A 102176-nucleotide genomic window follows, 5' to 3' on the forward strand; every position below is an offset into this window, starting at 1 on the left:
GGGCTGGAGTGCAGTGGCCAGATCTCCTCAGCTCACGCAAGCTCCGCCTCCCCGGGGTTACGCCCATTCTCCTGGCCTAAGCCTCCCGAGTCGTTGGGACTAAGGGGGCAACGCCACCTCGCCTACCGGCTAGACTTAGATAGTTTGGGTATTTTAGTAGAGAAGGGTTTCACCGTGTAGCCCGGATTGGTATCGCGATCGCGCAGATGTCTCGAATCTAATCCTGAAATACGTGATCCGCCTGTGTATAGGCATACAAAAGTGATGGGATTACAGGAGGAGAAACGAACGACAGACGGCCCTACTCGTCGGGAGGGAGGATGGAGGGAGGGAGGGAGGTAGGGCGGGGGATGGAGGGAGGGGAGGGAGGGACGGAAGGAAGGAAGGAATGGATGGAAGTACGGACGGGACAAAGTAGAAGGAAGGAATGGATATGACGGAAGCGCCGGAAGGAGGGAAGGACAGGACTTCAGTCATTGAAGGAAGGACAGGAAGGGAAGTCAATCATTCATGCCTTCCTGCCTGTCTTCCTTACTGCCTAGTCCTTCCTTACTTACTTATCTCTCCTTCCTCCTCATCTTCTTTCTTTGTCTTTCTTTCTTCTTTTTCTTCTTCTTCTTTTCTTTTTTCTTCTTTCTTTCTTTCTTTCTTCTCTTCTTCTTTCCTTTTTGAGACAAGGTCTTGCCCTGTTGCCCAGGCTGGAGTACAGTGGTGCAGTCAGCTCATTGTACTCTCAATCTCTCAGGCTGGAGCAATCCTCCTGCTTCAACCTTCAAAGTAGGTGACACTACAGGTATAAGGCACTATGCTCATATAACTTTTTATTTTTAGTAAAGATGGGCTCTTGTTAATTAAAAGAATTACCTGGGTGAGACCCCAACTACTTCCTTTTTTTCTTCTTTTGAAAAAAAAGAGACAAGGTCTTACTCTATCACCCAGGCTGGAGTACCGTGGCACCATCACAGGTCACTGCAGCCTAGAACTCCTGGGCTCAAGCAATCCTCCCACCTTGGCCTCCTAAAGTGTTGGGAATATAGGTGCAAGCCACTGCACCTGGCCAGTAGGTTGGCTTTGAGTCAGATGGAACTGAGTCTGAATCCTGTGTCTGCCCTTTATAGCTGAGTGACCTCAGGCAAATTACTTAACTTCTCTGAGCCTCAAACTTTTCATTTATTTATTTATTAGAGACAGGGTCTTGCTCTGTCACCCAGGCTGGAGTGCAGTGGTGCAATCGCAGCTCACTGCAGCCTCAATCTCCTGGGCTCAAACGATCTTCCCTCCTCAGCCTCCCAGGTAGCTGGTACTACAGGCACAAGCCACCATGCCTGGCTACTTTTTGTATTTGTTGTAGAGATGGGATTTTGCCATGTTGCCAGGCTGGTCTCAAACTCCTGGACTCAAGTGATCTGCACTCATCCGTCTCCCAAAGTGCTGGGATTACAGGTATGAGCCGCTGCAGCTGGCCTGCATTTTTAAATGGGGAATAATGGTGCCTACCCTATAGGGTTGTTGTAAGAACTCAAGGAATTAATGTATGGAGAGGATGTATCCCAGTGTTGAGTGCTTCACTGGAGCTCAGTGAGTCAGGAAGGTCCTATTAAAGAGATGTTTCCGGCCGGGCGCGGTGGCTCAAGCCTGTAATCCCAGCACTTTGGGAGGCCAAGACGGGCGGATCACGAGGTCAGGAGATCGAGACCATCCTGGCTAACACGGTGAAACCCCGTCTCTACTAAAAATACAAAAAACTAGCCGGGTGAGGTGGTGGGCGCGCCAGGTGAGGTGGCGGGCGCCTGTATTCCCAGTTACTCGGGAGGCTGAGGCAGGAGAATGGCGTAAAACCCGGGAGGTGGAGTTTGTAGTGAGCTGAGATCCGGCCACTGCACTCGAGCCTGGGCGACAGAGCGAGACTCCGTCTCAAAAAAAAAAAAAAAAAAAAAAAAATGAAAAAGAAAATACACACACACACACACAGAACTCCACAAAACCCACAATTCAGACACACAGCTCACACACAGGTCTCCAGCATAGACATATTTATACATCCATTTACTCAATCACCCATAATACAATCACACAAAACAGGCAGACAGTTCACATGCCAACACACTCTTGCACAGACACGCAAACAGAAGCACGGAATTTGTACAGAGCACGCTCACAGTGTCTGACCCATAACTCAGACACGGTGTCACACCCACAAAGGCACAGTAGAGGCAGAGTTCACACACAAACAGACCCGTGAGGACCCACGACACAGCCCTCTGACACGCAGACGCCAGGCCAGGGCAGCGTGGGAATGAGGCTGCAAGGAGGGAGTGAGGTGGAGACGATGACTCAGGAGGCCTCTCTGGGGGAGGAGGAGGAGGGAAGGAGGGAGGAGGGCAGGCATCCAGCGCATGTGGTTCCTATTAGGGGCCTGGGAATTGAGGCATGAGCTGGCGGGACAAGGAGACCCAGGAACGCTTCCCAGCCTTACCAAAGCAGGAAGGAGTAAGGCCCTGTTCTGAGGCTATGCGGCCGGAACTTGGCTCAGAACCACAGCGGTTCCTAAAGCAGAGTGGTCTGCCCCAAGCCAGGCCCAGCAGGGGGCTCATTTCAACCCCTGCTATAGTCCTGGAGAAGGTTTCTTTTTCTTTTTTTTTTTTCTGAGACAGAGTTTTGCTCTTGTTGCCCAGGCTGGAGTGCAGTGGTACAATCTCAGCTCACTGCAACCTCTTCCTCCCGGGTTCAAGCGATTCTCCTGCCTCTGCTTCCCGAATAGCTGGGATTACAGGCTCCTGCCATCAGGCCTGGCTAATTTTTGTATTTTTAGTAGAGACAGGGTTTCACCATGTTGGTCAGGCTGGTCTCGAACTCCTGACCTCAGGTGATATGCCCGCGGTCTAGATGCGGGATACAGGCATGAGCCAATGTGCGGCATCGGAGGGGTTTCTTTCTCTTTCTGTATCTTTCTCTTTCTTTCTTTCGTTAGTGAGTTATTTCTTGAAGGGAGGTCAGTAGGGAGGAGGGAGGGAGGGAGGGAGGGAGGGAGGATGGATGGATGGAGGTAGGGAGGGAGGGGGAAGGCGGGAGTAGGTCGGAGGAAGGGAGGCGGAAGGTCAGGACAAGTAAAGGTTACTGAAGAATGAAGGCCTGACTTCACGTTCCGTCCGGAATTAAGGAATGGAATTCACGAGTCCTCTCTCCCTCTCCCTCCCTCCCTCCTTCTTTCCTTTTTTCTTCTTTCCTTCCTATCTTTTCTTTTCTTTTCTTTTCTTTTCTGAAAAGGAGTCTTACTCTGTCGCCCAGGCTGGAGTGCAGTGGCGAAATCTCAGCTCACTGCAACCTCTGCCTCCTGGGTTCAAGCGATTCTCCTGCCTCAGCCTCCTGAGTAGCTGGGATTACAGGCACCCGCCACCATGCCTGGCTAATTTTTATATTTTTAATAGAGACAGGGTTTCTCCACGTTGGCCAGCTGGTCTCAAACTCCTGACCTCAACTGCCCACCTCAGCCTCCCAAAGTGCTGGGATTACAGCCACCAAGCCCAGCCCCTTTCTTTCTTTTTCTGAGACGGGGTCTCACTCTGTCACCCAGCTTGGAGTGCAGTAACACAATCACAGCTCATTGTAGCCTCGACCTCCCCAGGCTCAGGTGATCCTTCTACCTCAGCCTCCCAAGTGGCTGGTACTACAGGTGCGTACCACCACCATGCCCAGCTAATTTTTGTATTTTTTATAGAGATGGGGTTTCACCATGTTGCCCAGGCTGGTCTGGTCTTGAACTCCTGGGCTCAAGTGATCAACTTGCCTTGGCCTCCCAAAGGGTTGGGATTACAGGTATGAGCCACCAGGCCTGGTCTTTTTTTTTGGAACAGAATCTTGCTCTGTCGCCCAGGCTGGAGTGCAGTGGTGCGATCACGGCTCACTGCAGCCTCCACCTCTTGGCCTCAGGCAATCATCCTTGGAAGGATTTCACAGGGGAGGAAAGTGACATTCAGAAAGGTGAAGCAACTTGCCTGAGGTCACACAGCAAGGAGGTGGAGGAGCTAGGATTCAAGCCCATGTCTCTGTGCAGCCTCCTTTCCCATCTTGTAGTAGAGGCCAGGACCCCTCCGTTTAAGCTGCAAGGAGAGATCAAGCACTGATGCCTGGCCCAGGCTGCACTGGATTTGTGGCTCTGAAAAAGCCAGCTGTGGCCAGGTGCGGTGGCTCTTGCATGTGATCCCAGCATTTTGGGAGGCCAAGGCATATGGATCACTTGAGGCCAGGAGTGTTAGACGAGCCAGACCAACATGACGAAACCCTGTCTTTACTAAAAATACAAAATAAGTTAGTTGAGTGTGGTGGTGTGTGCCTGTAGTCCCAGCTACTCGGGAGACTGGGGCAGGAGAATCACTTGAATCCAGGAGACAGAGGTTGCAGTGAGCTGAGGTCATGCCACTGCATCCAGCCTGGGGAGCACAGTGAGACTCTGGGTTGAGTCCAGGAGTTCCAAACCAGCCTGGGCAACAGGGCAAGACCTCCTCTCTATAAAGTAATAATAATAATAATAATAATAATAATAATAATAATAAAACTAGCTGGGCATGGTGATTTGCGCCTTCTACTTGGGAGGATGAGGTGGGAGAATCACTTGAGCCTAGGAGTTGAAGGCTGCAGTGAGCTATGATGGCACCGCTGCACCCCAGCCTGGGCAACAGAGCAAGACCCTGTCTCTTAAAAAAACAAAGACACGGCCAGGCGCGGTAGCTCAAGCCCGTAATCCCAGCACTTTGGGAGGCCAAGATGGGCGGATCACGAGGTCAGGAGATCGAGACCATCCTGGCTAACATGGTGAAACCCCATCTCTACTAAAAAGTACAAAAAAAAAAAAAAAAAACTAGGCGGGCGAGGTGGCGGGCGCCTGTAGTCCCAGCTACTGGGGAGGCTGAGGCAGGAGAATGGTGTAAACCCGGGAGGCGGAGCTTGCAGTGAGCCAAGATCCAGCCACTGCACCACTCCAGCCTGGGCGACAGAGCGAGACTCTGTCTCAAAAAAAAAAAAAAAAAAAGAGAGAAAGAGAGAGAGATTCTTTTATCTACAATGAGAGGCAAAACCTCCAGTTGAGCTAACAAAGCAAGTTGCAAAAGAATGTGTTCAACATTGAACCAGCTAGAGATGATTTAAAAATCTGCCAAATCGCCGGGCGCGGTGGCTCACGCCTGTAATCCCAGCTCTCAGGGAGGCAGAGGCGGGAGGATAGCTTGAGCCCAGGAGTTCGAGACCTGCCTGGGTAATACAGCGAGACCCCGTTCTCCACAAAAAGGAAAAAAAAAAAAACAAAAAATCTGCCAAATCATGCGTGTCATCCATGGATATGGCAGTCCATACGCAGTACATTCGGAAAAGCATTCTGGGAACAGCCATTCCCACACTCAGAGGGGTGGGACAATGGGGAATGAGTGTTTCATGGGGACAGTAGTTCAGTCTGGGAAGATGAGAACGTTCTGGAGATGAGTGGTGGTGATGGTTGCACAATAATGCGAACATGCTTAAGCCCCTGGACTATACACTTGAAAATAATTACAATGGAAAAATCTTGTGTATATATGTGTGTATGTATATATATGTGTATATATGTATGTGTGTATATATATGTATATATATGTGTTGTGTATATATGTGTGTGTATGTGTGTGTATATATGTGCATATGTATATATACACATACACACACATATACACATATATACATATACATACATATATATTATTATTATTTTTTTTTAATGGAGTCTCCCTTTGTCACCAAGCTGGAGTGCAGTGGCGCCATCTCAGCTCACTACAACCTCCACCTCCCCGGTTCAAGCAATTCTCCTGCCTCAGCCTCCCGAGTAGCTGGGACTACAGGTGCACACCACCATGCCCAGCTAATTTTTGCTTTTTTGATAGAGACAGGGCTTCACCATGTTGGCCAGGATGGTCTCAGTCTTTTGACCTCATGATCTGCCCGCCTCGGCCTCCCAACATGCTGGGCATGAGCCACCGAGCCCGGCCCTATGTTATGTATATTTAACACACACATTTGGATACAGTTGGTAAGGGAAAGAAAGAGATGCAGTCGGATAAATGTATACAAGGGGCATCAGTTATGTGCAAAGCGTTATTTCTCAGGTGAGTGTGTAAGTAGGTGAGAGTTCATAAGAGTTCTCTCTATTATTTTCTATTTATGTATTAATTAATTTTTTTTTTTTGAGATGGAGTCTCACTCTGTCACCAGGGTGGAGTGCAGTGGCACGATCTCAGCTCACTGCAGCCTCCACCTCCCAGGTTCAAGTGATTCTCCTGCCTCAGCCTCCTGAGTAGCTGGGATTGCAGGTGCACACCGCCATGCGCAACTCATTTTTGTATTTTTAGTAGAGACGGGGTTTCACCATGTTGGCCAGGCTGGTCTCAAACTCCTGACCTCAGATGATCTGGCCTCCTCAACTTCCCAAAGTGCTGGGATTACAGGCGTGAGCCACCGTGCCTGGCCAGTTATTGTAAATAGTGTGCTATGCACTTGGGGATTACAAATATGTCTTTGGCCCGGGCGCGGTGGCTCAAGCCTGTAATCCCAGCACTTTGGGAGGCCGAGATGGGCAGATCACGAGGTCAGGAGATCGAGACCATCCTGGCTAACACGGTGAAACCCCGTCTCTACTAAAAATACAAAAAACTAGCTGGGCGAGGTGGCGGGTGCCTGTAGTCCCAGCTACTTGGGAGGCTGAGGCAGGAGAATGGCGTTAAACCCAGGAGGCGGAGCTTGCAGTGAGCTGAGATCCGGCCACTGCACTCCAGCCTGGGGGATAGAGCAAGACTCTGTCTCAAAACAAAAACAAAAACAAAAACAAAAACAAAAACAAATATGTCTTTGACAGGGTCTCATTCTATCATCCAGGCTGGAGTGCAGTGGCACAGTCATGGCTCACTGCAGCCTCGCCCTCCTGGGCTCAAGCAATACTGTTGCCTCAGCCTCTCTAGTAGCTGGGACTACAGGCACACAGCCTTATGCCTGGCTAACGTTTTAAGTTTCTGTAGAAACAGGGTCTCACTATGTTGCCAGGGCTGATCTTGAACTCCTGGCCTCAAGTGATCCTCCCGCCTTGGCCTCCTAAAGCACTAGGATTACAGACTTGAGCCACCACCCCTGGACTCCCCTAGCTTTGCTTCACAGCACCACCTATATATATATGTATATATAATTTATTTATATAAACATTTATATATATTATTTATTTATATATAAATTTATATATATATAATTTATATGTATATTTGCTTACTGCCTGTCAACCATCCTGAAGTGTTAACTCCAGCAGAGCAAGGATCTTTGTTTGTTTCATGGTTGTCTCCCCAGAGCCTATGCCATTGCACTCTAGTGCCTGGAGCATAGTAGGTGCTGAATAAATATTAGTTGAATGTTATGTGTGCTGGGATGGGACCTCTGATATGTCTACAAGCCAGTTTTTTGGGGGGTTTTTTGTTGTCATTTTTGAGATGGAGTCTCACTCTGTTGCCCAGGCTGGAGTGCAGTGGTGCAACCTCGGCTCGCTGCAACCTCCACCTCCTGGGTTCAAGCGATTCTCCTGCCTCAGCTTCCCGAGTAGCTGGGATTACAGGTGTGCGCACCACCATACCTCATTAATTTTTGTATTTTTCGTAGAGATGGGGTTTCAGCGTGTCCACCAGGCTGGTCTCGAACTCCTGACCTCAGGTGATCTGCCGGCCTCAGCTCCCCAAAGTGCTGGGATTACAAGCGTGAGCCACCGCGCCTGGCCTAGAAGCCAGTTGAACCAGGCTCTTGTATGTAGCTTCATGTGTCAATGGCATGTCTTCATGTGAGACGGCAGTTTTCCAGGTCTAACATGTGCCAGCCAGGCCTCATGATGCAGTAGTTTTGTGTATGACAACAACAGTCTCTCTCTCCAGGTGTGGCTTGTCTCTGCAAATGGATTTCTGAACACCAGTGTGTGTGTGTGAAGGGGACTATGGGTGTGTGTTGTAAACAAATAAGTAACAGAGGCAGATCTCAAGCAATTGAGAGGTTGATTTTGCCAAAGTTAAAGACACACCTGGGAAAAAGAAACACAAGTTACAGGAGGATCTGCGGCCTGTGCTTTGTCCGAAGAGAGTTTTGAGGACTTCACTATTTAAAGGGGACTGGATGCAGTGCCTCATGCCTGCAATCCCAGTGCTTTGGGAGGCGGAGGTGGAAGGATCACTTGAGCCTGGGAGTTCAAGGCTGTAGTGAGCTCTGATGGCACCATTGCACTTCAGCCTGGGCAACACAGCGAGACTCTATCTCCAAAAAGACATTTTTTTTTTTTTTTAAGAAAAAAAATTAGGGTGGGCACAATGGCTCACACCTGTAATCCCAGCGCTTTGGGAGGTCAAGGCAGGCAGATCACTTCAGGCCAGGAATTCAAGACCAGCCTGGCCAACATGGTGAAACCCCATCTCTACTAAAAATACAAAACATTAGCCGGTCATGGCAGCGCGTGCCTGTCATCCCAGCTACTTGGGAGGTTCAGGTATGAGAATCGCTTGAACTCGGGAGGCGGAGCTTGCAGCGAACTGAAATCACATCATTGCACTCCAGCCTGGGCGACAGAGCGAGAGTCCGTCTCAAAGAAAAGAAAAAAATTAAAACAATTTTAAGGGAAAAAAGCAAAAAGGAGGAAGGAGGAAGGGAAAAACAGCAGGGGCGAGAGTAGGCGATGAGGCAAGTGTTTTCATTCTCGTGAGGCTTTGATTACCGCTTAGTGAATCTGCCTTTTACATGTGAAAAGAGAGGGGTAGAGGAAACGTTGATTATGCAATCGGCTCCAGCTCAGTACATCTACATTTTACGTAAGACAAAGTAAGCAAGTGAAATTACAGCTATCTGCTTGGGAACAAAAGGAAAGCAGTTTTCGCCTGACTCAGTTCCCAAGCTTCACTTTTCCCTTTTGCCACAGTTGAGTTTGGAGCCCCAAGATGAAATTTTCCTTTCACAGCTGGGTGTGGGTGACGGTATGTGTGCCCTGCTATTGGTGCCAGTGTGTCTGAACCTGGCTGAGGATGTGTGTGTATGGGGGTTTGGTACATGACCTGCAGCTGTGGCAGGGGTGACAAGAGAGAAGTCTGACTTTGAGGGTCCTTGGTTCTGATATGTAATTGTGTGTAAGTGTCCCCATCAAAGTTGTGGCCGGGCACGGTGGTCCATGCCTGTAATCCCAGCACTTTGAGAGGTCAAGGTGGGCAGATTGTCTGAGATCAGGAGTTTGAGACTAGCCTGGCCAACATTGCAAAACCCCATCTCTAATAGAAATACAAAAAAAAAAAAAAAAAAAAGCCAGGCGTGGTGGCACACACCTGTAGTCCCAGCTACTCAGGAGGCTGACTCAGGGGAATTGCTTGAACCCGGGAGGTGGAGGTTGCAGTGAGCCAACATTGTGCCACTGCACTCCAGCCTGGGCAACACAGCGAGACTTCATCTCAAACAAAGCAAAGCTATGAGTATGCATGTGTAAAATTCCCTGCTAGGCCCGGCCCCCTGGCTCACACTTGTCATCCCAGCACTTTGAGAGGCTGAGGCAGGAGAATCGCTTGAGCTCAGGAGTTCCAGACCAGCCTGGGCAACATAGTGAGCCTTTGTCTCTACAAAAGATTTAAAAATTAGGTAGGTGTGGTGGCATGAGCCTGTGGTCCCAGCTACTCAGGAGGCTGAGATATGAGGATCTCTTGAGCCTGGGATGTTGAGGCTCTCCTCCAGCCTGGGCAATGGAACACGACCCTGTCTCAAAAACAACAACAACAATGAAAGAATTAGCCGGGCATGGTGGTGCACACCTGTAGTCCCAGCTATTAGGGAGGCTGAGGCGGGAGGATTGCTTAAAGCCAGGAATTTGAGTCTGCAGTGAGCTATGATCTAGCCACTGAACTTCAGCTTGGGTGACAGAACAGGACCCTGTCTCTAAAAAGAAAATTAAAAACAATTAGTTGGAAGTGGTGGTCCCAGCTACTCTGGAGGTCCCAGCTACTCTGGTCCCAGCTACTCTGGAGGCTGAGACAGGAGTATCACTTGAGCAGGGGAGGTTGAAGCTGCAGTGAGCCATGATTGCACCACTGCATTCCAGCTTGGTGACAGAGCAAGACCCCAACTCCTAAACAAATAAACTCCCCTACCGTATCTGCCCCCTCACCCACCCCCGAACCACAACCATCTCTGTATAAAGCCACAGGCAGCCCCCACTCTGGCCACCCCACTCCGCCCCTAGCTGGAACACTGGGTGTCAGTAATTGCTCAGGGAGCACTAGCAGTGTGACTAATTATGGCTGCTAAATATGCAAATCAGCGGGGGGTTTTCCGGGCAGCCGCCTGGGTGCTGGCACTGATGCTGAATAAACACAAGGAGCTTAGCAAGGCCCAGAATTCCCTTCTCACACCTTTGTCAATTAACCTTTCATTTACAGGGTCGGGTTTCTCATTCATTAACGAGCTTTGGGCTCATTAAAGAGTCCTCATTAACCTCTATAAATTGTCCCTCCCTTCCAAAATGCCTGCACCAGAATGGAAATGGAGTTGCAAAACTGAGACAGGCCGACCTGCATTCAAATGCCTGGCTGTGTACTGTGGGCAGACACCTCCCCTCTCTGAACCTGTTTCCTTCCTGTAAAATGCAAACAAACAGACATGGGGCCATGGGGGCAAGTCCCCGTGGCTCATACTTATAATCTCAACACTTTGGGAGGCCAAGGTGGGAGGATTGCCTGAGGACAGGAGTTTGAGACAATCCTGGGCAACATAGCAAGACCCTTTCTCTACAAAAAAATTTGAAAATTAGCTGAGCATGGTGAAGCACACCTGTAGTCCCAGCTACTCAGGAGGCTGAGTCAAGAGGGTTGGTTGAGCCTAGGTGTTGGAGGCTGCAGTGAGCTATGATCATGCCACTGCACTCCAGCCTGGGCAACAGAGCAAGACTCTGTTTCAAAAAAATAAAAGGCAGAGGTCAGGAGTTTGAGAACAGCCTGGCCAACACATCAGAACCTCCATCTCTACTAAAGATACAAAAATTAGCTGGGTGTGGTGGCACGTGCCTGTAGTCCCAGTTGCTCGGGAGGCTGAGACAGAAGAATTGCTTGAACCCGGGAGGCAAAGGCTGCAGTGAGCTGAAATCATGCCACTGCACTCCAGCCTGGGCAACAGAGCAAGACTCTGTCTCAAAAAATAAATAAAATAAAATAAAATAAAATAGGCCGAGCGCAGTGGCTCACACCTGTAATCCCAGCACTTTGGGAGGCTGAGGCAAGCGGATGACCTGAGGTCAGGAGTTCGAGATCAGCCTGACCAACACGATGAAACCCCTCGCTACCAAAAATACAAAAATTGGCTGGGCATGGTGGCACACACCCATAATCCCAGCTACACAGAAGGCTGAGGCAGGAGAATCACTTGAACCCGGGAGGCGGAGAGTGCAGTGAGCCGAGATCGGGCCATTCCACTCCAGCCTGGGCAACAAGAGGGAAACTCTGTCTCATAAAATAAAATAAATAAAATCATAGGCAAAGAGCGGTGGCTAACGCTTGTAATCCCAGCACTTTGGGAGGCTGAAGTGGAGGATCACAGGGTCAAGAGATCGAGACCATCCTGGCCAACATGGTGAAACCCCATCTCTACTAAAAATACAAAAAAATTAGCTGGGCATGATGGCACGTGTCTGTAGTCTCGGCTACTTGGGAGGCTGAAGCAGGAGACTCGCTTGAGCCCCAGAGGTGGAGGTTGCAGTGAGCCGAGATTGCACCACTGTACTCAAGCCTGGGCAACAAGAGCTAAATTCCATCTCAAAAAAATAATAATAATAATAGTTGGCTGGGTGCAGTGGCTCACACCTGTAATCCCAGCACTTTAGGAGGCCGAGGTGGGTGGATCATCTGAGGTCAGGAATTCGAGACCAGCCTGACCAACATGGTGAAACTCTGTCTCTACTAAAAATACAAAATTAGTCGGGTGTGGTGGCACATGCCTCTAATCCCAGCTACTTGGGAGGCTGAGGCAGGGAAATCGCTTGATCCCGGGAGACAGAGGTTGCAGTGAGCCGAGATCGCCCCATTGCACTCCAGCCTGGGTGACGGAGCAAAACTCCATCTCAAAATAATAATAATAATAATAATAAATAAAATAATAAATAATAATAGTAAAATAAATATAAATAAAAGGAATGGGAGATATTGAAGTGGACTGTGATAAAGAAAGAGAATACATAGGCCAGGCGCGGTGGCTCACACCTGTAATCCCAGCATTTTGGGAGGCCGAGGCGGGTGGATCACGAGGTCAGGAGATCGAGACCATCCTGGCTAACACGGTGAAACCCCGTCTCTACTAAAAATACAAAAAATTAGCCAGGTGTGGTGGTGGGTGCCTGTAGTCCCAGCTACTTGGGAGGCTGAGGCAGGAGAACGGCATGAACCCAGGAGGCGGTGCTTGCAGTGAGCCGAGATCGTGCCACTGCACTCCAGCCTGGGCGACAGAGCGAGACTCCATCTCAAAAAGCAGAAAGAAAACAAAGAAAGAGAAGAAAAGAGAAGAGAAGAGAAGAGAAGAGAAGAGAAGAGAAGAGAAGAGAAGAGAAGAGAAGAGAAGAGGAAAAGAAAAGAAAAGAAAAGAAAAGAAAAGAAAAGAAAAGAAAAGAAAAGGCAAGACATGTAAAGTGCTGAGCCCAGGGATGTAGTTTTGAAAAACAGCAATGGCCAAAATTCCCTTAAGAGAGAGGACTTTGTTTAGCAACATGTTTTTGTGTGTGTTTTTTTTTTTTTTTTTTAAGAGATGGGATTTTGCTATGTTGCCCATGTGGACTTGAACTCCTGGGCTCAAACTCACTCCAGATCTCTTGCCTTAGGCTCCTAAATAGCTGGCGTTACAGGTGCATGTCACCATGCCCAGCTCTGTTTAGCAAAATCTGTTGATGGTCTTCACCACTTTCTAGTTCTAGACTTTGGATAAATTATTCCACCTTTCTCTGTTCCTCAGTTTCCTTATCTGCACCATGGAGATAATAGTAGTACATCCCTCAAAGGTTGTTATGTGGGATAATTAAATTAATCGAAGTAAAACATTTGATGAACAGTGTCTGGCATATGGGTAATAAATGGCAAATATGATTATGTTAGTTGAGGCCAGGCATGTATCTCACGCCTGTAATCCCAGCTCTTTGGTAAGCTGAGGCTGAATGATCCCTTGAGCCCAGGAGCTTGAGACCAGCCTGGGCAACACAGGGAGACTTTGTCTTTTTTTTTTTTTTTTTTTTTTTGAGACAGAGTCTTGCTCTGTCACCCAGGCTGGAGGGCAGCGGCGCAGGCTCGGCTCAGTCTTGGCTCACTGCAACCTCCGCCTCCCCGGTTCAAGCGATTTTCATGGCTCAGCCTCCAGAGCAGCTGGGACTACAGGCACAAGCCACCAGGCCCAGCTAATTTTTGTATTTTTAGATAGAGACAGGGTTTCACCATATTGGCCAGGCTGGTCTCAAACTCCTGACCTCGTGAACCACCCGCCTCGGCCTACCAAAGTGCTGGGATTACAGGTGTGAGCCACTGTGCCCAGCCGAGACACTGTCTCTTAAAAAAAGTTAGAAAACTGGCCGGACACGGTGGCTCATGCCTGTAATCCCAGCACTTTGGGAGGCCGAGACAAGTGGATCACGAGGTCAGGAGATCAAGACCATCCTGGACAACATGGTGAAACCCCGTCTCTAGTAAAATACAAAAAAATTAACCGGGCATGATGGTGTGCCTGTAGTCCCAGCTACTAGGGAGGCTGAGGCAGGGGAGTTGCTTGAACACGGGAGGCAGAGGTTGCAGTGAGCCGAGATGGCGCCACTGCACTCCAGCCTAGTGACAGAGTGAGACTCCATCTCAAAAAAAAAAAAAAAAAAAGTTTAAAAATTAGCTAGGCGTGGTGGCACATGACTATAGTCCCAGCTATTTGAGAGTCTGAGGTGGGAGGATCAATTGAGGCCAGGAGTTGGAGACTGCAGTGAGCCCGGATCGCACCGCTGTACTCCAGCCTGGGTAACAGAGCAAGAAAAAAATGCTCTAAAAAAACATGAATGAACGAATCACCAACCTCTGGGCACCAACAGTCTTCATGGAGTCAGGACTCTTGGCAACGTTGGTTCAATGAATGAGGACCAGTATTCAGGTGGCCTTAAAGGGCTGGTGGCAGGAGTAGTAGGGCAAGAGCCTTGGGTTTGAGGGAGAAAACTGACCCCAATCCAAAGTTTCTACCCACCCAATGCCACGTGACCCAACTCAACTCACACCGTTTCTCCATCACTCCTAACTAAACTCAATCCAACAGTGCCCATCAACTGATGAACGAATTAGCCAAAGGTGGGAGATGACTGAATATTACTTCGCAATAAAAAGGAATGAAATACCGATGCATGCTACAAATAAACCTGGAAACCAGCCGGGCACTGTGGTTAATGTCTGCAATCCCAGCACTTTGGGAGGTCGAGGTGGGTGAATCACTTGAGGCCAGGAGTTCAAGACCAACCTGGCCGACATGGTGAAACCCCGTTTCTACTAAAAACACAAAAATTAGCCGGGGTTGTGGTATGTGCCTGTAGTCCCAGCTACTTGGGAGGCTGAGACAGGAGAACTGCTTGAACCCTGGAGGGGGAGGTTGCAGTGAGCCGAGATCGTGCTACTGCACTCCAGCCTGGGTGACAGAGCGAGACCCTGCCCCCAAAACAAAAAACTCCTGGAAACCATTTGGCTCAGAATCCCAGACACAAAGGGTCATATATTGTGTGATTCCATTTATTTTTATTTATTCCTTTTTGTTTGTTTGTTTTGTTTTGTTTTGTTTTTAGAGACAAGGTCTCACTCTATTGCCCAGGCTGGAGTACTGTGGTGTGATCATAGCTCACCGCAGCCTCCAACTCCTGGCCTCCAGTAATTCTCCCGCCTCAGCCTCCTGAGTAGCTGGGACTGCAGATGTGCACCACTGTACCTGGCTAAGGTTTTTTTTTTTATTTTTGTAGAAATATGGTCTTGCTATGTTGCCTAGGCTGGTCTGGAACTCCTGGCCTCAAGTGATCTTCCTTCCTTGGCCTCCCAGAATGCTGGGGTTGCAGGAGTGAGCCACCTCACCCAGCCTGATTCCATTCATATGAAATGGACATTTCAGTCCAGAATAGGCAAATCCTTACAGACAGAAAGCAAATTTGTGGTTGCCTACAGCTGGGAGGTTGGAAAGACATGCGGAGTGACCACTAATGGGTATAGGATTTCTTTTAATTATACAGCTTAAATGGGTGAATTATATGGTATGTGAATTCTATCTTAATAAATCAGTTAAAAATATACCTCAAACCAACATCTAACTCCTAATTCAAATCATCCCAAACCAAACTTTTTTTTTTTTTTTTTTTTTTGAGACAAGGTCTTGCTGTGGTATCACCCAGGCTGGAGCACAGTGGTGCAACCTCAGTTTACTGCAATCTCCGCCTCCCAGGCTCAAGTGATTCTCCCACCTCAGCCTCCTGAGTGGCTGAAACCACAGGCATGCTCCTCCATGCCCAGCTAATTAAAAAAAAAATTTTTTTTTGTAAAGAGGCCAAACTTCTGGTTTAAGCTGTCTTGGGCCTCCCACCCCAAGCTGACAATTTTCAACTTTTCCTCTAGGAGCCTGGGTGAATAAATAGGTCTATAATCTCCAGTGAGTCTCATTAAAATTGGATTCCCAAAAGACACACCTAATTAATACAGGTGGTGACAGGTACATCAGATGAGACAAGAGCCAGATCCCAAGAGAGATATGGGCCACATTAGATGAACGAGATCAAGAGCTGGGTTAGGTGGCTCATGCCTGTAATTTCTTTTTTTTTTTTTTTTGAGGCGGAGTCTCGCTCTGTCGCCCGGACTGGAGTGCAGTGGCCAGATCTCAGCTCACTGGAAGCTCCGCCTCCCGGGTTTACGCCATTCTCCTGCCTCAGCCTCCCGAGTAGCTGGGACTACAGGCGCCCGCCACTTCGCCCGGCTAGTTTTTGTATTTTTAGTAGAGACGGGGTTTCACCGTGTTAGCCAGGATGGTCTCGATCTCCTGACCTCGTGATCCGCCCGTCTCGGCCTCCCAAAGTGCTGGGATTACAGGCTTGAGCCACCGCGCCCGGCCTTAATGCCTGTAATTTCAACAGCTCAGGAGGCTGAGGTGGGAGGATCGCTTAAGGCCAGTAGTTTGAGACCAGCCTCGACAACAAAGCAAGACAACATCTCTCTACACACACACATACACATACACAAAACAACCTAGCTGGGTGTCATGGTGCATGCCTGTGGTCCCAGGTACTCAGGAGGCTGAAGAAGGAGGATCACTTGAGTCCCAGAACTGGAGGCTGCAGTGAGCCATGATCACGCCATTGCACTCTAGACTGGGCAACACAGTGAGACCCAGTCTCTAAAAATGAACAAACAAGGGCCGGGCACAGTGGCTCACACCTGTAATCCCAGCACTTTGGGAGGCTGAGGTGGGGGATCACCTGAGGTCAGGAGTTCAAAACCAGCCTGGCCAACAAGGTGAAATCCCATCTCTACTAAAATTACAAAAATTAGCTGGGCATGGTGATGCACACGTGTAACCCCAGCTTCTAGGGAGGCTGAGGCAGGAGAATTGCTTGAACCTGGGAGGCGGAGGTTGCAGTGAGCCAAGCTTGCACCACTGCACCCCAGCCTGGGCGACACAGCGAGACTGCGTCCCAAAGATAAATAAATAAAACAAAAATAAAAACAAGCAAAAAAATTTAAAAAAGAAATACAGAGACGAAAACACAGTTCATCAGTTTATTCTCAGATTTGAGATGCAAATTATGCCCTATGGCCTGGCGGTGGGGGGGCCGGGCTTGGGCTGGAATCTCTCATCATATCCCAGCCTTCCCTAAGGAGGAAGCAGATGAAATCTACAACAGGGGGGATTTTCCCTTTTAATACAGACCCAGGTATAAATAGGGCAGCACCATTAGGATCCTGATTCCCCCCCACCATCTTGGTCCCCGATTCACCTGGCATGGCAAGGTGAGCCTGGGAGGTGGGGGGCAGGGGGAGGGGATTTGCAGAGCTGGGCGAGGCGGGAGAAGAAACACACAGCTCAGTCAAGGGAAGCCCCACTCCCCTCTGTAGTCTGGCTTTTGTCCTTTCACCGTAGAAGTGGAAAGGATCAAAGGGGGTGGGGGCCCAGCCTGGGATCAGGAGACATCCAGTGCTTAACTGTGGGGAAGGGTAGCACCAAAGGTGTGAAGGGCAGCGACAGAGGAGTGAGGAGGCAGGCGTTGGGGAATGGGGAGGCTTTTGTTCATCAGCTCTGAGTTAGAAGCTCATTGCATGGGAGTTCAAGAGGTGGGGAGGTGAGGTTTGGGTGGGGAGGGAGGGGAGAAAGAGCCAGACTGCAGTATGCCACCTGGAATGGGGTGGGAGGAGGCTGGACCCTTGGGCCAGGGAAGCCCAGCCCCCAGCGCCCTGGAAAGGAGAAGGAATGACTGACCGTGATGAGCGAAGTCACATCCCATTGGCTCCAGAGTCACAGGTAACGATAAATACGGTGGCTTCAAAGCCTCAGCACCAAAGGCACCCCATTCTGGGGCTCCCTCACGGTCCCTCCCACCCCGGACACTCTCAGCTGCTGAAGCAGACGGGGCCCAGTTCAAACCCAAACTTCTGGTTCGTCTGGCCAAAGTCAGTGGCCGCCACATCCCACAGGGGCAGAAATCCCGCTCGAGAAGAGCTGAATTCGAAAAGGGTCTTCGTCTGCCCTTTCCGGAGCTGTCCACAGAGAAGACAGAGATGGTGAGTTATGGGGAGGGTGGCTGAGGTCTTGCCTCCCCTCTCCAGCCGGCCACTGCCCCACCCTCTTACCCGGCAGCCATCCTGGGTCACGCTGACAGTGGCTGCTGTCGTCTGGTTGAAGGACAGCTCCTCTCCATTGGTGCCAAGGAAGCGGACGGAGCGGCTGTGGTCACCCGTGGCTTCGTCCAGCCAGGCAGCCGCATTCTGGCAGGAGTAGGTGAGGTTTTGGCGAGCTGTGGCACTCAGCAGTTTCAGGAAGTTTAGCTGCACGACATTCACTGGGGACCCGTCGGCGTCCACATAGGAGAACTGGTGGGAGGTGGGCAAGGCAGAGGGTGAGGGGCTCCATGAACCTCTTTCAGCAGAACCCATCCCCCGGGAATCTCCATCCACTGGCAGACAAACCACCCCTCCCATGTTGCCATCTCTGAAAAGGTCCCACCAGTCACCTGGAGATCCCTGGCAGAATCCCAAGAGTCACCTGCACATCCACTCTGTCCACCTCTCCATCCAGTAGGTCTCCATGCCCACCCCATATGACTTCCCAAATTTTGATTGCTTCATCCACCAATCCAGGGTTTTAACACACTCAACCCCACCCGGAAGTCACAACTCTACCTCCACTCTTGTGAGCCACTGGATCTAGAGAGCTCACTGTCTTCTGAATACCCGATTTCTGCCCTGTCCAATATGGCAGCCATGTGTCTTGAAATGTGGCCAGTGTGAAGGAGGGACTTTTTTTTACTTTATTTAATTTTTTTCCCTTTTTTGGTGAGTGGGGGTTGGGGTCTTGCTCTTTTTTTTTTTTTTTTTTTGAGACGGAGTCTTGCTCTGTCGCCCGGGCTGGAGTGCAGTGGCCGGATCTCAGCTCACTGCAAGCTCCGCCTCCCGGGTTTATGCCATTCTCCTGCCTCAGCCTCCGGAGTAGCTGGGACTACAGGCGCCCGCCACCTCGCCCGGCTATTTTTTTGTATTTTTAGTAGAGACGGGGTTTCACCGTGTTAGCCAGGATGGTCTTGATCTCCTGACCTCGTGATCCGCCCGTCTCGGCCTCCCAAAGTGCTGGGATTACAGGCTTGAGCCACCGCGCCCGGCCGGGGTCTTGCTCTTTTGCCCAAGTTGGAGTGCACTGGCACAATTCTGGCTCATTCCAGCCTCCATCTCCTGAGCTCAAGTCATCCTCTCATCTCAGCCTCCCAAGTAGCTGGGACTACAGGTGCACACCACCATGCCTGGCTGGGACTTTTTTTTTTTTTTTTAACTTCATTTAATTTTTTTTTTACTTAAAAAAAATTCATAACGTGACTGAGCTTTAATCCAGTTATCAGAAAGCTTATGTCTGGAACAACTTGAGTCTGAATCTACTTTTTGAACTGTTGTTCAGTGGTTTTGTGAAATCTAAATATAGATCAAATATTCCCAATAAAATTTAGCATTTAAATTGTGATGTACTTTAAATGTAAAATCTCCATCAGATTTTGAAGAGCTAATATGAAAAAAATACAAAATATCTTAATAATGCTTTTTCTCTTTCTTTCTTTCTTTCTTTTTTTTTTTTTTTTTTTTTGAGATGAAATCTCACTCTGTTGCCCAGGCTGGAGTGCAGTGGTATGGTTTTGGCTCACTGCAACCTCCACCTCCTGGGTTCAAGCGATTTTCCTGTCTCAGCCTCCCAAGTAGCTGGGATTACAGGCACGCACCACCACACCTGGCTAATTTTTTGTATTTTTAGTAGAGATGGGGTTTTACCATATTGGCCAGGCTGGTCTCGAACTCCTGACCTCAGGTGATCCACCCACCTTGGCCTCCCAAAGTGCTGGGATGATAGGCATGAGCCACTGTGCCCAGCCATGTGACTTTTTCTTCTTCAAATTCACCAGACCGTGTCTTGACTCTGAACCTTTGCATATGCCATTCCCTCTTCCTGGAACACTGGTCCGTGCCCTTCCTAGCTTGCTAACGCAGTGCATTCTTTAGGCTTCAGATGAGCTGTGATTTCTACCAGGAAGCCTTCTGGTCTTTCCAACACTTCTCTGAATTTCTACCATGCCCTGTGCTTCCCCTGTCCTGGCACCATCATTCTCTACGGCAATTGACTGCCTGTTACATATCTGATGCTGCCACCTCACCTCCAGCTTGTGATCCCTAGGAAGGTAGAGGCAAGTCTATCCTGTTCATCTCACCTCTCAGAACCCACCCCTCAAACCCACCTGCTGGTTCCTATCAATTTTCATGCCACTCCCCACCTTGGCCTCTGGTGACTCACCTTCTTCCCTCGACGGAATGTGCTATACCAGCCTCCAGGCTTTTCCTTGGACCAGGAGGCCAATTTCACCTGGAGGAGAAAAGCAAGGGTCACTGTAGCTGATGCCCTTGGTGCCACCTAAATCCCATCTGTATTTACCTCCTCACATCGTAGGCTGCTGTGACTATGTCAGGATGTTCTCTGGCTTCTGGGATGGATGGGCTCTGCCAGTGCACAATGGGGGAAGGGGGTTCATGCCCCTGAGGCAGCCCTCACCCAATGACTGATGGGAGTTGGTGGATAAATACCCCAGCTCCCTCGCCTCCAAGGGAGATAGCTCTCAGGTGCCTGTGCTACACAGTCTCCCAGGGCTCCCCAGTGGGACTGAACTCTGGGTCCCTAGTGGTACCATTTTATTTTAATTAATTAATTTATTAATTAATTTTTGAGACAGGATCTCTCTCTGCTGAAGTGCATGACACAATCATAGTTCACTGCAGCCTCAAACTCCTGGGCTCAAGTAATCCTCCCACTGCAGCCTTCCAAGTAGCTAGAACTACAGGTGTGCACCCCCATGCCCAGCTTTTTTTAATTTTCAAGACATGGTCTTGTTCTGTCACCCAGGCTGGAGTGCAGGGGTGTGATCACTGGCTCACTGCAGCCTCGACTTCCAAAGTTCAAGCAAACCTCTGACCTCAGCCTCCTAAGTAGCAGTGAAACCCCATCTCTGCTAAAAAAAAAAAAAAAAAAAGAGAGAGAGAGAGAGAGAGAGAAAGAATTAGCTGGGCGTGGTGGTGCATGCCTGTAATCCCAGCTACCAGGGAGGCTGAGGCAGGAGAATTGCTTGAACCTGGGAGGCAGAGGTTGCAGTGAGCTGAGATCATGCCACTGCTTTCCAGCCTCGGAGACAGAGCCAGACTCTGTCACACACACACACACAAAAACAAAACCGTTCACTGATATTTGTTTTTGCATCAGCATCTGAATTGCACAGCCACTCTATGAAGTAGATACTTTCTTTCTTTTTTATCATTTCTTTTTTTTTTTTTTTTTTTCTAGACGGATTCTCACTCTGTCACCCAGGCTGGAGTGTAATGGTGCAATCTCGACTCACTGCAACCTCCATCTCCCAGGTTCAAGTGATTCTTCTGCTTCAGCCCCCAAGTAGCTGGGATTACAGGTGCCCGCCACCATGCCCAGCTAATTTTTGTATTTTTAGTAGAGATGAGGTTTCACCATGTTGGTCAGCCTGGTCTGGAACTCCTGACCTCAGGTGATCTGCCCCTTTTGGCCTCCCAAAGTGCTGGGATTACAGGCATGAGATACCACGCCCAGCCTATTTGTTTCTTTTGGAGTTTTCCTTCTTTGTCTTCCCATGGAAGGTATGAGTTCCAGAAAAGCAGAGATAGTTTTCTTTTCTTTATTTCTTTTCTTTTCTTTTTTCTTTCTTTTTTTTTTTTTTTTTTTTTTTTTTTTTTGAGACAGAGTCTTGCTCTGTCACCCAGGCTGGAGTGCAGTGGCACAATCTTGGTTCACTGCAACCTCCACCTCTAGGGCTCAAAAGATCCTCCCACCTCAGCCTCCAGAGTACCTGGGACTACAGGCTCACACCACCATGCCTGGTCAATTTTTAAATTTTTGTAGAAACGGGGTTTTGCTATGTTGCTGAGGCTGATCTCGAACTCCTGACCTCAAGCGATCCTCGCGCCTCAGCCTCACAAAATGCTGAGATTATAGGCATGTGCCACCACGCTGGCCTTATATTTTTTCTTTTTGATCCTCTGCTGTAGTCCCAGCTCTTGAGACAGGACTTGGCATACAGTAAGTGCCGGTTGAAGGAAGGATAATGTCCCAGACAAGGTGGGTGTGGGTGTGGGGAGCAGGAGACAGCCCTTCCTGGGGGAGGGGATGAGAGGTTTGGGGCACTCACGATCTCGAACTTCTTGTCGGGATAGAGGCAGGTCTCTCCTCCCGCCGTGAAGTTGCAAAAAACCCTGAACGAGTCCCGCGCGCAGCCCTGGTTGGGGTCAATCCAGTATTCCCCTGCCGCAGAACCAGGCAGGGTGGGTGAGTCCGGATGGGACTCGACGGACCCCAACTCCCCCCACATCCCCAACCTCAGCCCATCCAAGTGGCGGGGGGACCGGACCTCACCATCAGGCAGGTGCGGGTGGTTGCGGTGCAGCTCGTGACACATGAGGCCCGGGCGCTCCGCAGTGCCAGGAGGACGCCGCAGCTGCTCCAGCTCCAAGCTCAGCGAGGTGAGCGAAGCCAGCACCTCCTCCAGGCCGCCCTCCACGACTGGGAGCGGGACTGGGACGAAGCGCCGGCGCCTGCGCAGCCCGTGCAGCTCGGCAGGGGGACCCTGGGCGTGGGGGATGGGGACGGAAGAGAAGAGAGGGGAGATGGGGGAGGGAGAGACCGGGAGAAAGAGAGACAGGCAGAGATGAAGAGGCAGAGAGACACAAATGAGAAAGAGGAGGGAGAGAGATAAACAAGGGGCAGAGACAGAGAAAGGAGAGATAAGCAGACAGGGAGAGACACACAGGAAAGAGACAAATTCAGAGATGGGGAGAAGCCAAGTTGTAAGAGGACAAAAGAGAAAACGCAAGAAAAGCAGAGACAGACGGACAGAGAGTGGGGAGAGAGACAAAAGATGAAATAGTGGCGCAAGTATCAAGACAGAGACAGATAAGAAAGATGGAGAGAGACAGGGAGGGAGAGATGGGGTCCGAGAGACAAGACTCAGGTCAGAGCCCCCATGGGTGTTCCCCCAACCCCCACCTCCCAGGCCAGACCTTCCTTGGGGTTTTGTAGGGAACTACCCTCTTCACCTACATCCTCTGAACACCTACTGTGTGCCTGGACCAGTGGTGGGCACGGAAGGACCCTCTGGGGACACCCAGACATAGTCCTTGCTCTCCCCCCAGGTTTTGGTGCCCAGCCCCCTCTCCCTGTGGAACTCACCGGGGGGCCTGGTGGGCCTGCAGGTCCGGTGTCTCCACGGGGGCCCATGGACCCCTGTAGGGAGAAGTCACTTGGAGAATGAACTCTGTCTATGGAGACCCTTCCCACCAACACACACACACACTGTCACACACACATACACTCACACACATGCTCAAACACACACTCACACACGTACAGCCTTGGGGAAGGGACATGAAGTTTTCAGCATTAAGCATCAGACCCAAATTTTCTTTTCATGTTTTAATGTCTCTGAAATCAGCTTCTTAACATCTTTGGCAAGTCATAGTTTACTTGGCAGAACTGTTTTCTTTCCTAGCAGTTTGTAAAATAATGGTACATCTTATAATTGATGGCATTTTGGATCTGATGAAATACAACAGTAGGTGTTGAATAAATATTTGTCAAAGGCACGATTGCATGAATAAATGAATAAATGAAGGCAGAGGCGTGGAGGGTTCTGGTAGAGCGGAGGGGAGGGGGAACTGGCATATGTAAGCCCACGGAAGCAGGGTGTACTCACCGGAGACCCCTTTGAGCCTTTCTGTCCCAGGGGGCCCTGTAGGGTACAGACAGGAAGAGCTGAGGTCCTGGCCTGGCCCGCCATAGTGACCTCATCCCACAAAAGATTCCCTGCATACTCACCGCCACACCTGGGGGCCCAGGGTGGCCCAGAGAACCAATGGGACCAGGGGGACCCTAGGGAAAGGACGTCAGGGTCAGAATTGGTGGGGTACACCCTACTGCCCTGACAGACCGCCAGACAAGCCTTCAGTCCCACCAACAGAAGACCCCAAACCCTAGACAAGCCTCCAATTCCCCCACAGAGAGACCCCAAACCTCAGACATAGCCTCCAACTTGCCAGTTCTGAGATACAGCCCCCTATTTTCCCTAGACACACCCTCATTAATCCAGACCCATGTTTCTTAGACCCCACACCCACAGTCTCTAAACCCATCCCCTTCTTCAAACATATTCTTCCCACTGAGGTCAGGACACTCACAGGATCTCCCTTGGGTCCAGGGGGTCCCTGCACGCCTGGCAACCCCTGATCTCCTTTCTCACCGGCTTCCCCCGGGGGGCCAATGAGACCGATCAATCCAATGTGGCCCTGGAGGACAAAAGAGGCATAGACAGGGGAGGACATGGGACTACTCAGGGAGGTTTTTCTCCTGGAGCCTTAGGGTGATGAGTTTGGGAGCAGAAGATGTGACAATCTCCCAGCCCCCTGGCCAGGGAGAGAGGGAAAGAGGGGAGGAGATGGGGAAGAGAATAATGGAATGATGTCCTTACCTTTTCCCCCTTGGGGCCAGCGTCTCCCTTCAGCCCTGGGAGGCCAGAGGGCCCCTGGGAGAAGAGCAAGGGTCAGTCAGGGATTCTCAAATGTGAACTCTCGAGGTCTGTGTGGGTGGTTGGGGGATGGTCAAATGGGAAATTATGCAGATTTCAAATGGGAATTACCAGGGATGGGGGTCAAGGGATGGTCAGCGTAGGCCACCAAGGTGGAATGATGAGAGCTAATGAGGGGTTGATTGGAGGATGGACAACGTGAGTGGTCAGTGGCCAAGGTCAGCCTGGGTGGTCAGTGTAGACCATCAAAGTGGAGGGTCAGAGCAGAGGGTTAGTAGAGATGGGCAGTGTAGACCATCAAGGTGGAGTGTTAGAGCAGAGGGCTAGTAGAGGTGGGCAGTGTAGACCATCAAGGTGGAAGGTTAGGGCAGAGGGTTATAGAGATGGGCAGTGTAGACCATCAAGGTGGAAGGTCAGAGCAGATGGTTAGTAGAGACGGGCAGTATGGACACTCAGATGGACAGTCAGTGAGGGTCATCCTGCACCAATGCTCACTAGGTGGTCACTAGGTGCCCAGAGTGGTCCTCAGAGCCAGGACCTCAGGGATGAACAAGTCTCTTACCAGGGGGCCGGGAGGGCCCATCTGTCCAGGGGCTCCCAGGAGGCCTGGTTCACCCTGAGGATGGAACAGAACATGGGGTGGGCTGCACCCTGTTAGAACCTAGTGTGGACCACCCCCACCATGCACCAGGGGCAGCCCCTCCAAATGGTTATGGGATCACAAGCTGGGAGCAGGCAGAAAGGGGCTGGATGCACCCTGTCCCGCCCCTGCCCTGCTCCACTCACCACAGGGCCAGGGATCCCTCGAAGACCCTCAGGCCCCACACGTCCAGGGGGCCCTCGAGCCCCCATTGGACCCGTCCTCCCTGGGGGCCCGTCAGGACCTGGTTCCCCCTGAAATGGACACAGGCAAGGGAGTGGGCCAGAGTCAGAGGGTTCCTTCCTCCTGACCCCCTGCCAAGAAGCATCTGGGATCTGGAGGGAGTGGGTGCCTGGGGTGGTCACAGGTCCACCCTCTCCTGATGGCCCCAGTGTTGGCCTAGAGTAGTGCAGGGACCCTTCCCCTTGTCAGGGGACTCACCTTGGCACCTTTCCCCCCTTCTCTGCCTTCTCGACCCATGGGGCCTGAAGGACCCTGGGAAGGGAAAGACAATGAGCGGGGTCTAGGGGCTGACTCAGGGTCTGAGGGGTGAGTGGGGGGCTATGGGTGAGTGGGGGTCTGTAAGGTGAATGGGGTCTGAGGAGTGAGTGGGGTCTGTGGGTGAGTGGGGGCTGTGGGTGAGTGGGGTCTGTGGGTGAGTGGGGTCTGTGGGTGAGTGGGGGCTGTGGGTGAGTGGGGTCTGTGGGTGAGTGGGGGCTGTGGGTGAGTGGAGGCTGTGGGTGAGTTGGGGTCTGTGGGTGAGTGGGGGCTGTGAGGTGAGTGGGGTCTGTAAGGTGAGTGGGGACTGTAGGTAAGCCGAAGATTCAGAAGGTGGCTTATCACTCACCCTCTTGCCAGGGGGCCCAGGGGCGCCGGGTTCCCCAGAAGCTCCAGGCGGACCCTGAAGGAGACAAGGACACCACTTTTGGTCTCAGCTAACGTTGTTTGAGCCTGACTGTTTTAGGACGCCTAGGACCAGAGGACAGCCTTCCCCAAGCATCACCCGAGCAGCAGGCACTCCCACCTCCCACCTACTGCCTCAAGCTGCTCACATTCCTGGGGGTCCCCAGAGAGATGAAGCGGGAGCATCTGCAGGGACCTTGGGTACCCCACTAGCTTACTCCCCTGCCCCCCAATTCACTCATTAGCTCCCCAACCCCCAATCTCAGCACCACACCCTCTGTTTTCCCACTCACCGGTCCCCCAACATCACCAGGGTCTCCCTTCTCCCCTGGGGAACCATCTATGCCCTGCAGAGGGGGAAGACAGATTTGTGAGGGGTGATGAGGGTACGTGAGAAATGGGGTGGGCTGGGGGGCAAAAGAAGGTTATTGGTTCCACTGTCAGGGTCCAGGTCTGTGGGGGTGGGGAAACGGGGACAGAATTAGGAAATATGCCAGGATTGGGGAGGGGGTCACACTCACTGAAACTCCAGGGTCTCCTGGGGGCCCTAGATCTCCGGGGAGCCCCGTGGGGCCCTGGAACACAGAATGATTAATAATCACATCTCTGAATTGTGGAGCAATCATGCATTTATGGAACAGATCAACTGTATCCAGGAACAATTTGGTTTCTGGGGACACATTAGTGAACAAAACATAAAATCCTGGCTTGGTAGAGCAGACATTCTTGTGTTTCATGGGTGCAGGCACTGAGCTAGGAATGCTGCACGCATGATCTCACTGCAGCCTCCTCACAGCCTCCCAGCTCGGGTCTCACAGAGAAAACTGGCCATTCATTTGTCTATTCATTCATTCATCCATCCATCCATCCATCCATCCATCCATCCATCCATCCATCCATCCATCCATTCATCCATTCATCCATCCATCCATCCATTCATCCATTCATCTATCCATTTATCCATTCATCCATCCATTCATCCATCCATCCATTCATCCATCCATCCATCCATCCATCCATTCATCCATCCATTCATTCATCCATTCATCCATTCATCTATCCATTTATCCATTCATCCATCCATTCATCCATCCATCCATCCATCCATCCATCCATTCATCCATCCATCCATTCATCCATCCATCCATCCATCCATCCATCCATCCATCCATCCATCCATTCATCCATCCATTCACACACTCAGAGAAGGGACACTCTAAACAACGCGATTCAAGTCGAGGTCCCACAGATGCTAAACCCCTTCCTGACCTCCACCCACCCCAAACCCTACTGTGGTGGAAGAAGGGCCTCAACCTTCGCCTCAAGGCCAAATCCCACATCCACCCCAAATCTGACCCAATTCAACCTTAACCTTTACAACAACGTTAGAATGATCCGCTGTGAAATCAACTTTCATGCCATTCAATGATGTATAACCACTGTACGTTTATGTTTCATTCACACATTTATTCACTAATTCACTCATTCATCCATCCATCCATTCATTCACTCATCTCTTCAGTCATTTTGTTCACCTATGGATCTATCCATTCATTCATACTCATCTCTTCAGTCATTTGTTCACTTGTGGATCTATCCATTCATTCATGTATCCATTCATTCATTCACTTACTTGTTTGTCCATTTGGCCACTCATTCATTCATCCATTCATTCACATTCATGCATCTATTAATTTACTTATTCATCCATTAATTTACTCATTCATTCATTCGCTCATTTATTCGTACACATTTATTCATTCACATATTCATATGTCCACTGATTTATTCATTTTTCCATTAATTAAATTCACTCATCCACCCATTCATTCACTCGTTCATCCATTCATTCACTCATTTGTTCATCCATTTATTCACTCACATATTCATCCATCCACTGAGTTATTCACTTGTCCATTCATTAATTCACTCATTCATCCATTCATCCACTCATTCATTCATCCATCCATCCACCCATTAATTCATTCATCCATGTTCTGGGGGTTGCTCATGAGATCAGTAAATTAGAGGATGCAATCACTGGCTAGAAGTTTGGGAGAGCCTCGGCCGGGCACGGTGGCTCACGCCTGTAATCCTAGCACTTTGGGAGGCCGAGGCAGGTGGATCACAAGGTCAGGAGATCGAGACTATCCTGGCCAACATGGTGAAAACCCATCTTCACTAAAAATACAAAAATTAGTCGGGTGTGGTGGTGCATGCCTGTAGTCCCAGCTACTCGGGAGGCTGAGGCAGAAGAATCACTTGAACCCGGAAGGCAGAGGGTGCAGTGAGCTGAGATCATGCCACTGCACCCCAGCCTGGTGACAGAGCAAGACTCCATCTCAAAAAAAAAAAAGTTTGGGAGGACTTCAAGTACACTCAAATGCCCCCTCCCATGTCTGCCCCCACTTCCCCCCAGGACTCACCACGTTCCCTTTGGCTCCATCCTCTCCAGGGGGACCTTTCTTGCCTGGGGGTCCAGCAGCTCCAGATGGGCCTGAGTCCCCCTTTTCACCAATGTCTCCCTTGGGCCCCTTTACAGAAAGAGGTCGGAGGTCAGAGTGGTCTGGACTCTCCAGGCATCAAGGATTGGCATACTTGGATTCAGGCAATGGGGTGGTCTGAGACTTTTCTGGGGTCAGGGTTCAGAGTAGCCTAGTTTGTCCAAGGGTCAAAGGTCAGAAGGAGCTGGGACTTATGACAGTGAAAGATCTGAATGGTCTAGGTGCCCACTGGTCATGTGCAAGGTCGGCCTAGCCCATGTGCTGCTCTTGAGCAAATTAGAAGAGGGGCTCCCTCTGGGCAGCTCATCCTCAAGTTAGGACTCATGACTCAGATTTGAGCCCTCACCTATCTCCTGGGCCATGCAGTCTTGTGCAGTGTGCAACCTGCAGAACTGTACATAGCAACCCTATCTGAGACCTTCCAGGTGTCCTTCCTCAAGGTAATCAGGGATGGCCACAGGACAGGAGTAAGTGGATGACCTTGGACTGCCCAGAGGTCAAAGTGGCCCAAGATGCCCAGGGGTCAGGGGTTCCCTGAGTTGGGTGCAGGGACCACATCACACAGTCACTCACCGGGATGCCTGGGGCTCCTGGAGGCCCTGGGTCTCCAGCCTCCCCTGGTTCACCCTGCAGGAGGCAAAGTGAGAGTGGGGAAAGGTCCCATCCTAGCAGACAGGGAGGGGCTCCCCAGAATGTCCCTGCCCAATAGGACTAGATTCATCTCTTCCCCCCGTGCAGCCCCTGCCTTCCCTCACTCACCTTGTCACCTACAGCGCCTGGCTGACCAACTCCTCCAGGCAGTCCTGGAGTGCCCTGGAGAGACAGCAAGGGGTAGGAGTGGGACAGTGGAATCCCAACATCCTCTTCTTAGGAAATGGGTGTCCCCATTTCTGAGCCATCCTGGCCCCCCAAGAGTTCTCACCTCTGATCCACTGGGACCCTGGGGACCCCGAGGACCTGGAGCTCCATGGGGACCCTGTGGAAGGTCAGCATTAGTATCCAGTGACCATAGAGCCCACCCCGCCCAAAAGGCCACAGTGACCACAGATACCACTCTTGATGCTGGTGACCCTCAGGGCCCTTAAAATGACAATGTCCCTCAAATGAATCTAATGCCTGCCCCCACCCTATAAAGCCACCATCCTCCCGCTCCCACCTTCCTCTGGGAGCGCATACCATGGACCCGACGTCTCCGACCTCCCCTTTCTCTCCGGGAGGGCCTGGCAGCCCCTGTGGTACAAAGAACCAGATTGGGGCACCAGGTAGGCAGAACCAGAGGTGCCACCCCCAAACCCAGATACCCACCTGTAGTCCAGGAGGGCCAATCACCCCCACAAAGCCTCTGACTCCATCATCTCCTTTCTGCCCAAAGAGGCCTGGGGGTCCCTGGCGCCCCTGAGCCCCATCTGCTCCCTGGAAGAATACAAACCCGGGCACATTTAAGGTCTGGGTCAGGGATTAGGGTAGATTGAGTCTCAAGGGTCAAGACTGAGGTTAAGGGTTGATGTCAGGATTCAGATTAAGTTTAGGGAGGGTCAGGGTTGAGTTAGAGTTGGGGTCCAGGTTAAGGAACAGGGCTTGGGAATGAAGTCAAGGGTTGAGTCAAAGTGTTAAACAGTCAAAGTGTTAAACAGATTTGCCATTGAGGTTCAGGTCATGGGCAGGGTTCAAAAGGTGTTCAGATGGAATTTAGGGTTGGGTTTGAGGTTGTAGCCAGGGTCATATTCAAAGTTTGAGTTCAGGTCTGGGGTCAGTATTGGAAGAGTGGGTCAGAGTCGGGGTTAAGGATAGGGCCATATGTTCCTATTGTATGGTAATAAATAAACACAAAAGGACAGGTCTGGGTCAGGGCTTGGTTAAGAGATTGGAAGATAAGACTTTTGTTTGGTTGGTCGTTTTTGTTTGTTTGTTTTTGTTTGTTTTGCTTTGCTTTGTTTTGTTTTGAGGAGTCTCACTCTGTCACCCAGGCTTGAGTGCAGTGGCGAGATCTCTGCTCACTGCAACCTCTGCCTCCCTGGTTCAAGCGATTCTCCTGCTTCAGGCTCCGGAGTAGCTGGGATTACAACCGTGTGCCACCGTGCCTGGCTTTTTTTTTTTTTTTTTTTCTGTCTCTCTCTCTCTCTCTCTCTCTTTTTTTTTTTTTTTCCTTTTTTGAGACAGAGTCTCCTTCTGTCACACAGGCTGGAGTGCAGTGGTGCGATCTTGGCTCACTGCAACCTCTGCCTCCGGGGTTCAAGCAATTCTCCTGACACAGCCTCCCAAGTAGCTGGGATCACAGGGGCCCACCACCATGCCCGGGTAAGTTTTTTTTTTTTTTTTTTTTTTTTTTTTTTTTTTTTTTTTTGAGACGGAGTCTCGCTCTGTCTCCCGGGCTGAGTGCAGTGGCCGGATCTCAGCTCACTGCAAGCTCCGCCTCCCGGGTTTACGCCATTCTCCTGCCTCAGCCTCCCGAGTAGCTGGGACTACAGGCGCCCGCCACCTCGCCCGGCTAGTTTTTTGTATTTTTTTAGTAGAGACGGGGTTTCACCGGGTTAGCCAGGATGGTCTTGATCTCCTGACCTCGTGATCCGCCCGTCTCGGCCTCCCAAAGTGCTGGGATTACAGGCTTGAGCCACCGCGCCCGGCCCGGGTAAGTTTTTTTGTATTTTTAGTAGAGATGGGGTTTCACCGTTTTGGCCAGGATGATCTTGAACTTCTGACCTCAGGTGATCCACCTGCCTTGGCCTCCCAAAGTACTGAGATTACAGGCATGAGTCACCGTGTCTGGCTGAAGATAAGGTTCGAGTAGGACTGAGGTTAAGGTCATGAGCAGAGTTGAGACTGGGGCTGAAATGGGGTTCAGAGCTGGGTTTAGGTTAGAATTTAGCTCAATTTTAGGGCTGAGTATATATTGAACATTGATATAGAGGGGCATATCAAGGTTGAGGATGAGGATTGAACCAGATTCTGGGGTTGAGTCCATTTTGGGTGTTGGTATTGAGGGGAAGACGTGGTTGGGCAGGGATTGAATCAAATTCTGAGGTTGAGTTTACATTGGGTGTAGTCACTGAGGGGAAGACATGGTTGGGTTGGGGTTAGGCCAGATTCTGGGGTTGAGTTCACATTGGGTGTTGGCATTGAGAGGAAGACATTGTTGGGTTGGAACTGACTCCGATTCTGGGGTCAAGTTCACATTGGGTGCCGGTATTGAGGGGAAGACATGGTTGGGCAGGGATTGAATCAAATTCTGAGGTTGAGTTTACATTGGGTGTTGTCACTGAGGGGAAGACATGGTTGGAGTTGGGATTGAGTCCAGTTCTGGGGTTGAGTTCACACTGGGTGTTGGCATTGAGAGGAAGACATTGTTGGGTTGGAATTGACTCTGATTCTGGGGTCAAGTTCATATTGGGTGCTGGTATTGAGGGGAAGACATGGTTGGGTTGAGATTTACTCAGATTCTGGGGGTGAGTACATATTGGGTGTTGGCATTGAGGGGAAGACATGGTTGGAGTTGGGATTGAGCCAAATTCTGGGGGTGAGTTCATATTGGGTGTTGGTATTGAGGGAAAGACATAGTTGGGTTCGGATTGGGCCAGATTCTGGGGTTGAGTTCACATTGAGTGTTGACACTGAGGGGAAGACATGGTTGGGTTGAGATTGTGCCAAATTCTGGGGTTAAGTTCACCTTGGGTGTTGGTATTGAGAAGAAGACATGGTTGGGTTGGGGTTGACTCCAAATCTGGAGTTGGGTTCATATTGGGTGTTGGTATTGAGGGGAAGACATGGTTGGGTTGAGATTGAATAAGATTCTGAGGGTGAGTTCATACAGAGTGTTGGTATTGAAGGGATGACATGGTTGGATTAGGATTGACTCCAATTCTTGGAGTGAGTTCACATTGGGTGTCGGTACTGAGGGAGGATCAGGGTTGGGTTTGAGGTTTGGATTGAGTCAGTGTACTTCCACTGTCATTTGCTCCCACTATCCCTCCCATCAAGGATCCAGAGAAGGACTGCAAAGCTGGGGACACTCACCGGGGGACCTGGGTGTCCTGCAGGACCCCGTATCCCTGGTTGTCCAGGTGGGCCCTGGGAGAACAGGAAACGGAATCAAAAAATTCCTTCAGGTTTAAGATTAGAGAGGGCACTGGAGCTATCAATCACTGCCTCCCAACCCACATCCCCTACCAGGCAGCAACAGCTACATCCCCCCAAATCTTGTCTTCTCAGCCACCAACTGACGGGATCAGACAAACATCTGTCCTAAGCCAAGCCCTGGCGATCAGGACCTTTCCTCACAAGCTCCACCAAGACCCAGGGACGAAGCTGGCTCAATGATGGAAGACACTGGGGCTGACGTTCGGGGAGAAGTTGGGTATCAGATGCCTCAGTGCCTGCCATGCAGAGTCACAGGCAGAGGGAAGGACATGTCACTAAGAATGGAGAAGGAGGTTACCCACACCCCAGTGCCTTTCCAGTTCTTTGGGAGCTCCAGCTATCCCTATCCTCTCCGCATTTGGGTTCTGTGGACCCATTGCTCCAGGAAGCTCAAGTACATTCTGTTGCATGTAGGTATCAAGATGGTACCCTGGACAGCAGAAAATTCCATGGCCTGTCCTACCCCATGAAGAATGATCTCTACATCCCTGGCCTCCTCTCTCTTCTGCTACCTACCCCACCCCGCCTCACTGGGGATCTCCACTCACCGCATCTCCTTTATCGCCTTTACTCCCCTTGTGTCCAGGGGCACCCACATCTCCCTGCAGAGGAAATGGGATGAAGACCCAGCTTCCGTTCACCCCCATCCTCCCCTGGACCCTTCCTCTCTGTGAGCCCCTCACCTTGTCCCCTTCCTCGCCAGAAGGCCCAGCAGCTCCAGAGGGTCCCAGAGGCCCCAGGGGCCCTGGGATCCCATCTTTGCCGGTGGGGCCAGGGAGGCCACGTTCTCCCTGTTGTGGGAATGGAAAGGGGGATGTCAGGGCAAGAATGTCCTGCAGGAGCCATGTCCTGGGATGTGGCAGGGCCAGACCCTGAGGAGGCCCTAAGAATGGGATGGGCAAGTCACTTACCGGGGACCCCTTCTCGCCTGCAGGGCCAACGGGGCCTTGGCTGCCACTTTGGCCAGGAAGTCCAATGCCTCCTGCTGGGCCCACAGGACCCCGCTCACCAGGGGATCCCTGAAAACAGGGTGATGAATCAGGAATAATACCAGTAGTAGCTCTCTTTTATGGAGGATTTTTAAGTCACCAGGCACTGAGTTCTGTGGTTACCAGGATTGTATCTAACCTGTTCCCTTCCTGCAGGGGCCAGAGGGTGCCTGTGAGTACTTGAGGGGCTGGGCACATTCCTCCCCTGCTCAAGAACCCTCTATGGCTCCCATCTCACTTAGAACAAAAGCCAAAGTCCTCCTGGCGGCATATATATATATATATATATATATATATATATACTTTTGTAGAGACAGGGCCTGGCTATGTTGCCCAGGTTGGTCTCAAACTCCTGGGCTCGAGCGATCCTCCAGCCTCAGCCTCCCAAAGAGCTAGGATGATAGGCATGAGCCACCACACCTGGCCCAAGAAAAGGGGTTTTTATATGTTGGTGGCCAACACACAGGTAAGTATTTGTTGGATAAATGATCTCAATGAGGTTTGTGATCATACATGAGAGGAGGCTTCTCATCATGGCTATTTTACAGACAAGGAAACTGAGGCTTGCCAAGGAATACAACGGCCCAGCCAGTGAGCAACAGAACTGACCTTGGCTCACTGCAACCTCCACCTCCCAGGTTCAAGTGATTCTCCTGTCTTGGCCTGTAGAGTAGCTGGGATTACAGGCATTCACTGCCATGCCTGGCTGATTTTTGTATTTTTAGTAGAGACAGGGTTTCACCGTGTTGGCCAGGTTGATCTCGAACTCCTGGCCTCAAGTGATTCGCCTGCCTTGGCCTCCATCATGGGTTTTATCATGACAATGTCAAGCTTCCAAGACACCTTGAGTTCCCTCCACCCTGCCCCCACCCAGCACAGGGGGTTATACTTACATTGGCCCCCACAGGCCCCGGGGGGCCCTTATCACCCTTCAAGCCAGTAGGTCCCTGAAGTAGGAGATAATTCACAGTCAAGAGACTCCCAAGGGTTTCCCCAAGTCCTGTCTTCCTCTGTGGGGAGCTCACAGTCCCCACCTCTCTCCTGGGACTGGACACTGAGCTTTGAGGGGTCTGCCCTCCCCAGTTCCCTCCAGCATTTTTTTGCTTTCATCATTTCCCACACCCCAAATGCCACTCCCCCATCCCTCCCCTGACCCCCCCATCCTTTCCTTCTCTAAGGGACATGCAGGAGGGTCTCCAAAGATACTCACCGGATCCCCAGGGCCCCCCTTGGGGCCGGGAAAGCCCCTGAGTCCAGCTGGCCCTTCCTTCCCAAGGGGTCCTGGTGGTCCCAGCTCCCCCTGCAGGAGTGCAGAGGAGGGAAGTCAAGCTCCAGGGAGGGGATGTCTCCGTCCAGTCTGTGACTCAGGCCCCTTCCCCATGAGACTGATTCTGAGCCTTTGGTTGATCTTGGATGTTCAACCAAGATCTCTAATGGACAGTGTCTCACCTTTGCCCCCTCTCTGCCTTCCAGGCCAGGAAGACCTTGTTCACCAGGAGGTCCAGGGGGACCTGGAGGCCCCCTTTCACCCAGAGGTCCCACTTCTCCTGTCTTTCCCTGGTGAGGAAGAAGGTTCCTCTTGAGTTGGGGTGGCCCAGGGGAGTTGCTTAGGAGTCCAGCCTTCCCCTAAGTATCCCCCAACTGGTACAAAACAAGGGAGGTTTATGGAGTCCATTCTGACCTGAGGGCCTAAGACACCAGCTGGTCCAGGCGGGCCTGTCTGACCTTGGAAACCCTAGAGAGAAAAATTAAATGGGGGTGGGGGGTGTTACATGGGGGAAGGGATGGGGGACGGGGAGACAGGGAAGACCTGATAGGATCAGGAATCTGGCCACTGGTGCAGTGGCTCATGCCTGTAATCACAGCACTTTGGGAGGCAGAGACGGGTGGGTCACTCGAAGCCAAGAGTTTGAGAACAGCCTGGCCAATATGATGAAGCCCTGTCTCTACTAAAAATACAAAAATTAGCCAGGCACGGTGGCACGCACCTGTAGTCCCACTCAGGAGGCTGAGGCAGGAGAATTGCTTGAACTCGGGAGGCAAAGGTTGCAGTGAGCCAAGATCGCCCCACTGCACTCTAGCCTGGGTGACAGAGTGAGACTGTGTCTCAAAAACAAAACAAAACAATAAAACAAAACACACACACACACACACACACACACACACACAAGAAAAAAGGATCAGGAATCAAAGGTTGAGGGGTTACTCACCAATTCTCCTCTCTGTCCAGGGTGCCCTGGTCGCCCATCTTTACCTTGGTGACCCTGCGGATGAGTTGGGAAAGAGTTGGGGCACAGATACAGGGCTTCGTCCCTTCCCACATCCTCCACCCACCCAACCCCCAATGAGGGTGACCTCACTCACAGGGGGGCCCTTTGGCCCAGGGAATCCTGGAGGGCCTTGCAGACCAGGGAGGCCCTGAAATGGAACCGGAAGTCATTGTCTCATCCTTCCTGCCTCTCTGCCCACTCCGTGAGCCCCACATAATGACAATAGGATCTAGCACACATTGAGTGCTTACTGCATGCCAGGCATGGGCACGGCATTCTCTGCACAGTCAGTCATTTTATTCACCACTGCGGCTGGGAGACTGAAGTTACTCCCATTTTACAGAGGAGAAAACCAAGGCACAGAGAGGTTAAGTGACTTGCCCAAGGTCACACAGTAGGTGAGTGGCAGAGCCAGCACTTGAACTCATGGCTCTCTGACTTCAGAGGCTGTGCTCCTTTTTTTCTTTTCTTAAAGATGGAGTCTTGCTCTGTCACCCAAGCTGGAGTGCAGTGGTGTGATTAGCTCACGGCAGCTTCCAACTCCTGGGCTCAAGCAATCCTCTCATCTCAGCCTCCAGAGTAGGTGGGACTACAGGCGTGCACCACCATACCCAATTAAACTGTGCTCTTACTACTGCATTATAATGTCTCTTCATCTCTTGGGCTTGACCTCCACTCAGAATCTCTCTCTCTCTCTCTCTCTGACACACATACACATGCACATGCGTGCGCGCACACACACACACACACACACTCACCTTTTCTCCAGGGATCCCGGGGGCCCCGTCCTGGCCCACATCGCCCTAGGACAGAGTGAATGAGACTCAGGCCCCAGAACAAACTCAACTGGGAAGAACTGGGAGGGACTGGCTGAGCCTGAGGCATGGGGGGCCTTGACTGCCCACCCATCCCATACCTTGGGGCCTGGTTGCCCTGTGGCACCCGGTTGCCCCCTCTCTCCACGGGAGCCCTGAACAAAAAAAAAGGCAAAGATCAGATACGAAGAGGTGGGGGAGCCTGGGAGATGAGACCAAGTCTTCCAGGTTCCCTCCCCTTGTGACTCTCTCTCCAGGGACATTGATATAACCCAAACCCTTTCCCTGCCCTCTGATGACCTCTCCACCACCTTTCCTTCCCAGCCCTGTCCCCAGGTCCCAGCAGGGTAGGGGGCACTCTCTATTTTCTTACTGGTGGTCCCCGCTCTCCTTCCAGGCCTGGCTGTCCTGCCTTTCCCTGAAAATAAATTGTGAAAGAAAGCAGAAGAGAATTAGGGTGCAAAGGCATGATGCAAACACAAAAGGCACCCAATCACAGACCCAGAAAGCTGTCTGCCACACATTTATTCACAAGGCTTTCAGTCATACACATACACACAAATACAACTTATACTCAAAACCACACAGATCTCAAACACACAATTGTAACTATGATTGCATCTACAGAGTCCAAACGTGCAAGCATCTTTGGCCACAGAGACATGTATTTATCACAGTTGTGCAGTATGCATACATGATTGCATGCAATCATGGCATGCGTTTGGCAATCCATAGCCTGAAGATGACACAGAACTCATCATGCAATGCATCTCTTGCACACATGTATATACACTGTCAACATATGCAGGCCCACATTCATCTGAGGACTTTGTCCTGATAAGCACAGCAGTATACATACACTCATGAATGTAAATACAATGTTCATTAACACTGTTACAATACACACATAACACAAATACAATACATGCCTGTATACACATCACTCAGTGTGCACGGAAACACACACATGTGTATACACATGTCCTTTCACGCATGTGTACAAGCTTCTTGCACACATTCATGCCCACCATCATGCAAAGTGCATGCAGATTCATGCCTTTGTTCACCCAGGCACAGGCCTGCAGGCTGCGGCATTCAAAACCTGTCTCATTTATATTGAAAGATACATGAGGCCAGGTGCGGTGGCTCACGCCTGTAATCTCAGCACTCTGGGAGGCCGAGGCGGGTGGATCACGAGGTCAGGAGATGGAGACCATCCTAGCTAACACGGTGAAACCCCGTCTCTACTAAAAAATACAAAAAGTTAGCCGGACATGGTGGCAGGCGCCTGTAGTCCCAGCTACTTGGTAAGCTAAGGCAGGGAATCGTTTGAACCAGGGAGGCCGAGATCGCACCACTGCACTCTAGCCTGGGCGATAGAGCGAGACTCCGTCTCAAAAAAAAAAAAAAGAAAGATACATGAAACACACATACACATACTTAAGGTCATATTCATGTTAATACCATGTGTAATCACCTACATGTGTCATGCATTGCATACAACAGCATGTGTGCACACAAGTGCTTCCAGGCATAGACATAGACACTCAGGGTCTACCCATCATCAGACACAACCACACATGCTGTTTCCCTCAGACAAGTTTGCCCCTCTCCCTTACCCCTGGTCATGACTCACCGACTTCCCTTTCTCTCCTATGGGTCCCAGGGGCCCGGGAAATCCAATGGATCCCTGAGTGGAGAGAATTAGAAAGAAGACATGAGGGTGAGGAGTGAGTGGTGGGTGGAACTGGCCCCTCATACCATCCTTTGAGGCATCTCCAGGTCACTGATTCCAGAAGCTTCCTTGGTCTCTACAGCCCCAGCCTCCTACAAGGCAGCCCTCTTCTCTTCTCTCACTTCCCCTCCTCCCTTCTTATTTCACTGCAGCAAAACTGACCTCCTCGATGTTCCTTGGGCACAGCAGTATATTGCTGCCTCAGGGCCTTTGCACTGGCTGCTCTCTTTGGCTGAAATTCCCGTCTCCTAGGTCTCCACAAAGTCAGCCACTCCTGACCATTTAGATCTCATTCAGATGTCACCTCCTTAGAATGCCTTTCTGCCACCATCCTGGCTTCCACACTGCCGAAGTTACCCTCTGTCTGTCACATTGTGCCATTTTGTTTTCCCAAGAACAATTGCATTGAAATGACCCCTTTTTTTTTTTTTTTTTTTTTTTTTTTTTGTGAGACGGAGTCTCGCTCTGCCGCCCAGGCTGGAGTGCAATGGCCGGATCTCAGCTCACTGCAAGCCCCGCCTCCTGGGTTTACGCCATTCTCCTGCCTCAGCCTCCCAAGTAGCTGGGACTACAGGCGCCCGCCACGTCGCCCGGCTAGTTTTTTGTATTTTTTAGTAGAGACGGGGTTTCACCGTGTTAGCCAGGATGGTCTCGGTCTCCTGACCTCGTGATCCGCCCATCTCGGCCTCCCAAAGTGCTGGGATTACAGGCTTGAGCCACCGCGCCCGGCCTGAAATGACCCTTATTGACTTACTTAATCAATGACCGTTTTCCCCCACTGTAGCATAGCTCACTGGTCTTATACCCCACTGCCTAGCACACGGTGAGTGCTTTTTAATATTTGTTAACTGACTCCAGTCCATGCCGGAGGAACCGTTCCTCCACCTGGGGGAAGACATCACAGGCTCTGATATCCTCTCCCACACCTCACTGTGCAGACTGAGTTCAGATCAGAAAAAACAGTCGCCCAAGTTACCCAGTCTGTGGTGGCATCCCACCTCAAAGCCCATTTCAGGCTCCCTCTACTCTCCCTTCCCATCTGGGGTTTCCATGGTCCCTATACTCTTTTTTTGTTTGTTTTGTTTTTAAGAGACAAAGTCTCACTTTGTCACCCAGGCTGGAGTGCAGTGGTGCAATCACAGCTCACTGCAGCTTCAATCTCCTGGGCTCAAGTGATCCTCCCGCCTCAGCCTCCTGAATAGCTGGGACTACAGATGCACGCCACCATGTCCAGCTAATTTTAAAAATAAATTTCTAGTAGATATGGGGTCTTACTATGTTGCCCAGGCTGGTCTTGAACTCCTGGCCTCTGGCGATTCTCGTACTTCAGCCTCTGAAAGTGCTGAGAGTACAGGTGTGAGTCACCACACCTGGCCCCAACACTCTTCGAGGGTCCTGAACACATGCACACAAGGACTTTCTAAAACCTTAGTCTGTGCCAGGTACAGTGGCTTACATTTGTAATCCCAGCACTTTGGGAGGCCAAGGTAGGAGAATCACTTGAAGCTGCGAGTTTGAGATCAGCCTGGGCAACATAGCGAGACCCTGTCTCTGTAAAACATTAAAAAATTCGTCAGGTGATGTGCACCTGTGGTTCCCAGCTACTCAGGAGGTTGAGGGAGGAGGACTGCTTGAGTCCAAGAATTGGGGGCTGCAATGAGCTATGATTGCACTATTGCACTCCAGCCTGAATGACAGAGCGACACCCTGTCTGAAAGGAAAGCAAGCAAGCAAGCAAGCAAGAAAGAAAGAAAGAAAGGCAGGGTGCGGTGGCTCATGCCTGTAATCCCAGTACTTTGGGAGGCCGAGGTGGGCGGATCACGAAGTCAGGAGATCGAGACCATCCTGGCTAACGCCGTCTCTACTAAAAAATACAAAAAATTAGCCGGGCGTGGTGGCGGGCACCTGTAGTCCCAGGTACTTGGGAGGCTGAAGCAGGAGAATGGCATGAACCCAGGAGGCAGAGCTTGCAGTGAGCCAAGATTGCGCCACAGCACTCCAGCCTGGGCGACAGAGCGAGACTGCATGTAAAAAAAAAAAAAAAGGCCGGGCGCGGTGGCTCAAGCCTGTAATCCCAGCACTTTGGGAGGCCGAGACGGGTGGATCACGAGGTCAGGAGATTGAGACCATCCTGGCTAACACAGTGAAACCCCGTCTCTACTAAAAAAATACAAAAAACTAGCTGGACGTGGTGGCGGGCACCTGTAGTCCCAGCTACTCCGGAGGCTGAGGCAGGAGAATGGCATCAACCCGGGAGGCGGAGCTTGCAGTGAGCTGAGATCCGGCCACTGCACTCCAGCCTGGGCGACAGAGCGAGACTCTGTCTCAAAAAAAAAAAAAAAAAAAGAAAAGAAAAGAAAGAAAGAAAGAGAGAGAGAGAGACAGAGAGAGAAAGAAAGACAGAAAGAAAGAAAAAGAGAGAGAGAAAGAAAAGAAAGAAAAGAGAAAAGAAAAAAGAAAAGGGAGGGGGATGCAGGGAGGGAGGGAAGGAAGGGAGAAAGGAAGAAAGAAAGGAAGAAAGAGGCCGGGCGCGGTGGCTCAAGCCTGTAATCCCAGCACTTTGGGAGGCCGAGACGGGCGGATCACGAGGTCAGGAGATCGAGACCATCCTGGCTAACACGGTGAAACCCCGTCTCTACTAAAAATACAAAAAAACTAGCCGGGCGAAGTGGCGGGCGCCTGTAGTCCCAGCTACTCGGGAGGCTGAGGCAGGAGAATGGCGTAAACCTGGGAGGCGGAGCTTGCAGTGAGCTGAGATCCGGCCACTGCACTCCAGCCCCGGCGACAGAGTGAGACTCTGCCTCAAAAAAAAAAAAAAAAAAAAGAAAGGAAGAAAGGAAGGAAAATAAAGTTGTCTATTAAAACTAAATTAAGGCCGGGTGCGGTGGCTCAAGCCTGTAATCCCAGCACTTTGGGAGGCTGAAACGGGCGGATCACGAGGTCAGGAGATCGAGACCATCCTGGCTAACACCGTGAAACCCAGTCTTTACTAAAAAACACAAAAAACTAGCCGGGTGAGGTGGCGGGCGCCTGTAGTCCCAGCTACTCGGGAGGCTGAGGCAGGAGAATGGCGTAAACCCGGAAGGCGGGGCTTGCAGTGAGCTGAGATCTGGCCACTGCACTCCAGCCTGGGTGATAGAGCGAGACTCCGTCCCAAAAAAAAAAAAAAAAAAAAAACAAAAAAAAAAACTAAGTTAAAGGAAAAGGAGTCAATGTAAAGGGAAATCACTGAAAAAAAAAAAAACTGTCAAATTCAATGTAGGCGAGATAACTATCAGCTCAACAGAGCAAAAAGGTGAAACTCTAGGAGGATTCTGCCCTCAAATATCTTCCCAAATGTCTATTTATTTATCTTTTGAGACAGAGTCTCACTCTGTTGCCCAGGGTGGAGTAAGTGGCACCATCTCAGCTCAATGCATCCTCCGCTTCCCGGGCTCAAGCAATTCTCCTGCCTCAGCCTCCAGGTACCTGGGATTACAGGCACCCGCCACTGCACCCAGCTAATTCTTGTATTTTTTTTTTTTTTTTTTTGAGACGGAGTCTCGCTCTGTCGCCCAGGCTGGAGTGCAGTGGCCGGATCTCAGCTCACTGCAAGCTCCGCCTCCCGGGTTCACGCCATTCTCCTGCCTCAGCCTCCCGAGTAGCTGGGACTACAGGCGCCCGCCACCTCGCCCGGCTAGTTTTTTGTATTTTTTAGCAGAGACAGGGTTTCACTGTGTTAGCCAGGATGGTCTCAATCTCCTGACCTTGTGATCCGCCCGCCTCAGGCTCCCAAAGTGCTGGGATTACAGGCGTGAAGCACTGCACCCAGCCCCAAATGTCTTTAGGTTCCTCCTCTACTCTATAGAAACAGAACTCATCAGTGATACAATATGGGTATAGTTTAGGCAGAAAAATGAATCTCATCAGTATCCTCACTCATCAAAACATTGGCAAACAAATGTTATGTTTTTATATAAGTACGTTTTTGCATAAGTACATTTGACTGTAAGTTATAATTAATTCAAGATATGTACTATGTGTATTTTATGATTCTATGATTTTCCCCTTTAACTGATATTGTTGGTGAATGAAACTTAATCACACCAAATGAAAGGATCCTACAGTTTTATAATCACTGTCATCATCACCATTATCAACATTATTATAATCAAATTGATGAGATGGAAATTACTGGGACGTCTGTTTCACAGCAGAGAAAACAGGCTCAAGAAACTTGCCCAAGATCACGTAGCAGGTAAGAGGGTATTTGAGCCCGAGTCTGTCTGATGCCAAAGCTCACTTTAAAAAAAAAATTTTGAGATGGAGTACCCCTCTGTCACCCAGGCTGGGGTGCAGTGGCAAACAATTCTCCTGTCTCAGCCTCTTGGGTAGCTGGGATTACAGGTGCATGCTACTATGCCCAGCTAATTTTTTTGTATTTTTAGTAGTGACAGGGTTTCATCACATTGGCCAGGCTGGTCTCAAACTCCTGACCTCAAGTGATTCACCTGCCTCTGCCTCCCAAATTGTGGGGATTACAGCTGTGAGCCACTGTGCCCGGCCACATCTGGCTAATTTTTTTTTTCTTTAGATGGAGTTTCATTCTTGTTGCCCAGGCTGTAGTGCAATGGCATGATCTTGGCTCATGCAACCTCTGCCTCCTGGGTTCAAGCAATTCTCCTGCCTCAGCCTCCTGAGTGGCTGGGATTACAGGTATGCGCCACCATGCCTGGCTAATTTTGAATTTTTAGTAGAGACAGGGTTTCTCCATGTTGGTCAGGCTGGTCTCGAACTCCTGGCCTCGAGTGATCCACCTGCCTCTGCCTCCCAAAGTGTTGGGATTACAGCCACGAGCCACCACGCCTGGCCACATCTGGCTAATTTTTGTATGTTTTTGTAGAGACAACGTTTTGCCATGTTGCCCAGTGTAGTCTTGAACTCCTGGGCTCAAGCAATCCTCTCACTTCAGCCTCTCAGGGTGCTGGGATTATAGGCATGAGGCACTATGCCTGGCCAAAGCCCACATTTTACATTCTCTCAATGGCCCTTGGGGTGGGCAGCTCATCCCCCAAGACCACAGCCTGGACCCCTGGATGTTAGTCTCTGAATCCTGCCCATCTCCATCTCCACCTCCACCCCCAGTTTCCTACCTTAGGTCCAGGGCGTCCTGGATAACCTGGGAGGCCTGGTACCCCAAGCTTGCCCTGCAGAGAGGTTATGGGACAAAGGTCAGAAATTGCAACCTGGAGGTCAGAGGAGGAAAAGTCAGGCTGGCTGGGGCATGGTGAATGGGCTAATGGGATGGGAGTCAGGGAAACAAAGTTCAAGTCCTCGCTCCTGCCTGCTAGGGGCATATCCTTGGGCAGGTCAATCAGCCATTCCAAGTCTCAGTTTTCCTTGTCTGTAAAATGGGATGAAAATGCCTATTGCATGTGTTGGTTATGGAGATAAACACATAAGTTGGGTGCATTAAATTGCTCTATAATGCTGAGCTGAGGAATTAAAGATGACAAGGATGGTAGCAATCTCCTGAGGTTGAAGGTTTAATAAAAGGGCAAAGGGCAAAGGGCAGAGGGAAAAGGTTGGAGACCTCTTGACTGTGGGAGGCTGGAGGGTGGAGTCATTTACCTTCTCCCCAGCTGAGCCTGGGGGCCCCTCCTCGCCAGCCTTCCCCGCCTGCCCCTTCAGCCCCTCGGGACCATCCTCTCCCCGGGGACCTGGAGTTCCGGGTTTCCCCTGGAAGAAAAAGGAGAGTCTTTAATATCCATCTTTTGTCCTTCCTGCTCTGTCTAGCCCCAGCTCATCCCCTTCCCATCTTCCCCGAGCCCCCCAGACCCACACCACCCCTCATCTGGAGCTGGTCTTACCCGATCACCTTTGAGCCCCACATCGCCCTTGAAGCCCGGGAAGCCGGCCTCTCCCTGCGTGAGAGAGACAGGGGCCAGAAGTGAGGGCCTCGGGGAAGGGATACAACCAGGACCCCATGACTGGGGCTCCCTCTCCTCTGGTGAGTTCCTTCTCTCCTCACCTTCTCGCCTTTCTCGCCCTGGAGGCCCCGGTTGCCTGAAGTGCCCTGAAAAATAAAAATGCTCTCAAGCTTCTTCCCTGCTTAAGAAGGAACCCAGACTCGGTCCCCTGCTCTAAAGCAGCCAGGATAGTCCCAAGAGGATGCTAGGCAGAAGCTGGGAGGGGCAGCTTCAGAAGAAACGATCTTTCCCCAGAGACCCCTCCCTCCCCACTGGAGGCCTCCCAAGGTCATCTGTGCGGGGGTGTGCGGGGAAGGCCAAATTTCCAAGTGATTCCCATCTCCTGGAGACGCTTTGTCCACAGTTCCTTCTGGCAGAAGAAAGAGGATGAACATTCCAGGCCTGGACCTCATTATAAAGGCAAAGGAATGTTCCCCATTGTGCCAGCTACAAGGCGACTCTGTGCTTGGCTATGGAGACAGCGCTTAGGACAAGTCTGGATGCTGCTCATACCAAACTCTGAAAACTGCGCTTGGCTGCAACATCTCTGAGCTCAGTGGCTACAATGATAATGCACTTGGATCCAATACAACCCATGTGGTTAGTCTCCAGCCACAGAGAAACAATGTAACTGAGCTTGGCTGCAAGTTGTTCTCTAGCTTTGGCTACAACGTAACTAGACTCAACTACTACAGAGTAGGGACTGGTTACAGTGTAACTAGACTCAACTAGGGGTCAATTAATGTAACTAGAAGCTGGGCATGGTGGCTCACGCCTATAATCCCAACATTTTGGGAGGCAGAGGCTGGAGGATTGCTTGAGCCCGGGATTTCCAGACCAGCCTGGGCAACATAGGAAAACCTCATCTATACAAAAAGTACAAAAAAGAAAAAAAAGTAGCCAGATGTGGTGACGTGCACCTGTAGTCCCAGCTACCTGGGAGGGTGAGGTGGGAGGATTGATTGAGCCTGGGAGCTCCAGGCTGCAGTGAGTGATCAAACGAATAAAACTGCCAAGCCTGGTGGCATACGCCCATAGTCCTAGCGATTCAGGAGGCTAAAATGAGGGGATTACTTGAGCACAGGAGTTGAAGGCTGCAGTGAGCCATGATTATGCTACTATATTCCAGTCTGGACAACAGAGAAGACCCTGTCTCTAAAAAAATAAAACGTTTAGGGCTGGGTGTGGTGGCTCACGCCTGTAATCTCAGCACTTTGAGAGGCCAAGGCGGGCGGAGCACCTGAGGTCAGGAGTTCAAGACCAGACTGACCAACGGAGAAACCCTTTCTCTATTAAAAATACAAAAATTAGCCAGGCAAGGCGGCATATGCCTGTAATACTGCTACTCGAGAGGCTGAGACAGGAGAATCATTTGAACCCGGGAGGCAGACGTTGCGATGAGCCCAGATGGTGTCCCTGCACTCTAGCCTGGGCAACAAGAGCAGAACCAGGTCTCAAAAACAAAACCAAAAACAAAAAAGATAAAAAATGTAACTATGCTTGGCTACAATGTAACTCTGAGGGTGATACTTGCCAGACTCTGTGCCTGCTACAGTATAGCCAATTCCTTGATCATAGTGTGTCTAAGCTTGTCTAATGCCCCTGCACCTCTATTTAGCCAAGGTGCAGCTCTTGGCTTAACCCAGCATTACTATGCATATAGATTATGTGATTCTGAGTTTGGGTTAACACAACCCTTGGGCCAAGCGCAGTGGCTCACGCCTGTAATCCCAGCCACTTTGAGAAGCCAAGGAGGGTGGATCACCTGAGGTCAGGAGTTTGAGACCAACCTGGCCAACATGGTGAAACCCTGTCTCTACTAAAAATACAAAAATTACTCAGGCCTGGTGGTGCATGCCTGTAGTCCCAGCTACTCGGGAAGCTGACGCAGGAGAATCGCTTGAATCAGGGAGGAGGCAGAGGTTGCAGTGAACCGAGATCACTCCACTGCACTCCAGCCTGGGTGACAAAGCGAGACTCTGTCTCAAAAAAAAAGAAAAAAGAAAAAGAAAAAAGAAATAAATGTTTTCGGCCTCTAATGGGTTTAGCTGTTTTCAACAACAAGGTGACATGGTGACAACCACACTGTAAGGCTGTCCTTGGCTGTGCAGCTCCAAACCACAGCCCCATGACATCTGGCCTGACCAACTGATTCCCCTCTCCACACATTCAGAAGTTTCCGATGGAGCTGCGTCGCATCCCTGAACCCAAAGCTGGTAAATCACTCCTACCTGCAAGCCCCCGGTATCACCTACCTTCACTCCCCGAGGTCCAGGATAGCCCGCAGGGCCTGCCGACCCTGGTGGACCCTGAGAGGAAGATAAGGTCAGTGCCATTCCAGACAGTCCTTTCCACATTCTAAGAGTCCTCATCTCTCTCCTCTGTGGCCCCTGACTCCAGGCCCTGCCTCCCGACCCTCATCCCCAACCCAGCCTAACCTCCTGGTCACTCACCTGGGCCCCTTTCTCTCCCGTGGGGCCTTCATGTCCTGGGTGACCCTGGGGAAGAAACATTCTAAGTTGTCAGAGACCAAAACTTGCCATTCCAATTCCCAAGCTTCCCCCTTCTCCTTCCTACTTTTCCCAGCTCGTGGTTCTTACCGGAGGGCCATCGGCTCCTGGGAGGCCTGGAATTCCTGGGTTTCCAGGAGGACCCTGAAAGAAGATGAACAGCAGGGGAGAGACAGAGGTGCTCAGAGCCCTGGAGCACCACTAGGATCAGATCTACACAGACATGCAGCCGCCTCAAGGTTAGGAAATAAACAGACCTCACTGGCCAGGAAATCTATCCCAGCTGTGCCCAAACTTGCTGTGTGACCCCAGGCAAGCCTATTTCCCTCTCTGATCCTCAGAAATCCACTGCTTCTGGGAAGATTGCAAGGAAGAATATAAAAACAGTACAAGATTGATAGCCCAAGCGGGTGACTATAGTCAATTACATGTCACCCAGGTTGGAGTGTAGTAGCACGATCTCGGCTCACTGCAACCTCTTCCCAGGTTCAAGTGATTCTTCTGCCTCAGCTTCTGGAGTAACTGGGACTTCAGCACCTGGCTAATCTTGGTGATCCGCCCACCTCGGCCTCCCAAAGTGTTGAGATTACAGGCGTGAGCTACTGTGCCCGGCTTTGGGTAATAATTTAATTGTACATTTAAAAATAACTAGAAGACAGCCGGGCGCGGTGGCTCAAGCCTGTAATCCCAGCACTTTGGGAGGCCGAGACGGGCGGATCACGAGGTCAGGAGATCGAGACCATCCTGGCTAACACGGTGAAACCCCGTCTCTACTAAAAAATACGAAAAACTAGCCGGACGAGGTGGCGGGCGCCTGTAGTCCCAGCTACTTGGGAGGCTGAGGCAGGAGAATGGCGTAAACCTAGGAGGCGGAGCTTGCAGTGAGCTGAGGTCCCGCCACTGCACTCCAGCCTGGATGACAGAGCGAGACTCCGTCTCAAAAAAAAAAAAAAAAAAGGCCGGGCGCGGTGGCTCAAGCCTGTAATCCCAGCACTTTGGGAGGCCGAGGCGGGTGGATCACGAGGTCAGGAGATCGAGACCATCTTGGCTAACATGGTGAAACCCCGTCTCTACTAAAAATACAAAAAATTAGCCGGGCGTGGTGGCGGGCACCTGTAGTCCCAGCTACTCGGAGGCTGAGGCGGGAGAATGGCATGAACCCGGGAGGCGGAGCTTGCAGTGAGCCGAGATCGCGCCACTGCACTCCAGCCTGGGCGACACAGTCAGACTCCATCTCAAAAAAAAAAAAAAAAAAAAAAAAACACCTAGAAGACGCCAGGTGCGGTGGCTCACGCCTATAATTCCAGCACTTTAGGAGGCCAAGGAGGGTGGATTACCTGAGGTCAGAGTTCGAGACCAGCCTGACCAATATGGTGAAACCCCGTTTCTACTAAAAATACAAAAACGATCTGGGCATAGTGGTGGGCACCTGTAATCCCAGCTACTTGGTAGGTTGAGGTAGGTGAATCACTTGAACATGGGAGGCAGAGGTTGCAGTGATCTGAGATCATGCCATTGCACTCCAGCCTGGACAACAAGAGTGAAATTCCATCAAAAAAAAAAAAAAGAAACACTGCCGGGCGTGGTGGCTCATCCCTGTAATCCCAGCACTTTGGGAGGCTGAGGCGGGTGGATCACGAGGTCAGGAGATCGAGACCATCCTGGCTAACACAGTGAAATCCCATCTCTATTAAATATGCAAAAAATTAGCCGGGTATAGTGGCGGGCGCCTGTAGTGCCAGCTACTCGGCAGTCTGAGGCAGGAGAATGGCGTGAAACCCAGGGGGCGGAGCTTACAGTGAACCGATATTGCGCCACTGCACTCCGTCTCAAAAATAAAAGAAAGAAAAGAAAGAAAAAGAAAAAAACTAAAGTAGTATAACTATTGTTTGTAACACAAAGAATAAATACTTGAGGGGACAGATACCCCATTCTCCATTACATGATTCTTTATGCGCATCCCTGTATCAAAACATCTCATGTACTCCATACGCATATACCTACTCTGTACCCACAAAGATAATAAATAAAATTGAATTCAAACAGCGCAAAAGACATGTTGAAATAGAGGATTCATAGGCACACCCCTCTCTTTAAAAATGCCCAGTTGGGCATCATGGCTTTCGCCTGTAATCCCAGCATTTTGGGGTGCCAAGGCAGATGAATTGCTTGAGCCCAAGAGTTCAAGACCAGCCTGGGCAACACAGGGAGACCCCATCTCTACAAAAAAGAAAAAAAAAGAGAGAGAAGAAAAATTAGCCAGGCATGGTGGCATGCGCTGATAGTCCCAGCTACTCGGGTGACTGAGGTGGGAAAATCACCTGCGCCCAGGGAAGTCAAGGCTGAAGTGAGGCATTATTGAGCCACTGCACTCCAGCCTGTGTGACAGAGTGAGACCCTGTCCCCGCCCCCCAAAAAAAGATATGTGCAGAAAGAAGTGTGTCTGCCAGGGAAGGCGGAAGCAGATGTGCCAGGGAACAAAGATGAGCCCACAGGGCCTGCACATCTTGGTAATATCTTCTGTGGCGGACTTCTGTGGGCTCTCTGTATCCTGACAATATCCCTTATGTGCACTAGCCTTGGTGGGTTTCTGTTTCTTGCAACCAACCCTTCCCCAACAAGGACACTTTGTAACTCTGGGCTGGCTTAGGGAATGCTGCAGTTTATCACTATCCAGAGCTAACAGAGGGGTCCTGGTGGGAAGATTTTCCTGGCAACAGAGTTGAAGGAAGGAGACTTGAGGATGTTGCGGTAGGTGGAGCTGTCACTCACCTTCTCCCCAGGAGTGCCGATGAGTCCCTGGGGACCGGGGAGTCCCTGGGGACAGAAAAAGAAGATGAGGGAAGGCATAAGAAAGAAGCGGTGAGTGTGGAGGTTGGGAAGCCTGGGCGTGGTCTAAGGTCTCAACTGACCACTCCCATGCCCCGTTATTGGGAAAGGTAGTCCAAACCTGGGACCCATGGTTTCCCTGCTGTCCTGGAGGGCCTGGTTCTCCTGGAGGACCCTGAGGAGAAAGTGGGGTTTCAGTGAAGCTGAGAGGGGTCATGGTGCTGAGGCGTTAGTGAAATTGACTTGGGGGGGGTCAGTCATGGAAGGGAATAGGGATGTGGACCATCGGGGTCAGAGGGCACAGGGCACGTACCACATTGCCTTTGGCACCAGGAGCACCGTCAATTCCAGTCACACCCTAGGGGAAAAGAGGATGTGAGCCCAAGACAGAGCAACAAGCGGGGAGCCTGAGTCTGAGACACCGAGAGATGCAGGTGGAAAGGTGGGCGGGCCCAGGCACTGCGGCTCATGTTTGTAATCCCAGCACTTTGGGAGGCTGAGGCGGGCCGATCACCTGAGGTTGGGAGTTTAAGACCAGCCTGGCCAACATGGTGAAACCCCGTCTTTACTAAAAACACAAAAATTAGCCAGGCATGTGATCCCAGCTACTCAGGAGGCTGAGGCAGAAGAATAGCTTGAACTTGTGAGGTGGAGGTTGCAGTGAGCAGAGATCACGCCATTACACTCCAGCCTGGGCAACAAGAACAAAACTCTGTCAAAAAAAAAAAAAAAAGGAAAGAAAGAAAGAAAGAAAGAAAGAAAGAAAGAAAGAAAGAAAGAAAGAAAGAAAGAAAGAAAGAAAGAAAGAAAAGAAAGAGAAAGTTGAGTGGGCATAGAAGCCACTACAGATATGGACATGCAGAGGGCAGAAAAGTGAGAAAAAAAAGACATATAGGGGCTGGGAACAGTGGCTCAGACCTGTAATCCCAGCACTTTGAGAGGATTGCTTGAGGCCAGGAGTTCGAGACCAGCCTGACCAACATGGTGAAACCCCATCTCTACTAAAAATACAAAAATTAGCCAGGTGTGATTTTGGGTGCCTCTCATCCCAGCTACTCAGGAGGCTGAAGCATGAGAATCGCTTAAACCCAGGAGGTGGAGGTTGCAGTGAGCTGAGATCTCACCACTGCTCTCCAGGCTGGGCAACAGAGTGAGACCCTAATCTCAAAACAAACAAACAAAAAGACAGACAGGGATGCAGAGAGCCAGTGACACTCACCGGGCGACCCGTGGGGCCAGGGGAGCCTCTGGGGCCAATCAGTCCTCGTGGACCCTGCAAGGGAGCAGGTGAATTATCTCCACGTCACCCTCTGTCTGATCTTGTGAGTTCCTGGGAGCCTATAAGTCCTGGGGCCCTGGGAGTCCTGACTCCCTCCCCTGCACCAAGCAAGGGGCCCAGGGATCCCTGATACTCACCGGCTCCCCAGCCTGGCCAGTGGGCCCTGAAGGTCCCTCTGATCCCTGTGGGAAAGTATCATTACTTGGGAACAGGAAGATACAACCCTGGGAGAGCCACCTCCTCTCATCTGGGCAGCCCCTTCCAGGGGGTCTTGGAATTAAACCAAGATCCCTGGAAACCTGCAGACTAAGTCCATAGGATTCCATTCAAGCACCTGACTCCAATCCTAGACCTGCAAGTCTCACCTCCTCACCCCACAATGTGTCCCCAGCTCTCAGGCCGCCCACTGAGACCTCCAGATCTTCCTCTCTGATTCTCATTCAGGCTTTCAAACTTACTCTCCAAACCAGGCCCTAACTCTCTTCCAAACTTACCCTCTCACCGTCCTCTCCTGGGGGACCGGGTTGCCCTACATGGCCAAAATCACCCTGGAGAAGGAACAGAGGGGAGTTCAGAGTGGAAGGGCGTGGGTGGAGAGACCAGCCCCCTGGGAAGGCAGATGGGGTGTGAGGAGTGACACGGGGATCATGACTCTGATACTGAGGGAGGAGAGCGGGGAGTTGAATACTGGGAGGAGGGCTTAGATCTGGGGGAGGGACCTCACACACTCACCCTTTGGCCCTTCTCACCAGGCAGCCCTGGGAGGCCATCGAAGCCACGATCACCCTGTCCAGAGACACCAGTGAACCTTGACCCCATAAGCCTGACAGCCCCCACCAAGTCTTACCTCAGCCCCATTACCTACCTTAGGTCCGGTGTCCCCTGGGAGGCCCCGAGCCCCATCTGCTCCAGGGCGGCCCTATGGAGAAAGTGAGCCCAAGAGTCAATGATGAACCCTCCCCCAAATAGGAATCATCATCATCATCAACATCATCAAGATTTTTTTTTTTAGACGGGGTCTCACTCTGTCACTCAGGTTGGAGTGCAGTGGCACGTTCTCAGCTCACTGCAACCTCAGCCTCATGAGTAGCTGGGACCACAGGTGCATGCCACCATGTCTGGCTAATTTTTTGTATTTTTGGTGGAGATGGTGGGGGTTTCATCCTGTTGCTCAGGCTGGTCTCGAACTCCTGAACTCAAGCGATCCACCCGCCTCAGCCTCCAAAACTGCTGGAATTCTAGGCATGAGCCACCACACCCAGGCCAAGATATTATTTTAAAAAATGTATTTATGTATTCTAGAGCTGAGGTCTTGCTCTCTTTCCCAGGCTGGAGTGCAGTGGCATGATCATGACTCAATGCAGCTTTGAACTCCTGGCTTAAGCAATCCTCCCACCTCAGCCTCCCAAATAGCTGGGACTACAGGTGCACACCACAACGCCTGGCTAATTTTTTATTTGTATTTTGTGTAGACAGCGGGTTTCGCCATGTTGCCCAGGCTGGTCTCAAACTCCGGGACTCAAGCCATCCTTTCACCTCAGCCTCCTAAAGTGCTGGGATTACAGATATGAGCCGCTATGCCATGGCTGATTTTTTTTTTTTTTTTTTTTTTTTTTTTTTGAGACAGAGTCTTGCTCTGTTGCCCAGGCTGGAGTGCGGTGGCACGATCTCGGCTCACTGGAACCTCCGCCTCTGGGGTTCATGCCATTCTCCTGCCTCAGCCTCCTGAGCAGCTGGGACTACAGGCATCCACCACCACGCCCGGCTAATTTTTTGTATTTTTAGTAGAGACGGGGTTTCACCATGTTAGCCAGGATGGTCTCAATCTCCTGACCTCATGACGTGCCCGCCTTGGCCTCCCAAAGTGCTGGGATTACAGGCATGAGCCACCGCACCCGGCTATAGTAAGTATTTGTATGTTTAAACATACCCAAACATAGAAATGGTACAGTAAAAATACAGTATTATAATCTCATGGGACCAGCAACTTACTTATTTATTCTTATTCTTCTTATTATTATTTGAGACACAGTCTCACTCTGTCACCCAAGCTAGAGTGCAATGGTTCACTGCAACCTCCGCTTCCTGGATTCAAGCCATTCTCATGCCTCAGCCTTCCGAGTAGCTGGGATTGCAGGCGCACGCTGCCATGCCCGGCTAATTTTTGTATTTTTAGTAGAGACGGGGTTTCCCCATGTTGACCAGTCTGATCTCAAACTCCTAACCTCAAATGATCCACCTGCCTCGGCCTCTCAAAGTGCTGGTATTACAGGCGTGAGCCACTGCGTGCAGCCAATCATCTTATAAGCACCATTATGTGGTACATGACTCTATCTGAAATTGACTTATTTGTCATTTCCGTCCATGTGACAGGCCTCTTTTTCGCCATGCTGTGTCTTCCACTTCCCCTTCTGTTCATCTGGTGCTATTTCAGATCTCAGGGCAAGTGTCACTCCTGCAGGCAAGTCCTTCCTGACTCTATGGCCTGGCCGGATTCCTTTACCACACGCTCAGTGGAGCTGCCATTCCCTGCCTTCAGCACTCTTGTCCCACTAACGACACCAGCAGACTCCAAGGTCACAAAGCCAAGGCTCATGTTGGGTGTCGAGGGATGGATAAGGGGTGGTCTGGGGACCTCGCTGTCACTCACCATCTTGCCCACTCGGCCAGGGGGTCCATGAGGTCCCTGCAGGCCTCGGGGACCCTAGAAGAAAGAGAAAAGGAGGAAGGAAAGGAAAATAAGAAGAAAGAGGGACTTATTCTATTGTACTAAAAAAAATTAGAGATGGGGTCTTGCTATATTGCCCAGGCTGGACACCTGGGCTCAAGCAATACTCCCTCCTCAGTCTCCCAAGTAGCTGAGACTACAAGTGTGTGCCACTGTACCCAGCTTGGAAGGACATATTTATTTATTGTACAGACAGGGTCTCCCTATGTTGCCCAGACTGGTCTTGAACTCCTGGCCTCAAGCAATCCTCCCACCTCGGCCTCCCAAAGTGCTGGGATTCCAGACATGAGCCGCCATTCTCTAGGAAAGTCATGAATTGCAAGGGTATCCTCAGCCCCTTTGGCATTTTCCCCATCCAGCACTGTGTCCTGTGGTCCTGGGGGAAGGCTCATCCCATCCGATCCTGCCCTATCTCCACAAGTCTCACCTGTGGCCCTTCTGCTCCTGCCTCTCCTTTCAGACCTGGATACCCGGGGAGACCCTTGGGGGAGGAGAGATGGAGAAGTGTGGTTAGAAGATGATTCTTCTCCACTAATGGCATGCACCGCTCCCTCCATGCAGTAGTCCCCTTACTCACCACAGGGCCTGGGCGCCCAGTGAGCCCCACTGGACCAGGGGGGCCTTTCATAGAGAGCTGGAAAGACAGAGGGGTCAGAGCCTGGGGCCTCCCACAAGACCCCAACATTCCCCCAGAGGCGTCTACAGGAGAAAAATATTCTCCCTCTCCTGCCCAGCCCCTCCTTACGCCCAGACTGTATCACTCTCTGGGGTTCCTCCTACTATGTCCACACCTCCCACTCACCTGAGTCTGCTGCAGAACTGCCTGAGCCTGGGCCTGCTGGAATGAGACTGGGGGTCCTTTAAAGGAGCTGCCTGCAAACTGGAACTGGGAGGAATTTAGCGGTGAGGGAAGCCCCCAGGGATCCCCCTCCTGGACCAGGACTCCACTCCCCAAGCCTGGGCCACTCCATCTCCTTACCGGCATCATGATCACAGTGCCCGGTGGGCCTCGTATCCCATCAATGCCGGGGATTCCTGGGAGGCCAGCAGGGCCCTGAGAGAGGGATGGGGGAAGAGAAGTGGAGACAGGTAGAGAGGGAGAAAGAGAGCGAAGACAGGGGAGGCACAGAAGGATGAGTCAGAAAGAGAGAGAGAGGGAGAGATGGAGAGAGACAGAGACAGAATCAAAGAGGGATCACGGCAAGGAAAGAGAGAGAGAGAAATAGAGAGACGGGGAAAGGAAAAGACAGAGATGGAGACAGAGACAAAGAGAAGGGGAGAGAGAGACAGAGAAGGATGGAGGCAGATGGAGAGACATACAGAGACAGAAACAAAGAGAGACAGACAGACAAAAAGCCAGGTAAAGAGACAGAGATGGAGAAATAGAGAGAGAGGCAAAGATAGAGAGATGGTGGGAGGGAGAGAGACAGAGACCAACAGAGAGAGACAGAAGAGAGACAGAGACAGAGTCACAACAGGAGAAAGAGAGAGATGAAAGACACGCAGAAATAGAGACAGGCAAAAGAAGAAAAGCAAAGAGTAGGCCCCAGAAACACAAGGGGAACCAGAGAAATAGTTCACAGATGGGAGACAGAGAACAGAAGAGGTCAGTGCCAGCCCTGAGATGGTGCTCCCGAGTGCCACACCCTCATATCTGTGTTCAGACCATCATGCTCCCAGCCCCAAACCTCACTCCTCTGGGAAGTATACACTCCAGTGGGAGTCTGTTACCTGTGGACCAGGGTCGCCAGGGAATCCTGGGGGGCCAGGAGGGCCTGAGGGGCCAACCACCCCCTGTTGGGGACAGAGAAACAGGAGTCACAGGAAGTGCAAAGTTTGAGCTAGGATGACTTTCAACCTACCACTCACTGACTCTAACCTCAGGCTGACCTCCCTACCCCAGTACAGAGTCACTCCAACTCCCCCAATGCAATGCTGACCCACACTCACCCCCAACGCTACTCTCTGACCCATATTCTTTTTTTAGAGATGGTCTCACTCTGTCACCCATGCTGGAGTGCAGTGGCATGATCATAGCTCACTGCAGCCTCCAACTCCTGGGCTCAAGCAATCCTCCTACCTCGGCCTCCCAAGTAGTTGGGACTACAAGTGGGTACGACATGTTTTTTTTTTAATATGAGGCTTTTTTTTTTTTTTTTTTTGAGACAGAGTCTCGCTCTGTTACCCAGGCTGGAGTGCAGTGGCGCGATCTCGGCTCACTGCAAGCTCCGCCTTCCAGGTTCACGCCATTCTCCTGCCTCAGCCTCCCGAGTAGCTGGGACTACAGGGGCCCGCCACCACACCCAGCTATTTTTTTGTATTTTTAGTAGAGACAGGGTTTCACTGTGTTAGCCAGGATGGTCTCGATCTCCTGACCTCGTGGTCTGCCTGCCTCGGCCTCCCAAAGTGCTAGGATTACAGGCATGAGGCACTGCGCCCGGCCAATATGTGGCTATTTTTAAAGAGATGGGGTCTTGCTATATTGCCCAGTCTCTATGTTGCTCATCCTCCCTATTTTGACTCATCCTTTAAGCCTCAAATGTCCACTACCCTCCACTTGGCCAGGCATCATTACACCCCAACTCCTCACTCCAGGGGCTTAAACACCCCTCAGTTGGAAGGGAAAGACTGGAAGAAGGAAACACAGCCATGACTTACTCGGGATCCTGGGGCTCCTGGAGGTCCCTCAAACTGCTGCCCCTGAAGGGAGAAATGAGTGTCGATGACCCCTGTCATCATGAAGCCCCTCAACCCCCTCGCAATCCAGACCCCTCACCTTTTCAATCACTGCGGGCTCTCCTTTTGCTCCTTTCTCTCCAGCACCCTGGGGTGGGGTCAGGGGAGATGGAGAGAAAAGAGATGTGAACTTGGACATAAACCCCTCAGCTATCTGATCATGCACGCGTGCATGCACACACACACAGGGTCTACCCTCAGAGCCCCTTCTCCCCTACTGTAACCAACATGCACTGAGAAGCTCAGGCCCCCGCATCCACTGGGCAGTGCCATGTCAAGGTGAAGAGCGTGAACTCCAGAGCCTGCTGCCCGATACTGATCCTGCATCTGCCTCTTACTAACTGAGTGATGTTGGGAAACTTAGTCAACCCCTATGGTCACTTACAGGTAATTGGTCCACCTGTAAAGTCAGTGGATGAATGACGACTGTGTATATATCTCATGCAAAGATGAATGAATTAAAACAATGCTTGGCACACAACAAGCACTCCAGGTAACAAGGTAACAAGGGCAAGTTAGTTACAACTATGTGCCTATGCGCCTCTGCTGTGGAACACCTAGGCTTTTCCTTTCTCCCTTTCTGTCTTTCCTTCTTTCCTTCTTTCCCTTTCCCTCTTTCCCTCCTTCTTCTTTTTCTTCTTCTTCTCCTCCTCCTCCTTCTTCTTCTTCTTCGTCCTCCTCCTCCTCCTCCTCCTCCTGGTCTCCTTCCTTTGTCTTTTTTGCACCCTCTACCTCCTGGGTTCTAGCGATTCTCCTGCCTCAGCCTCCTGAGTAGCTGGGACTACAGGTGCCCGCCAACATGCCTGGCTAATTGTTATATTTTTAGTAGAGATGGGGTTTCACCATGTTGGTTAGGCTGGTCTCGAACTTCTGACCTCAGGTGATCCACCTGCCTCATCCTCCCAAAGTGCTGGGATTACAAGCATGAACCACCATGCTTGGCTCCTTCCTTCCTTCTCTCTCTCCTTCCTTCCTTCCTTCCTTCCTTCCTTCCTTCCTTCCTTTCTTTCTTCTTTCTTTTTATTCAGAGTCACTCTATTGCCCAGGCAGGCTTTTCCTTTTTTCTCTCCCTCCCTTCCTTCCTTCCTTCTTTCCTTCCTTCCTTCCTTCCTTCTTTCCTTCCTTCCTTCCTTCCTTCCTTCCTTCCTTCCTTCCTTCCTTCCTTCCTTCCTTCCCTCCCTCCCTCCCTCCTTCCTTCCTTCTCTTGCTTGCTTTCTTTGCTTTGGTTTTTTTTTTTTTTTTGAGACAGGATCACTCTATTGCCCAGGCTAGAATGCAGCGGTACAATCATGGCTCACTGCAACCTCGATCTCCTCAGACTCAGGTGATCCTCCTTCCTCAGCCTCCTAAGTAGCTGGGACCACAGGTGCACACACCACCATGCCCAGCTAATTTTATTTTTTGTAGAGACAGGGTCTTGCTATGTTGCCCAGGCTGAACTCAAACTGGGAGCCACTGCACCTGGCCTCTTTTCTTTATGATTTTTTTTTTTTTTTGAGACAGTCTCCCTCTCGCACCCAGACTGGAGTGCAGTGGCGCGGTCTCAGCTCACTGCAAGCTCTGCCTCCTGGGTTCATGCCATTCTCCTTCCTCAGCCTCCCGAGTAGCTGGGACTACAGGCGCCTGCCACCACGCCCAGCTAATTTTTTGTATTTTTAAGTACAGATGGGCTTTCACCAATGTTAGCCAGGATGGTCTCAATCTCCTGACCTCTTGATCCTCCCGCCTCGGCCTCCCAAAGTGCTGGGATTACAGGCGTGAGCCACCGCGCCCAGCCCAAACCTCTTTTCTTTTCTCTAGAGACAAGGTCTTGCTCTGCCACCCAGGCTGGAGTGCAGTGGTGTGATCATGGCTCCCTGCAGCCTCCACCTCCTGGGCTCAAGCTATCCTCTCGCTTCAGCTGGGACCAGAGGCACGCGCCACCACTGGGTTCGGTTAATTTTTTCTTTATTTTGTAAAGATGGGGTCTCGCTATGTCACCCAGGCTGGTCCCAAACTCTTGGGCCCAAGTGATCTTCCCGCCTCAACCTACCAAATTGCTGAGATTATAGGTGTGAGTCACCGTATCCTGCCTCAGTTACCTCTTGATCTCTACCCTCTTCTCTTCTCCCTGCCCTTGACATAAAAACAGCCTAAAATTTGTACTGACTTAAGATGGTGCTTCAGAACAAGAGTCCATCATCTTCTTGGTTTGCTGTCTCTTGGAATAAACCTGCTTTTCCTTCCACCAGTTCTCGTCTCTCTTGTTTTCCTTTCAAATATCAAGCCACTGAGCTTGGGTTCGGTTACGTCGAATGTGTATCCATTTTTTCACTAAGATCAAAATGGAGCATGTTCCAAATTGGTCCACTTCTCTCTGTCCCTCCCTCCCATCTCCCTCCAGGTCACATCCCCACTGCGGATCACGGGCTTCCCTGCAGCCCCTCTGGCTCCCCCTACTGTCCATGTGCCATTCAGCCGCCAGAGAGCTCTTTTTTTTCTTTTTCTTTTCTTTTCTTCTTTTTTATTTATTTATTTATTTATTTATTTTTTTAAGAGATGGGGCCTCACTGTCGCCCAGGCTGGCCTCAAACTCCTGGCCTCAAGCGATCTTCCCGCCTCCGCCTCCCAAAGCATTGGGATTACAGGCGTGAGCCACTGCCCCCGGCCCAGAGGGAGCATTTAAAGCTCCAAGTCAGATCATGTTCCTTCACAAGTGCTCAAGTGGCATCTCCTGGTACTTGGAGTAAAAGCGCCTCTCTCTAGACACAGAGTCAACTATTAGCACAGTGCCTGACACAAGCAGGTGCCGAAGTCAAAAGAGAGACTGGCCTTTCGTGGCTCCTGGTAGGAATCCCTTCTAAGCCCTCAAGATGTGAGAAAAGTGAGTAAATAAAATAACACAGGGACAGAAGACCATATACCACATGTTCTCACTTATAAGTGGGAGCTAAATGAGAAAACATGGACAAATAGAGGGGAACAGCAGACACTGGGACCTATCGGAGGGTGGAGGGTGGGAGGAGGGAGAGGATCAGGAAAAATAACTAATGGATACTAGGCTTAATACCTGAGTAATGAAATAAATAATCTGTACAACAAACCCCCCATGGTACATGTTTACCTATGTAACAAGCCTGCACTTGTACCCCTGAACTTAAAACAAAAGTTAAAAAAAATGAAATAATAAAATAATTAAAAAACAATTTTTTTTTTTCAAGATGGAGTCTCACTTTGTTTCCCTGGCTGGAGTGCAGTGGCACGATCTCAGCTCATTGCAGCCTCTGCCTCCCGGGTTCAAGCAATTCTCCTGCCTCAGCCTTCCCAGTGGCTGGGATTACAGGCGCGCACCACCACTCCCTGCTAATTTTTTGTATTTCTAGCAGACGTGCCGTTTCACCATGTTGGTCAGGCTAGTCTCAATCTCTTGACCTCAAATGATCTGCCTGTCTTGGTCTCCCAAAGTGCTGGAATTACAGGCTGGAGCCACTGCACCCCACCTAAATAAATTTTAAAAAAAAATTTTAAATAGGAATCCCACTCTCTTGCACCTAACCCCAGCCACCTAGACTCACAGGAAAGATCTGGAACTGAGTCCGAGATGGATATTCTGCTGCCCGGAAGTCAGGGCCCATGGTGGAATCACCTCCTTCTTCATCCTCCCTGGTTGCCTTGGTCTCCAGGGTCCCCAGCTCGGTTCCACTGTCAGGGTCCAAGCTCCCCTGAGAACATTAGGACAGACCAAAGTTTTCCCTGATCTCCTTATTGTCTACCACCCCCCAAACCCCTGGGGTCTTCCCTCTTCCAGCCCCATCCAACCTCTAGGATTGTGGCATTGGGTCCAGTAGTCACAGTGGAGAGGACGACCAAAGGCGTAGGGGTCGGAGGCAGATTTGGAGCTGGAGTCTCTGTCTTGGGGATGTCAGTGGAGGTCTGGAGCAGGGATGGAGGGAGCTTTGGGTCTCAGGTCAGGGCAATCAAGACAAAAGGGAGGCACCCTCCCACTGTCCCCAGGAGCTCCCGGTTTGGGGCAGGGACAGAGGAGGCTCCTCAAAGAGCACCGGAGGCCAGTGGAGACAAAAGTGTGCTGGTTGGACCAGGGCTTCCAGCAGAGGGAGCTATCATGGATGGAGGAGGCACTGAGCCAGGCTGGCCCTGGCACCCAGAGGTCAAGGTCAAGGTCCAACATTCAGGGCCAGGCTCCCGGAAGCCTAGCCCACATGTCCTCTCTCAAGGCAGAGTTCAGCAGCCAGTCAGCCAGGCCACAGTCAGAGAGGGAGTGGCGGCTCCTTCTAGCCTGCACAGCTGCAGAGGAACTGGGTCAAGGCGGGGGTTGGAGGGGTGTGGAAGAGGGTGGTGGGGCCCCAGGTGAGGGGACAAGGCTGAGGAAGGGGTTGAAGAGGGGCCCACTACTCCTGGTGTCTGTATTCTCGGCCAAGAAGATCTGGAACTGAGATGTAGTGCAACCATTGACTCCCCCACCAGCCAAAGATCCCAAGCAATGACCCCCACCAAGGACCCCCCAACCCAGTGACCCACCAAGAATGACCTACATCAACAGACCCCAATGATTCTAGAACCAGTGACCCACAAACAACCCCTCCCACTGCCATCACTGGCCTCAACCCGTTACTGCTCCATTCAGTGATTTTCCCAACCAGTGACCTCAACAAGTGACACTCTCTTGACTATTAGCACTAACTAGTGACTCTCCAACTAATAACCCCCATCAGTGACCCTTAATCAATTATTCCTCTAACCAGTGATGCTCCAACAATGAATACCCATAAATGAGCCCAACAAAGGTGTCCTAATCAATGACCCCCAAACAGTAATTCCACCTATTAATGACTTCCTAACTAATAATCCCCTTAGGGACTCCCAAATCAGTTACCCCATCCACGACCCCCTGAAAATCACTCTTCCAACTTGTGGCCCTGATGAGTGACCCCACTATGACTTCCAGTCAGTGACCACTCACCAACAACCTCCCAGTCATTGACCCTAAACTGGGGACATCGGTAACACCAATAATGGTTTCTATCAATGACCTTCCACAGTGATCCCCAGCTAGGTGCATCCCAAACACTGACCTCAATTAGTATCTCCTTCAACAATTGCCCCCTATCCAGCAATCCCTATCAGGGAAGCCAAATAATGCCCCCAATTAATGACTCTCCCAACGAATAACCATCCCCAATGACCCCAAGAAGGGAACCCCAAACAATGACACAGTAACTAATGAACACATCATTCAACCCAGCCAATGATCCCCCTTAAACAGTAACCCTCATCAAGAATCCCCTTAAAATCAAGAACTTATCTGGATCTGTCCCCTCCCTCTAGTGCCCCAGGACTGGAGATTGAGAGAGCTCCTAAGATGGGACCCACCCCCACCCTGTCATCAGTCACCCTGACAGTCATCAGTCAGCTGAGAGAAGTCAGAGCTCATGGATCAGAGACCAGAGAAAAAGATCATGGATGAGGGACCAGAGATTAGTAAGGATGGGAGACTAGAAGTCAAGCACCAAGACCAGAAGTCAGATGGTCAAGACCGGAAGTCAGGTGGTCTCAGGGCTCTTACCTGGTTCTCTGGGGAGTCAGGAGGTGGACTCCAGGTCGAAATTTCCTTGTTCTTCTTTTTCCTGCCCTTCCCCTTGCGACCTCGCCCTTTCTTCCTCCCTTTTCCCTTCCCCTTCCGCCGAGGAGGAGGGGTCTCTGGTTCACCCTGGGGAGCCTGGGAGGAGGGTCCCAGTCAGGTCCAGAGCATCCCACCAGCAGAGACCCCATCCTTCAGGTCACCTGGGGTGAGGCTGGCTCATGGTCCATGGGTCCTCACTCAGCCCTGTGACCTGGAGTTGACATTATTCATGTAACCTGGGGTCAAGGGTGGCTCAGGAACATGACTTGAGATCAAAGTCATTCATGCCTGGGATGTGTTTGAGGTCATGGGTCACTTAACCCCATGTCTGGGGGATGAGAATTCACTCTTTCCAGGGATCTGGAGCCAGGAAGGACCCAGCCTGTGTCCTGAGATTAGGAGTCATGGAGCCCCTCACTCACCCCTGTGGCTGCTGGTACCAGGTTGTCGCAGTCGGGGAGGTACAGCTCACAAGCCTGGAAGGCAGCCTGAGGATCTGGGCTTATCAGCAGCTCCTGAATGTCTCCCTGGGGGTTGGGGGTGTAGGAGTCATGGAAGGCAGCCGTACAGCCACAGGCTTACTCTGACCCCCCATCCCCCAGAAGTCCTGCCCACCTCCTGGTACCAGGGTGTGATGCTCTCCCACCCAGAGCACGCTAAGTATAAGGAGGAGGTGACCCCATGACAGCCCTAGTGATTCCTCTACACCCTGTAACTAAGAGAAGGAAAGATCCTATCAGGGGCACACCCGATCCCAACCACAAGACACATCCCATCCCACACATCTGCCCCACTAGGGGTGCATCAGTTCCTTCATGGGTTCAAATGATTCTCAGCCTCCCAAGTAGCTGAGATTACAGGCGTGCGCCACCACACCCAGCTAATTTTTGAATTTTTAGTAGAGACAAGGTTTTGGCATGCTGGCCAGGCTGGTCTCGAACTCCTGGCCTCAAGTGATCCACCCGTCTTGGCCTCCCAAAGTGCTGGGATTACAGGTATGAGCCACCGTGCCCAACCAACACCATAAATTGTGATGATGCCTATTTGGCTTGCTGTGGAAAGATCCGGTACTAGGGATAAGGATGAACATGAGGTAGATCAGGTCCTGGCCTCCCAGAGGTGACACACATCACGGTCACACACAATTAACAAAGGTCTCCACACCCAGAACACACATCACACTGCCACACAACACAGCTGCTTGCTGGGTCCCAAAGTTATAACTGCCCCTATACAATCACACACTATCACAGCAACCAGCACCATCTCAGGTCACAGTCTCAGACACACACCACCACCAGATCTTTCCACAACAAGCCAAGTAGGTGCTGTCACAATTTATGGTCTTGTGACTCTGCAATCTCACAGTCATGCACTGCAATGGCACACACAAGCGTGCACTGGCACAACCGGATCACTTAAGGCCAGGAGTTCAGGGCCAGCCTGGCCAAAAACATGGCAAAACCTTGTCTCTACTAAAAATTCAAAGATTAACTGAGCGTGGTGGTGCACACCTGTCATCTCAGCTACTTGGGAGCCTCAGAATCGCTTGAACCCGTGAGGTGGAGGTTGCAGTGAGCTGAGATCGAGCCACTGCACTCCAGCCTGGGTGACAGAGCAAGGCTCTGTCTCAAAAAAAAAAAAAAAAATTATGGTCTTGTGGCTCTGCAATTTCACAATTGAAAGCTGCAACGGTGCGTGAAAGCATACACTTGCTTCCCTCAGCTTCCTGGGGATAGATTGAAGCTTGACATCTTCCTTCTTTAATATCCTCTCCAGATTCAGGCTGCAGACAAAACATCCAACCCTCTGCCTCAGTTTCCCCATCACTGAACTCCTACCTCGAAAGTCTTCTCCCCAAGGTCCTGGGTCCCCAGCACAGTGAGTCCAGCTATGCTGATGAAGCGGGGGCCATGGCCCAAGACAGGGGGCTGAGCTTCACAGTCAGCTACCAGGGTCACCGTCTCACCATCTATGCTGACCGCCACACGGTGCCACCTGCAAGGGGATGACCTCCGTGTGGGTGCTTCTCACCCCACCCCTCATCCACGGACCCCTGCCCACTCTCCCCATGCTCACCTGCCATCTGTGAGGTTGACCTGCTGGGGGAGGGGGCGGAAGGGATCACCTAGAAGACCCAGCGCTGGCCCCAGTGCCAGGCCCAACTGCCGGGCACCCCTTTCATCATAAATGGACAGCAGGACAGACTGATTGGCTGGCTGGCCCCGCAAGGTGATCAGCAAGGAGAAATTCTCAGGAAAGTGGCCATCTGGGTGGGCAGAGGGAACAGGGCAGCTCAGATGGCCCAGCAGTGCCTCTCTCCAGGGAAGTACCCAGGCCTCCTACTCCAACTCACCTGGAAAGAGTTCCCGCGTGGGGATGCCGAGTGTGCTGGCCTGGCCCACTCTGAATGCCCGGTCACCCTCTGGAGTCCTCTGGGGACAGAAGCCAGGCCCCTCGGGGACCCCAGCCTGTCTTGCCCGCACACCCAGGGCCTTCAGGACATCCACAGGATCTGCAGCAGAGAGAAGCCGTGGGGGGCAGAGGTGGGGAACAGCTAGAACAAGCCCAGGACCCCAGGATAGACGCTCAGGGTTTTTTTTTGGGGGGTGGGGCTCAGCCTCTCCCTCCCTCACACCATGTGTTTGTGGCTCAGGAAGAAGGAGCAGGCCTGGGCCCCCAGCACCCCCCGCCTCCTCATCACCCCACAGATGTTCCGGCCTCAGCAGCCTGTTGACTCTGTTTTTATTTCCCCTTGGTTTTTGGTGAGAAAAAAAGTTGACCTAGTTCTGGGATGAATCAAAGCTTCCTGGCCTGAGCCCCAGAGTGGAACTGTCCCCCTCTCCCCACTCCCCCGCACAGGCTCCCTAGGGCTACATCCCAGGCCTGGAGCCCCCTTGCCAGAGGAAACCCATGTGGAGAGGAGGGGCTTCTAGTGTGTTTTCTTCCCCCACCTCCTCCCTCTCTCTAACCTCCTCCTTTGACCACTGTCACCCACAACCTCTTCCTTTTGACTGCAGCCATTTTGGAGCTCTTCCCTCTGACCACTCTGCCTCTGACCATGCCCACTAACTTCTTTTTCCAGTTACCCCCTCTGACCCTCTGATTTTCTTCTGCCTGACCCCAGTCGATTCCCTCTGATCTCCTTTTTCTGCCTGACCCCAACCTCCACCTTCTGAATTTCCCCTCTGACCTCCTCTCTCTGACTTTCCCCTTTGACCTCTTCCCTCTGACTTTCCCTTGTAACCTCCTCCCTCTGACCATCCCCTCCGACCTCCTCCCTCTGACCCTCCTCTCTGACCTCCACCCTCGGACTTTCCCCTCTGACCTCCTCCCTCTGAACGTCCCCTCTGATCTTCTATCCTCTGACATTCCCCTCTGACCTCCTTCCTGTGACTGTCCCCTTTGACCTCTTCCCTCTGACTTTCCCCTCTAATCTTCTCCCTTTGACCCTCTCCTCCAACTTCTTCCCTCTGAGCCTCCCCTCTGATCTCTCCTCTGACTTTCCCCTCTGACCTCCTCCCTCTGACTTTCCCTTCTGATCTCCTCCCTCTGACTTTCCCCTCTGACCTCCACCCTCTGACTACCCCCGACCTTCTCCCACTGCCTATCCTGATCTCCTCCACCTGACCCATGACCTCCTCATTTCATCTCTCTGACCTTCTTCTTCTGATCAGCTGTCTCCAATAACCTCCAGACCTCCCCTGTCTGACCCTGTCCCTCTTTCATCCCAGCTGAGGAAAGCACTTGTCTGGCCCAACAGTTCCTAATCTAGGCCATGCTACCAGCCCCACCCCGAAAAGCAGCCCAGCCAGTGCTAAGTGGAACCACATGGCTTGGGCAGGGGCGGGTGGGGGCTTCCCTTGGGCCCCGAGCCCCCTGTCTGATTTCCCCCTCCCCCCACCCTCAGCAAACTGTCCCACTGACCCCCTGCCCCAGCCTCTTGGCAGGAGCTAGGTTCTCCTGAATCTGCCATGACCTCACCCCTGGGGGCGGCTCTGCTGATCTCACCACGGGGAGCTGGGGCGGGGGGGGGGGGTGGGTAAGACGTTGGGGAGGCAGGGGCTTGGATGAAGGACCCCGATTCCCACTCTTCCTAGGTCAGAGCCCTCATTTTCCAGACTCCTCAGAGGCCTGTGTCAGCCTCTGTTTCCTCTTGCCTCCAATCTCCTTCTCTCCCCATCCCTGCCCGCCCTCTCTCTGTCCCACTTTCTGTGCTGGGTCTTTCCAGGCCTCTATCTGTGTCCAAGTCTCTCTCTCTCTCTCTCTCTCTCTCTCTCGTTCTCTCATTCTCTCTCTCTCTTTTTTCAATCTCTCTTTCCACTCGCCTTCCCCAACCCATCACCCCAGCCCCCATCTCTAATTGCCTGTTTTGTGGCTGGGCTGTCATTAAGAGAAATCTGGGTTGCAGTCCCCTGGGGCTGAGATCTGGGCTCCCAGGCTCTGCTGACCACAAGAGTCACTTCCCCACGGAACAATCATCCCAGCTGCCCCATCTCAGGCTGGGGCCCAGGGGAGGATTGAGATCAACGACCTCACCCAGCCAGTTGATTGAGATCAACGACCTCACTCCACCCTGGGAGGAAAGAGGGTCTTCCCTCAACTACCACTCATTTACAGTAGGAAAGTCCTTCCCAGCATCCAACTCAAAGATATCCTGCTTGAAACTTGTGTCCCTTCTGGAATGACCTTTCAGAAACTGACTACCCTTTCTTTTCATAGCTGGCATTATGACAAAAAGGCACACAAGCGGCATTGAGTCCTGCCTACGGGGACAGAGGGTGGGGGGTCTGTCAGGGGCCCAACTTGCCTCCTGCCACTCTCCCCTGTGCTGGTCAGAGCCCCCAGCGGGATCTTGGCTGGGGTCTGGGATGTGAAGGCACAGAGGCAGGAGCTGAGTCAGGGCATGGCTGGGAATCCCCCAGGTGTGCGGTGTATGTGCAAATATGTGTATGTGCATGAGATTGTACAAGCGTGGGTGAGTCTGAATGAGCCAGGCAGAGAATAGCTGGGCATGTCATTTCTCCAGGTGTCAATGTGTGCAAATATTTTGCTTCTAATGGAGGGATTAGGTGCAGTTACTTGACGCGTGGCCATGTAACGCTTGCAGCGAGCTTGCAGGTGTGTCTGTGACTGTAACACCTGGGACTTCTGGTGGGGGTGTGCCGTTCTGTGTGAGAGTGTGACCCAGTCAGAGAGTGGGTGATGGGTTGTGAATGTTGACAGTGTTTGTTCTGATGTCAGGGGCAGCATGTGTGAGAATCTGAGCGCGTGGGAGGGTCATAAAAGCTGGAACCATTTGGCGGGTGACTGGAGAGGGTTGCCTGGACACGGTGTTTCACATTCCTCGAGTCCCAGGGGACTTATATTCAGAGTGGATGCCTGAGATTGCACGACCATGTGGATGTGTGAGCGTGGGAATGCGGAATAGTCCAATCAGGGATTAACCATATGGACAGGCACCTTCCTGGACTCCAAAGTAAGAAGTGTGCTGTGGGGTGTGTGTGTGTGTGTGTGTGTGTGTGTGTGTGTGTGTTGGGAGACTGAGCTCACCTTAGAAAGAGATTTCCAGGAGGGCCTAGTCTGAGGTCTCTCAGATCAGGGAAGCCCCAGGGAGCCACGCCATCCCCTGACTCCCGGAGCGCCCCCTACTCCGAACCCTACGGGGCGGGACAGGGCGCCCAGCCAGATGCGCGCAGCTGGGCATGCGTCAGCGCTGACTCACCCATCCGGCGGCCCCCGAGACCCCTTGGGGCCCCCTGAGAAATTCCTCGGAAAAAACACCCAAGGCTCCAGCAGCTGGGGTGGGAGGTGGGGGGAGCAACTTCCACTCCCGCGCCGCCCTGCGCCCCGCCCCGCCTCGCCCCTCACCGCGCCCTCCCCGAGGCTCTGTCCATGGTGCTGATCGCGGCTCTGGGGACCGCGGGGTGGGGGAGGGGCGACAGGGAGGGAGCGGAGGAAACGGGCACTCGCCAATTTGGGGCAGAGGAGGGAAAGGGAGAATGGGGTGAAGCCATTTAAAGAGATGCAAAAGAAACTATGGGTTCCCGAAGAGCTCCCCCATACTCGTCCCCACTCACCTTCATCCTCATGGGCAATTATTTGCACCCAAAAATCACAACTACACCCCTCATAGGGGCACGCAGAGACACACAATCACACGCATAACCACGCACACGGTAGCCCTCGAAAATCAGCACATAGACAAAGGCACAAGTGCATACTCACCTGTCGCAGTACACACCCTCCCAGCAATGCCCTGTCACTCACAGTCACACTATCGCCATCAACCTCCACATGCGAGCACACAAGCAATTTCACTCCAAATGCACAGACATGCTACACACTCATACACACACGCACACACCTGCACATTGCATGCATTCCCACGCGCTCGCCAGAAAACGCAGTCACACATCCCCACCCCTACCCCCGAACTGTCACACACCCACAAATCACCCAGAGTCGGACACTCATGCGCCCACATCACACCGGGATCCCACGCAGCGCCCACGCCCTCCCCCTCCACGCCCCTCCACGCCTCGCTCTTTTAGGCCCTCTCTGAGTCGTGGACCCTGGGTCCCATCTCTTCCCTCCCGGCTCACCGGCCTGCGTCCCCGGCAGAAGCTGCAGCGCGGCCAGGAGCAGGCAGAGACCCGCCCGCGGCTGGCCCAGGCCCCGGCGGTTCCTCATCCCGGCGGGGCCCACGGGCAAGGCGGGGGACCAGTCGGGGCGGTTGCCGGGCGCGGCGACTCCTCGGGCTCGGTGCAGTCACTCGCGGCGCCCGCTCCTCTCAGGGTCTGCGGGAAACTGCCCGAGACCCCGCCCTGGACTCGCCCTGCGCTCCAGAGCCTGGCCAGGCGGGGCTCCTTGGACGGGGAGCGCGGACAGCTGGACTGGGAAGTTGGGAAACTGTGCTGAGCGCTGATTGGCCGGCTGGTGTGCCGCCCAGCGTCCGGAGCTGGGTTGTTCCTGCCCCACCCCACAGTGGAGGAGAAGGGTCACTCCCACCCAGTCCTGGAGTTCGAGGGTTCCAGCCCTACCCCAAACCTTTTCGGCCTAGCAGATCCCCTCAAAGGAGAGCTTAGCCTCATTCAAACCTTCAGCCTCCATCCAGGCCCTGGAAAAGGGGGAGGTGAGGTTTATACCAAATCTTTTTTTATTTTCTTTTATTTTTACATTTTATTTTGGACACAGGGTCTTGATCTGTCACCCAAGCTGGAGTGCAGTGGCCCAATCATAGCTCACTGCAGCTTCCAGCTCCTGGGTTCAAGCCATCCACCTGCTCCAGCCTCCCGAGAAGCAGGTACCACAGGCACACACTGCCACACCTAGCTAATTAAAAAATGTATATATTTTTGTAGAGACTGGGGTCTTGAACTTCTGGTTTCAAGCGATCCTTCGGCCTTGCCCTCCCAAAGCGCTGGCATTACAGGCATGAGCCACCTCCCCTGGCACCAAGTCCTTTCTGCCTCACTCAGGCCCCCAAGTGGGGTCCCAATCTCACCCCAAACTCTCATTCACCTACTTGCTTTATCCTCAGTCCCTTAGTTGCACAATAGGAGGTACCAGCCTCAGCCCCAGAGCCTTTCCTTCAGGTCCCTAAGGGGTCCTGATCCCACCTCAAACCTCACCCCAGATCCCAAAATGGGGTCCCCAGTCTTACTCCAAACCTTAATCTCTCCACTGAAATCCCTGAGTCACGTGTCCTGGTCCCAAATTCTCACCACAGATCCCAAAACACAGTTTTCACTTTCCCCAAAATTATTGATTCCTCAAATAAAGGGTCTTATCTCCCCCGACCCCATATCAGGTCTCCAGTCGATGCCCTGGCCCCAATCCCAAATCCCCACCAAATGGGGGAGTCTGAGCTGGGTGCGGTGGCTCACACCTGTAGTCCCAGCACTTTTGAGAGGCTGAGGCGGGCAGATCGCTTGAGTCCAGGGGTTAGAGGCCAGCTGGCTAACGTGGCGAAACCCCATCTCTACTAAAAATACAAAAATTAGCTGGGCATTGTGGCTGGCCCCTGTAGTCCCAGCTACTTGGGAGGCTGAGGTGGGAGGATCACTTGAACCAGGGAGGTGGAGGTTGCAGAGAGCTGAGGTTGAGCCACTGCACTCCAGCCTGGGCAACAGAGCAAGACTCTATCTGTCTCCGGGGCAGGGGAGAAAAAAAAAAAGGCCCGGAGTGGTGGGAAATCTGTCCCTGTTGCAAAGCAACACACAGTCATGGGGAGGAAGGGGTGGATTCTTGCCATTCTTGGGATGAGGCAGAGGCCCTCCTCACTGTGCTGGGACCCCCACCTCCAGCATGAAGAGGCCCCCAGGAGGTCAAATAGAGCTTTTATGCAATTGGACAAGCGCAGACACGCAGGATGTGAGGGTGCTTCCCCAGGGAGGGGAGGAACCAAGAGGCGTATCCTGAGCCCTGAACTGCTCCCCGAAACCTTCTCCCCCCACCCCCGCCCCAGGGGAAGAGGGAGACGCAAGCAGTGCCTCCCTCCCAGTCTCTGACTCCCCAGACAAAGAGTCTCTGTGTCCCTGAAGAGGAGGGGGTGGGGCCCCATCAGGCCTGAGGGGGAGACGGGGCCCCCCAGGGCGGGAGGAGGAGAGGGAATCTCTGTAAGCCGCACCTCCTCCCAACCCAGGGACATCTGAAGCTGAGACTTCTCCAACTAAAAGGCTCTCACAAAATTTCTGCCTGCCCTGCCTTGCTGGAAGTTCTTCCTGTAGTCTAACTACATCTTCTAACAGTTCTACACCCCTTCCCTCTATGAAACAACATTTCTGGATCTGCGTTCTCTGTCTCCTTCTCTCACTCTCTCCCTTCAATCAGAGATTCTTCACCCAGAATACAGGCACTAATTCCCCCCAACTTTCACAGAAACTCTTCCCAGCCCTAAATAATTTATACTCGGCCGGGTTCAGTGGCTCACACTTGTAATCCCAGCCCTTTGGGAGGCTAAGTCCGCTGGACCACTTGAGGTCAGGAGTTCAAGACCAGCCTGGCCAACATGGAGAAACCTCATCTCTACTAAAAATACAAAAATTAACTGTGTGTGGTGGCACACACCTGTAGTCCCAGCTACTTGGGAGGCTGAGATAGGAGAATCGCTTGACCCTGGAAAACGGAGGTTGTAGTGAGCCGAGATTACACCACTGCACTCCAGCCTGGGTGACAAGAGCAAGACTCTGTCTCAAAATAACAGTAATAATAATAATAATTTACACTCATAATAAAAGTTAAAAATTAAGAAAACAGTTACAAATGTCCAAGGCAGGAGGATCGCTTGAGGCCAAGAGTTGGAGACCAGTCTGGGCAACAGAGCAAGGTCCCATGTCTAAAAACAAAATAAATTTAAAAATTAGCTGGGCATGGTAGTGTGTGCCGGTAGCCCCATCTACTCTGGAGGCTGAGGTGGGAGGATCGCTTGAGGCTGTGGTGAGCTATGGTGGTGCCACTGCACTGCAGCCTGAGTGACAGAGCAAGACGCTGTCTCTTAAAAACAAACAAACAAAAACCAGTGATGTGTATAGTAGGTATGGAGAAGAAATTTTTGGCAGATGAAGAAAATGAGGTGCAGAGAGGATTTAAGAGATTCTTTCTTACTGCCTGTTCAGGGTCAGTCCAGAATTGAGGGTCTCCTGGGGAGGGCGGAGGCTTTGCCCTGCAGGGGATCTGTGGGAGGGGGTTAGGAGGGAGCAGATGAGCCCAGGATGAATGGTCAGAGTCAGGTGCTGCCCAGCGGAGGTCACGCGTCCAGGGAGGGGATCAACATGGCCGCTGCACCCCGGACTGTGTTGATCTCCGGCTGCTCATCAGGAATTGGTCTGGAACTTGCAGTGCAGCTGGCCCATGACCCCAAGAAGCGTTACCAGGGTAAGAGGTGCAGGGCGGCGCTAGGAGGCAGCAGGGTGGACACGGCTTCCCCAACACTGTCTCCCCTACCCATCTCTCCCAGCTGCACTTGTGGGCTTGGGGAGGACTCAGGATGCATGCGGTCTTCCTCTCCCTCCAGGAATCATCCCCTCATCCTACAAATATTTCTCGAGCACCTTCTGGGTGTTCTGAATGCTGGCAACACAACTGGGGATGAAATAGACAAAAATCTCAGCCCTTGGGATGGTGTCAGGCGGGGAGGAGAGGGAGAATGGGTGATAAACAGATAAAAAGAAATTGTTGCTATATCTAGTGGGAATAAGTGCTAAGAAACAAAATAAAGCATGCTGAGAGTGGCAGGGGGTGGGTGGGTGCTATTTTTAGAAGGGTTTCACTAGGGCATTTCCTAGATTGGCATAATCACTACCCTGATGCTCACTCCTCCACAGTCTCCCCAGATTACTGCTTTTACTGAGATAAGCTTCTTAAGGGCTCCTGACCTTGGGGGTTGAAGGGATGGCCTTCTAGTTCTAAGAACTTGCCCTTCTGCAGCTCTAGAATAAATCCCTGGGACCTGCATCCTAACCAACCAGGAGAACCCCTGACCCAGAGGGAGCAAGCTGGAGCCAAAGTGGGCAAAGGGTTGTTACTTACAAGGAGGCGACTGGGGGTGAGGGCATTGCCCCAGTTGGCAGGGCTGCTTCTCCCAGCCCTCTGCCCTCTGTTTCAGAGGCACACACAGCTTTGAGCATGAGAGCCTGAACGGCAGTGTGCAGGGAATAACGTGCGTTCCTGTGGGCGGGCAGATGGGTGTATTAAACTGCTGGAGGCTAATGTTTACGGCGCTTTTACAATGTACCACGCTGCATTCTAAGTGCCCTGAATCCAGAAAGTCGTTTAATCCTCACATCACACCTGTGAGGCGGGCACTATCATCCACCCCATTTTATTATTTATTTATTTTGAGTCAGAGTCTCGCTCTGTCGCCCAGGTTGAGTGCAGTGGCGCATCTTGGCTCACCGCAGCCTCCACCTCCCACATTCAAGTGATTTTCATGCCTCAGTCTCCTGAGTTTCTGGGATTAAGGCATGCGCCACCACACCCGGCTAATTTTTTTTGTATTTTTAATAGGCGAGATTTCACCATGTTGGCCAGACTGGTCTCAAACTCCTGGCCTCAGGTGATCTGCCCACCTGGGCCTCCCAAAGTGCTGGGATTACAGGCATGAGCCACCGTGCCTGGCCTGCCCCATTCAGAAATGAGGAAACAAAGATGCAGACTGTCAAAGGTCTTTGCTCAAGGTCTCCCAGCTGCAAAGTGGCAGAGCTGGGATTTGAACTCAGGCATCCCATCCCTTGCACCCATGTTTCCCACTATATCACCTGTAGATGCAAGTGACCCCATTCATGTGCCTGCTACCCACGAATCACACTGGCCCGAAGACAAGAGGCAAATGCCCCCAGGAGTGTTCATGGGTGATTATGGTCGCACACATTGGGGGATATCAAACATGCATGCTGGTGCATGTGCAGACATGGTACATATGCTGAGGTCCTGCTTAAAAGCATAAGCTTGAGGCTGGGCGCAGTAGCTCATGTCTGTAATTTCAGCACTTTCGGAGGCCGAGGTGGACAGATCACCTGAGGTCAGGAGTTTGAGACCAGCCTGGCCAACACGGTGAAACCCCGTCTCTACTAAAAATACAAAAATTGGCCGGCCGTGGTGGCTCACGCCTGTAACCCCAGCACTTTGGGAGGCCGAGGTGGGTGGATCACGGGGTCAGGAGATCGAGACCATCCTGGCTAACATGGTGAAACCCCATCTCTACTAAAAATACAAAAACTTAGCCGGGCATGGTGGCGGGTGCCTGCAGTATCAGCTACTCCGGAGGCTGAGGCAGAAGAATGGTGTGAATCCCAGGGGTGGAGCTTGCAGTGAGCCGAGGTTGCGCCACTGCACTCCAACCCGGGTGACAGAGCAAGACTCTGTCTCAGTCAATCAATCGATCAATAAAAATACAAAAATTAGCTGAGCATGCTGGCAGGTACCTGTAATCCCAGCTACTTGAGAGGCTAAGGCAAGAGAATCGCTTGAACCAGGAGACAGAGGTTGCAGTGAGCCGAGATTTCCCCACTGTACTCCAGCCTGGGTGACAAGAGCGAGACTCCATCTCAAAAAAAAAAAAAAAAAAAAAAAAAAGAAAGGAAAAGAAAAGAAAAAAAGAGGATAAGCTTGGCCAGGCTCTGTGGCTCTTTGGCTTCTGACGCCTATAATCCCAGCACTTTGGGAGGATGAGGTGGGCAGATCACCTGAGGTTTGAGACCAGCCTGACCAATATGGTGAAACCCCATATCTACTAAAAATACAAAAATACAAAATCTACTAAAAATACTGGGTGTAGCGGCATGCACCTGTAATCCCAGCTACTCGGGAGGTTGAGGCAGGGGAATCGCTTGAACCCAGGAGGTAGAAGTGGCAGTGAGCCAAGATCGTGCCCCTGTACTCCAGACTGGGTAACAAATGAGAGTGAAACTTCATCTCAAAATATGTATATATATATATGGCTATTCACTTCAGTGTTCATGTATGTATGTATGTATGTATGTATGTATGTATGTATGTATGTTGGCTAGAGGTATGTATGCATTTTTTTCATGGCAGTCTGTTTTATGTTTGTGTATTTTATTGTCTTACCTACTAGGCTATAAATTCCATGAAGGCAGAAAGGTTATCTTATCTTATTTATTTATTTGTTTGTTTGTTGTTTATTTATTTATTTTGAGACAGAGTCTCGCTCTGTTGCCAGGCTGGAGTTCAGTAGCATGATCTCAGCTCACTGCAACCTCCTCTGCCTCCCAGATTCAAGCAATTCTCCTGCCTCAGCCTCCTGAGTAGCTGGGATTACAGGTGTGTGCCACCACACCCAGCTAATTTTTGTATTTTTTTTTTTTTTTTTTGAGACGGAGTCTCGCTCTGTGGCCGAGGCTGGAGTGCAGTGGCCGGATCTCAGCTCACTGCAAGCTCCGCCTGCCGGGTTCACGCCATTCTCCCGTCTCAGCCTCCCGAGTAGCTGGGATTACAGGCGCCCGCCACCTCGCCCGGCTAGTTTTTTGTATTTTTAGTAGAGACGGGGTTTCACCGTGTTAGCCAGGATGGTCTCGATCTCCTGACCTCGTGATCCGCCCGTCTCGGCCTCCCAAAGTGCTGGGATTACAGGCTTGAGCCACCGCGCCCGGCCCTGTATTTTTAATAGAGACGAATTTTCACCACTTTGGCCAGGATGGTCTCGATCTCTTGACCTTGTGATCTGCCCACCTCGGCCTCCCAGAGGGCTGGGATTACACGTGTGAGCCACCCCGGCCTTATTTTTTTATATTTTGAGACAGGATCTCACTCTGTCACCCAGGCTGTAGTGCAGTGGCTCCAACTCTGCTCACTGCAGCCTCAACCTCCTGGGCTCAAGTAATCCTCCCACTGCAGCCTCTCAAGTAGCCGGGACTATAGGTGGGGGCCACCCACCACACCTGGCAAATTTGTATATATAATTTTTTTGTAGAGATGGGATCTCGCTATACTTCCCAGGCTGGTCTCAAACTCCTGGGGTCAAGCAATCCTCCCACCCAGGCCTCCCAAAGTGCTGGGATTACAGGCTTGTGCCACCACACCTGGTGACTTTATCTTATTTCATGCCATAGCCTCAGCACCTAGAATAGGGCATAGTGTATAGTCGATGCTCAATAAATGTCTGTTGAACTCATGGTTGGAAGGATGGATACAGGTACGTGGAGAGACACGTACACAAGTGTGCATTTGTTGGCTGAGTGATAAATGTAGGTGTGTGAACTTGTGGGTTTCCATCTCTCTGTGACTTCTAATGCAAGATCACAGAAACATGGAGCCCACACCAAGGGGAAAGGAACTCAGTGCCTGTCCCTGCTCTACTCTCTGCCCCCAGTGGTGGCCACCATGAGGGACCTGGGGAAGAAGGAGACACTGGAGGCAGCTGCTGGGGAGGCTTTGGGGCAGACCCTCACCGTGGCCCAGCTGGACGTGTGCAGTGACGAGTCGGTGGCTCAGTGTCTCAGCTGTATCCAGGGAGAAGTGGATGTGCTGGGTGAGACTTCACAGCCCCTGATTCACTAGGCCCCATCCTGGTCTGAGTATAGACCCTCAATATGGCAAGGTCTGAGCACCAGCTCTCCGGCTTCTTCAGCAATCTCTGAGCCTGGACAGAAGGGGTAGACCAGTTGGCCAACAGGGGTAGACCAGTTGATCCTACCAATTGATGTATTAAGGGCTGGGTGCCGTGGCTCATACCTGTAATCCTAGCACTTTGGGAGGCTGAGACAGGAGGATTGCTTGAGCCCAGGAGCTCGAGACCAGCAAAATAGTGAGACTTTGACTCTACAAAAAAATTAAGAATTAGCCAGGTATAGTGGTGCATGCCTAATCCCAGCTACTCAGGAGGCCAAGGTGGGAGGATCACTAGAGCCCAGGGGTTTGAGGCTGCAGTGAGTTATGATAGAGCCAGTCTGGGAGACAGAGCAAGACCTTGTCTCAAAAATCAAAATTTTTTTTTTCTTGAGACCGATTCTTGCTCTGTGCCCAGGCTGGAGTGTGGTGGCGTGATCTTGGCTCACTGCACCCTCCATCCCCCAAGTTCAAGCAAGTCTCCTGCCTCGCCTCCTGAGTAGCTGGGATTACATGTGCCTGCCACCATGCCCAGCTAATTTTTGTATTTTTCGTAGAGGCGAGGTTTCACCATGTTGTCCAGGCTGGTCTCAAACTCCTGACCTGAAGTGATCCGCCCACCTCGGCCTCCCAGAGTGCTGGAATTACAGGCGTGCACCACCGCACCTGGCCAAAAATCTTTTTTTTTTTTTTTTTTTTTGAGATGGAATTTAACTCTTGCTGCCTAGGCTAGAGTGCAATGGCGTGATCTCAGCTCACTGCAACCTCCACCTCCTGGGTTCAAGTGATTCTCCTGCCTCAGCCTCCCAAGTAGCTGGGATTACAGGCACGCGCCACCACACCTGGCTAATTTTGTATTTTTAGTAGAGACGGGGTTTCTCCATGTTCGTCAGGCTGGTCTTGAAGGCTGACCTCAGGTGATCCACTCGTCTTGGCCTCCCAGAGTGCTGGGATTACAGGCATGAGCCACCATGCCTGGCCCAAAAATCAATTTTTTAAAAATAAAAATAATAGAGACACTAGTAACAATCTGAGGCCTGGGGGTGGGGCAGATTTTATGGAATAAAAATTCTCATATATGGTGACAGTCATATGTGGTTGGGAAAATTACTTGGATGAGTCACTTGGGGAAGACAGCATGATGCAGAAATAAGTCATAAGGTCCCCAACCTTCGCAGGAAGGTGGGTGTTATTGTCTTGATGCAATTTGGGGTCAGAATTGAATTTCTCATGGATTAAGGGGGCCACTATTCCCAGCAGCCCTTCCTCCCACTCAGGGCTGAGGATACCCTATGACAAATGCTAAACTGTGTTTAAAGATCACCAAGATTTCATATTTGTCCACCCAAGATACCCTGGACTGGCCTTGGACTTGGAGTACAGGGTGGGGTGATTCAGGGGGTGTCTGGAAGTAATGCTGGAAGGGTAAGGAATGTTAAGGTAACCTTAGTACCTCTTCTCTTAGTGAATAATGCTGGGATGGGTCTGGTGGGGCCCCTGGAGGGGCTCAGCCTGGCTGCCATGCAGAATGTCTTTGACACCAACTTTTTTGGAGCTGTCCGTCTCGTCAAAGCTGTGCTTCCAGGCATGAAGAGGAGGCGGCAAGGCCACATCGTGGTGATCAGCAGTGTCATGGGGCTGCAGGGTGAGCTGTGGGGACCCACCCCTGGAAATCCCATCAGCGTCTGATCCTCCCCAGACTGGGAGGATGGTGAATGGGTTTTAGATCATATTCTAAATTAGTGTGGAGCCCAGGCTTGATGATTCATGCCTGTAATCCTAGCACTTTGGGAGGCTGAGACGGGTGGATTGCCTGAGCTCAGGAGTTCAAGACCACCCATAAGAACAGGTGAAAGCCCATTCTTACTAAAATACAAAAAAAAAATCAGCCGCGCATGGTAGCATGTGCCTGTAATCCCAGCTACTCAGGAGGCTGAGGCAGGAGATTCGTTTGACCTCAGGAGGCAGAGGTTACACTCCAGCCTAGACAACAGAGTGAGACTCCGTCTCCCCTCAACAACAACAACAACAACAACAACAAAATAAATTAAATTAAAAAATCAGCCAAGCATCGTGGTGTGTGCCTATAGTCCCAGCTACTCAAGAGGCTGAAGTGAGAGGATCGCTTAAGCCCAGGAGTTCAAGGCTGCAGTGAGCCGTGATTGCACTACTGCACCCCAGACTGCAGGACAGAGCAACACCCTATCAAAAAAGAGAAAGAAAGAGAGAGAGAGAGAGAGAAGGAAGGAAGGAAGGAAGGAAGGAAGGAAGGAAGGAAGGAAGGAAGGAAGGAAGGAAGAAAGAAAGAAAGAAAGAAAGAAAGAAAGAAAGAAAGAAAGAAAGAAAGAAAGAAAGAAAGAAAGAAAGAAAGAAAGAAAGAGAGAGAAAGGAGGGGAGGGAAGGAGAAAAGGAGGGAGGGAGGGAGGAAGAAAGGGAGGGAGGGAGAGAGACAAGGGCCCTAATGAAGAGAAAAATGAAAAGGATCCCCAAGTGGCCCCAAAGGTTTAGAGAATGGAGGGAAATAGGGGAGTTTCCTGGGATCAGGTGGAGCTGGGAGGAGGTGGCACCCATCACCCGAGAACAACTTCGTTCTGACACCATATGACCCCATCACACAATGCCATACCCCCCATCATCTTGGCACCATGTATCTGCTCTGTCTGGTCTCCACATCCTCTTTGCTCTGTCTCCCAAAGACCCCATCACCCTGGAACCCACAAAGCCCACCTCCCAGACCCCCAAAGAGCTCTCCTTCTGACCCTCACAGGTGTCATCTTCAACGATGTCTATGCAGCCTCCAAGTTCGCCCTGGAGGGATTCTTCGAAAGCCTGGCTATCCAGCTGCTGCAGTTCAACATCTTGTGAGGCGGGCACGTGGGCAGAGGGGGCTTGGAGGCAGTGCTGGGGAGGTGGGATTGAAAGGGGGAGAGGAGAGATGAAGACAATGAAGCTGGGTGCAGCGGCTCACACCTGTAATTCCAGCGTTTTGAGAGGCTGAAAGGGGAGGAACGCTTGAGGTCAGGAGTTTGAGACCAGCCTGGGCAACATAGCGAGACCCCCATCTCAACCCAAAATGTAAAAATTAGCCAAGAGTGGTGGTGTGTGTACCTGCAGTCCCAGCTACTCGGGAGGCTGAGGTAGAGGATTGCTTGAACCCAGGAGTTGGAGGTTGTGGTGAGCTATGATCATGCCACTGCACTCCAGCCTGGGCAAGAGAGTGAGACCCTGTATCTTAAAATAAATACATAAATAAATGGACAAAATAGGTCAGGGAGTGGTTGGGGCATCAGACTGACACTAACCCTGCCCGGTCGCCAGCATCTCCCTGGTTGAACCAGGCCCCGTGGTCACCGAGTTTGAGGGGAAGCTTCTGGCGCAGGTTTCTACAGCTGAGTTCCCAGGCACTGACCCTGACACCCTGCACTACTTCCGGGACCTCTATCTCCCAGCCTCCAGGGAGCTGTTTCGCTCCGTGGGACAGAGCCCACAGGACGTGGTTCAGGTGAGTGAAGGGCCCAGAGCCCCAAGCGGTGGCTCAGGTATGTTGCGGGGTGAAGCCCTCCCTGAGTCCCAGCGCTCAGGCGCTCCACTCTGCAGGCCATTGTGAATGTCATCAGCTCGACTCGGCCACCCCTGCGCCGACAGACCAACGTCCGCTACTCCCCGTTGATCATGCTCAAAACCGTGGACTCCTCCGGCAGCCTGTATGTGCGAACCACCCACCGCCTTCTCTTCCGCTGTCCACGCCTCCTCAACCTTGGCCTTCAATGTCTGTCCTGCGGCTGCCTCCCAACCCGAGTGCGGCCAAGATGAGCAGAACGGAGCTCACGATCCCCATCCCTGAACAACCAGACCTCTTCATTCCACATCTAATTCAAAGGATGAAAAGATGCTTCATTCATTCACTCTGCAAACTCCCCCTCCCCTGCTCTGTGCCTGGACAAGGCTAGAATCCCAGAAGGGCTTCAATTTTCAGGCATAGACTCCTCTGCGGTCACAGCTGGAGCAGAGAGAGGGACCCTGGGAACTTGGCCTGGGGAGCCCAGAGCAGGAAGCTGCAGCTGTCTCTGGGAAAGCAAGGGAGGCTTCCTGGAGGAAGGGGCATTGTTATGAGCCTTGAAGGATGAGACAGACCCTGCCACATTCAACCTCGTGACTTCATGATCCTGGGCCTGAGAATACAGGAATAATTAATAACCCACCCTGCACCCCCATGCAGACACCAGAGCTCTGTGGACCAAGGGGACATTCCTGGTCACACACCCCATCAACAAAATGTATTTGAGCACACACCAGCAATGTATGTATATATATATATATTTTTTTTTTTTTTTATTTATTTTTTTTTTTTTGAGACGGAGTCTTCCTCTGCTGCCCAGGCTGGAGTACAGTGGCCGGCTCTCAGCTCACTGCAAGCTCCGCCTCCCGGGTTCACGCCATTCTCCTGTCTCAGCCTCCCGAGTAGCTGGGACTACAGGCGCCCGCCTCGTCGCCCGGCTAGTTTTTTGTATTTTTTAGTAGAGACGGGGTTTCACCGTATTAGCCAGGATGGTCTCGATCTCCTGACCTCATGATCCGCCCGTCTCGGCCTCCCAAAGTGCTGGGATTACAGGCTTGAGCCACCGCGCCCGGCCTAATGTATGTATATTTTTTCCATTAAATATATATTTATAACCACAAGTTGTAGTTACATTTACTATTTAATAAAGCTCAATTTCTTAAAATTAAATAAAAACTTAAAAAGACAGTTGAGGCCGGGCGCGGTGGCTCAAGCCTGTAATCCCAGCACTTTGGGAGGCCGAGACGGGCGGATCACGAGGTCAGGAGATCGAGACCATCCTGGCTGACATGGTGAAACCTCGTCTCTACTAAAAAAATACAAAAACTAGCCAGGCGAGGTGGCGGGCGCCTGTAGTCCCAGCTACTCGGGAGGCTGAGGCAGGAGAATGGCGTAAATCTGGGAGGCGGAGCTTGCAGTGAGCTGAGATCCGGCCACTGCACTCCAGCCTGGGTGACAGAGCGAGACTCCACCTCAAAAAAAAAAAAAAAAAAAAAAAAAAAAAAAAAAAAAAAAAAAAAGACAGTTGAACTACTGGCTCCAAAGAGAGAGAGAGCAAGAGAGAGAAAGCAAGCAAGCCAAGCGTGGTGCATCACGCCTGTAATCCCAGCACTTTGGGAGGCAGAGGCAGGTGGATCACTTGAAGCCAGGAGTTCGAGATCAGTCTGGCCAACATAGTGAAACCCTCTCTCTACTAAAAATACAAAAATTAGCTGGGCATGGTGACAGGCGCCTGTAATCCCAGCTACTTGGGAAGCTGAGGCATAAGAATCACTTGAACCCAGGAGATGGAGGTTGCAGTGAGGCCAAGATGGCGCCACCGCACTCCAGCCTGGGCAACAGAGTGAGACTCTGTCTCAAAAAAATACAAAAACAAAAACTCACAAATGGATAAGCAGACTTTTGTGTATCCTTAAAAAGGAAGGAAATTCTGACATGCGGGTAAATACTGAGAACACCATGCTGAGTGAAATAAACCAGATAGAAAATTCCACTTATCTGAGATGCCTAAAGTAATCAAATTCATAGAGATAGAAAGTCACAGTGGGTGCCAGGGGCTGAGGACTCCTCTGTGGTCACAGCGGAGCAGAGAGAGGGACCCTGGGAACTTGGCCTGGGGAGCCCAGAGCAGGAAGCCGCAGCTGTCTCTGGAAAAGCAAGGGAGGTTTCCTGGAGGAAGGGGCATTGTTATGAGCCTTGAAGGATGAGACAGACCCTGCTACATTCAACCTCGTGACTTCATGATCCTGGGCCTGAGAATACAGGAATAATTAATAACCCACCCTGCATCCCCATGCAGACACCAGAGCTCTGTGGACCAAGGGGACATTTTGAATATATACTTTCAAAAACTGAATATATACTTTTTTAAATAGTATATACTGAATATACGCTTTTTAAAAATACTTTCAAAAAAGTTTTTTAAATAGTATATACTGAATATATACTTTTAAAAAAATACTTTTAAAACCTGAATATATACTTTTAAAAAAACTTTTTCACTAAAAGCAGCATACTATACAAATAAATGTGAACTTCAGTTGTTCCCTTGAATCATGTATACCTTGGAGGATTTTCTTTTTTGAGACAGGGTCTCGCTCTGTCGCCCAGGCTGGAGTGCGGAGTTTCTCCATGTTGGTCAGGCCGGTCTCAAACTCCCAACCTCAGGTGATCCTCTTGCCTTGGCCTCCCAAAGTCCTGGGATTACAGGCATGAGCCACCACACCAGGGCATTATTATTATTTTACTTTTAAATTTCAAGACACAGAAACACAGGACATACTGATAGCACAGTGGCTCAGGCATGTAATTCCAACACTGGGAGGTGCAGGCAAGAGAATCACCTGAGTCCAGGATTTTGAGACAAGCCTGGGCAGCACAGCAAAATCCCATCTCTATAAAAAATTTAAAAAATTAGCCTGGTGTGCTGGCATGTCCCTGTAGTCTCAGTTACTCAGGAGGCTGAAGTGGAAGGATCCCTTGCATCCAGGAGTTGGAGGCTGCAGTAAGCTATGATCGCACCAATGCACTTCAACTTGCTGACTGAGACAGACCCTGTCTCAAATAAATAAATAAATAGATAAATAAATAAAATAAGAAAGGACATACACAGACTGATTCAGTTAAAACCCAAAGACAATATCATTCCTCCTTTCAAACCTCTGCAGTGGCTTCTCCTTTTATTTACTTTTTTTTTTTTTTTTTGAGACAGGGTCTTGCTCTGTCATTCAGATTAAGGTACAATGGTGCAATCACTCAGCCTTAACCTCCCAGCTCAGGAGATCCTCCCACCTCAGCCTCCTGAGTAGCTAGGACCACAGGTGTGTGCCTCCATAACTAGCTAACTTTTAAAAAAAATTTTGTAGATATGGGGTCTCACTATGTTGCCCAGGCTGGTCTTGAACTCCTGGTCTCAAACAATCCTTCCGCCTTGGCCTCCCAAAGTGCTGGGATTATAGGTGTGAGCCATGACGTCCGGCATGCTTCCCCTCTTATTTAGACTCAGATCAAAACTGCATCATCTGATCACTGAATATTTGTCTCAAATTATCGCCTACTTTTTCCCCATCACCCACTCATTCCAGCAACACTGACTTCTTTGCTGTGCCATTTCATCTATCTGTCTTTCTTTATTTCTTTTCAGAGACAGGGTATCTGTCTGTCACCCAGGCTGGTGTGCAGTGGCATGATCATAGTTCACTGCAACCTCAAACTCCTGGACTCAAGTGATCCTTCAGCCTTGGCCTCCTAAAGTGCTGGGATTACAGGCTTGAGCCACCACGTTTGGCCTACTTGTTGTTTCTTAAACACACCAACTTCAATACCTTTGCACTTGCTGTTCCCTCTACATAGAACGCTTTTCCCAAATATCCACAAGGCTCCCTTCTTCATTTCCTGCATGTGCTCAAATATCACTTCCTCCAAGAGGCCCTCCAGGATCACCTCAAGATAGTACACTGTCCCTTTATTTTCTTATCTGTTTTATTTCCCATCATCTGACATGGTTCTCTCTCTTTTCCCTCCCTCCCTCCCTCCCTCCCTCCCTCCCTCCCTTCCTTCCTTCCTCTCTCCCTCCCTTCCCTTCCTTTTCTTTTCTTTCTAAAAAAACCAAAAATAGAAACGGGTATTGCTTTATTGAGCAGGCTGCTTTTGGATTCCTGGGCTCAAGTGATCCTCCCACCTCGGCCTCCCAAAGTGCTGGGATTACAGACATGAACCACCATGCCCTGAAGGCATATACTACTATGCTTGTTTCTTGCCTGTCTCCACCCACTAAAATGTCAGCTCCATGGGCAGGGGACTGCTGTCTATTTGCTCTACCCACATCATAAACACTGTGGAAATCAAAAAATGACTCAAGGAGCCTGGGTTGGGGACTAGAAGTGATCAAGCTGGCACATCCTGGCAGTACAGTCCAACCTGAGAAGCTCCTGACACCTTCTACCTGGACAAGACAGGCTAATTCTCTAACCCTCAGTTTCTTCATCTGTGAAATGCAACTTGCCAGGAAGAAAGTCTTATTAAGGGCTGGAATGTAGTCGGTGTCTAATAAATTAGAGCCCTTAATAGTTATGTTGATTGTAGCTTTATTCCTTGGTCTCCTGGGTCCTGCCCGGCCTTGCCTAAGAAGCTCTGAGCTCAAAGCCCTGGAGGAGGGAGTAAAACCAGAGGCTGCATCTCTGCAAGGACACATCCCTACAAGACCGCCCCTCCCGCCCGCGCCTTCTCAGAGCAAACTCCCGATCCCAGGGAGGGGAAGGCGGGCGGAATCTGAGCGGCAGGCGCAGCTGCTCCGGGCGGGCGGCCAAAGTCCCCTCCCTCCCTCACTGGCATTCCTGCGGGAGGGGCCGAGCGCAGCTGCCTGCCTGGCCGGAGGCTCGCTTGCGCCCTCTGGTGTCCAAGTGCGAGAGGCCACGTGGACTTGCGCCCGAGCAGCCGGTCTGTCCCAGGCCACTGTCTGCCGCTCAGGTGGACCTAGGTGGAGCTAGGTCTACCCCCTACCTTTCTTGGGCTCCCTTTACCATTCGGGTTCACGAACTCAGCTTCCATCACTAAACTTGCTGTGTGACCCTGAGCAAGACACTCAACCTCCCTGAGCCACAGTTTCTTAGCTGTGCAATGTGGGACAGGATCCTTCACCTTTTTAGTGCCACTTTCTTTCTTTCTTTCTTTCTTTCTTTCTTTCTTTCTTTCTTTCTTTCTTTCTTTCTTTCTTTCTTTCTTTCTTTCTTTCTTTCTTTCTTTCTTTCTTTCTTCTTTCTTCTTTTATCTTTCTTTCTCTTTCTTCTTTCTTCTTTTATCTTTCTTTCTCTTTCTTCTTTCTTTTTCTCTCTTCTTTCATTCGTTCTTTCTTTTTCTTTCTTCTCTTTCTTTTTCTCTTCTTTCTATTATTTCTTTCTCTTTTCTTTCTTTTTTCTTTCTTTCTTTTCTTTCTTCTCTTTCATTCATTCGTTCTTTCTCTTTCTTCTTCTCTTTTTCTCTTCTTTCTGTCTCTTCTTTCTTTTCTTTCTTCTCTCTCTCTCTCTATTATAGAGATGGGGTCTCACTATGTTGCCCATGCTGGTCTCAAACTCCTGGGCTCAAGCACTCCTCCTGCTTTGGCCTCCCAAAATGCTGGGATTACAAGAGTAAGCCACCACTCCCGGTTGCCTTCTTCTTTTTTTTTTTTTTCTTTTTCTTTCTTTCTTTCTTCTTTTCTTTTTTTTTTTTTTTAATTTTTGGGACACAATCTCACTCTGTCACCCAGGCCAGAGTGCAGTGGTAGGATTACTGTTCACTGTAGCCTTGACTCCTGTGCTCAAGCGATCCTCCCACCTCAGCCCATGAGTAAGTAGTTGGTGTTATGCACACGTCTAATTGAAGAGACACCCTGAACAGACTAAGTGTGAGCAACAAGGCTGTTTATTCACTTTTCAGCTGAGTCTGAAAAGGGAGTCAGCGAAGGGTGGTGGGAGTGGAACTGGTTTTATAGGTTTGGGGTAGGTAGTGGAAAGATAGGGGCGGTTTCTTCGGGCAGGGGAAGAATGTCACAAGGTGCATAGTCACAAGGTGGGGGAAGGTCACAAGGCACGATATCACAAGGTCGATTGATTAGTTAGGATAGGACAGGAACAGATCACAATGGTGGAATGTTGCAAGATCGGTTAATCAGTTAAGGCAGGAACCAGCTATTTCTTCTTCTTTAGTGGTTCTCCTATTGCTCCAGGCTTTGTGACTCCAGGAGGCCTGTACATGTGGGTCACAGGGACCACAATGGCTCGACCATGGTGTAGTACGTTCACAGGACCTTACATTCCTGTCTTGTTATGTTTAATAATGAAAAATAAAATAAGAAAGAAATAAAATGAGAAAGAGTAGTGTAATGTTGGAATGTTGGGGTGAAAATTTTAGGGGTGCCAAGGAGGGGTGATGGGTGATGTTTTGGGGTGATGGACAATGTTTCTAAGGGCTGCTTTGAGTGGGGTTAGGGGCAGCATGGGAACCTAAAGTTGGAGAGATTAAACTGAGGAAAGATCTTGGGGTAGGAGTTGGTATTGTGGGGTTGTTAGAAGGAGCATTTGCCGTATTGATTGATTAGCAATAGCTTAGATACGATTTTGTATAAACTGAGAGATTAGCCTGAAAAGACAATGTCTGATCAAGATGACGAGAAGGATGAGTGCGAAAGGGCCTGTTAGCGGAAGGAGCCATGAAGCTAGACTGGAGAATGGCGAGGTAAGTCCAGAATAATTATTTGCCTGATTTGCAAGTTTTTGAGCTTTGTCTTTAAGTTTTTTAATGTTATCATATATGAGGCCAGATTGATTTAAGTAAAAGCAGCATTCTTCATTTAAGAATAGGCAGAGCCAGGCGTGGTGGCTCACGCCTGTAATCCCAGAACTTTGGGAGGGCAAGGCGGGTGGATCACGAGGCCAGGAGATCGAGACCATCCTAGTTAACATGGTGAAACCCCATCTCTACTAAAAATACAAAAAATTAGCCGGGCGTGGTGGTGGCTGCCTGAAGTCCCAGCTACTCGGGAGGCTGAGGCAGGAGAATGGCATGAACCTGGGAGGCGGAGCTTGCAGTGAGCGGAGATCAGGCCACTGCACTCCAGTCTGGGTGACAGAGTGAGACTCCGTCTCAAAAAAGAAAAGAAAAGAAAAGAAAAAAAAAAAGAATAAGGCGGCCTTCTGGCCCTTCAGGGTCTAGTGTTGTATATCACCTGAAGGTGGCAGCTAGATTGGCCATAAACTGAGCTGGATTTTCGTATTTGTTCTGAATGGTCTCCTTTAGTTTGTCATAATTGATGGTTTTATATGCAGCCTTCTGAAGCCCTTGAGCTAGGCAAGAGATCCTATAGTCCTGCCTGGCTATTCCTTGGAGCCCTGACTGGTAGGTGCATCGGGGGTCTTCACGGGGTACCTCCCTAGCACCTTTTTGGAGGCCAGGCTCAAGGTGCCCGTAGTCATCAGCATAAGATTGAGCTGGGGTCCAAACTCGCTCTCGCTCCTCAAGAGCCAGAGTAGAGGTGAGGATGATGTTTAAGTCATTCCAGTTAAGATTATAGCACTGGGTTAAGTATCAGAATTCTTGTATATAGTTGGTGGGGTCAGACGGGAAAGAGCCTAGGCGTTGACTAATTTGGGAAAGGTTCGACAGGGAGAAAGGGACATGAACCTGGACTATTCCTTCGGCTTCTGCCACCTCTGGAAGGGGAAATTGCTGGGCAGGGGCAGGGGACCGGCCGCGGGGCCAAATTGAAAGCCAGATAGGGTGCAAGGAGGGGTGGTGATGGGAGGGGCATAAGGGGGTGGGTTGTGGGTACAAGAGGGGTCAGATTCTGAGGGAGAATTGGAACCGAGTTCGGGTGGGTGAGGGGGAGAAATATCAGAGGGATTAACGGACTAACAGGAATCGGCATCGCCAATGGAAGAAGGAGGGGTAGACGGAAGGGAGATAAGGAAAATTTGGGACGGGTCACATTGGGAGCAGAGACTAGGGAGAGATCGTAGTGCAAAAAATGCCTGGACGGCCAGGCGCAGTGGCTCGTGCCTGTAATCCCAGCACTTTGGGAGGCCGAGGCCAGCAGATCACTTGAGTCCAGGAGTTTGAGACCATCCTGGCTAACGCGGTGAAAACTCTTCTCTACTAAAAATACAAAAAAATTAGCTGGGCATGGTGGCGGGCGCCTGTAGTCTCAGCTACTTGGGAGGCTGAGGCAGGAGAATGGCGTGAACCCGGGAGGCAGAGCTTGCAGTGAGTCGAGATCACACTACTGTACTCCAGCCTGGGCGACAGAGCGAGACTCTGTGTCAAAGAAAAAAAAAACAATGCCTGGACGTAGGGTACCTCAGACCATTTGCCCATTTTGTGACAGAAGTTGTCAAAGTCCCGCAAAATAGAGAAATCGAAAGTGCTGGTTTCTGGCCACTGAGAGCCATTGTCTAATTTATACTGGGGCCAGGCCGTGTTACAGAAAATAATAATAACAATAATGATAAACGTTTAGGCTTTAGATCGGGTGAAAGCCGAAGAGGTTTGAGATTTTTGAGGACACAAGCCAGAGGGGAAGAAGGAGAGATGGAGGGCGGGAGGTTGCCCATGATAGAACAGGGAAGATTGGATGGGAAAGAAAGAGACAAGGAATAGAACGACCACTAGGATCCCCAGTGGAAGTCCGGAGTTGTACAGCCGTGACCATTATTGGATTTCAGAAACACGGACAAAAGGAGGCTCATTGTCTGAAAGAAAAAGAGAGAGAGAGAGATGAAGAGAGACTGAGACAGCTTAACCGATCTGTAGGTAGGAGTGGGGTCCTTTTGCAGGGGCGGGTCTGAAGTCCCAAGGTCGAAGGGCGTCTCTTGGAGGGAGAGCTCAGGGGAATAGGGGGTAGGTCTCCAGGAGATCCCCTATCCAGGGCTTTCGGCACCAAATGTTCTGCGCACATCTAATTGAAGAGGTACCCTGAACAGGCTAAGTGTGAGCAACAAGACTGTTTATTCACTCGGGTGCAAGCAGGCTGAGTCCGAAAAGACAGTCAGTGAAGGGTGGTGGCAGTGGAACTGGTTTTATAGGTTTGGGGTAGGTAGTGGAAAGTTACAGTTAGGGGCAGTTTTTTCAGGCAGGGGAAAAATGTCACAAGGTTTATAGCCACAAGGTAGGGGGAGGTCACAAGGCACAATATCACAAGGTCTATTGATCAGTTAGGGTAGGGCAGGAACATATCACAACGGTGGAATGTTGCAAGGTTGATTAATAAGTTAAGGCAGGCCGGGCGCGGTGGCTCAAGCCTGTAATCCCAGCACTTTGGGAGGCCGAGACGGGTGGATCACGAGGTCAGGAGATCGAGACCATCCTGGCTAACACGGTGAAACCCCGTCTCTACTAAAAAATACAAAAAACTAGCCGGGCGAGGTGGCGGGCGCCTGTAGTCCCAGCTACTGGGGAGGCTGAGGCAGGAGAATGGCGTAAACCCAGGAGGCGGAGCTTGCAGTGAGCTGAGATCCGGCCACTGCACTCCAGCCTGGGCGGCAGAGCGAGACTCCGTCTCAAAAAAAAAAAAAAAAAAAAAAAAAGTAAGTTAAGGCAGGAACTAGCTGTTTCTTTTTTTTTTTTTTTAGAGACGGAGTCTCGTTCTGTTGCCCAGGTTGGAGTGCAGTGGTGCAATCTTGGCTCACTGCAAGCTCTGCCTCCTGGGTTCATGCCATTCTCCTGCCTCAGCCTCCCAAGTAGCTAGGACTACAGGTGCCCGCCACCATGCCCGGCTAATTTTTTGTATTTTTAGTGGAGATGGGGTTTCACTGTGTTAGCCAGGATTGTCTCGATCTCCTGACCTTGTGATCCACCCGCCTCAGCCTCCCAAAGTGCTGGGATTACAGGTGTGAGCCACCGCGCCCGGCTGGAACTAGCTGTTTAAGTGGTTCTCCTGTTGTTCCAGTCTTTGTGACCCCAGGAGGCCTGTAGGTGTGGGTCACGGGGGTCACAATGGTTCGACTATGGTGTAGCCCGTTCGGAGGACCTTAGAGTTGGTCTTTACAGGCACACACCACTATACTCAGCTAATTTAAAAAAAAATTTCGTAGAGTGGCGGGCACCTGTAGTCCCAGTTACTTGGGAGGCTGAGGCAGGAGAATGGTGTGAACCCAGGAGGTGGAGCTTTCAGTGAGGGGAGATCACACCACTGCGCTCTAGCCTGGGCGACAGAGTGAGACTCCATCTCAGAAAAAGAAAAAGAAAAAGAAAAAAAATTTGTAGAGATTGGGTCAGCCATGTTGTCCAGGCTGGTCTCCATCTCCTGGTCTCAAGCGATCCTCCCGGCTCTGCCTCCCAAAGCGCTGGAATTCCAGGTGTCAGCCCCGGAGCCCGGAGAGTTTTTAATCTGTAAAATGGGCCAGTGATGATCCTTAATTCCTTAGATTGCTGAGAGGATTGAAAAAGACAGTCCAGGTGAATGTGGCTACAGTAAAAATACGTACTCCAGGCTGGGCATGGTGGCTCACACCTGTAATCCCAGGGCTTTGGGAGGCTGAGGCTGGAGGATTGCTTGAGCCCAGGAGTTCAAGACCAGACTGGGTAACATAGGGAGACCCCGTCTTTACCAAAAATAGAAAAAAATTAGCTGGGCGTGGTGGTGCCTGCCTGTAGTCCCAGCTGCTTGAGAGACTGAGGCAAGAGGATCACCTGAGTCCAGGAAGTCAAGGCTGCAGTGAGCTGTGATTGTGCCACCGCACTCCAGCCTGGATACAGAGGGAGAGTCTGTCTCTAAAAACAAAAAATAAAAATAAAAAAAATTTTTTAATGACTCAGATGGTTCTACCTGGCAATTCCCACTGTGTAGATGAGACACTGGTACTGGGAGAGAAGGCCCAGACTGGAGGAAAAGAAGGGAAGGACTGCGGAGAGAGGCCCTGATGACCTTTGCCTTTGGACAATCGCCTGTCCTGGACACCTGCAATCCCTGCCCCCAACAGAGGGGGGATGTGAACACCTGGTGAAGGGGAACGCTCACCCCCAGCCCAGGCAGAGCTAAGCAGAACCAGTGGAGGCCAGGCACGGTGGCTCAGACCTGTAATCCTGACACTTTGGGAGGCCGAGGTGGGCGGATTATGTGAGGTCAAGAGTTTGAGACCAGCCTGGCCAACATGATGAAACCTCGTCTCTTTTTTTTTTTTTTTTTTTTTTTTTTGAGACGGAGTCTCGCTCTGTCGCCCAAGCTGGAGTGCAATGGCCGGATCTCAGCTCACTGCAAGCTCCGCCCCCCGGGTTTACACCATTCTCCTGCCTCAGCCTCCCAAGTAGCTGGGACTACAGGTGCCCACCACATCGCCCGGCTAGTTTTTTTGTATTTTTTAGTAGAGACAGGGTTTCACCGTATTAGCCAGGATGATCTCGATCTCCTGACCTCGTGATCCACCCGTCTCGGCCTCCCAAAGTGCTGGGATTACAGGCTTGAGCCACCGCGCCCGGCCGAAACCTCGTCTCTACTAAAAATATAAAAATTAGCCGGTTGTGATGGCCTGCACCTGTAACCTCAGCTACCTGGGGAGCTAAGGCAGGAGAATTGCTGGAACCCAAGATTGTACCACTGCACTCTAGCCTGGGCAACAGAGTGAGACTCCATAAAAACAAAAACAAAAACAAACAGAACCAGTGGAGATTCCTGAGACCCTGGGACAGTAAATAGACCCTAATGTTCTAGAACCTTTCAAATTAAGTGTCACTTGCTTCCCTAAGCCAGGCTTTAATTTGATTATATTGAGTCTTTGCTCCCTAAAACATCAACTTAAGAACATTAGCTGAAGCCTCACTGCTCCCTAGTTGCCTGACATAGGGCAAATTGCTTAGCCTCTTGGGGCCTCAGTCTCTTCATCTGTGCAATGGGTGCTAATTACTTCAGCATGGCTGCAAGACTACCACTTCTTCTTCTTCCTCTTCTTTTCTTCTTCTTTTGAGGTAGGGTTGCCCAGGCTGGAGTGCAGTGATGTAATCACAGCTCACTGCAGCCTCGACCTCCTGGGCCCAAGCAATCCTCCCACCTCAGCATCCTGAGTGACTGGGACTACAGGTGTGCACTACCACACCTGGTTTTTTTGTTTGTTTGTTTGTTTGTTCGTTTTGTAGGGACTGAGTCTCACTCTGTTGCCTAGGCTGGTCTCGAACTCCTGGCCTCAAACAATCCTCCCGCCTCAGCTTCCCAAAGCGCTAGGCATGAGTCACCACTCCTGACCCAGCTGCAAGGCTTCTATTAGGGGACATAGAGCACATTGAACAGTGTCTGGCACCTAATAGGTGCTCGACAAATGCCCAAGGAATAAATAACTAGATCCTACTCCTCCCTTTGCTTCTAACGTCCTTGGTTTCAGCTCTCTACGAAGGCAGGATCTAGCAGATGGGCACACGTTCAGCCCCAATTCATGGGAGACTATGAGATTTCAGTAGAAAATGCCATTTGTAAGTTTGCAGTAAATGTCCACTTCACACAGGAAGGGATTTTGTCTGTCACGTTCACTGCTGTGTCCCCAGCATGCTAAGTAGGGGCCAGGCTCAAAGTAAATGCTTGATGAATCTTTGGCAGATGAAAGTATATTATCCGCTGGATGCGGTGGCTCATGCCTGTAATCTCCGTACTTTGGGAGGCTGAGGTGGGCGGATCATGAGGTCAGGAGTTTGAGACCAGCCTGGCCAACATGGTGAAACCCCATCTCTACTAAAAATATTTAAAAAGTAGCCAGATGTGGTGGTGCGCACCTGTAATCCCAGATACTCGGGAGGCTGAGGTGGGAGAATGGCTTGAACCTGAGAGGCAAAGGTTGCAGTGAACCAGGATTGCACCACTGCCACTACAGCCTGGGCAACAGAGTGAGATCTGTCTTTAAAAAAATAAAAAGTGTATTATCATTTGATGGGGGGATCAGGGACTCTTCAATAGGCAAAATTTCCCAAGCTGGCTGAATTGACATCACTGTAGGGGGCAGATTCAAACAGACTCATCATTAAGACCAACCGCTTCTTAGAGGCAGACACCACAAAGCCGTCTCGACAATTCTCTAATAAGCCCGCTAAGCAGTGAGAATTATTTGAGGACAGAGAAAGCCTTTTTCCAGGAATGTTTCAAGCATGATGTGTGTTTCCTTCCCTGGCTTAATATGTATAATTTGTCTTCTGGAAAAGGAGCCCAGAGACTCTGGCATGACTTAGGAAACAATAGACAATGTCACAATTCACCAAGCATAATCGTCTCCTGCGAGGATGAAGAAATCCATGTAGTGCAAGGACTTGAAGCCCAACAAGAGGACTTTGACCCACGGATTTCTTAGCAGGTTTCGTTATGGTGGGTCCTGGGGTCAGATGGTCAAATGCCACAGGCTGCTCACTCCCGGAATTGAGAAATAGGGAAAAAATGCCAGCACTGCCCCTGTTTGTGCAGCTGCCCTGTTTTGCCAATTTCACAAGGGCAGAAGTAGGGAAAATCCATCCAGGCTAGGGTAGAAAGATGTTTGCTCCTCCTCCTGCCAGCCAATCCCAACCAAGTCATAAGTTCAGTGTCCTGGGTGTGCAAAGCTCCTTGCTGGGGGAGGGGAGGGCTTTAGGATATGACCTTCATGGCCACGCACAGTGGCTCATACCTGTAATCCCAGCACTTGGGGAGATCGAGGCGGGAGGATCACTTGAGGTCAGGAGTTCGAGACCAGCCTGGCCAACATGGTGAAACCCTGTCTCTATTTAAAATACAAAAATTAGTCGAGCATGCTGGCTTATGCGTGTAATCCCCGCTACTTGGGAGGCTGAGGCATGAGAACTGCTTGAACCCGGGAGGCAGAGGTTGCAGTAAGCTGACATTGTGCCACTGCACTCCAGCCTGGGTGGCAGAGCCAGACTCTGTCTCAAAAAAAAGTAGGGGAGGATAAAGACCCTCATGGCTCATGGAACAGGTCATGGAATCTTACCACTCTGGCCCCCAAGGAAGCGGCTGGGGCACTTCTCAAGCCTATCTTGGAGGCTTGGCTGGGAAGAAAGAAACACCTCCAACTCCACCCGGTTGGATTTATAGGGATTCTTGCCCCACACCTGTTTAGATATTAACTCAGCCACCACCAGTCAAGGCAAACAGGCCAGGGCCAGGGCAGACGAGAGGACAGACAAGGGGACAGACATCTGCAGCCTGTGGCCACCCGTCACCCTCCCACCCACTATGGACATGCCCTGGCCCCTAGGGTGGATTCTGCTTCTGTTGGGAAGCCCCCTCACCCACGCTGAGCCTCTGTGAGTCTGGGGAATGGGCAGCCGGCTTCCTGCACATCTGATGTCTGCGTGATTCCAGCTTGTGACTCCTGTTTGGTGTCACTTTCCCTACTCAAGTCCCTTAATGCCCCATCGAAGCCAGCTACCAAAGTACACCCAAGCAGAAGTTCAAGGCTGCCTTTGATGTGAAGGAATATGGTGAGAAGAGTGTGGGTGGGGTGGGCAAGATGAATATGCCAGGGACGGGACTGGGAATGGAAAGGAGGTTTCAAGGGGAGCCTCTGCTGTAAACCAGGGCCTGAGTTGGGTGCTAAGTGCTGGGTGCTGGTGTTCCAGCCCTCGGGGCTTGGCAGAGCCACCAAGGAAGGAGCAGGACTGGGAGGAGATGAGGGAGCAGGTACAATACTGAGGGTGGCCATGGCTTTTTTTTTTTTCTCCCAGTCCTCCCATCTTTTGAGGTCCAGCTGGTCCCAAACAAGACTTTCTTCTATCTCAAGGATGAGGTTCTGGGCATTGACATCCAGGCTCGGTGAGCCGCCTTCCTCCCAGCCCTGTCAGAAGACCAGGGACACAAAGATTGAATACAGAGAAATAAGTGCCAGGTGCTGTGGTTCACATCTGTAATCCCAGTGCTTTGGGAGACCAAGGCAGGAGGATCACTTGAGGCCAGGAGTTCAAGACCAGCCTGGACAACATGGCAAAACCCCTTCTCTACCAAAAAAAAAAAAAAAAAAAAAAAAGCCACACACCTTGGTGCGTGGTGGCTCACACCTGTAATCCCAGCACTTTGGGAGGTCGAGGAGGGTGGATCACCTGAGGTCAGGAGTTCGAGACCAGCCTGGCCAACATGGCAAAAACCCATCTCTACTAAAACTACAAAAATAGCCAGGCATGGTGGTGCACACCTGTAGTCCCAGGTACTCAGGGACTACTGAGGTGGGAGAATCGCTTGAACCCAGGAGGCAGAGGTTGCAGTGAGCCGAGATTGCATCACTGCACTCTAGCCTGGGTGACAGAGTGAGACTCTGTCTCAAAAAAAAAAAAAAAAAAAAAAAAATTGGGGCCAGGCGTGGTGGCTCAAGCCTGTAATTCCAGCACTTTGGGAGGCCGAGATGGGCGGATCACAAGGTCAGGAGATCAAGACCATCCTGGCTAACACGGTGAAATCCCATATCTACTAAAAATACAAAAATTAGCCGGGTGTGGTGGCAGGCACTTGTAGTCCCAGCTACATGGGAGGCTGAGGCAGGAGAATGGCGTGAACCTGAGAGGCAGAGCTTGCAGTGAGTGGCGATCGTGCCACTGCACTCCAGCCTGGGCGACAGAGTGAGACTCCGTCTTAAAAAAAAAAAAAAAAATTATCTGGGAGTGGTGGCGCGTGCCTGTTGTCCCAGTTGCTAGGGAGGCTGAGGTGGGAGGATCGCTTGAGCCCAGGAGGTAAAGGTTGCAGTGAGCCAAGACTGTGCCACTGCACTCCAGTGTGGGTGACAGAGTGAGACCCTGTCTCAAAAAAAAAAAAAAAAGAAAGAAAGAAAGAGAGAAGCAAGCCACTTCTGTAGCACTTAGTGTGGCAAACGCACTCTCCTCCTACCCATGAGATATTCTGGGCCACCTATGTTGTCCTGTGAGGTTGTACAGACCATGTCTGCCACCTGTGAAGTTGTATTCAGTCTATGAATTTGTAGAGGCCACCTTGTCTACCCAATGGAGTTGTACTGAGTCTCATCTCATCTACCACTTCACAGTTTAGACCACCTCTGAAAGTCCATGAGGTGGTACAGGTTACCTTTACCATTGAGAGATTGTCCAAACCATCTCTGTTGTTCTATGAGATGGCAAATGACACATTTGCTGCCTTGTTTTACAGACCGTCTGCATTGCTCTATGAGGTTGTGCAGGCGATGCTGTCCACCTGAGATTATACGGGCTATGGGAGCCCCATCTTGGTGAAGGCCACTTCTGGACATTATATGAACCATTCCTGCAGCTCTAACATGCTACATAGGCCACCTAGTTTCCCTGGTGAGGCTGCACAGGTCACTTCGTAGGTTGCCCAGACTTCTTTGTGGCTTTATATAGTTTTAAGTCCACCTCTACCATCTAGGGAGATTGCACAGACCACATCTACAGCTCATCAAGGCTTTATGGGATATATCTGTCACCTCCCAGAGTTGTGTGAGTCATCAGTGAAACCATCTAAGTTTCCAAGTTCCACCTCTTCCCCTCCTTATTTTGCACAGCCATCTCTGAAGCAACATGAGGTATGTGGGTGCTTCAGAGACAGTGGAATGGTCCTCCATCCCCAAGGTATATATTTAACAGGCCGGTGGATGGACATGCTCTGGTCATCTTCGGGGTGAAACTGGACTCCCGCCGGATCCCTATCCAAAGCTCCCTGCAGAGGGTGGAGGTGACTGAATCCCAGCTCCTCCCCAAACTCCAATCGACTCCACTTTCTATCACTCCCCAAGAAACCATATCCTCTTCCTCTCTCTTACCTTAAGAACAGATCTCGGAAGGCCTGGGTCACGTCTCCCTCCAGATGGATACGCTGATGGCTGTGTTCCAAGGCCCAGAAAAGGACTTCATTGGAGGATCAATCTTTGTCAATGTCACCGTGTTCTCCTCAGGTGCCACCCTCACCCAGGCCCCTGACTGAGGTCCAGGACATGGTGTTCTTGCCCAGCGCAGACACTCCACCCACGTGACCTTGGGCTGCCTCCCAGCCTCAGTTTCCTCAATAGAGAAATGGGAAAACACCAGAAAGGGTAGAAGGAGCTGAAACGGAGTTATTGTCTTTCTCTGCCTTCACCAAGATGGGGCTCCCATACTAGTCCTGCCACTCACTTAAGAAACTGAACTCCCTCACATACTCTATGTTCTTGCTGTCTCTACAGGGGGACAGATGGTGCAAGCCGAGACCTCAGGGGTGAAGATTGTCCAGAGCCCATACAACATCAAGTTCACCAGGACACCCCAGTATTTCAAGCCAGGAATGCCCTTCCACTTTCGGGTCAGAGTCTGGACTCACTACACCCAGGGACTCAGGGCCCCCTCACCAAAACAGACCTCCCACAAAGAGACAAAAATCCACACTGGACTCACCTGCATCCAACTCATATGAAGGTTGAGTCCATCATACTCCCCAAGCTAATCCCAGAGTCCCCCCAAACGTTAACCCAGGTACCACCAAAGCACAGTGATGACTCCAGAATTTCTCTATGGGGACTTAGAGGTCACAGTCAGGCTGGCAAAGCGGTGGTTTAGCGGGTGTTATCTCGGAGGCTGCGCTTGCAAAGTAAAGCATGGTCTTTTCACATATATTAATTTGGATGGGCATTAGGAAAGTCAGGGATGTCCCTTGGCACCAATCCTACTCCAAGACTCCTGTAGGGTCTCGTGTGTCCTCCTTCCCTCTCCACTCTCAGTCTTCCCACTTACCATTGGTTCCGCAACACCCAGCATAACTACATGTGGTTGTACACTGCAAAGCTCTAGGACACACCATTCATAAAAACTCTAATATGAATGGTGCCTCTGGTGTTGTTGAGTGCACCATGTATAAAGTTGTACAAAGCAGTCCTATTAAGATCATATTCCAGTCTCACCTCTCACACCAGGCCACCCTAGGCTTTTCCTTCACCTCACCCCAGATTCCACCCCAGGTCTTCGTCTCAAATCCTGATGGATCCCCAGCTGACAGAGTCCTTGTCCAGTCCCAAAACCACAAAATTGTACCCTCACCTGAGGGGATGGCCCATCTGACCCAACAACCCACAGGTGGCAAATCTGGACAAGCTCCCCATCAAGGTACCGACTTGACAAGGCAAGGAGGGTGGGGTTGGAGCTGTGTGAGTTGGAAAGGTTGGGGTTTACTTGCCCCTTATCCTGTCTAGGTGAAAACTGAGGAACCTCTTCAGCCAGAGGAGCAGGCTTCAGCCCAGATGACAGCTTGGCCTTACTTGACTCAGGATGGGTCAGGAAACTTCCTGCACATCGAAGTAAAGACATTGGGCACAGAGGTTGGCAGCAGCATCCAGCTGAGCCTCAACACAAAGCATCAGGACCCTAAAACTAAGGACCGGATTACTCACTTCACCATCCTGGTGAGGGACTAGGACCAGCGTTTGAGTCAAGGAATTCTTTCCTTGGAAAACCTTGGCTTGCTGGGTTGGAGAAACTATGAAAAAAGATGTGAAGGTGGCACAACTCTATGGTGGGCTCAGATCAGCAGCTGACGAAAAGAGGACTATGAGCTTCCATTGTGGGGTGGGACAGCTTCAGGGAAAGATTGACCTTACCCTTCTCATCCTTGAGCTCCCTTGTCTCCAAGGTCCTGAGTAAGGGCCAGATTGTGAATGCCAAACGTCAGTCAAAAAGCCAGGGGAGTGTCTATACGTCAGCCATTATTGATGTAACTTCAGCGATGCTGCCCTCCTTCCACATTCTGGCATTTTATTTACTTCCCAGAGGAGTGAGCCAGGATCCTGAGTTGGTGGCTGATTCCATATGGATTGATGTGAATGACAGATGCATAGGGACGGTAAGCCAAACTCCTTATAATTGTGAATCATCGTCACAAAACCCCAGAAAGGGGCCGTACAAATTTAGGCATCCCAAACCTGGAGCCGAAGGCGAACGGAGACTATGTTGGCCTTCGAGCTCAACCCCAAGGTGTGGGCGACTTGTGCAAATAAACTTACATCTCTGGAACTTGGGCTTCGCTGTGGAGTTCTCACCCGATCGCTACCCAGCACGACTCCGTGGGACATAACCCTGACGGTGGCGATGTCTGTCTATGATTCCCTTCTTCTGACATCTCTCTTTTTCTTGGCTCCGTGCACGTCCGCTTGACGCCTGCTCGCTTTTTCCGACTTTGGAGCCCCCCCGCCAAGTGGAACTGAACGTGACAGGTGATGCAGAAGCCACAGTGGAGCTGGTGGCTGTGGACAAGGCTGTCTATGTTTTGAACAGCAAACACAAGCTCACTCAGAAGAAGGTAAGAGCGTATGGGCTTTGGGCCAAGATGTTGCCAGGATATTCTAGCTGGAACCTCAGCTTCTTCAGCCATAAAGAGGACACCATCAACATCAACGTAATGATTCAAGGAGATGGTGCAAAGTCTAATTACTGAAAGGTGATAAGAGCTCAAGAAATGGGAGATAGTATGAGAATTATTATTTGAGCCTGCAATTCCAGTATACCATTTTTCCTTTCATGGAGGAGTCATATAGGTCCCAAATCCAGGTTCCTGTCTTAACCTCTAGGTCTGGGATGTCGTGGAGGAACATGACATTGGCTGCACAGCAGGAAGTGGAAAAGACAGATTTGCTGTGTTCAAGGATGCTGGATTGGACCTGAAAATGAGCACAGGAATGGATAGCCTGGCAAGCACAGGTACAGGCTGGGGGGGGGGTGGTTGGGGCAAGAGGAGGGCAGGAATGGGGGCAGTGCTGCCTAGTGGGGTTTAGTGTCAAAGAGATATGGGCTGTAATCCACATCCTGTCACTTACCATGGGCCAGTCACATTTCTCTCTGAGTCTTGATTTCTTGTCCATAAATTACAGATAATAACAGAAGTAACTCACTGTGTGTTGGTTAAGACAGGGTTAGCCATGTGTATCAAAAATACGAATAATAGCAGGTTAAACAGGTAGTTTATTTCTCATTCAGTAACACTACAGAGGTCATCCTGGGACTCAGACTCCTTCTAGGAGTCTATCCATGCCAGGCAGGAAGATGAAGGGAAGTGGAAAGGGGTGGACACTTATTCCACATCTCATTGGTCAGAATACAGTCACATGGCCCCATCTAAGTGCAAGAGAGGCTGGGAAATGTAGTCTTTATTCTGAGTGATCTATACAATATGGAGGCTTACTTGCCACAGATGAGGGATGATAATGGATTTGGAGACAACTAAGAGTGTATTCTCTCAGCTATAAATTGTAATATTAATAACGGTTCTTATTTATTACATGCCAGACCCAGTGCTAAGTACTTGTATATGCAGACCGCATTGACAGAACTCTGATTATGCCCATTTACATCACTGGGGAAATTAACCCCCAGAGAGGTTAAGTGGCTTGTTGAAAATCACCCAGCTTTTAAGTGACAAGTCTTGAATATAGGAGGCTGTCAGATGAAATGAAGTGATGCATATAAAGCGCTGGACATACAGCAAACACCCAATAAACATCATCAAGGATATTGATAATGATCTTGGTAATTGTTCTATCATCATTCCCTCTGACCCCCAGACTGGCCCTGCCCCCAGGACCCTCCTCCCAGCCACCATTGCCGCTCCCTGAAGAGGCTGGAGACAAAGAGGAATGCAGGTCAGTGTTAAAGCTGCATGCCTCCCTCCATCTCCCCAACCTATGGTATCCATAAGGGCTTAGAACAGGACACCAAAACCACTCTATGCATTTCTAGCAGGCAGGGATCTAATAGGGGGAGTTTGGTGCTTACAAACTCATTAGAGAGGCTTTTGGGGTGGAAGTTGGAAGCCTGCTTGCTGGGACTCAAGATCACCCCACTTCAGTCTTGCAATCCATGAAATATCAGGAAACTGCTGCCAATATCTCTCAAAAGGCTGGTAGGTTGATAATCAAACATGAAATCGTGCCCATTACAAAAACACACATAGACTGGAGCCCACCCATCAGCTACCACTGCTGCAGGAAAAATGGTTTCTGCTTCTCTTCTATCTCCCAGATCTCTCATAAGAGCATATTAGTGGCTGCATCCAATCCCATTCAGAACCCTAGCAGCAAGGGAGTCTGGGAAATGTAGTTTTCAAATGTCTAGCCTCTGTGGTCCAGGATGGAATGTAGACAAAAGGAGAGATAGGTCTTGAGTGTCATTGGACAATATCTGAATAAACTGCCATCCTGAAGGCTAGAGTGTGGACCAGAAGAAGAGGTTTTGAGCCTGGATTCAGAGGAAGATGGGAGGCAGCACCAGGTGGTGTTAGAAGCATGGATTCTGAGGCTGGCATGGAGGCTCATGCCTGTAAACCCAGCACTTTGGGAGGCCGAGGCGGGTGGATCGCTTGAAGTCAGGAGTTCGATACCAGCTTGGCCACATGGTGACCCCTGTCTCTTTTTTTTTCCTCTTTCTACTCAAAGTACAAAAATTAGGCAATGTGGTGGTGGGCACCTGTAATCCCAGCCACATGGGAGGCTGAGGCATGAGAATCACTTGAACCTGAGAGGCAGAGGTTTGCAGTAAGCCAAAATTATTGCGCCACTGCACTCCAGCCTGGGTGACAGAGTGCTACTCCGTCTCCAAAAAAAAAAAAAAAAAAAAAAAAAAGCAGTATGGAATCTGATCCCACCCCTGCCACTTGGAAGCCTTGACTCTAGGCAAATGAATTCAGCTCTCTGTGGCTCATCTTCCTTGTCAGAATCTCACCATGTGAGTTCAATATGAGGCTTCAGAAAGGGCACAGATAAGGCACTAGGCATAGAATCTACCACGGAGTCATCGCTAAATAGTGGCAAGGTGTGCATAGCATCAAGGTGAATGGTCCTTAGGTCCTGCCCAACCCTCCTCTTTCCCTCTGACTCTGGCCCACAGTGAACAAGTTTAAGACAGAGCTGGAGCAAAAGTGCTGTGAGGCTGGGCTCCAGGAAAGCCCAGTGGAGCTGTCCTGTGAGGAGAGGACCTGGCATGTCCGCCATGGTCCAGCCTGTGTGGCTGCTTTCCTGGACTGCTGCCATCTGTCTGAGACCCTGACGCGGGAGGCTCGAGAGGATCAGCTGCGTCTGGGGACAAGTGAGGGGGCCATGGCAGGAGATGCAGGGTGGGGGCTTCATGGAAGGGATACAGAGTGACACGGGACAGGTTAAGGGGTGATATGGGCCATGGAGGGTTGGATAGGAGGATCCCACAAGGAGTTGGTGGAACATGGAAGAAACATGAAGGAGACTCTACTTCACACCTGCTCCCTCCAGCGGATGAAGAGGAGGATTTTGACGACCTCTTCCTGGATGACATGCCGGCGCGGACCTGGTTCCCTGAGAGTTGGCTCTGGAGGAAGTTCACTCTGCCGAAGAGTGAATCAGGGTAGGACATCAGCTTCCATGCCAGAATCTGGTCCCAGGTCCTTGCAATCATCAGTGGATGCTGGTCAGGGACAATGACCCCAGCAGTGACATTGAGCCTCAGGACAGTCCCACAATGGGGAAAACATCTTAGTGGATTCCCTAAAAGGATGACCCTCTAGCAATGCTGTCACTAATTAGGTGACCTGATGATCCTCAATGGTGACCATAACTGCTGCATGGTGACCCCCAACCCA

At 50.9% G+C, this 102176-nt stretch overlaps 3 protein-coding genes across 3 annotated transcripts; 2 read left to right on the top strand and 1 right to left on the bottom strand.

Annotated features, from left to right (window-relative positions):
• Positions 1 to 16806: 16806 nt before the first annotated feature.
• COL5A3 (collagen type V alpha 3 chain) lies at positions 16807 to 68895 on the bottom strand. Its single transcript, XM_010373792.2, has 67 exons — positions 68628 to 68895; positions 64379 to 64537; positions 64102 to 64291; positions 63864 to 64020; positions 62445 to 62549; positions 61966 to 62118; positions 60201 to 60314; positions 59957 to 60103; positions 56443 to 56490; positions 56325 to 56366; positions 55398 to 55460; positions 54646 to 54720; positions 54469 to 54552; positions 54244 to 54300; positions 54094 to 54147; positions 53589 to 53642; positions 51804 to 51857; positions 51671 to 51724; positions 51433 to 51486; positions 51076 to 51120; positions 50879 to 50932; positions 49973 to 50017; positions 49781 to 49834; positions 49603 to 49647; positions 46921 to 46974; positions 46774 to 46818; positions 46576 to 46629; positions 44383 to 44427; positions 44222 to 44275; positions 43983 to 44090; positions 43505 to 43558; positions 38274 to 38327; positions 37011 to 37055; positions 36739 to 36792; positions 36581 to 36625; positions 35917 to 35970; positions 35763 to 35816; positions 35234 to 35287; positions 35002 to 35109; positions 34763 to 34852; positions 34446 to 34499; positions 33475 to 33582; positions 33247 to 33354; positions 33112 to 33165; positions 32441 to 32494; positions 29735 to 29842; positions 29606 to 29659; positions 29352 to 29405; positions 29189 to 29242; positions 29003 to 29056; positions 28352 to 28459; positions 26447 to 26500; positions 26219 to 26272; positions 25870 to 25923; positions 25464 to 25517; positions 25169 to 25276; positions 24945 to 24998; positions 24326 to 24379; positions 24036 to 24143; positions 23677 to 23730; positions 23555 to 23590; positions 23032 to 23085; positions 22219 to 22429; positions 21995 to 22107; positions 20086 to 20154; positions 17889 to 18128; positions 16807 to 17795 (listed from the first exon to the last, which is right to left on the bottom strand). Exons 1-67 carry the CDS (start codon positions 68713 to 68715, stop codon positions 17649 to 17651), a joined length of 5241 nt encoding a protein of 1746 aa, XP_010372094.2. The 5' UTR covers positions 68716 to 68895; the 3' UTR covers positions 16807 to 17648.
• A 2894-nt stretch (positions 68896 to 71789) lies between these two features.
• On the top strand, positions 71790 to 79905 carry RDH8 (retinol dehydrogenase 8). The gene is made up of 6 exons (XM_030937032.1): positions 71790 to 71901; positions 75857 to 76015; positions 77558 to 77737; positions 78860 to 78953; positions 79411 to 79594; positions 79690 to 79905. Exons 1-6 carry the CDS (start codon positions 71799 to 71801, stop codon positions 79903 to 79905), a joined length of 936 nt encoding a protein of 311 aa, XP_030792892.1. The 5' UTR covers positions 71790 to 71798.
• Positions 79906 to 96386: 16481 nt separating this feature from the next.
• LOC104670521 (complement C3-like) lies at positions 96387 to 98417 on the top strand. Its single transcript, XM_030935410.1, has 5 exons — positions 96387 to 96504; positions 96772 to 96887; positions 97540 to 97684; positions 97771 to 97980; positions 98208 to 98417. The coding sequence occupies exons 1-4, from the start codon at positions 96417 to 96419 to the stop codon at positions 97779 to 97781; spliced, it is 360 nt and encodes a 119-aa protein (XP_030791270.1). The 5' UTR covers positions 96387 to 96416; the 3' UTR covers positions 97782 to 97980; positions 98208 to 98417.
• Positions 98418 to 102176: the final 3759 nt, after the last annotated feature.

The sequence above is a fragment of the Rhinopithecus roxellana genome, chromosome 8 (assembly GCF_007565055.1).
Source record: "Rhinopithecus roxellana isolate Shanxi Qingling chromosome 8, ASM756505v1, whole genome shotgun sequence".
Taxonomy (NCBI): Eukaryota; Metazoa; Chordata; class Mammalia; order Primates; family Cercopithecidae; genus Rhinopithecus; species Rhinopithecus roxellana.

Excerpts from the sequence above, each read along its gene's own strand:
- COL5A3 (XM_010373792.2), bottom strand. The coding sequence starts at position 68,715 with ATGAGGAACCGCCGGGGCCTGGGCCAGCCGCGGGCGGGTCTCTGCCTG. Across the intron at positions 51,487-51,670 it reads CTGGTGAGAAGGGCCAAAGG|GGTGATTTTGGCCATGTAGG; the intron begins GTGAGTGTGTGA and ends TTCCTTCTCCAG. Across the intron at positions 29,057-29,188 it reads CAGGCGCTGTAGGTGACAAG|GGTGAACCAGGGGAGGCTGG; the intron begins GTGAGTGAGGGA and ends TGCCTCCTGCAG.
- RDH8 (XM_030937032.1), top strand. The coding sequence starts at position 71,799 with ATGGCCGCTGCACCCCGGACTGTGTTGATCTCCGGCTGCTCATCAGGA. Across the intron at positions 71,902-75,856 it reads CCCCAAGAAGCGTTACCAGG|TGGTGGCCACCATGAGGGAC; the intron begins GTAAGAGGTGCA and ends CTCTGCCCCCAG. Across the intron at positions 77,738-78,859 it reads CAGTGTCATGGGGCTGCAGG|GTGTCATCTTCAACGATGTC; the intron begins GTGAGCTGTGGG and ends TGACCCTCACAG.
- LOC104670521 (XM_030935410.1), top strand. The coding sequence starts at position 96,417 with ATGGATACGCTGATGGCTGTGTTCCAAGGCCCAGAAAAGGACTTCATT. Across the intron at positions 96,505-96,771 it reads TGTCACCGTGTTCTCCTCAG|GGGGACAGATGGTGCAAGCC; the intron begins GTGCCACCCTCA and ends CTGTCTCTACAG. Across the intron at positions 96,888-97,539 it reads GAATGCCCTTCCACTTTCGG|GTCTTCGTCTCAAATCCTGA; the intron begins GTCAGAGTCTGG and ends ATTCCACCCCAG.